The sequence below is a fragment of the Ips typographus genome, linkage group LG6 (genome assembly GCF_016097725.1).
Source record: "Ips typographus isolate SLU linkage group LG6, UJ_Ityp_2.0, whole genome shotgun sequence".
Taxonomy (NCBI): domain Eukaryota; kingdom Metazoa; phylum Arthropoda; class Insecta; order Coleoptera; family Curculionidae; genus Ips; species Ips typographus.
This window is the reverse complement of record NC_138427.1, coordinates 3516907-3638910: the sequence shown is the minus strand read 5'-3', so window position 1 is coordinate 3638910 and position 122004 is coordinate 3516907. Positions and strand designations below refer to the sequence as shown.

General features: G+C 34.1%; 4 protein-coding genes across 18 annotated transcripts; 3 read left to right on the top strand and 1 right to left on the bottom strand.

The window, feature by feature from the left end:
- The first annotated feature begins 1322 nt into the window (after positions 1 to 1322).
- Positions 1323 to 7688, top strand: Dnali1 (Putative inner dynein arm light chain, axonemal Dnali1). 4 transcript variants are annotated; one of them, XM_081981558.1, is made up of 7 exons: positions 1323 to 1620; positions 1687 to 1915; positions 4180 to 4412; positions 6376 to 6585; positions 6989 to 7199; positions 7261 to 7448; positions 7524 to 7688. In XM_081981558.1, exons 2-7 carry the CDS (start codon positions 1909 to 1911, stop codon positions 7557 to 7559), a joined length of 885 nt encoding a protein of 294 aa, XP_081837684.1. In that variant the 5' UTR covers positions 1323 to 1620; positions 1687 to 1908; the 3' UTR covers positions 7560 to 7688. The 4 variants fall into 4 exon arrangements, with proteins under 4 accessions (XP_081837684.1, XP_081837685.1, XP_081837683.1 ...); XM_081981559.1 differs by having other exon boundaries at positions 1676 to 1915; XM_081981557.1 differs by having other exon boundaries at positions 1329 to 1620; positions 1697 to 1915.
- Positions 7689 to 8471: 783 nt separating this feature from the next.
- scrib (scribble planar cell polarity protein) lies at positions 8472 to 82829 on the bottom strand. Of its 11 annotated transcripts, none has more exons than XM_081981541.1 (29): positions 82494 to 82829; positions 82321 to 82438; positions 61056 to 61345; positions 60753 to 61001; positions 58499 to 58676; positions 58254 to 58408; positions 58071 to 58197; positions 56935 to 57110; positions 50965 to 51118; positions 50720 to 50904; positions 47649 to 47822; positions 41027 to 41123; positions 34559 to 34866; positions 34280 to 34495; positions 33712 to 33900; positions 32329 to 32508; positions 30750 to 31361; positions 25604 to 25714; positions 25340 to 25519; positions 24741 to 24903; positions 24448 to 24680; positions 22632 to 22880; positions 15316 to 16380; positions 14942 to 15044; positions 14290 to 14440; positions 14017 to 14191; positions 13835 to 13954; positions 11566 to 11844; positions 8472 to 10047 (listed from the first exon to the last, which is right to left on the bottom strand). In XM_081981541.1, the coding sequence occupies exons 1-29, from the start codon at positions 82653 to 82655 to the stop codon at positions 9793 to 9795; spliced, it is 6654 nt and encodes a 2217-aa protein (XP_081837667.1). In that variant the 5' UTR covers positions 82656 to 82829; the 3' UTR covers positions 8472 to 9792. The 11 variants fall into 11 exon arrangements, 10 of the variants coding, with proteins under 10 accessions (XP_081837667.1, XP_081837673.1, XP_081837668.1 ...); XM_081981547.1 differs by having other exon boundaries at positions 31038 to 31361; XM_081981542.1 differs by having other exon boundaries at positions 50720 to 50895.
- Positions 82830 to 83507: 678 nt separating this feature from the next.
- Positions 83508 to 88748, top strand: Sur-8 (leucine-rich repeat protein shoc-2). Its single transcript, XM_081981228.1, has 3 exons — positions 83508 to 83698; positions 83757 to 84977; positions 87181 to 88748. The coding sequence occupies exons 2-3, from the start codon at positions 83810 to 83812 to the stop codon at positions 87696 to 87698; spliced, it is 1686 nt and encodes a 561-aa protein (XP_081837354.1). The 5' UTR covers positions 83508 to 83698; positions 83757 to 83809; the 3' UTR covers positions 87699 to 88748.
- A 1328-nt stretch (positions 88749 to 90076) lies between these two features.
- Positions 90077 to 93152, top strand: CREG (Cellular Repressor of E1A-stimulated Genes). 2 transcript variants are annotated; one of them, XM_081981230.1, is made up of 6 exons: positions 90077 to 90239; positions 90511 to 90697; positions 92362 to 92516; positions 92582 to 92701; positions 92751 to 92832; positions 92881 to 93152. In XM_081981230.1, exons 1-6 carry the CDS (start codon positions 90216 to 90218, stop codon positions 93057 to 93059), a joined length of 747 nt encoding a protein of 248 aa, XP_081837356.1. In that variant the 5' UTR covers positions 90077 to 90215; the 3' UTR covers positions 93060 to 93152. The 2 variants fall into 2 exon arrangements, with proteins under 2 accessions (XP_081837356.1, XP_081837355.1); XM_081981229.1 differs by having other exon boundaries at positions 90499 to 90697.
- Positions 93153 to 122004: the final 28852 nt, after the last annotated feature.

Genomic DNA, 122004 nt, shown 5'->3' with positions numbered 1-122004 from the left:
GATATCTTTCACTTCGGGAAAACTATTAACAATGGCCTTCTGTTGTTGAATGTGCTCAATTTTCTTCTGCGTTCGTTTCATTTCTTTACGAGCGTGTTGTTGGAATTCAGGGTTTTCTAATGGTTCGTGCGGCGGTTTAGGGATTTGCTTGATGGTAGCCACGTCCAGTTTTTCCACTTTTCTGTTTCCATTAGCCGGCTTAATTTTGAATTGGATTTTCTTAATGTGTTTCAGTTTATAGCACAATGATTTAGGGTTCATGATGAGGCATGTTAGTGTTTTTTGCACAAAGAATTTGGTGATTTTTATCTAGATTTTTTGATTAATTTTGTAAATGTCATTTTCAAAGGTGACAAGTCGTTTTACACTACAGACTTGTATAGGTATAGAAAATACAAGAGTAAATAATGTTTGTAGTATTTTGTTCACTGAATAAGTTTTTTATTTTATTTATTTTTGGCGTTTGAAATTTTCAAAATGATTCTAGAGCCATTTAGCATTTTTTTCGATAATTCTATAGAAATATTCTTAGGTTCTCGGGAAGATTTCAGTTGGTCTCTGAAATTTGCAAAATTAACCTAGAAGCATCTGAAACGTTTTTTTAAATAATTCTAGGAGCATCTAACATTCTAAAAAAATTACTGATAGGTTTTTCACCCTTTCCAAGCTTCTAGTATTTTCACAATGAATCAGGCGTTTTAGTGTTTTTTTTTTTGTTGCAGAAGTTTTGTTGGTTCTAACTTCTTTTCAAGTTGTTTCCAAATCTTTCCTATATTGAAAAAATGCTATTTTTGCAAAAAGTGCAATTTTGCCAATTTTTTATTTTGCTCCAGGAGGGTTCCTGCCGGCGAGGGTGCCGGCCTGGGACGCCATTTTGTCAGTCATTTCTACGCAAAATTTCCTTTAGAATGAGGTGCAACTCAATATTATGACAGAAAATTTAAAATGGCGGCCTGGGACGCCTTTTGTCAGTAATTTCTTGAAACTACGCAAAATTTCCTTTAAAATGAGGTGCAAGTCAATATTTTGACAGAAAATTCAATTTTTTTCTGTTTACTGACTAAAATCGTGACCGTAATAATGGAATTTTATGAACGTCATTCACTTATTTGACATTTAACTTTAAATTTTAAATAAATATCACAGATTAAAAGACTGCGGTGTAAATGAACTCATTCAAAAGCAGTTCGATAAGGTCACCGCAACTTCAGTCCGCTCACTCGACGATATAACGCTGATTACGTAAGTTACGTTAGTTAGAAAAGGATGCGACATATTTCGCAGTGATATTGAACGCATTTTTATAAGCTCAGTTTTGTCCTTGATTTGACGTTTAACAATCCTAACCTCAAATTTGTTAAGGTTATAGGAAAATTACTACCTATACCCAAAAAATGAGTAAATTTATATAAGTAACAGGATGTTTAATCTATTTTAAGTGTTTCCTTCAAGTGCTAACACGCACTCATCGTTAAAATCACTGTTAGCAGTGTTGGCGCAGCTTCTTTTGGGTTTGGTTCTTGTGAGTGTCTCCTGGAATCAACCATACAAACATATTCTTCAAAATGCATTTAAAACCGGTAACCCACGTTATTTTTGATATGGACGGACTTATTATAGGTAAGTTGCTTCCCTAAAGCTTTTCAATAAAATGTTATGCTGTAAAGTACTCCAGCATACAATTAGTAACTTGCAGAGTCGGAGTCATTTTACAAAAAGATTTTAAATGATATTGCACAGCAGTATGGCAAGGAATACACTCCTGACATTGAAAAGAAGATATTGGGGACCACAGAAACTGATACTGCTAAAATATTCTTGAGTGAGTTAAAGGTTCCTTTGTCAATCGAGGAATTTTTGAAGCTGTACCACCAGAAAGTTGCCATTGAGTTACAGAATCCTCCTTTAATGCCTGGTAAGTTTTAGTTTTAATACTTAAGTTGTATTAATAATTTATCCAATTATCACTAAGTATAGGAGGCATATAGGTTACACAGTTTGTTATATTGTTAATCTGCTATTAATCAAGATATTGGATTAATCTGTTAATCTGCAGTAATCCAAAGTCAAAGCAGATATTACATGATTTATTAGTTTGCTTAGTTGCAATCAATTGATACTATTATTTCATTTATTTACTTTAACCTTGTTTCTGTCTGCTCTTAAATCAGTTAGTAACACATTTCAATTAAACCTTCACTTTGTTTCAAATGAGCAAATAAATAAAAGTAAATATTGTACAAGGCTAATAATTACTTAAATTCTACTGTTTTATCAAAACAATAAATTCAAATACCTTTAAACAATAATTATTAAAATATAATTCAAGTTTATATCTCGAGTAGCTGGGTTTTCCACTAATTTTTACTTAATGAATACATTTTTTTCTGATTTACATATGATGATAGGTTCTCACAATGAAAGATGTCAAAACAGACAGCAAAACAACAGATAAGTATCATTATGGCTCAAATTGACTTGAAATAAGCCACTATCTTAAGGGGCTTTGCACTGGGTTTTGCCATAAGAACTGAAAATAGTTTGACACAAAAATGGACCCAAATGTCATCTTCGTTGTTACTAAACAAGTTAAGAAACCATGATTTAGATACATCTCCAGATTGTTGCAAAAGTCATTTTTAGAAGGTATAAATATTTCCTTTAGGTACCAAAAAGCTTTAATTGCAGCAAAAGTAACAAATATCTGAACAAATATCATTATGGTTTAAATATGTATGAAATAAGCCACTATATTAACCGGTTTTTGCTTTAAAAACTGAGAACAGTTTTAATTAGAGTTTTAAGCAAAAATGGGTCAAAACAACATCTTACTTGTTACTAATCAAATTAAGAAACTTTTTCAAAGATAATTTTCACGTTTTAGATACATTTGTAGATTGTTGTGAAAATCATCTTTAGAAGGTTTAATTAAATATTTAATTTTTTCCAGGTCCCATAAAGATTTAATTACAAATAAAAACAACATATTATTATGGTTCAAATTTGCTTCAAATAAGCCTTTCTCTGAAAATAGTTTAAGCAAAATGAGTTCAAATCTTTGTTCTAAATAAATGAAGACACTATGCATTTTTTCCTAGAACATTGTCATGTTTTGGACATTATCTGCAGATTGTCGTAAAAGCCATCTTTAGAAGGTTTATTTTATCCTGCAAGTTTCAAACAAAAACTCACTGATTTACTTAGTGAGAACATTCAGAGTGTCCCAAGTTTTCACTACTAGAACAAATTTTTAGATATTTTTTATTATAATTTTTTAGGTTCATGTTCTTTTCCTTTTTGAGATACAAGATGAAATGCTAATATTTCATCAATTTTTTACTTAACGAATGGTTTTTATTCTGATTTCTGTATGACTAGTTTTGAATTTTTCACATCCATACATATTTTTTAAAACTATAATCTTATTATTTATTTACCTATACAAACTGTTCCAAATTTAACATGTTATGGCTGTCTTTAAAGCAGAAAACCACCATCTGATCTACTTTTAACTCCGTAGATCTCCATGGACATCTTTGATCTCCAGTTCTTGTATTTCCATGAAGATGTATGTTTGTATCTTATTGTATCTCTTGAAATTCCATATATGCATATTTTCGTGAATAATACACAATGTTGTATGTAAACTGGTCACGGAAAAGATCGATACAGCAAAATTTGTTTATTTGGTCATGTTAACGGTCACTGGTGTACGTTTTTTGACAGTTATGATAACTGTCACGTGACCTGAGAAAGGTATAAAAGTATTTCTTAACGTCAGAACTTTAAAATTTGACTCCATGGAGCTGTAAAGACTACTTACAGTGTAGTTTCTCCAAGAGACGCATCTACTTGGTATTTTATAATTTCTAAATAGTCCAAATTCCATTGCCTGAATTGTTGCTATTGATGTGCATTTATTAGCCTTTTCTTCATCATTCTCTTGAATTCTCCTAAACTTGGCACTTTTTCCAAAAGCTAATTTCTGAGAATTTTCCATCGCTATAGTGTATGTTCATGTTTTAAGAGACGGTTCGGTATACTGGTCGACTTAAGGGCCAAATTATTGATTATTGATCAGAGTACTTTCTCGCACTAGAGAAGTGGAATTTTTTAAAGTGCGTGAAGAAAAGTGAACTTTCAAGCACTCCAGTAGAAAAAGGGATTTTTTTATTGCAGGTGCTGAACGATTAATCGCACATTTATCAAAACACAACATCCCAATAGCAGTGGCGACATCCTCTTCGAAGGAATCTTTGGAGGTAAAAACAAAGAATCATCAAAATGTTTTCAAACTGTTCCATCATATTGTGTGTGGCACCACCGATCCAGAAGTGAAAAATGGAAAACCAGCACCCGATATTTTCCTAGTGGCTGCTTCTAGGTTCGATGACAAACCTGATTCGTCAAAGGTAAGTTTTGCTTTTATTTAAAGTTAGAGGTTAGGAGTTCCTAAACTGTTATGTATAGTGCCTTGTATTGGAAGACGCACCTAACGGCGTTAAAGGTGCACTAGATGCTGGAATGCAGGCTCTTCTGGTTCCTTCAAAGGATATTGATCCAGACTTGAAACAGGCTACTTTAGTCATAGATTCGTTGGAGGATATTAAACCAGAATTATTTGGTTTACCATCATTCGAATAATAGGTGTCTTAAAATTTTATTTATTTGCAACTCTATGGTCTAAACTGTTTGGTTTCCATTTAACGTAAATTAGGTTTATTCAAAACACGTGTCTGTGAAATATAGTTCAGTCACACGGAGAAAATTAATACTTAAGCGTAAACACATTAGTGTAACTGTTAGTTTTAATTATCAATGTCTTGGTTGAAGGTAACTTTTTACCTTGTAGGAAAATTTTCGTTTACATACACGTTGAAACTGATAAGAAAAATGTACAACTCTTTACAGTATTTTTCTCTCAGTGCTATATTTTTAAGTTTAATTTATTGTTACTTGGTTTTATTTCTTTTTACACTTAAATAGTCTAGTCATCAGATGCACTTATTGTTAAACAAAATTGTGTTGTGTAATTGTTGTTATTGGTGTTGTAGCGTAATAAAGCTTACAAAAGAAAATCAATTTTTGTTAATTGTACAGGGTGGGCCAAATTGGACGTATTTAAATGGAAAGTGCTCTTATTAATAGAGATAGGCAAAAACTGATGTCGGTGTGTGAAGCTGAAATTTGATACAAAATTTAATGACGAAAACCGTTGGTTAATATCTGTCACCGTTTGACAGATATAGGGTGTTTCCCAGAATTCGTACTTTTCTTCAGAACTTCCAGGTGCATTATTTTTTATTTCTAAAAAAACTTTTCTACAATAACTTTTCGCATAAAATCCAGTAAATAGTTTTTTTCTACAAACATTCAATAATGATGCATTTTTCGCTTCCAAATCTCAACGAAAAGTTACCCTTTCAGTCAGTCAAACTTGATGTTTTACGAAAATGTCAAAATGACGCTTGTGGAGGCCATTTGCAATTTCCGCCATTTTGGATCGAAATAGCATAGGGTTGGTGGTACTTGTTTTCGACTAATTCGGGGTCAGGGAACTGTCAGTTTCGTCGTTGTAGTATTTTTTATGCTTTTTCGAATGGCGTAGGAACGAATTTCCTGCGAATTTAAATAAAAGAGCTACGATTTTTCAAAAAGTCAAAAAATTCAATTTTTGTCCAGGGAAGAAGTCTATTTAATGTATAACAACAAACGACACGATATGATGATTGATTAGAATTAGAAATAAAACAAAATTATAGTGCAGGACACTAGAATCCAACCCAAGTTGATACGGAGCAGACATATCATGTGCAGAAAATGTCACGAAAACGCTTCCCTAAGAAAAAATGAATTTAACAAAAAAATATTAGAAATAAGTCTGGAAGAAGACGAAGAGAGAGATGCTAGATCTAAACACAAATATACATATACAAACCAAAACACAATTTTGGTGGTAGTTTTTGTCTAAGGGTCATTCTACATGAATGACTAAAACTGGGTAGTTTTCTCTATCCTTTCTTCCTTCTTGCGAAAAATACAAAATCATAAAAAACCGCGTTTAAAAGGTCGTGTATCCGGACCCTAACTGCAGTATAATAAAGTTAATCGAAACTGGACCTTATTAGTAATACCCTTAAATGTTTCCATAGTAACATAAAAACCACAAGTTATGTCGATGTTGAGTGACATTTGGAAAACGAAAACCGGGTGTAAACATGACCGAAAGACTTCTTCCTTCCACAAACACTTTAGTAAAATATGACAATCCAATTTTAGTGACTAAACACGAACCGCCCACTACTTCAGGTGAAGTGTGTATCTTTTTTTGTGATCAGTTGTAGTACATTTTGATTCGTTGCTCCTTTTACACAGGGAGATGCGGATTCAAAAAAAATTGCGGGAGGAGCTGTTGCTGGCGAACAAAAGCACGAAACCGAAGAGATTCTCAATACTATTTTACCACCCAAAGAGTGGGAGGAGGATGGACAGTTGTGGAGGCAAGAAGTGTCTACGACTCCGGCCACACGGTTGGATGTTGTTAATCTGCAAGAGCAACTGGATATGCGTCTACAACAAAGACAGGTATATTCACAGTTTTTCCATCACTTTGCTGTCTTCCACATTTATATGGAGTATCTGTGTCAAACTACTCTTAGTCTTTCGCTGAAGAAAACCATCACATATTTTACAAAATTGTCAAATATATCAAGGTAATTTTCTCCACGAAGAATTTTTACGGAAAACGGTAAATTTTCTTTTACAAATGTCCTCAGAATTTTGTGAAAAGTTTTAAAATTACATTGAAATCAACGTTGCCAAAGCCAAAACTCTTGATTTTGGCAACATTGAAAAGCTTAAGAAGCTTTTGATTCGTGTGGTAGGAAAAACGAGGGCCAAACAATAAACATAAACAATTTAAAAAGTCATTGTTTCAATTTGTGCGATTGTCCACCCATCTTCAGTTTTCCACTTTTGTATCTTCCAGGCTAGAGAAACGGGTATTTGTCCAGTTCGACGCGAGCTCTACACTCAATGTTTCGACGAAATTATTCGGCAAGTTACAATCAATTGCGCTGAACGTGGTCTGCTGCTTTTGAGAGTGAGGGACGAGATGAGAATGACCATTGAGGCCTATCAAGCTCTTTATTGCAGTAGCATCGCTTTCGGTATGCGAAAGGCTTTACAAGCTGAACAAGGTAGCTTTTCTGCTAAAGCGTTACTTGGAAATCGTAGTTGTTAATTCGTTTGAAAATCAAGGTAAATCCGATTTGAATCAGGAAGTCGATTTACTGAAAAACGAAAAGACTGAACTGGAACATCAGATTACTGAACTGAAACAGCGTGCAGAGCAAGCAGACAGGAGAGCTGCCGAAACTAGATTAGCTGAAGAGCGGAAGCATACTGAAGAAATTGCCTTTTTGAAAAAGACAAATCAACAGCTGAAGGTGCATATGCCCTATTTTACTTTGAATTTCGTCATACCAATATGCCAAAACCAACATGTTTTTCTTTCATTCTAGGCCCAACTAGAAGGTATAATAGCGCCGAAGAAATAAACCAAATCAATTAAACGCCATAATATTCTATTTAATAAGTCTTGTCCAAGGCACTATTAAAACAGGAGTGCGACGTATTTACGTAGTGTTTTTACATTTTTACAATAAATAATTTAGCCTAAAAGTAAATGCAATTTTATTGACAAAAATTTGCGTTCTTGCAGTACAAACTTGATTTTATTAATCAGAACTTGGTTGACAGTTGCGACGAGTATCAGGAGTAGGTAACTAAAATTTACCTCCTACCGTCTGGTTTTGGACGAACTCCTGGGGCGGCTAGACCGAAAGGGCTTCTACGCGGACGACAGCCTAGTTCTCGTCAAAGGGAAATTCCTGGGGGTTGTCTGTGAGAGAATGCTTGTAAGATAATAGAGAGATGGTGCGCCGATGCCGGATTATTAGTTAATCCTAAGAGAAGGCAAATTAAGGATTATATGCCGCCAGTCTTAGTACGGAAAACCTCTTACAATTGTGGGAGAGGTTAAGTACTTGGGCGTAACCTTAGACAGTAAACTCACGTGGAAACCTCACGTAGACAAAGTCATACAAAAGGCCACTGCCACTATGTGGCATTTGCGCAGGGCTCTGGGAAGAAACTGGGGCCTAAAACGTTCCTTGGTCTTGTGGCCGGCGGTGGAGAAGGCCTTCGTATCCCGGAAATTGGTGGGTTTGCAAAGACTATCCTGTCTGGCAATAACCGGCGCAATGAGAACGACACCGAGTCTCGCATTAAACGTTTTTCTGGGCCTTCCTGACTTACCTCTGTGAATACGCAGGGAGTATAGCACATAATTATATTTTAACAAAATCATCAATAAACAGACATACCATACCATTAAGTAGACTTTTTCTTCTTTCTAGATCAAACTAGAAGGTAGGAAGTCCTAAACAAAACAAAAAAAACCTCAGTAATATTCTGTATACGTATATTAAGTCTTGTCCAAAGCACAATGTTTACATAGTGTGTTTTTTTTACATTTTATAAAGTATAATAAAAAATTTAACAAGTCAATCATCCATCTATTATAAAATATTTTCTTAGATTTAGTCACTTTACGCTAAACAGATAGTAAACTAATATAGCTTAAAAATAAATGCAATTTATGATAAAATAGTAAACGTTCATTTGAACTTGATAGTTAGATGTTAATAATAATTAATATAAATTATTAGACCAGTCAAAGTTAACATATTTTATCTCCTTACCCCGGTATAAGCAGGAAACTAATTAGCACTTTGCCTCAACGTTACAAAATGTCTCAAAAGTAATTCTATACTAATTAAAAACAAGTTGAATGTGGATTAATTTAGTGGTTTTTGTCAACAGGTCTTTTATTTTAGTAGATTAATAGCTATTTATGTAACCAGTTATGAAAAGATCGATTTTGTGTAACGAATGAATGTTTGTAGGGCGAGCGCAGCGAGGTCCTACAATTTGAATGAGTTACACAATAAGACATTTTCGAAACGTGTTGCATACATAATTTTTTCTAATTTTGACCAAAAAGCGGTAAAAACCATCTTTTAAAGTAATTTAACACAAATATTCACTTTCATAGCACCTTGTATAAACAGTGACAACGACATGTTATGATGGATGTCGCCCATATGTTTCTACGGAAATGCATAAAAACAGGGAGTGATGAAATGAACTTTTCTTAACCAGTTACATAAAGTGATCACTTTATGTAACTAGTTACATAAAGTAAAACGTTTTGTCACTCTAATCAGTTTTGAAAAGTGTCACTTTATATGCCAAAATTAGAAAAAAAAATTTAAAAACACTTTACAGTTAAATTTCATGTATAATAATTGAGCTGTTACTTCCAAATAAGTAGAATTACCAGACACTCTGTATTGCAAAAGTGTAATATTACGTCGTTAATCTTAAAAAAAAACCAAAAACCCCTTAAAAACAATAAATAAAAAGGGTGCGGCTACGACTACAGGCAATAGTGATTTTAAAAGACATCTCTGAAATAAATAATTAATAAAAAGGTGTAATAATACTTTGCTAAAAACCAGAGAATACTTTGTACATAAAATACATAAAATAAGTTAAAAATCTTAAATTAGGTTAGATGTGGGATAATAATAATAAACTGTGCCACCCGATAGGAATCCTAATAATTGTCTTAAAGCTAACTGAAATGGAATGTGGACGAAACAAAGGAAAAGCACGCCCAACAACAACTATAAATTCAAAGTATAATCATAATACTTGACGGGGTTTTTAGTGTTTTCCTTTTTTGCTTTTTTTTCGGCGTTTCTTCTTATTGGGCGTACCTCCATCGTTAACAGATATAATGGGTTTATCTTCTTGTGTAGGTGTGGGCGGTTCAGAAGTTGTAGTATCGGCGTCGTCATACTCTTCCGCTTCCTCCTCCTTAAAGGAATCGTCTTTAGAAACGTCGTGTTTTTCGGTATCGTGTAACTCGTCCGGTTTGGTCAGTTCCAATGATATGATTTTTTCCTCGAGCGTCTCGACCTATCCAACAATTTCATTTTCTAATTTCTTATATTCAAACAAGCTTTTAGATATTTATATGGCAAAGTTAAAGTAATATGGGAAGACGTAACAATGTAATGGACAGGTAAATCTTTCATTCAAAACATTAACGTTTATAAAGGTTACGCTACAAACCCTTTTTGAAAAGTCAGTCTTGTACACTAGTTGGATATGCACAAACGACAAGTGTGGGCAAGACACTTTTTTAACCTTCTTGTAATATTGTTAACTTCGAAGTTCTATATGCCAGCTTGTCACAGGCACAGTTTTTGCAAAGAATAGCAACAAGAAGGGACAGCCGGCATAATTATGCATGATTTGTTTCGTTTTTGGCTGACCTCGGTTTGCCTTTGGTAGGAAACATGATGTCAGTTGAAACTATTTGAAGAAGCAACGTTGTATTGACAGTTTATGACAAAGGTAATCGGTGTTCATGCTCATAACATATCTTGCACTCTCTGTCTTAAATGTCGTAAATAACACGTCTATATTTCATATTTTAGGGTTAATTATCAATACATAAAAAGGCATGCAGTATAAAAGGGGAGAACATCACCTGTCACAAGGTTTTATCGGTATGTCGGTATGTGTATATCTTCAAATATTATATAATATTTCATTTCCTTTTAACTGCCATTATTCATGGATTTATAAAATGTTAAATTGTGAATAACTGAAAAATAAAATATCTTAATACTTGATAGTTGTGTGCAACAAAAAAAATGTTTGTTGCACACAACTATCATTTCTGGCATCCAGTTGACTATACTGGAACGAAGGTTTTGTTCTTTGGTTATCAAGCCCTATAGCCTCTCTGATGAGCCGTAATACGGCGAAACCGGTCAGAGGATTGGGATTGATAAACAAAAAACAAAGCCTCACCATTTTCAATCTTAATACTTACTGTCACATCAATCTAAAAAAAATTAGCAAGCTTAGCTAAACATGCAAAAAAATCAAAATCAAACCAACGAAAACAACCACTCACTAAGCAGCTATGTACAAGGCGCAAAGAATTCAAGTCAATCATCTTTTACCGTAAAAAAATTTAAAGCTAAAAGTAAGAATTTAGCTTCTTACGGTAATTTTTGGTAGCTTACTAGTGCAAAACAGTTTGCCCAAAATGTTAGAGAATGTATGATCACACCTTAGAAAAAATTTGTACAACAGTGACAGGTTACAACTTTTAGGATTTATTTAAATACTTTAAATGATGATATTCGAAGAACTGCGCATGCAAGTGTAATGTGCTATAAGAAATATAGGTGTATCATGTAAACGTTTCTACGATAAAAGTAACAAGTTAAGGTGATTTGAACACAACTCGACTCAGATGATATTTAAATTAAATAACCCCCAAAAACTGCTTAGCAAGCTGGCGTTTCCTCAAAATCCACCCTCAAACTACTAAACTAAAACCCCTAAATACATAGTGCCCCACACTAACCAGTGCTAGAGAGAGACAGCATCATGCAAGGCGACGCGTCTGCGCTATACCTCTCGCTCGATCAGTTTCTCCACCACTTCTACAGTGCGCACGCGTCGCTCGCCGGTCGTTTCATCAATGTACTCTTCCGTCTTTCTCTTCACTGACTCTTCCAAGATCTTCTCGCTCTCTCGCACTGTACGCGCGCCGTTTGGTTTCTCGCGCACAGTCAAACGCGGAAAGTCTGAGGACGAGGGGCGCAGCGGCGGGCCGGTCTCTGTCGACGGTGTCGGGTGGGGGGATGGCGACTGCATGCTGTTAGTTTTGGGGTCGGGACTGACGCCAGGTAACTGCGTCCAGAATTTGTTAGTTACGGGGACACCCGTACATGCGAACATGTCAAATAAGCGCACGTTTATCGTGCACGGTGAGTATTGATTAAATGACTAGATTTACTCGCGGTTTTTTAATATCGTACCATATGCAATGTAGGAGATAGGAAAGTATGGAAATTGCAAAATTATCCCTATGAAATGAATGATAAGAAAAGAGAACCATTACAAATCATTGGGATAAACAAAGATCAAGAAAAACTTTGTAAGTGACATGTCAGACAGTCATCATCAGACATTGATATCTTGTGTCAAATTACGTCTTATCTGCTTCAGCAGACTGACATGTCACTTTTAAAGTGTTTTTCCATCTTTTTTTTAGACCATTTGTAATCGTACATTCTTCTTCCCATTCATTTGCTATGGACAATCTTGAAATGTCCATACCTGTATAACTCAACACTAGAATGAGGACAAACTATTTTATTCAACAGTATTATTACTATTGAATCCTCTAGTTTCAAATATCGACAAATCCACTTAGGTCAAATGTTGGAAAATTCAAATTTAAAATTATTTAAATAAAAAAACTGTCTAAATTTTGTAATCAGAAAACCTAACTGTATTACTTCAGCCGATCACATAAACAGTACTTTGTTGTTTTATGCAGTATTTCAAACGTTTTTTAAAAAGACATCGAACCGTTATATTCGTAATTATTACAGAACAAAAGAGGAAAAAAAGACGAAAGTCACTGCACATAAATAATTGCTTCACAATGAATTTGGAGGCTACGATGCTTATCAACTCTTCAATGTTTTAATAATACTTACAATTTACAAAAAAACATATTTTTGTCGTTTAAAAATAATCACATTGTAACATATTCTCTTATTTTTAATTAAGTGTTAAGTGTAAAGCTTCCAGAATACAATTTGGCCTAACAGTTTGGTCTTTTCAGGAAAGCTCTTTTTTGGATAGTTTCCCTTGGCTCTACATTTTTATTCATTGCACGGGAAAGCGCATTTTCATTACTACTTATTGAGATGAAAATAATTTTTAAAGAAGTATAATGAAAAACATTTATCGCCCTAACGTTCGGAAGTTTCTCTGTCATTCTCAAAACCTTCTAAATAAAAATAACCGGAGAGCAAACGCCAAACTTACAATTTGGAAGTGCATGTGTAATTATTAATAAACTACCACTAGTTGGGGCTTAAACTTCTTCTTTAAGCCTTTGACATGTAAAAATAACTATTAACGTGTTAAGGAAATAAAATACAAAATCACGTAACCTGTGAAAAATAGTCTGTCCTCATTCAACTGTGCGGCATTAATAAATAAATCATCCGACTGCAATGGTTAATATTGTAAAAATACAAAAAGTTAATTTCTATCTTTTACTCAAGTGATACTGAAAGTTAGTACAGTAACATTCGGTAAACAATTCTTTATGACTTTTGATATTCAGGGTTAGTTAAGTATAACAAATTAAGAATTAATTTATGGTGGGTGATTCAACTTTATTATCACAGTTAATTTTATTAATAATAAGAAGCAACGTAATTTTTTTATTAATTTGAGCAATATTTTAAATCAATTATGAAATTAATTTGGTCGTTGCGAAAAAAATGACAGACTGTTACTGTTTTTAACTGTTTCGTTCCCACCATTTCCTGCCGGCAACGGTTCGACTGACAAACAAACCCTAATAAAAATAATGAAACAATAAAAACATTCAGTTTCAGGATTTTGTTAATAATTACGAATGGTTTTCTTGTTAGATTATGACATATTGAAACTTTATGACCGTAAACCGTAACCATAAAAGGTTAGTGACAACATCGACATGCTATGCTGCATCGATTTTTGTATTATGATCGCTTATTAAGTAAATTGGTAACCTGAAATAGTCAAGAGCTGGTTTAGGGTTAACAAGCTTACTCAAACTTCAAATGCAGTTCAACTAAATGTTCAAAGAATGCTTAGTCTTTCATAATGTTCTTACCTCGGTTACGCCATCGACGGTTTCAGCCACTGAACTGTGCGCTGGTACTTCTTGCGCTCCCACCATTTCCGTCATTGATTTGATGACCATTTGGGCTTGAATGGCGTCCTGTTCTAAGGACTACAAGACCAGGACAAATTCCCGATAAGTATTTGATTCACCCATAGAACAATGTTGCTTACCTTCAGTCTTGCCGCGCGCCACGCGGCTCGTTTTTCTGCCCGACGTGCTCGTTCTTCGGCTGGTGACAAACCGAATTCGTCTTCGTCTGTTAGCAGACCTTCTTCTCTTTGCTTCTCGCGCCATCGTTTTTCTGCATTTGCTGTTCTTATGATACCGATGTGACTTGCAGGACGACTACAAAATAATCCAATAATACTTTAGCATGAAGACTTTTACGAGTAAAAAAATAACTTAATATTTTGATTTTTACTCATATAAAACCTTTTGCTTACCTGGTAGGCTGAGATTCAATAGATTCGTTATCGGACTGACTGAGGCCGTGGATTGATCCAATTTCGGTAGCAGACAAATTAGAAATTTTTCTATCTTCTTCAGCTTTAAGATTTTGGATTTCGTCAGGGCTTAAATAACTAAATACTTTCTCTGAAACACAATAAATATTTTCAACTTTTCAAACAACGCTTTTGATTTTGTGGCTTAAACTTAGATTAGGCCCCAGCCAAGTTTATGCGCAAATCCGATTTAACACTAAGTTACTAGTGTGTTTTAAAACTCTCTCAAAACTGTGTTTTTAAAGTTTTTTGTCTTATAATTTAGGTCTTTTAGAGACTTGACTCTGAGACTCTCGAGACTCTGTTGTAGACATTTCCTGTTATGAAAATATTTTCTAGCGATTATTTGGACACATTTTTTTTCGCCGAAGCCTTACGATTATCCGTTTAGTCAAAAAAGCGGAGAGAGCCACTTTGGTATGGACACCCTATACAATTAATATAGGGTGTCCATACCAAAGTCCATACCAATACAATTGGGCCTTAACAATCACAGTAACAGTAAAATATCCGTTTTTAAGATATTAGATGACTCAAGAAACTTCATTTTCAAAAAACAGTAGTAATACATAAGCGAATAAGGTAGACTTACCCCTTTTAGTCGGTTTTTGGCTTTCCTCCATGGCATTTTCAAAGAACTTCTTACGGTCGCTCACAGACTGCTTTACAGTTTGATTGTTAGGGCTTTGCGGAGGCTATATAAAATATATGATACTGTTGTAAACGTTCAACTTAACTAATATATATTCAGCTCAATAATGAGAATGACAGAACTCAAAGTTATTAATCATATTATTTGTTAGTTGGCAAAAACTTTACTTCAGAAATATTCACATTTCTTATTTCACTAGACCATTAAAAAAAAAGTGTTCAATTTTTGATACTGATGATAAAATCAGTTACTAGAAAACCAAAACTACAGCTTCAGTAAAATAAAACGCGCTCTTGACAGTGACTGTAACTAACCTTTCCGAAAGTTTCAAAACTGGGGCTACTCGGAAACGTAAAACTCGGTCCATCAAACTGAGGAGAATCCATGAGATTCCTCACGGATTGATAATACTGAGGATTGCAATGAAGCAAAGTTTCCTCACTATAAAACGAACGCAAAGTAGGTTTGGACGGCACTGGGGGTGGCTTTGTTTTCGGCCTGACAATAGGTTTCCGTTTAGGGGTTAAAGGCGGCGGTGGAGTTTTCGGGAGTGATGGAGGAGTTTTCGGGAGTGGTGGAGGAGTTTTCGGGAGTGGTGGAGGGGTATTCACTTTAATAGAGGGTAATTCCTTAAGGTCGTCAAAATCAATTGGAGGAGGAGGCGGAACTTTCATGATATCGTCATCAGTTAAAAGAGGGGTTTCTTCTGGAGGTGGAGGAGAAATTGGGCTGTTAAACACGTCAGGTGGAACAAATAAGGGAACGCTGTTGCTTAAATGGGTGGTTGTGGCAACAGGGTGAAATAATGGTGATGGAAGGTGGTTGTAACTGTTCATTCTTGGAAGAGTATAAAAATTGTCGTTGGATATTGGGGGTGGAAATCCATACTGAGGTGGGTAATTATCTTGAACAGGTTGAAATGATTGGTAAGGGTTGGGGGATGGAAATTGATTGAATACGTTGATAGTGTGATGTGGCTGTGAAGGAACTGAATATCTGTTAGTGTTTGGTGAGGAATAAGTTACGTGTGTTTGAGGAGAAATACCACTGACTGTATATTCTGGTTGGCTGAAATTATTGGGGTCACCTGGGTTATTGACAGAGGTAAATGATGAAGACGGTGGTAACACAGATTCAACGCTAGTTCTAAGGAGATAGTTAGGATGTTGAGAAAGAGACTGACTGACTTCTGGTTCGATTTGAGATAACGTCTCAACACTGCGTGTTCGATTGTACATCGGTTTCGCATTTTCCGAACTATACGAGTCCAATGTGTCTGTAGAGAAAGCTTTAATCTGACTAGACAACTTGTTGGTCAACGTCCCAGTGTCAACATCTTTGGCAGGTTGTGTCACCCTTGGCAGCGTGGTTGCGTGATCCTGTCAAGAACCAACTACTCTATTGACAAGCTCTTTAATTCCAGAGCACAAACACAGCAAGCGGGACGAAAGACAAAAAAATCACTTTATTCGAAAAATATATTTGCCATCGAAAATCACATGAAATATTGGTTAGTCGTCGATAAGACGTTATTAATTTGTCAAATTACATATAAATAAATACTTAACCAGTTAAATATTTACCCTTAACATCGAGCAAAACGGAACTGCAATCCATTGGACGATTAGAATGGAGTATTACTTTGATTTTTTTTTGGCAGATTTATACGAAATGAAAATAAATTATCACAAAAAAACTAAAAAAACACTGTCAACATTGCTAAAGATTTTCAAATATTAACAGCGTTACGAATACGACCTTCACAAGTTACAACATTCATAACTTCAAGATTTCTCTGATATAACATTTATCTTTATAATATATGTGAAAATATCGTTCCGGGATTTTCTATGTCACGTAACGTTATAATAACCGATTTACTTATTGTTAAATATACACTAGACACTAAACTTACAGATTATAATGCTTTATAATATGGAAAACTGTTGCTTGTAACTATTCTACATTACTGGACTGTTAACCATCTTCGTACTGGATTGTAAGAAATACAGTAACTTTGAAATAACATTAATACTTGAAATATAAATGTTTAAAATTTTCGTACTTGAATATTTTCCTATACAAAGTATTGCAATAAATAACCAAGAAAGCTATCAAGGGTGGAAATTTAAAAAAAATTATGAGGCAACGAAAAATTACTAGAAAACATTCTTAGCCTTCTAAATCTGTCATTAAAATGAAAAATGTTCAATAACTCATACTCATTATACACAAATTGGTAAATTGAGTTACCCTGTGTTTATCAAAATAACCGAACGGTGATCCCCATAATTAAAATAGCCCCTATTTACACAGTAAAGTGGGTTTTAAGGCATTTTTTTCCCAGTTAAGACTAATTCTAACTTTATTAAAATCTAAATGTACATTAAACTGACCTAACCTTCCAGATAACTTTGTTACGCTAAATTAAGCCTTATTCGTAAGTTGTTACATTTTGCTGTATAAAGCAAATCATATACAGCCCTAAGCTCGATTTTTCAATTTCCAGGCAAATAGTTTAGGTTAAATAAACCCTCAGGTTAACTTTGTTAAGCCATTAAACCTTTATGCAGAACGGTAAATAACTGTGAGCTTGATTTTATCAATGTCCAGAGGTAAGTTTACCTGCCAGTTAATAGTTCCATGGGCGTTGGCGTGTAGTTTTAACTTTAACCACCAAAACCAAAAACAAAAACAGTGGCTTTTTATGTGCGATTTGTTCATGTTCAGTTAACATTACCTAACAGTCAAGTAGCATAAACGTAATTTCCATTTTTCCTCTTCAAAGAAAGTAGTGGGAGTGATCCAAAGTTTCCTTTGAAAGAAATGGTAAATCGTAAAGATTTCAGAACTGAAGCATTTTAAAGAGCATTTTCTGAGCTACAGGGTGAAAGGTAAAAAAGACTCTTTAGTATTTCATAGTTCTAACCAGACAAGGTCTATGATTTATTTGTTCTCTAGATATATCATTTCTTGGAGTGGTTCGTAGAAAATAAGAAATTACGTGTAAGAGATTTTCACCCTTTTTCATATATTGAACATTTTGCAATTTAATTGTAGCAAAGTCTTTTAGCCGCAAAACTAGAGAGCTGAAAATAATTTCCAGGAATTTCTCGTCCAAGGTGAACAGATTTGAAGCCACGTGAGCTTCCTTTGACACACTGTACAATGAAGCTAAACTTGATAATTTGGAAGTATGACTCAAATAAACACTGCCCCAACCATAATTATTATATTTAAATAATACTTAGGTTAGCCCAGGTAGACAGAGAAATATTTTAACTTACTGTTATCAAAAAAGACAAAAGATATTTGATGTAAGTCACTCAAATTGAACTAGTTACATAGATAGATATTAAGCGACGTGGTACTCAAGCCTACTTTCCTTTTACGAAGATGGCTACAATAACCTGGGTTATAAACCACTTTATTAAATAATGTATTAATAATGCAAATTAAAATTGCATGTTCACTTTTGCTTTACCCAGCATTCAAAGCAGCTATAATGGCTTTCCAAGCTTCCAAAACAGATTTTACTGAATCCCAAAGACCAGCTTTACATTGCTGCGATAACCTATTAGAGATTCCTTTATCTTCCATGTTTTTTTTGGAATAAAACTCTCAGTTTTATAAATTAAGTGATCGTAAATCTGAAGTAAAACACCAAGTTGAATTTCAGATAGGCGATAAATAGATGATCCAGATAAACCAAAATACACATTGCACGATTAACTTCATAACAACGTGTCAGCAAGCAAATGTGTATGTCCTTTTCAACTACGTAAACAGCAAGTTATAGCTTTCAAAAGGCACCGCATTATTTTTAAACGTACAAAAGTACTTCCGCTCTAGACAAACTATTCAAAAATATCCTTCTGTCTAAGCCGGAATTAATACATCTCTTCTTATTCGGTACCGCTACGTATAACACAGATAAACTGTTTTAAAACACGATACATAACACCATTAAAACTATTTGGAGATTTATTTTGTAGGATTGTGGTTAACCGAACGTAGTCCAGTTGAGTATCTGTTTGATGAACAATGTGTACTGTTACAAATGCACGGCAGTAAGCGTCGGTAAATACTTAAGTATTTCTTCACACGAAAATTACAAGTAAATCAATAAATATGTATGTGAATACCAATGAGGGAATTATCTTACAAAAATTGAAAGTAAACCTAACGATTACATATACGTTAGAAGTAAAAAAAATATTATTAGGGTATCTTAAATATACACGACCTGTTTAAACTGTTCGGAATTATTGCAGTTTAAATGCTTTTGAGATTTTCTAATAATTTTACTACGATTAAACAGAACCCAATTTGTAACCCTATTGTTAAATGCTCTCACGTTAGTATAGGTGTAATAAATATAAAGACAATAAATTATATAAACATATTAAAAGGGAGAAATGACGAAAATGTAAAACTAACGGCTTACTCAACTAATTTTCTTCTAATTACTGCAACTATATAGTGTGTACCAGCGAAATGGAATCATGTCATGTTCAAAAAACCGATCAAACACGCCCATTCACATTTTTTGTTGCGCACTCTTGTTCCAACGAAAACAGTGGTTAATACGAACTTTCTTATTTTCAATAAAACACTGTAAATTATTAAATTTTTGGATTCCTTAGAATGTTCTTTCCTGTACCATGTACTATCTTCAAAGATGTTAAATAGTCATTGTTGACCTAGGTCAAAAATAGAGTCTAATCTCTAGTTCTAGTCTGGCACAAACACAACAAAAAAGAAAATATTGACCTAGGTAAATAATAATGTCTATTCAGACATATGACATATGAGGCTATGTGAAGCCGTATTTTGAGTTCTTTCAAGATTCAGACGGTGCTGTACGCAGGTACACATCAAAATACCTTTAAGAAAACAAAACAAAACCGTGTAACCCAATCCTTGGTAACTGATGTCTTTTTAGATGGTTTTCAGTACTCGTTTTTAAAGATTTTGCATTCGTTTGTTTTTTTATGGTGGGAAAACTAAAGGAATTTGGGATAAACATGTCTCCTGTAGAAAAATAGTGCATTTTGATCTAATACTCCTAAGAACGACTAGGTAAGTACCAACACAAGTCTTGTATCTTGAACCAACTGAATAACCCAAAACCACATTAGTTTTGTAGAAAATGATGCCTTTCAGATGTATTAATATATACTTTTCATATACTGAGCTTTGTTTCATCAGTTCATCATGAAATTGGAAAGAAAGAACTCAAATAGTACTTCACTTTACTAACACTAATATTAAGATTTATCTAGTGTGTTAATCTGTGCAGATAAATTAGATCGCCTCTTCATGTTTTGTTGTTAATCTGAATTTTTAAATTTTCAATTAAAGGACCATCAAAAATATGGTTACAAGTGGAAAAAACGCTATATTATTCACGGTTTAGACAGCTTTTATTGACTTTATGTGTTAAATCCCCCGTCGCTTTACTCCTTAGGATTTAATCTTGACATACAGTCAATAAAACCTTCTGTCTTCTTCATTCATTCCATTTGGCTAACACACACTGAACATTTTTTGTTTTTTTTTTTTTTTTTGATTTGAGTGGTCATATTAATTACTTATTGGTCTTTGAGAACATCTGTTTATAGCTGTTTTTCTTTTGATAATCCTTTGGTGTTCTAGCACAGGTAGTTATTTTTAACTGACAGTTATTAAAATACATATAAAAAAATTATGAGCTTATTAATTCCGACCAATTTATAAAGTTGAGAACACTCCTAATAAAAAGAAGAGCATTGTCATTGTAATAGCCGAAAATTATAAATATTACTCAAAGACGTTTTTGAAAATATTGGCCATTTTGGCTACACATGTTGTCCACAAAATACAAACCATGAACGGAGGAAACCTGTAGATTATCTTCCCCCTTTGTATAATGCAGTTACAGTGCATTAAAGTGAACGTTTTCTACGTCAGCAGAAAACCCAATCCAATGACAGACTAAACGGCATTAAAATCCGTTGATTTGTTTCAAAATTGCGAGGTTTTAAAAATGACCCCAAAAATCAGCAGTTTAGATGAAAGCAAATATTTCGACTCCGTGTGTGCCTAAACTAATATTAATGAAAAGCGTTTTTAAAGGCAAAAGTAAAATATTCTATTTTTAAACCAAAATATAGGCACGGGATGATTGGTTTTATTTTGCACCACCCTTAAATCCTGTTCACTTGTATTTAAAAGGAAATACTAAGTAACAACCTGTATAATGTTCCAGGATTTTTAGAAATAATTTACAGGGTTTTTCAATACCTGGTTCGTTTTCAATGGATCGCCCTCTAGTTTAGTTAGTTCAGTTTATAAAAACTGTCAAAAAGCTTTTGATTCCATCATTTAAATTACATATTTTTCTCCTTTATACAGAAAGTTGATTGAAAGAAATGTTAATGATTGGTGGATAGTAATGGATGGATTTGTAATGCATAATAGCCAGTTTTTAAACAAAAATCCAACGTGTAGCCAAAAAGGTGCACATTATTTCTTTAAACGCCTTTTTAAAAAATTAAAACAAATTCAAAATCAAAAAAACGTTTTGACTTAAATGTTAACATGTATGAGCACCAAATAAAAAATTATTTACAAACTAAATATAACACAGACAAAATTCCTAACCTAACTAGTTACTGCTACGATATAAATGCCATCAAGTTTCACGACCCAGTGTACTTTTTATTGTTTACAATTGTTGATCTGGAACAACGGAGTTTCATATAATTATGGGAGCACCAAGTTTTTGAAGCCATGCACATGCTCAGGCATACGTTCTTACCTCCAATTAAACCAGGTATTATTCACATTTTGTTTGGCTTACTAGTAAAGCACAACAGATATTTGTGCAACACCCAAAAGTTAAAACAATAAGTTCTAATACTAAAACATAAAAAATTTACAAAAATACAATTTTTTATACACTGATACGGGCGCGGTTATCAACTGAAATTATTCAACATGCGTCCAAAGCACGAAATCTGAATGCCAGAAAAACCAATTAAAAGTAAAGTTGCTGATGTTATAGGGTAAATATTTAACTTAAAAAACTCACATGCGTGGACCATTTGCGGATTCTGGGGAACACGGCAAAGGGCCGAGAAGACTTGCACAACCAAACAAAACACACTTCCAGTGCAAAGCGGACGGTAATAAAAACATCAAAAACACAAAAACGTCGAAATCAAAGAAACAATAAAATGTTCAAGGCGTGAATGAGCATTATTGCACGAGTTTAATAATTTGGTTTTTGTTAAATTGACACAGCATAAACAAGGACAACATTAAAAATTAAGTCAAATGATTGGTTCATATCGATGAAACCGGTGGCGCACCTTACTTTTTGATGAAGTTCAAAGTCTTGTAAATTTCGGGCGTTGATAAACGTTGGAAAGATTTTTCATTGTTATGAACCAACATCAAATATTTTCATGGACAATAACGAGATTTGATAAAAAATCAAAGTCTCAAGCTACAAAAAAGTTAAAAACAGTGTTGATTACAAATGGTGTGACAAACTAACTATATTTTTTATCAAACCTTGTCTAGTCAAAGACTTAACAAATCTTTGAAACACATAAAAAGCACCACTAAAACATTAAATACTTACAGTTGTGGGTTGTGTCGCTAATGTGTGTTTGCTCATCACAATCGTGGTGGTTTTCAGCTCTGAGTTTGGTCCGCCAGGTGACTTAGGAGCGGTCAAGTTCTCTTGCGGCCCTTTTGCCAGGGTTTCAACCGCATGAACCACGTCCAACACTTTCTCTGCAGGCGTTGGTGGTTTGGCCTCCACTAGAGAAAGTTCGTCCTCTGACTGATACAGTGGTTGTAACCGTTTGTCCGAAAGCTCTTTATCAAACTGTGAATTATTTAAATTTGGTTATACTAAGTTGTAATTGATCTATTTTAAATAAACTGCTCACGGAAAAGATCATAAGAATACAGCATAATTTTTTGCAATTTTTTACGGCCTGTATCTCCGAAAACGGTTCTAAACGAGATTCGGTCTAAGTACCGTGTGACGTCACGAGGCACGTTTCAGTTCAGCGCTTGCGATGTTGTCTATTCTAGTGTCATCATTAATACTCCCTTTGCTTGTTTCTCAATTAATGTTAAAGGAAAAATGGTTGGTCAACACCAAATAGTGTGAAAATGTACAAATTCTACTAAGTCTACACCAGGATACATTTAGGTGCCGTTAAACAAAGAAAAGTTTTTCAGATAAAATATGTAAGTAGGACAAGTTTTTAACGTAGTTTACTTTTTAGAATCTCCGTAGATGTAAGGAAGTTTTCGACAGTATTTAGAGGCCTCTGGTCATTATAAACATTTTTTCTAAAGTTTAGGACAATTAAAGAGGCCTCCAACAATTTTGACGAAGTTTTCAACAGTATTGACTGATACTGACTGACTGAAGAGGTCTCTGGCTATTATAAACGATTTTTGAAGGTTTAGGACACTAGTAATAAAGTTCTGTAACAATTTTTGGAAAATTTATGTTAATATTTCGAGGCTTCTAAGGTTAAAAACTTCTAAAGCGTTCTGGCTATTTGAAACGATTTTTTGAAGGTTTAGGACAATTAAAGAGGCCTCCCACAAATTTTAAGAGGTTTACAACAGTATTTAGAGGCCTCCGTCCATTATAAACCATTTCTCCAAAGTTTAGGACACTTTTAGAGGCCTCTAGCCATTCTTAACGATTTTTCTAAGGTTTAGAGCAATTGAAGAGGCATCTGACAAATTTTAGGACGTTAGGAGGTTTTCGATCGAATTTCAATCAAAACCTCTAAATTTGTAACAATTTTTGATAATATTTAGAGGCTTCTGACCATTATAAACGAGTTCAGGACATTTCTAAAGCGTTGTGGTTATTTCAAACAATCTCTCTAAGGCTTCGGGGAATTGAAGAGGCCTCTGCCAATTTTTAAGAGGTTTTTAATCGAATTTCTAGGCCTCTGGCTATTATAAACGATTTTTTAATGTTTAGGACAGTTGTAGAAGCCTCTGGCCATTTTAAACAGTTTTTCTAAGTTTTAGGACCTGTAACAATTTTGGATAATATTTAGAGGCTTCTGTCCATTATAAACAAATTTTCCAAAATTTAGAACACGCTATTCTAGACGATTGAAGAGGCCTTCAATTTTTCAATGTTTAGGACACTTCTAAAGCGTTAGCGCTATTTAACATTTTCTAAAGTTTAGGCCAATTAAAGAGGCCTACAATTTTTAGTAGGTTTTTGACAGTATTTAGAGGCCTCCGGCCATTTGAAACAATTTTTCTAAGGTTTGGACACTTGTCACTCTGTATTTCGGGAATACCACGACCAATAATTTTAATAGGTTAAATCAACGTTAAATGTTCATTGGTTGTAAAACCAGTAAAGTACCACGGAGGTTAATCGTGTTGTACAAAAACGAAAAACAAACCTGCTGAAGGTCTTCATCAGGTACATCCAAACTACTAACGCTCTGAGATCGACTGCTGACTGATCCACCCCTAATCAACCGGCCTTCAGCCACCGCTCTGTCCACTTCCGCTTTGTCATACCCTTTACACACTATCATGTAAATAGTATTGCCGCACTGCCTCAAAATGTTAACAGCTTCGGCGTGTGATGCGCCCAACAACGATTTGCCATTGACTTCAATCAACCGCATACCTAGTGAATAGATTATATTACCAAATTTCTCCTATGAAAACAAAATTTTTAAAACGTTACCAGCTTTCAGACGTCCATCCCTACGAGCGGCTCCTACTGTATTAATTTTCGAAATGAAAACACCTTCATCGGATCTATCTAGAGGGTTGCCCCTTTGACCCTGCAATCCTCCTTTGATATGCATACCCAGCCTTTCTGATTCACCTTTTTCAATGATTAATTCCTAAAAGTTGTGTAAAATTAGTGCAAATTCAAAAACTCCTAATACATGACAAAAACCAACACTAAACACAGCACATCAAACACAGAAATACTTTCTACAAGCCACAACACACAACCACTCACTTACCATCGTATCTAGGTAAGTAACCATTAGTTGCTTGTAACAAAAACAACTTATGTAAAGACAATATAAGGACAAACAACAATATCGTGTGAATGAATGTATTTGTGTACCTAGTGTAACCATAAAAGTTAGTCAACTAATAAAGAAAAAGAGTTTATATGCAGATAAAGAACAAACGTCACCCCAGTTAGTTTTCTATAAAATGATTGTATTTAAACTGAATTTTCCAAAGAAGAACATTAACATAGGTTTACACCTTCAAAAAGTAAGACATGTTTTCATGAAAAACATCCCAAAATTCCATTTCCCCTACCTGATATCCTTCGGGCAGGGGATCGTGTCGGATGGTCAATGTAATGCTGTCAGCCGGCCTTAACAAAGCCATTACGGCGTCTTGATGTGAATAAGTAGTAATATCTTCCCCATTTACTTTTAGAATCCTGTCTCCCACTCTTAGTTTTCCGGAATTCGCAGCTGTTCCACCAGGAACCATCTGTAAACAGTTGTTGTTATGTAAGTGTTTAGTCAAAATTGTTGTCATAAAAAGAGAAAACCCAGTATAAATAAATATACTTACATGCGAAATGAATATGCCAGGTTCTTTGTCACCAAATGGTATACTAGAATGATCGGTGCCCCCTATTATGCTAAAACCGAGTGAGCCTTCCTTTTTAGAAAGGGTTACATCCTGGAAAATTCATTAACAATTAACTTAGTTTTAGTTTATCATTACACAGCGCTAACACGTCTGGAACTCACGTACGACTTTTCTCGATCAGAGTCAGACTAAACCGAATTTCAAGTGATTTGGACATTGTAACAAAATATGCCACTGGCACACTTAGGTACATGTAGAAGAAAGCATCCTTAATAAGTTTAGTATAAAAGATACTTTGTATGTACAGTTTCTAGCAGAAAGATCTAGAAAAACTTGATGATTCTCTCAGAATTACAATTTCTTTTCATTAGATTTTTACCACAGTAATCTAATTTACTTACAGTGATAACACTATTTAGGATGCTTTCTTCCATCTTAAACATAAATGAGTAGTAAAGCTAGTAAATGTTTGTGAAAACTTTCTTATTGAAAATTCAACCACTTAACATTAGTAAATGGATGCGTATAAGTATACTTATTTGTGTGTAACAGTAATCTATACCTATATTATTTTAAACGATTACTTAGAACACTTGGAAGATTTTGTAGTACCCATTAGGCTAAAGGCGTAACAGGTATCTTAGTAAATTTTGGTACGTTTTGATTGCTATAAATGGCTACATTTGACAATGAAAAATATGTTTTTGCCAGTGACGCACGTACAATTACGTCGACGCATATTATTTGAATAACTAATAAGCCGCTATTTTTTCACAAAATCATCCATCGGAAGCAACATCAATAATGCACTACAAAAAAGATCAAAGTACTTAATAACTCATATTTAACAATATTCTTCGTATTGACAAATTGGTTAAAACATCTTCACAAAAAAAATTGAATATTAATTTTATCATTTACGCTTTACTACTCATGTGCTTACTTATAAAAAGTTTACGTAAAACTTTTCAACTTTTATTATAAATAAAGTTTGAATAAACTAGTAAGTTATAATATTATAGTACTGAGAGGACTTATTAGCGGTTGGCAGTTGATATTACTTACTAATAATTAACTAAAAGAGAATGGTGTGTGTGTAAGGAAACTGAAGCTGATGTGGGGAGACAGGATATGTGGGAGCGCTATGTCGAGAAATTTTACCTGCTTTCTTGTGGCATCTAAAGTATGACTGACCCTTATCCTCGTTTAGTGTTCAATTACCATGCTGGCGAATACCAAAATTAGAACATATAAAGGAACGAAAATCAGAAAGGAATATTACAATGAACGTGCAACTAAACTAATATTATTAGCACTGAATTGGTTACGAGTGGAGACCCCCGTTAAAGCATATTCTTTATTCTGATATTCTTGAATTGGATACCAAAAAAGCAAGATTTCCACCCGTTCCACATTATTTCATGCACTGACGCAAATCGTTCCAGAATATAATCCAACAACTCACTAAAAGCATTGACACCCTTCTCCCTTTATTTCGAGACTTAGTCAAAAGTGTCACTTCCCTTATCTCATCATATGATTTCCTAAAATTTTCTGTGTATTTTTGATTGATGTGTTCGTAATAATCGTCTTCAGAAGGGGGAGAGTAAAATCCAAATCCAAACATACTTCACTCAATAAAACTCCAATCTAACACTTTGAACCAACAATTTTACACAGTCAACAGTCATGAAATTGCGAGCAAACATGCCGGTAAACTGCGATTAACTTACACCGTTTCAGGTAAGATGTTTTGTATTATACAATAAAGTAGGTTAAATTATTCCGATGATACGTCATACACAATGTCAGCTCTCATGGTTTAATTGTCGGGAATACCTATTTGACTATATTTTTATTAATTACCTATATCAAAAACAATTAATAATTGCAATATAACAGTCAAGTTTTGTAAGTTAATTATAATACCTTGATTTTGATAATTTAAAACAAATTGATTTTTAACACACAGTACAATATTTTAATGGAATTATTGATAAAGCACTACGCAGATAATAGTAGGCAGGTGTAAACAAGTGGTAAAATTTAAATAAAAAGTTTGGAAATTTTATTTAGAGTGACAATGGCCTTGAATTGCACAAATAAATAGATTCAACGTACCTAATTTGTGACTGAGTAATGAAAATCTAAATATTAATTGATTTTTCAAGGCACCCTGTATATACAGGTATGTAAATTTCTAGTCTGCTTAAGCGGATGTGACGTAATTTGACAGTTTCAAGATATCAGCCAGACTTTCTGATAATGTAGTCATGTGACAAACTGTGTAATTACGTAGCATCGACTCGAGACACAAGACATTTGCAGAGTTTTTTCCCCTTTTTTGTTGAAAACATTAATTTCCAACGTAAGAGCAATAAACAAAGATGAATTAATCTATTTTTTGGCAAAATTCACTTGGTTATTAATTTTTGTAAGATACACATTCTATTAAAAATGAAAGTAAGGTGAATTACGTAAAAGTCCGCAGAATACATATAACTACCATTTCAAGCAAAACTGAGTAAACCTGAGTATGTAACTTTCAGAATAAAGTGAGGCAGCAAAAGTACCATTTACCAAAACTCAAAACGCAAATACTGGTAGTTGGTTTTGCTCTTTAAGTAGAATTACATTAAAATTTGCACAAACTTATTTGAAATAATTATAAGCTATTAAAAAAAATCTGGAAAATACGTCCCGAGGCATCATCAAGAAATTTTCAAAACAGTGGACATGTGTGACAAGAATATTTTTTAGTTTTAACAATTTTGTAGAGTATGTAAGCACCACCTTGTATGACATAACAGATATAGGTTCACACTAAATTATCTGTGCCTCTTAATGCAGAATAATTCAGATTTAATATGATGAAAACTAGAAAATGTGTCAGTTTCATCCAAACATGCCAATTTTCTACGGAAGACAGAAAATTATCCAATTCCTGTTATTAATACCTTTTTTGCGCCATGGTTCTAGTGAAATAATCCCGATTAATCAAATTAATTAAATAAACAATTCAAATTACCTCAAATTGTCTGGTTGCTCTACAATAGTTCTTTCGTCTAACCATTAATTTGCTACTGATAGTTTTGAAATTTACATACCTGTATAATAACTAAAATGACTTACACATTATTCATTCAAATTCTTACAAATAAACAATATGTATTTTTACTTGAAATCTCTGTACTTAACTTTAATTTATAACTTCCTTTTAACTGCACTTTGTAATTTCATCAAATGTATACCTACCTATAAATAAGTCATTTTCTATATCCAACCTGCTTGTTGAAGCGTTACTTTTAATTAATGTAATCGTAACCAATGGAATATGTAAATTATTCAGATAGATCAAAATCTTTTGAATTACCAATAAACATCTTGCGCTTATGAAAGAGTAAAGTGAGAAAGATTCACTGTCATTACCGGCAGGATTAACGATGAACATCCTTCATAAATAATGTATGAAAGATCGGTGAATTGTTCTTGTCCGGTTTGCACTACATTATTAACAACACTAACATGTCAAAATAATAATCATTCTTTTATGAAATTTGATAGCATGCACTTTCTAGTCGATTAAAATCCAAAGCAATTCCCTAACTATAAATTAAGATTAAAGCATGCAGATTAAATCAACAATTTTTTTTGGTTTTGTTGTTTTCGTGACTGAAAAAATGTTAATCTGTTTAGCCCGAAAAAAGTTAATAGGTTTAAATTATAGGAAATCTACTAATATACAATTTGATGTGTTCCTGTCTGCTTATACTTGGAAAAAATGCGTGAACTAGACCATTATTAGAATAATTTCAAGTATAGGATAGTTATCGAAGAAAGTGGTTAATTGGGTTCGTTCCTTTCATTACTGTTATTCGGGTCTGTAAAACAGATAACGGTGGTAATTTAAAACGAATTTGATTATATCACAATAATTATAACTACTAGTTAACAGGTGGTAAATGCTTCTTATAAATATTTGAGAAAGTTAGAACATTAAAATCTTCATCAGCCATTTGTCCCATGCAGAAGTTAATTTTTTCTATGCTAACTAGGAACACGTTTATAGACGTATTTGAAAAATATGTCTTTTATTGCTTACACGAAGACATTAAAACAATATTTTATTTGCCTTTCGAATTAGAAAAATTTTTACTGAATAGTTTTGGTCTTTTCAAAATAATTCCTTTTTATATTTTTGCACATTTATGAGTATTCTTGGTTGTTTTGATATATATAACCAAGAGGTTTGATGATATTCCTAATGAGATTTCTGGGATATTAGTAAGACAACTAGAAATAAAAACGTTGGTAATTACATAATGACTTAGAAGTGGTTGCTCTTAAAACAAAATGTTTTTTTGGTTTTGGGACATCTCTGCAAAATTTCAGTTTTTTTCGGATATCTTTGGAAGTACTTGGAAAATCGTAATTATTAAAACGACATTTGGTTCAGTTTTAAATTGCGCAACGTTGCCCCAATTTAAACTTTTTCGTATCTCTTATAGTTTCCGAGATCCTAATGGTGAGGTTCGAATTTGAATTACCCTGTATATCCGTTATTATTGAAACTTGTCACAATCATTTCTACACAGTTGTTACCTTGTTGAGTGCTGGTCGAACCAAGTCCAAACACCCTGTATACCTACATGGCTTAATCACTTTTTGACTTTTTAAAACCTGATAATAATTGCTACCATTGTTTCTGGTACACTGTGTAAATGGTGAAAAGTACCAAATAATATTATGTTATCCTTTCTGTGTAACTCTTCAGTTGCCTACGCTTAGTTCATTTTATTATATCAATATGTTAAATAATGGAGGATATCTTGACTACACTGTGAGTAATGACTTTTTAGCATTAAAGCCACAAAGTTATAATGGAGATAAAATCCAAGTAATGTTGTTGTTTTGGTTGGAAACAAACTGGTGTTAGAATGCCTTGGCCTTCATATAAATGAGTAATTTTTGTCTGTAGAGTTAGTTCACCATGCATGCAACAACAACCCAAAAAAAGTTGGTTAAAAGCCATCCACGAACTACCAACCTACTACAAAAAAGAGAAAAGAAAAGGGATGATTCTAAGGGTCATAGGGGGAGGAGCGGACACTCTCCCCCCGCGTACCTCAATGATCAGTGGTGCCACCAACTTATTGTCCGTGATTCGCGTCACCACCGTCTCCGTGAACGTGCTTTTGGTGATCGTCTCAGTCACTCGACCGGGACCGGTTGGCGCGGGCGGTAATTCGATCGTATCCGGTTTCCGTATTGTTACCGTGGTAACCGACGCGGCAGGGATGCCATTGGCCGTGTCGTTAACGGGACTATGGGAGGAACGGGGTTGTTTGTTGGATAGGAAATGGGCTGGGATCATGGCTTGGAAATCTTCACTGGTGATAGGCCTTGGCAGTACCTGTTCGTCACTCTCGAGCGATGACGTCGGAGTCGCTTTCTTATGATTATTGTTAGTCGCCGTGGGGGACGACGGGGGCAGTTTCTGGGAGCCAACATTCGAGATCGATTCCGTACTGTTTTGGCTGTTCAAACGACGGGGAGCCGGCTTGGGCGGTTCGTGGTTTATGGGGGTTTGAGTCGGACTGTTGCTGCTCGCATCCGTGCTTGCGTGGTTGTGAACTATTCCATTGGATTTTGGTATTTCGAGAGGTTTATCTTTGTTTGCTGATGTTGGAGTAGTTTCTGGGGTGGTTTTATTGCTTTTTGGTTCAGGAGATTCGCTCTGAAACAAAAAACTTGCCGTTTAAAACTCATACTCCGCCATATTATGATGCATGGCAAGAAACCAAATTTAGAGAGGCTATTGTTATACAGGATGACACCTACGAAAATATCTTCTAAAAATATCTGCAGCTGTTTTGAAGAAATAAATATAAATAAAGATTTGTATATCCAAACTTGATGTTTTATCCTGTATCCCATAACAAAACATCGTTGAACCATGGTTTATATAGCAAACTAGAGTATGTTTAATAAAACTCTAAAATATGACGCATTTATCGTGCAACACCGAGTATATCTCGCGCATAATGCTTATTTCCTTCTCAAAACGACCTCCAACTTTAATATGATGCCAAATATTCGAAATTTTGCTCCTTTCGGTGTTTCCATAATGCATCGAATTCTCTTAAATTCAAAAGGTTGCGAATTATTTTAATGCAAAAATAAGATCACTTTCTCCGTTAAATAGGTCTAAAAATAATTCTATTAACAATTCGCGCCGACATTAAAACCCATAATGCTTTTTTACCAAACCGATTATGGATCATTATGAAAGCTGCGCGTTCTAAAAATAGCGCGCTCCAAATCCGTTATCCCAATAACAATGGACAAGTATCTGTTCTCTTCATAACAATCACTCTGAACCGAATTCATTCGCCCATAATCAATAACTAAAAATCAATAAACACAATAACCGGAGAAAGACCTGAACGGTAGAGAAACTACTCGAGGGCAACGGCTCATTTTTTAAATTCGCCGAATAAAGAAGAACTAAATGAATCCGAAACCACTTTAATAGCATTACTGCTTGATTATTGTCGGACTGATTGTCATAGTCTGATAATTCTATCGATCTAATCGAAGTAATCGGCCGCGGAAATCAATTTATTCGCGCTACAAGCCCCCAATTGACGGTAAGCTGAAGTAAACCAAAAATGTTTTATTATTGTAATAATTAATGTAATTACCTTTTTGCTAATATCGCTCTCCATCGATCGCCTATAACCACTACTGAAGGGACGGTTTGCCATGTAGCTATTCGCACTGTATAATCCTGTATACGGCTTAGGCAATCCGAATAGCCTAGGGCTTTGTTGAGGACCGGGAGACGGCGACGCGCCAGGCGGAACTGGATCGTCCATTGGAATCTGCATAAAAACAAAAAGTTTTTTTCACCATATGACTAGAGATGGAAAATTGTTAACAATTTATATTTGGAAAACATGCCCAGAGAATTTAAAGAATAATAGGAGAATTCAAGAGAATAATGAAGAAAAATCGAATAAATACACATCAAAAGCAACAATTTGGACTATTTGGATTTTATAAAATGTCAAGTAGACGTTTCTTAAAGAAAAACCACACTGTAAGTAGTCTTTACAGCTTCATGGAGCCAAATTTGACAGTTGTGACGTTAACTGTCGGTTTCGCTGTCTCTCTATGTTTTAAGATCCATTTTGTAGATTGTATAACTTCTAGCTCCTAAAGATGGGTACTTATGTACTCGAAACGAGTTGATCGTGCCTTCTTTAACTAGAGTTTGTTGTGGAGAAGGCTCATTTACCTGCACTTTGAGAGCATGGAGTACTACTACAAGTTGATATCTTAATGTGTCACCTACTTTCAGAAATATCAATTTTGGGGCTCTATAGAGGTGTAAATACAAGGTACAACTGTTTTGCATTTGATAGTTTCATCTCACTGCTGAAGGGGTTTTAATAGTTGTAACAAGTGTTACCTGTCTATAAACCACGCTGTGAAGTGTCTTTAAGTGTCTTAACTGTCAAATTTAACGTCACAATTGCTAAATGTAACTCCACAGAGCTGAATAACAATTTGCTGCGTGATTCATTAAAAAGACGCGACTATTTGACATTTTACAGTTTCACGGCACAGTTTAATGAGTTTTGTTTGTTTGTCACTAAAATACGGTCATTAAACGTCACAGCCACTTCAGTTCGCCAAAGTGGCCCACGCTTTCCCAACCCCAAGAATTAAACGCTTCTAAAAGCTTTTCGACTTTGCCAAAATGACTGAATCAAGAGTTTTGACTTTGGCAATGTTGATTTGAATGTAATTTTCAAGCTTTCCACGTGGAAGAGGTGTTTTAGAGTCTGACATTCTTTGCTGCGTGAAGGTTTGGCGTGAGTTCAAAACGAAGAGGCCACTCGTTCAAAATCCCATTGCCTGAATTGTTGCAAAGTTTTGGATTTATTTGTAAATCATCATGCTTCACAAATTTCACGTTTTGATTGTGGTAGAAAGCAATCATTTATTCACAACTGACCACTGAGAATATTCTTAATAAATTACTGAGAAATTAACGAAAAAGACATAATCAAAATAGTTACCTCACGTTCTACGACCAGCCTCACAAAGCGTTCGAGGCCGGTAAGAAGGTTCACAGCCTGCTGGTGCGACGCTCCGGTGAGATCCACGCCGTTTATGGAAATAACGCGATCTCCTAAAGCCAATTTACCATCTTTGTCCGCTACACCACCGTCCGTTATTCTCGACACGAAGATGGCGTCCGAATCGGACTGGAAAAAACAAAACAGGTATGCAGAGTTTGATAATTACTAATTGGGTAGGATGAACGGTAGTTTTACGTCAGAAACCGAAAAGTTCGGTCGTCAACCACAATGGAATTTAACGTGTTAATTTTCTACGTCAAATATAATGGTGTACCAAATAAGTATGGTTTTCACTGACGTTTTTTTTTTCGCAGTTAAAAGTTTGTTTTTAAAAATGAAAAAGGTGTCAAATATTTTTTGAGTACTTCTAATTACTGCAAAAATAATTTTTGATGGACCATTTGGACCAAACACTATAACTTTTGTATCTATGATTTTTGAGATGTTAAAAGAATAAAAACTTTTTATTTGCTGAAAACTAAAATTAAACAAAATTGGGACTTACCTTGAATGGTTGACTACCTTGTCCTCCAGCTATGCTAAAACCTAAACCTCTAGAATCTCGGATCAAAGTGGTGTGCACCATAATTTTTTTAGTTTCCACATTATTACTTATAGGCGGTAATGGCGGCGGAGTGACGTGATACGTCTCCGGCTTATTAGCAATCACCACCGGTTCGGGTTTCGGTTTAGCCAGCAAACGCGTTACTTCCCGGGATATCTGTAAAACGATCACATGGACAATTAATTACACTGGCAAGACTTAAACTGGTGTAAAACAAACCTCCAACACCAACGTCTGACCGCAAGCTTTCAAAACCTCCACGGCCTCGTAATGGGAAACGTCCTCGACGTCTACGCCGTTCACCTTCAGCACTTTGTCAGCGACTTTGAGTCCGGCCAAATCGGCCGGTCCTCCCTCCGTTATTCTGGAGATGAAGATACCTTCATCGTCGCCTTTAAATGGAGTCGAACCTCTACCTCCAGCAATAGACAAACCCAGTCCAGCATTTGATCGTTCGATTCGGATCTCGTATTTTTCTTCACGAACTTCTACAGTTGGTTCGCTATTTGTGGACTCACCACCTGAAACTACAATCGAAAATTACTTTTCAAAACAATCACATTTAATAATTCTAAGCACTAAATCAAAATCTAAAAAATCCAAATACACAATGTTTTAAGTCTGAATTGTTTTAACTAGTTTTGCTTTTTGGAAACCAAAGCAAACATACAAAACTCTTCTTTCGTTTCAAAAACAAACAGAATAATATAAGAAAAATAATTAAAAATTTAGACATACCGTTTGAGTCATAAAATAATGAAACCAATGTAAACATTTGATTTTTTTAATTGAACAAACCAATAGACAGGGTGACGTTTTGTTAAAAGTAGAAAAACGGATTAACTTAACAAGAATAGGTCAAACAATACTGAAAACTGTACAAAAGACGATTATCATTAAAAAAAACAGCATAGATAATAAGGTGGATATCCCGAAATGGAAATCATTAAGTTCAATATTAACTGACAGATTTAACCCCATATGGACACATACAGGTCTTCGTCGTAGTAGAGATGGCACTATCTGAAAATTGGATGCTGCAAACGGGTTTGTACTTGTTTTTCTTTCGCAGTTTAAACTGCATCAATACACGCTTTCTACAAATGCAGTCACTCTATTAGGTTTTTGTCACTGTACTATACAGTAGCAATAGAAGAAACAAAAATTTAATAATGACGCTAAACAGTTAGTTAAGGTTTATTGATTTGGGCTGTAAATTGTATTCGTATCATATTATAAATCAACAGAAATTAACCAAAGATTAACAGTACCTACATAGTTGATCGGTTCAGTAATCGTTTTAGTTGTTGTTACCAAATCATTCTTTTATTTCTGCCCACAAAACCTGGTAATCGAAGAGCAATGCTACATTTTTACAACTACATAAAGATTGTCTTTCTCTTGACATTTTGATAGAAAATAAATGTGATACTGACAAAACGTGCACACACGTAAACCAAACAACGCCGATTAGAGCTCGAATCAGCTAAGAAAAGGCCACAGGCGTCATCAAACGATGATGTCACGATCTCTGTACGTCTCGCTTTAAATATTGCTGCTCTCGTTACTTTCCAAGTTGTTGCAGCCAGTCAGTGGCGTGCTATTATTTTATCAGTAAAATGAAACATTTTCGTCGTTTTTAATAAAGAAAATAAAAGACAACAAGTTTTTCAAAGGAATGGAAACTCCTTCTGCTTCTTTCTTCATAAATTGTAAGACGTTACTGACGATTTCACGGCCTTGGCTGTATATGATAACACCTTTCTTTCCAACCTTTTTGAAAGACATTTTGACAAAATAACGTTTTTTATTCATAACACTATGTGAACTTCAACTGCGACCATCAACAATACAACCAAAACACCAGACTAAAACGGAACCTAACCTAACCCCCTAAGTCTCCCTGTCCGCCACTACATTTTTTTAAACTTGGCAACACCGTTTAGAGTGCCGGCTAGTAAAAGCATATAAAAAGGTCCAAATGTCCCTGGCCGCTGCCGCATCTGTTTTAATTGTGTCCAAGTAAAAATCGTACTACGTTGCCAAGTGGCTTTTTGACCGCTTAACAATATATTTTCGGGAATATTTTAATAGGACGCTTCTGATTATATCTAATGCGACGGCAACTGTAGAAGGAGAAAGAAATAGTTTTAAAAACTGCGTCATTGATGATGCGGTGGCCTTTTCTCATCTGATTCGAGCTCTACTGACCTGAATTGCGCAACCATGCAACCTTGAAGCGTTTGGTATGGGTCTTACCTTGGTTTCACTTTTTATTTATATGCTCTACACGAAACGTTTTGTTTTGTTTTACTTTCATGCTCAACTTGGTAAACAAAAAAAAAATAGTCGATTAGATGCTCCGTTATAGGAAAACGAAAATTAGGGCAGCTTAACTAACTAAAAGATAAAAACTGGAGCTGTTTACTATTATGATTCAGTACCTAGATAAAAACCTGTATTAGGCAAATGCTATTAACCCAGTATAAAAATTGGTCTTCCAAGCTCGCATCAGACAAGCATTGATAAATAGACATAGTTATTAAGTTTCTAGGTTTTTTTTATTAGTCAAGCACTTTAAAAATTACTGCTCTTAGATTAGATGTATCTAATGTGAATTTAGTTGATATACTTTTCCTGATAAGCAGTGTTTGTATTTTTCTTCTAGTATTATAGTAACAGAGATGTTGACTTTTTTGATTTTGGCAATACCTTTAACGCTATACAGGGAGTTTATTTCAATAGTAACCACCCAAAATATTTTTTTCCTAAAACACAAAACTAGACAGCCGAACTAAAAGAAAATAACACACACATTAATAAAAAAAAAAATGTAACAATAAAGTATTATTTTCATTGCTGAAATTTTTGTAGCAAATATGGCTTTATGATCAGAGAAGTAACAAGAACCTGATAATGAGAATCAGGGAGTGATAAATTTTGTTTTCTTTTTCAGATCTCTTAAGCAACTATCTTTTGTTGAGTTGTAATAAAATATGTTTAATCTTAGTAAAGTTTTTTCTATACATTTACTGGTGAAGCCCTAACTTAGCTCAGCAGTGTACTAAAATCTACTAATCTACTTCAGTAATTTATCAGTTCAATTGATTCAAATATTCAAGTCAAAACAATATTATTTATATTGATAACGAATGGGTGCGGCCAGTGGAATAGTGCGCGTAATCGATTCCTCTGTCACAGAAAACATATCTATTTCTTAATACTTCCTTTATTTTAAAATATTAGTAAGGTAAAATTGAGTTTTTACTACTAAGCAGAATACAGTTTTAAGAAAATCAGGAAGAAAAGCAGTCTTATAAGCATCTTTTCAATTTGTCCACTGTTGACTTAAACGGTAAAATAGAAAGAGTTTGTTAAAGTGGCCATCTGTCGGCGAAAATAAGCAACTTAAGGCAGGTAATTATAGGGTATCCGATGAAGGAAAAAGATTACCCAATAAACTATATACAAACCATATGGGGTAATCTTTTGAGCTATGGGAATGAATAAAAGTGAAAAAAGAATACACGGAGGTAAAGAAATCATTTCGTATACAAATGGGTACATGACAACCACAAGTAAAAGTGCAGCTTGCCATGCAAAAGGAGAAGAAATAACATTGTTATAAACTTCGACAGTATGACGACCGCATTTCAGGAGAAATAGAAGGAACTGCCTGCGCGCAAGAAATGATTAAAAAGTCTAGGAACTGACATAAGACAAACACCAGTGTCTACAGGAGGTAGAACAAGTGAAAGAACAAGAAAACTCTTGCACTTGATCTAAAGTTATTCAACACTGTCAACTCAGGAAACCCCTACATCAAGTGGGAAAAGAACCAAATCCCGAATGCAGACTGTGTGGTAGAAAAGAAACTCCTCTTCACTTAATATATGAATGTGAGGATCTGCAGGAATCTAGATATCACGCCTTTGGAACAAAGAGACATAGTATTACTGCCCATCAGGGTCTTAAATTTTTGGGGAAGAAAGAACTGATAACACATTAGCGGAAAGCCAGTGCTACCAGCCAACATGCGGATAGCAGGGATATTAAACCAACTTTTACTACTTGTAGAACATATCCACACATTTGGTGACCTTATAGGGGTTACAAAAACTTTGAAATACGAAAAATAAAATATGGCCGAAACACAGTTTTTCCAGCAAAAACAACACAAACCGATACAGAAGCTGTATATTATATCAAAATAATCATGTCGTAATCCCATTCGATCATTATTGGTTACCAATTAAATTCCAGAATATGTGTTTTTATTTAAACATTGATAACATTCAATATTTACGCTACAATGATATTAAGTTTAAATCTAGCCAGAAGTCTTGTAAACGGAAGTTGACAAGACACAATGTCGATAATCTTATTTGTATATCTATTCAAATATCAGTTTTGAAAAAAAGCGTTAAATAATTCCGTTATGTGCTTTTAAAAACAAATCATAAAACTCTAATTGGTTTCTGACACAAAAAAACATGCTTAACTAGTTCGTAATCAATTTGGTAATGTTTCGTCTGATAGATGACGAAATTGCAGCGTAAAGAAAACAGTCAACCTGTTGAATAGAATGTAAGGAATGTAATTGCAGCATAGCTACATAACATGAATATTAGCAGGTTCATCCGAAAGCTTTATTACTTCAATATCCCAGTACAAATATTAGGCAAGGAACTGAATCTAGAATAATCTGATTTTTTTATTGTTTACGATATTATTATTAAAAACACAGGCGTGTGTTGTCTGTTATTGTCTGGACGGACAAAATGGTTTATCGTTTTCAGCTTCTTATTAGTTAGTTAACATGAACTGCTTACCCTGTTCTTTTTTAACAGGTTTACTTTTTGCAGGTAGAAGCTTAGGTGTTTTAGGTTTTTCGACCACAGGAATCACAACCCTAGCCGGCTCCTTTTTGTATCGCAACAAAGTGGCGGACCTCCTAAAGTTTTTAGGAATGGTGTCCGCCCTTATGTGAATCCTCCCCCCGCGCGATTCCACCCGAATTCGCGGTAAAGTCGCACTGCTCATTTTAGTCCCCGCACGGAAAACCGAAAACGTCCCGTACTAAAACGCGGCAACAATACTAAATTGATATCAGATTCGTACAGGTACTATCTCTTTGCAGGTGTAAATAACATTCTTATCAATGTTTGCGGTATGATACAATAAAAATGGTGAATAATGAGCGAGATAAGCACCGCGGATTGCCCGAGGTACACTGGCGGATTTACTCGCGTTTCAGCGGCTAGTCGAACTAGCGGACTGCGAAGAAGCCTGCGAAGGTCAGGGAATTGAAGAAAGAAATGAAACGAGCTGGGGTTCTAGGAAGTAATTCGGTGGCGCCACGTTCGGGAGTACCCAATTGCTGGGAGTGGGAATAGTCAGTAGCTTAGTGAAGGGCGGAAATCGCACACGAGCTTGACGTCGCCAATCAATCAATTATTCAGCGGAGGAGGCTGATCAGATGAAGCAAAAAAACGAGTTAGGAAGCTGCATGGGCTACCTCTTTTTATACCACGATAGATTCCCATTATTTTTGATCTGAGTATTAAACTGCTTTACCTCAAGCAACTATAAATGAATAAAATTTTCTCTTCAATGACTCGAATCACACTGACCAATCTAAGAAAGATACAAATTTTTGGTTGGGGGTATTGAGTAGAGTTCAGGAAGATATTCGAGTTTGTCAGTATTTGCAAAATATCCTTTAAGCTAGTGTATACAGGCTGATTTATAAAATGGTTAGATTAAACCAAAATTATTTCCTCCGAGAGTGTAGGAGCAGCCTGTCCAGGAGAACCTTTGAAGTGTTAGGAAGAGGCTTGAGATTGAGACTAGGTGAAATAAACCTAAATGATGTGACTTTGATAGACACTATTCCAAAAAGCTGCAACATATTCAAAATGGGATACATAGAAAAAGAAAAATATCTACAGAATAAATATTAAAAAAGTTTATGTTTGATTGATAGAATGAATATGAAACAAAAATACTATTTAATTAAAAAACCACAAAGAAGTAACTGAACTTAGTAATAAACGGAGAAATGCAACAAATCCAAATTATGCCAAAAAATGCAGCATTCCAAATTATACTACGTTATTAAATGTCAGAAATACAAGAACATCAACATAACCGAGCCAGTATATTACGATAAGATCCGTTCCTATTTCGTGGTAACGGAGATGGTAATTTAAGAAAATCGTGTCAATAAAACATTCTTGATCTAATTCACATAGATATTATCACATCAGCAGTTAATTTCATAAAAAAACCACAAAACTTTCTCAAAACATAAGACGATAAATTTGTTGAAATAATTAATAGTTGGAAACGGGACCAGATTTGGAGACAAACCTGAAAACAATCAGATACCGTTTTTAGTTATTACTTAAACGTGAGTGCTTAAGTTTTTTTTACTGTTCACGCAACGGACGTGTCTTGGTAAGCACCATTAAAATTACGACCACTATGGCAGATTCAAACTACTCAAATAATTAGACAGTGGGAACTGGTTATTGTCTTTATAGTGTGTCATTATGCCGTAAGAAGCAAATTATGAAAAGTATTTTTTAAAAGGGCAGCGAAAGCACAATCAAGTGTCTTTAACTGCAGAAAAATTTGCGGTAATGCGATTTTTTTTGTTGGTCTTGAAAACATTTGGTTACTTACCATGACTGCTGGTGGAACTGTGGTCTTCTACAGACTCAAGGTTGGTCGAGACGCTGATTCGATCTGACTCGCTTGTCTCCTCTTTTCGCTTGATTGCCTAAAAAAACGAATATAAATCACATTTAATAGAAATCACCTAGATAAGATGGTTGTAATCTACATACGCTAAGCAATTATAAGGAGAAAACTAAACAAAAAAGCCAGACAAGTTAAGTTACATTGAAACACGTACTTAAATATACGTCACTACTAATAATTCACATTGTTCTTACAATAAGAGTGCTAAAGTTACATAGAAATAACTACAACATTTTTGAAACGTGTTCAGTTCAAGTCAAAATGTTTTAATTCCAATAATGCAAATGACAATCCTATCTCACAGATAAGACTAACTGAAGTTTAAAGTGTCATCAAACTATTGCATTTCTTGCTTAACATTATGACAATTTTTCAATCTACACATCATTTTTGTGCTCTAAGACCATCTATCATATCCATCCTATTGTAGAATATTGAAATTTTGCTTCTATTATGTTGAGTAGTCTAGTCCCCCAAAATACTACAGCATACTAATCAAGAAGTATAATTTGAAACAGGCGATTTCCTTGCACTTTGCACAAACTGTTATACCTACAAATTAAAAAAAAATGAAACTGTATGTATGGTGGTTTTGGTATGCGTCTAAACTCTATACCTATCTTCGTTTTTGGTTTATTTACTTTCTATGTACAGCGTCGCCGTGACTGAGGTTTAAATCAGTTCGCGGTCGCGTTACACGATATTCAGTTTGAAATTAATGGTACTCTTAGCACTTTACTTTTTGTTACCTCTTCTTGAGCTTTTAATAGATTGCAAGTATGAGAGGAAAGTTAATTTTATGTAGGCCAAAAATTACAAGCATCAAAGAGAGTGTTAAAGCAAAATTATTAAGTTAGTACATTGAAGGTAAATTATGACCTTTAATTATATCACTTAATAAGTAATTAAAGGTAACTTAGTACAGATGATTACTGTATAAATAAGTAATGCAAATTCACTTGCAGTAAATTGCCCTACTTCATATTACTAGTCTGCATGTGGGAATCTAGTATAGCAAATTACACACTAGTGCGTTCTCGTTAGTTTCCATAAATAACTAAAATAGTTTTTTGACGTCTTCTCCCGGTAAAAGGCACGTTTCCTGTAAGCGTTATTTAAATAAATATTGAACGTTCAGCCAAAGGTAAATTAGACTGCGACAGTTTCAGAATTGCCTTATTACTCTCAAACTGTACAGTAAACTTTCAGCGAAAAAGCGTTTTGTGTTAATTAAATGTCTCATTAAAGTAGTTGAAAGAAGAAGAAATATTGTTTGCCTACGGTACTTGCAAATACAGTGTAATAATTGCTTTAACGACTTTTTTTTAGTTTAAATTAGAAGATAGTTCTGTTAAATGGTCAATAGGTGCCGGACATGGTCAGATTTTAATTTACCTTTTCAGTTACATTTAAATATGATACCAACATTGACCTTTATTCTTGCATTCCTAGCAAGTTTGATGGCGACGATAAAATTTCAGAGAATAATGACCCTGTTAACCGGAATGTTGGTAAACATATGATTACGTATTTGGAGTAGCTGAAAATTAAACCAACTGATCAATAATTGGTTACATAACTGGTAATATTAACAATTAATATTTTTACTTTATTTCAAAAGATGTGAATACAATTTTTCTTATAAGACTAACAACATTTCCGAGTTTAAAATTTACTGGAAATTTATACTTTAGAATTACTATTTATGTAATCAGTTAACAAAGTTTCTAGAAGAGCAACCGGAAGTAGCCTTCTATATCATGTCATTAATGAAGATGTTGATCAGTCTTCAAAGGTTTGATATAACATAATTAAGCAAAGTAACAGTATTGAATTTACTTTATACTTTTAAAAATTTAAAATTATCCACACGAAATCAGCGGAAGAAAAGAAAACGATTGCAAACAAACATTGATTTCAATGATTTGTCATAGTTTTCTAACTTTACCGTTGAATTTGTGTAAAGAATTTTAATTTTGTACAGTTGTATGATACATTTCGTCCACTATTGAATTAATTTAAAGTGGTAAATTGCAGCACGTTCTCGAATTGATACAGGAGGAAAATAAAAAAATCTATAGTCTGCTGTGTTTCTAGTTAGAGGTATGTTGTTTGTCCAACGTACGCCCTTATTTTCAAATTGTTTAACTTTGGTGTTTTTAAGTAAATTTTAACTGTATTATGGGTTCCAATTTAATCTATCCCTAATTACATTTATAGAAGATTTTTTAAAGCATTACAATGTCCTATTATTAAGGTCGTGGCTTTTTATAGATGTATTGTATCTATTAATCACCGGATGGTTTTTTTAACGAACCTACTATTAAATTATCAACATAATTAAGATTTATTGTATTCAACAATAAGTCGTGGGTTGCACAGATTGATCTCCGGTAACACTAATTGTCACGGTGAGTGAATTAATGCCTAAAACCTAATTTGTCCGGGCTTTATCTGAAAGTATTAGTGCATTTTACAACGTACGGTACTTGCACGTTTATGAGCTGTTTGCTGGGCAAACTACCTCACGTATTACTGTATGCGAATTATTTGACACTAAACTATTACTACAAAAAGTATAGTTTATGGAGAGAGTTGTATTTAATTTGGTCCATGTAAAATAAGCGGTCGAGTTATTCAGCACTTGCACCTAAAATGGTCAAATCGATTTACTTCACTCTAAAAACATTAAATGGTTATCGTGCATAACCGGTTTCGCGCTTCAAATATTAATTTGTGGAAAATGACTTGATTTTTTTTTACCAGAGCCGGTTAACTAGTACAGTTAGATTCTACGACAATGCCCTTTCAAGGTACCATAAAAAAGCGCGCTATTGTGTGTGTTACATATCAAATTAAAACGGTGAAGTGGTTTTGTTCAATGCAGTTTGGTTGGACAATCATTTTACGGTTGCTTATATTGGAAATTAGTGGAAGACGGTATTAGATTTAAACCGTATTTGCTGGGTTAAAGGTTCAATGCAGAGAACGATGGTAATCCTAAATCTAATGTTGTTATCTGACAAAACATCTTTTTATCTGTTAACCTTATTTTGGGCGATGTATATCGTGACATCTGATTTTGCCAACATAAAAGTAATAAGATCCTCGTATAACGTGACGATATCTATTTTTAGTTAAGTTTACAGGGAATAGTAGGGATAGTTGATTCTATAAGAGGCTTTAAAGTTGCGTGTTAATTTAATTCTTCATCAAATAACAACACTGCAAACCAAAATGGTAAACATTGCCCCTCATTCATCAAGGGGCTCGATCCTCAGCAAATAAAATGGGCAGTAGAAGGTATGAAGGGAGAAGGCAAATTCAAATAAACCTCAAAATCATTCAAAGTGCGTGTGAAAACCATATTCGTTCTTACATGACAACCAAGGGTTGCTGACTGTCCATCCTGACAAACGACTATGATTTAAAAAAAATCTTGGAAGTGCTTAGCTTAAAGCGATACCCACAAATATTATCAGTGGTTTCAGAGAAACAGTAAACTCTACAATATTCACAGTTGACTAACACTTTTCAGCAGTTTTGTTATGGATCGACCGGACCCAAAAGTTACAGGGCATCCAGAAAATAAAGTAAAAGTGAAGTACACACCCGAGTATCTGTAGCCATTAAAGCCAAATTTGACAGTTCTGACGTTAAGAAACGCTTTTATAGTTTTATGTCACGTGGCAGCTGTCATAACGAATTCTTTCGACAATGCCAAAATGACTGAATCAAGCGTTTTGGCAACGTTGATTTGAATGTAATTTTTAAGTCTTTCTGTTTGAGAAGGTTTGGCGTTTTAAATTTATTTATGCATCATCATGTATTAAATTTCATGTTTTGTTGTGGTAAAAAGCATTAATTCACAACTGACACATCTTTGTGAACAAAACCTTGGACCATCTCTAATTATAACATATAAATATCTAGTCATGTGACAAACCTCTCTTAAAAGTTTAGCATTGTTTAACAACACAATACATTTCCCACGACTTAATTTGTGGCTTTCGGAAAGGAACCTACAAATTAACCTTTACCAACATGAATAGTAAACCAAATTTCGTATTTTCATCTCGCGAAAGCAGCGGTTGTAAAGCTATTTCGTGAGAACTTTAATCAGATAAAAATTGTGAAGAATTTAATACCTTTCCTTCCTGTTGATAATGCCCTTAATCAAAACCGTTTGATATTCTGTTAGTATCTATGCTCCACTTATATGGCGACTGAAAAAGCTAGCGGAAGCGGACAGGTTCGTTTATTTGCGGTTTTAGCCAGGCCGATTGGCTTCAATCTACTAAAGATCTCGATCTTTCTAGATAACGTTACAAAGCCGTTTCAATAATAGTGAAGGTTTAATGCCATTATTATACATTTTCTTTCTGTGTAACTGTCAATCTTATTAAAAGCAGCAACTGGTAAAAAAATGAACGTAGATATTAAATTTCTAGTGCGTATGAAGATTGACCTCATAATAGTCTTACCGGATTTACTTAAATTGAAGAAGAAACGTTTGAAGCACTTGGCGGTTAATATAAATAGCAATTTATGTATCGAAAAAGCCTTCCTGTTCAATTAATAACTACATTTAAACGGAATTTTCAATTTGCATAATTTTCCACTCACTGCCCATCTGTTGAAGGAGCCCCCCTGCACGAGTCCTACTATTAAATAAATAAATACCCATTAACATAACAAGGTAAATATCTGTACGTTGCCACCCATAACAACACTTTACATTATTCTTACCCGATCTAAGCTGGAATTAAAACGGTAAGATTTATCAATAATTTTATACTGTATGCCACTAAGGTGAAACTGCTAAAACGGGTTAGATAGTTATCAAGTAATGCGCCGTGGACACGTTTCAAGTAAAAAACTAGTAAGTATAGTCTTTCACTTGCACAAGAAATAACAGATCTCACATATTGACGCTTAGCTCGGCGGCAAAAACGATATCGGGGCGGGATCTCGGAAACAATAGGGCATGAAATTGGACTTTACAGAAAACGTCCAACCGGTAAAAGGGAGATAAAATACATTATGTTTAAACTGCAGAATTTCCTTTAGTCATTCCAGTTCGGGCAGAGGTTATCTGGATTATTATGCTATTATTCTAAATATGCAACCACAATAAGATTCACTCAGAAAACTATAAAAAATGAAGAAAACTTGGTCAAAAAAGGTCATTCTAAGTTACGCAATACTACGTATTACACATACTGATTTCAGCAATGCTATGGAATGATTAAGAAGCTTGGAGTTTGGGTGTAGTGTATTAAAATGTATAGAAGATAGGTCTTTAGTATTCTTAACTTTCGCGAAATTTATTGCTTTCCCTAAAGCGCGGTTAGATCGTGAATTTCAAGCCCAGAAAAATGTTATCCCACATAACAACGGTAATTTGAACCTATTAAGGTAGTATAGTGGTTACTGGTAAAGACCATATATTAACCTTTAATGATGTGACCAAGAGTATAATCAAGAATTGATATAAAATCGTTTAGTGCAATGTAAACATTGTGAAGATCTAGTAAGTATATGAGACTATTTGTGTAAGTATAAAATTTATGGATAATTTTTTTTTTTTTAAATTACAGAAGAGTTAAAATAAATCGTATTTGAATTTTTCGAGCCCCAAAAACGAAATAAGACTCTTTAAAATGTCCTAAAAATGAGTTCTTTACAATCCGACATTCCTGTGATCAACATTCACTTAAAATTTAAACAATGAAATTTGGAACAAATAGATGAAATACATACCATATGGTGTACATTATGTATAAAGAAGGTCACTTTTTTTCATAAAAATTGGTCCACATAATTTTAATTTTTAAATTTTTGGTTCTGATACTGCACAAATATAGTTGTAGTTGTCTTTAACGAAATTTTAACAAATTATTCAAAACTAAGTATTTAAGCTAAATCAAGGATTTTCTTAATACAAAAATTTCAACATTGTCATATTTTATTTTTATGAAATTCAACTAAAAAAAAAATATCAAAAAAGTGTAATAATGAAAAGTTGTAGGGAATTATATTCTCTACAAGATTGCATCAGGACACTTTTGCCATAAAAGGTCATTTAAGGAAGATATTTCTTTCAACTCCTTGAAAGAAGCAAATCAATGTTGCTTCATTATATTGCCTTTTTGTATTATTATATTGTTTCACTACTAAATGCTACTCAATATTGGTAAAATTTTAACGCTAGAAATTTTCACTATTTCTAAGTGAAATCTAGTTAAAACCGTCATTCGTATAACTATAAAATACTCATAAAATGAAGCAAATCGCACAACATTCCTCGACTTTATCTACAACCGACATTTACCCGTTTGAGCACGATTTTTGTAAATTAGGTTTAAGACGCACCCAAACCAAACTGGTTAAATGCCAATTTAAATGCCGAATGCAAGGCATGCAACTAATACCAACTACTAAAAACAGCTTTCGTACTCCCAAAAACCCCTTTCACCAGATTAAATAATCAACTATCAAAAAAGCAAGTAAGCAAAGGAAAAAAACTGTTAGTAATAAAGACCTGTGCAATTATAGTAGCCACTTTGTCCTTATCGACGTGAGTGGTCACCCTCTTATTCTTAAGGTGGTGAGGAGTATCTCGTCGGTGCAACCTAGATTGCTTGCTGTCCTCCTTGGACAGACCGTCGCTGTCTCCTTCGGAAGGTAGGAACCCTACTCGCCGCCTTAGGAAGTCCTAAGAGTCAACCAAGACACCACACAATAAGTCAACGTGCATTAATAAACGAATTTCAGGATTATCAAACATGTCCAATTATTCTGTGATTTTATTTAATACACTACTGTTTAGTTAGTTCGGATCTTTAGTGTTCTTCAAAAAAGGCTACTAAGTACTTTTAAAGCAATATAATTTCGAATTTCTCAATAAAAATTATATAAAAATGGGTTAACAGTGAACATGTTAGAATTTCCTAAAATTAGGGAAAACTAGTAGTGAAAAATAGTGGTGCGATAAGCAAGAAGCAAATTAGTAAGTGGAAAAGTGATTTCAAAGTTATTTTTAGTGTTGTAAATTGTTGAATAAAGTCTGTTGAGTTTATTCAAAGTTTCGCTCATCAAAAATAACAACGTAAAGTAACAATACAGAGTGTCCCACCGGAAAATACCGCGGTCGGTATTTTAAAAACTGTAAAAAATTACTGAAAAATGAGATTTTCACATTTTTTCTTAAGTTAGTTGTCATTAATCGCAATTTGCACCGTCATATTTAATATAGTAGTTAGTTAAGTGTAATGTGTGAAAAAAAATAAAAAAACACTTTCTCAAAATGTATTTTTTTTGACAATATTTTGGAAACCGCTTGAACTACAGGACTAAGCTTATACGCCACTGAAAAAATGACAATTTAGCATCAAATTATGAATTATCTTGAGAATAATTCTCCTGATTTATTGCTCCAAAATCAACCCTTTTCATGAGAAATGACTTTAAGCACAAAAACAGAGAATTTACCAGTGTTTTGAACATTTTTTTTATTCAAAAACTGGTAGTAATAATTAACTAGTATACCGATATTTTACAGAAAATCGGTTTTTAAATAAATGAAGCCAGTGAGTCTTTTAAAAACACATAAATTGTTGATCACTCCCCGATGGTAAATTTGCCTTCTTTTATGCTTTTGTTCATGAAAACCGACTTTTATCGAAAAGGTTGACTTTAAAGCAAGAACTCTTTGAGGCTTCAGAAACTGTTGTCAAATTAACAATAATTTATGCAGTGGCGTAAAATTAGTTAAGATAAAACCTGAAGATACCTTAAAATCGCCAGAAATACGTCCATTAAACTCGAGTAGAATACGGAAATGTACCTATGAATAGAAAAGTGTTATAATTATAATAAATGTTAGCAAAAAAAATTCAAAACAGACGGTCAACCATTTGAGTTGACCCTCTGTATCTAATAAATTAAAGCCCGGAGAGAAAAAATGAATTACTTTGTTCATAAGAAATCTCCATGTGCTACTTATTTCAAGAAAAAATTGTTAATTTTTACTGAATGTTGACAGTCACCTGGTGGTATAAAGCAAAATAAGAAAGTAATTAATGCATGTAACTTGTATCTAGGTAAACTGCAATTTTACACTCAATCGCATCATTAGAAGTATCTTAACGACCTAAACAATGCATTTCAAAGTAACCTTGCAAATTACAAAGTCAATGACAGTGGTAGAAATAACAAAAACCGCTATAAAAGTACTTAGTAGCAGGAAGAAGCGAAAGGTTTGTTCAGTAATTAACTTCGTGGCAGGAAACATAAGTTGCCATCTAAACACTGAATATTGGACATCTAGATTGGAAAGATTAATGATACCCAAAGAAGAATTATGCCGAATTGCCTTAGGCAGAGATAATTGTTTTTCCGCGACTATTCTCAATATTACAAGACACGGAGAAAACGCTTAATATTGCGCCAATAATAGATAATAATACGGCCTGTCAATGCACTTATCCCGGAGAAAATTTATATTGTTATGCTAAAATGCAAATAACGGGTTAACCTGAGCATTCGTGCATCTAAAAAGGTTAATTCGCTTCAGCATGCACATACAATCCGTCAAACTTTAACGAAGCCACCACTCATTAGAAGGGTACCGAGTCGTAAATGGTATTTCGATCATATTGATCGAACATGTCGAAGGGCATTAATAAACTGTATTGACAGCGAAGGCGTTTCGCCGCTCTAAGTCATCAGTTTATATCCATAAATAAATTGTGGCAGTAGAGTAGGCGTCCAGGAAATACAATTCATCTTTTGTTTTATTTCGTCCTTTCTTTGACTCGATTCTTATCCGCCCAATCTAAACTGTAGAACATGGAGAATGCGAACGGGAAATGGCTACAAAAAAAACTAAACGGGTACTGTTAGAAGGATATTATTTGGCCGCGGGATGGTTAGTTTTAAGAAATCAACACGGTTTTGTAATTAGTTTCGTTCGGATTGTAGGTGTTGGCAATTCGAAGAAACTGATCTATTAGATTTGGTTTTAATTCTTCTCATCACTTGAAAAGCATTATAAATTCGTTAAACAACAGTACATCTTTTTATACTTTAACAAATTATTAGTGCAGCAAATGGAATTTACCAGAATATGCAGATTTGCATGACTTTTGAAAATCTTTGAAGCAAATCGTCGTAATCAAACAAACGAGTATTTCTTTTCGGCAATAAAATTGAGCGAGTCCCAGTTTCACCCTAATAAAAATGTTTAATCTTAATGAATCTAAGGGGTTGTTTAAAAATTACATGATCCCCGCTTTAAGAAAACTGGCTATTATCATACAGGGTACAGGGTTAGTTTTTTTCAATGTTTAGTGATAGAAAACTAACAACGGGTAAATGGGGAAAAAAAAGTTTCATTCTCAAGTTTTAGAAGACAAGATCTGTCGTAAAGAACATTCATTCGTTCAAAATGTGAATTTGTAGTACCGGAAAAAAACGATAGTATCAGAACGTCATAGATATCCAAAAACAATGGCTTCTCACTGTACGGTTAAAAAAGTTACGTACCATCATAATATTTTGTACAAATCACGTATTTATCCCCTTACCACCAATGCAATTAAAAACACTTACCTCGTCCAATTCCTCGTCTTGACTGGGCTCACTTTCTTCCTGGCCATTTCCTACCACATGAGCGTATTCTTCGGTAGATTTGGGCAGTATAGCCGAAATAGATGGCGGATCTACAGTTCTTGTGTTGTTTTCCAATGTTGGTTGTTGAGGTTGAGCAAAGTGAGGATTGACAGCTTCTATAGTTCCTAAACAAGCATAAAAGTGCAACCACAGCTACAAAAATTATAGATGAAATAGTATCCTACCGGCTTCGCTATTAAAAGCATTAGCAGGTCCATCAGGTCGATGCTCAGAGTCTTCTAGCGAGTTTTGCCCGTGACTGCTACTTTTTCCAAACAATTTGTGTGCTTTGGCCTTTAGTTCGCGAGGATGTGGAGTGTTCTGGCGTACAAATTGTGTCTGAAATAAATTAAAACCACAATTAAATTTTCAGTTACCAAATTTTTAAAATAACATATGACCTACTCAAAAACCATCTTCTCCCAACTCGTAAATAAACTGCGAAAAAAATATAAAATTGCGCCAGAACCAGAAGCTGTCAATGATAATACCATTGTGACACTACTGTCACAGCAAATCAACAACCGATTAAAACGTTGCAGCAAAGAAGGATCTTATTATAACAATATTTAACCAAACTGGTATAACGTTACAAATTCCCACCAATTTAGAGAGTATTTTCAGAACCACGATGACTTCTTATTCTTGACTTGAAGTTTGTATGATCGAAAATACGTCACATCGTCTTTGACAGACTAATAAATTTCAGCTTTTTGCCATCGTGGTTTGGAGCACTGGTGTGTAAATGTTCTCTGTAGCTCTTGTAATAAAAAATATGGGGATTAATACCCATATGTACTTTTTCAGTTCTCATTCTGTATCAAAGGAACGAATCGTACTGATTTGAAACATTACTAACTCGATTTATTTTTTCGGAGACCAGTTTGCAACTTTTTATCCATTTAACCAACCTTGCAATTTCACTTACTCTCCATTTTAAGCTGGACATCTTGTATAGCTGAAATATTTTGTTTCGTTGCCAGGCCTCTGACGATTTTAAAAAAATCTATAGTAGGTTGAGGACAATTGGGAAGGCTTCTGACAGTTTTCGGGGGATTTCAGTAGTACTTAGAAGCATCTGGCAATTTTTCGAAAGTTTTCAGTAGTATTTAGAGCCATCTGGTTTTTCCAAAATGATTGTAGAAGCCTCTGGCAACATTAAAAAATTCGCGGAATGTTTAGAAGCTTCTTAGAGCCTCTAAAAACAAGGTTTGGCCACATTTAGACACAGTTATTATAACCAATGGTTTTGGTTGGTACTGTTTGACCTGATCAGGAAAGTATTTTGACAGCTGTCCCAAATTTTGAAAATTAACTAAGTACTAAAAACTTCCGAAGAAGAAATAAATGTCAGATGCTTCTATTTTGCTTAAATAGCACATCTTTGAAAAAATACAATTTTTTATTTTTAGAAAATATTGAAGATCCACAATTGACGATTAATTTACGATTTCTGAGATACCTATACTTACCCCACTTACCCGTTTGTAGCACCCCATATACAATTTAGAGCTGTAATACAAGGTGTTCCATAAGCACACAATATTAAATCAAGGGTATATATTCCGACATTATTTGGCTCGATTTAGCTGTTTTGTATTAATCAAATTTTAATGTACCTAAATGTATAGTCAAAATTTTACCCTTTGAGAATGACGTCAAGCAGGTGAAAAAACACGCATGTCTGGAATTAGATCACAAATTTTAACCTACAAATACTTTGAAAAATGAGTGTGATCATGAGAGTTCAGTTGACATCTGGAAACTGTTTCTTTTCGTACTCGAAAAATTATTATCAAATTATTTTCAAAATCTGGAAAACTTTAAAATTTGGTCTGCTCGCAGGACATATTACTTTTAAAACGACCAAAATTGTTAATAGCAAAATGTAGTACCATAACCAAAGAACGTTTTGTTGAGGCAAAAATTAAAAAAGTACCGTCACCACCTTTACCCAAGTGCTATTAGGAACATATAGGAATTTAATGTATTTGCCTTTTTTGCAAACACAGTCAGTAAACTAAATAACAAATCATTTTTATAGAGTTTGTGAAAAAAGCAAATACTAAAACGACACCATAAAAAAACATCCATGCAAATAAATAATTTATTAAAAAAGTGTACAAAACTGTTAGTTAAGTTCTAAAAAATATAACGTGTCTAAAATAACTTAAATATTCGAACCAATAATTTAAAATAATACTTGGCGCTTTGTAGAAACTATTACCACAAAGTGTGAAAAAAATGTTAGTGTGTTAGCTGTGAAGTAAATAAATAAGTCAAAAATATTACATTATGTATAATGATAGCCACAACCAAAAATACAGGGCGGTGCAAAATTTTATCATCGCCACCATACTACCAGACCTTTTTTAATGAAAATTTAAACTGATGAACGGAATTTGAGCCACCCTGTTTAACATGCACTAAAAGTAAAGGGTATACAGTGTAAAGTATCAACAAAATAATGTTTGGTTAGGTACACATTTGATAATAACAACAACAAAATAACTTTGCAAATAAATCAACAAATAACAGCTGGAACAAGTATGTATAAACACTTGTGCGTTAAGTAACAGTTAAAAAACAGCTTAAAGTAGCGATTATTTGGTATAACTACTATAGTATAACAAATACTGGTTCAAATGACAAATATTAAATATTTTGTCCGTTTGAAGGCTTGCTCATAAAGCGAGCTCAGTCTTTTGAAAATTTTTATCAACCACGTTAGTATAGCATTAATTTAAATTTCATGTTAAAAACATTAGTGATAATAACACAAGTTGAAAAAAAATACGCTCAATCAATAAGTAAAAATTTATAAGGGTTAGGAATGAAAGTGTTAAATTATGGTTGAACTAAATCACGTATTAGACAGTTTATTTTGGTTAAATCCAGAGACGTTAATATGCAAGTATGGAAAATTCAAAATTATTTACATGACATAATAGTAAGAGAAAAGACAAATCAATGCTCTAGTCAAAAATTAGGGAATTTTTCATAATGTGTCTAGCTAACTGGAATAACTTGACAGTTTTGATAAAGTGGTGATGGGAACAATAATCAAATAACGGCAGACTGACAGATTTACGTTTTTTCCATCTTTGTCAATAGCATTGCTTTGCTTCGCTTTGATTTGGTATGAATAATTTTAAATTTTCTATACCTGTATACTTAACAATCAACCGGCTTTGATGTATTTATATTCAGAAAATATTAGACTGATATTCAGTCTCATAATTATTATATTTATCTTAAGCGTAATTTTGTTATACTGTCAAAAAATACTTTTTCCATATTAAGCCTGCAGTATACATTATTTTTGTATATAACAGAGTTTATTAATTTGATATCAAAATAAGTAGATGCCCGAGCATTGCGATACTTTTCCATTGGGAACATTTGGTATTATTTTCCATTTAACATTCGCTTCTTAAATGGATATACAAAGAGCATTGTTATGGCGATAATGAAGCAAACGTTAATTAAACCTCTTGACAGAACACGTCATCAATATCTTTCAATGTATTCAGGCTGTAATAGCTATTTGTCCTACTAAGAGACCGCGATCTTGAGCGAAACGAGCAGCACCACCGATCAAGGCATTGTTCAAACACCCCTTTCGCCCTGCCGAACATTGTTAACAGCCACTCAAGTGGGCTGACGTAATACACCGACGAAGTTGAATTTGAGGGTGTATAATAGCTAACCTAAAAAGTAATTCGCTCAAAGACTCTGACCTTTCAAAGTATAGTCACTTTTTACTAATCTTTGAATATACAGGATGTTCGACAAATAGCACGTGGAACAGATATGTCAAAGATACATCTTAAAAGTCCCGAAATAATTAATAATTTTCCTATTTGCGTACCGTAACTGTCCAGCACTCATTTTACTACTCAAAAACATTTCAAACATCAAACAACTCTCTAGTACAAGTAGATGGTTCCAAAATAATGTATAAAAACCAAAATCAAATCAAATCTGTCAACTACTGATTACTTCATAGAGGACGGTATCTACAGCTCTAAAATCTTATTTGATTCTGTCAGACTTTTTAATCTGTATGTGTGATTTACATTAAACATCATATTTTGCCATCCGTTATCAAAATGCAATTTAAGTCAGAAAATAAAATAAAGGTAATTTAAAATTTTGTTATAATGTATTATTTATGAAATAAACGCCGATGACACCTAACAAAGCACTCTAAAAAAAAGATAATATTAATTTAGATCAGGTAATCTGGTAAATTGGAATTCTACCAGCCATTTATTTATTCAAGCTCTTATCGACAAATGTATTGAGTATAACCTGTATAACAAACCCCTGGTTCTCATCTTTATTGATAATGAAAAAGCCTTTGATATGGTAAATCAACAACAAACTAAATCAACAATCTAACTACCGTATAGACTACAGATATGTTAATATCATTAAAAAATTCTAAGGCTTGCATAAAACTGCATGACTGTACGGAAGCTTTCCCCATTGAAAGAGAAGAGAGAACTTCTTACGACCCTATGGAATACATATTCAAAAGGATCGATTTTGAGGATATGGGAGTGAACATCAATGGTGTGGTAAGAGACTGAACCATCTGAGATTACAGACGATATTGTCTTGGTTCGGAAACGGCAGGTTTAAAAATCAACTTTAATAAGCCAGTTTATTACCAACTTGGTAATGAGTGAACGAATTTCACTGGGTTTAAATCATATTGAAGAAGATTCTCATATAATTATCGCGGACATAAAATTCTTATAGACAAAACAACCAAACCCGGGAGATAGCGCGAAAAATCGGCTTAAGTTGGGCAGCTTTTGGAAAGCTAAGCAACATTCTAAAGTCGAACATTTCAACCTGTCTAAAGAGTCTTCAACCAGTATGTGCCTGCTGTGCTAACGTATACAGCAGAAGCCGTAACACTAACAACTAAAACCAGATGAAATCAAACTGAATAGATATATTACAACCAATAACAGTAAATTAGATATAAGAAAACAGATAAATATATTTTTTGGAAATTAGGAGTGTATCAAACCAAACTACTTTCAATTTTACGTTGTTTCTGAATCAACTGAAAAAGACTAACAACTTCGATTTTCAAATTTCAAACACCCTGTACGCAAGACCATTCCCCCAACAACAGACCCTAAAAAAATATTAAAATCGATAGCGATCATTTAAAAAAAGATGATGGATGTCGTTGAGCCGAATACACAATAAGTTACTTCAACCAACCTTTTAGGACATTAAATTTTTGTTCTCGTATTTTGCCGGAGTAATTTTTATTATATTTTCTGAAAAAGGTTTCTCGCGTTTCAAGAGAATAATTGCAAACTCTGATAGTAAACTTTTTCAAGAGTTTCAGTTATTATTAGTTTACATTCATTTTGATAGAGATTTGGATACTGGTTTTATCATTTTGTGTTATTTTCTGCCTTTAACTCATGTTTTCAAACTTTGTAGAATAAAAAATAACAAACTGATTCAACTCGACTCGGCACACAAGTGTAAATTAATTAAGTTGTTAATCGTGTTGGTCGATTGTACTATTTGCTTTTCTACATAAATTATAACCCAGAATAACTTGGTATTTTCTTGGTTTCGTTCCTCCATTGAGTCAAAAGAGTTATTTTCTTCTTCTCAATAATGTAAGTATAAGTACAGTTTCACCGGTTCTTGATCGTTTAGCTATAAACCAGTCCTGTTCTGTTAAAATAAATTAGCTGAAGAGAAATTTTGTGTGGCAATACGGTTTTAAGGATTTTAAAAAAGAGAAATTTAAATTTTTTTTTTCTTTTTGCCGATAACGATATTCGGTCATATATTCTTTATAATCGATTGAGAGTGTATGACACTTTTTGTCACATTAGCATTTTCAACAATCACGATTTCTATGTCCTCATTTTGACAGTAATTGTTCCAAAATTGCGTTTATTTGAGAACATCCTGCATATAAATTTGTCGCCCCGGAGAACTAACCCATAAATTTCGAAACCATTTAAGGTCATTTTAATAAAACCAAGTCAACACCAATCTACAAGAACTGAACGTAATTTAGCCAGCTTTTACTTGGGGTTAACTCAATTTCATGTGTGCCTACCCAAATGTTAGAAACCTACCCAAATATTAATATAAAAAAAACATACCTCTTTGTTCTCCTGGTCTTGAGGATCGGTAAACTTGACGCTGTGGGTCCGGCTAGCCTCGTGCTCCTGCCAATCGTCCGAAACGTCGTCCTTGGTGGTGGACGCTGTTATACGGGACAAAGTGCCGTTACTCAAACCGGTGTTCACGTCGCAACGGTACAAGCGGCCATCAGAAGCTGTGATTGTGACAATAGCGGGAGCGGCAGCAGGGTGCGCACATAAAAAGAAAACGGCGTAGGGTGCACAACAGCAACACGATACATAAAGCAAAACGTAAGACAAAGTGGGTACACACATTCGTTTTTTTGAAAAAAGCCAAAAACATTTGCTGCAGTTAAAGTGCAAAATTCCAAAAGTTAGAATGACGACACCAATTTAAAAAGTTGTTGGGTTTAGTAATTATTGTCAGGTTTCACCATAACATGAATAAGGACAATAATGCCATTTCCAGCAACACTTGACGTCCTAGAGATATAGAATAGGAGAGTTTTAGATATTGGAAAAATCTACAGATTGGCAAATTTTAATGTTTTAAATAAAAAAATCAAGGCGTTTTTGAAATATTCGTGTTTTTAGATCCAAAACACTTTTTTTAAGTGAATTTTCTCGTTCCGAAACTTGTAACGATTTCTGAGATTTATTAAAAAATAGATACTTTTTGTTAAAATAATAAAAACATGCTCAAAAAATCAAAACTTAAAAAATTACTTTTGACACAATAAATATTTTAAATAAATTTTTATAATTAGTATAAATTTAAAAAAAAAATTTTAAAAGCTGTTTACACAAATCAATTTTACCAAGATATACTTCCATCAAGTTTTGCTAAAATACGATTATTTTCGAAAATAAGAAATAAAAAACAAACAAACATAAAATGTTAACAAACTCTCGCTTTGGATCGTTCTGTAGGCACTTATAATGCAACTATTTTATTTGTCGAGTCAATAATTGTACTAGGAATTGTAAATTCAATTTAAATATTAAGTAAACAGTAAAGAAAGATTAACAGAAAAAGCAAATTCTAAAAAAAAGCACATAAAAGCCCACTGCAATTTACTTAAATTATCTTGGAAATATAACTTCCCAATAGTAAAGATTGCCTAAACCTGTGCCACAAATTGAAAAAAACTCACCTATAACCGGCTGGTACTCTTGTTGGGGAAGAAGGAAGCAAGTGAGAACGGTTTTGCCAGTGTCCGGATCGGTGTCAGTCTGGAAAGTTAACAGCGGCTGTGCTTGGTTGTCACTTAACCAAACAGCCTAAAAACAATCCCGTTAGCGCGTAACGTTAACTATAATAACCCAGTTTAGGTTACCTTTAATCTAAGCTGGAGCAATGTGTGTGGTAAATAGGGTAGCCTATTACCCGATACGTCTAATACATGTAACCTTTTACAATCACCCAAAGTGTCAGGTAACATTGTCAGTCTATTGTCTCGCAAACTTAATACTCCTAATTCACATAAATTGCCTAAAAGGAAACAGATAATCGACAAAGTTTCATTGGTAACCATCAGCTTTTTTAGTTAACAGTTTAGTTAAATCAGTGAAAATATCTTACCTATTTCATCAGGTATACTTGTCAAACTATTCCTATCTACGTTTAAGTTAGTTAACTTAACGAGTTTTCCAATTTCAGTTGGCAGCTCGCTAAGAAAATTTTCTGTTAAGATAAGCTCCTGTAAATTGTGGCAGCAGCCGATATTGGAATTTAATGAGGTAAGTCTATTTTGGTCAACCTAAAACAAGTAAAATGTTTATTTAAATTTTAAGAAAATTTTGTTGGGCTAGACAACATTTATTAATCAAGTTATTTGCAGAAAGCCACCTTTAGGACTTACTACACATCTTGTCTAATCCAGTTCTAGAAAGTTACTTTTTTAAGTTATATTCAGGATGAATTCGGTTCAAATATATCAATTTGAATGCCTTGAAATCCTCATTTAACCACCCTATACAAAGTCTGAAGTAGCAAAAACGTCAAATAACTGAACTGTTTAGCCCGAAATAGACTGAATTCAACACTTTTCACTTGAACACTCTGTAGCTCAGTTATTTTCATAGTTACAGAGTGATTCAATATCTCAACTTGTAGCCCTTGAAATTCTCTTTTATCCACCCTATCATATCTATAGTGAAGATGTATAATAACTGAACTATTTAAGCAAAAAATACAGAGTGAACTGAATTTGACACTTTCCAACTTAACACCACAAGGTGTGAATATATCAATATGTAGCCCTGGAAATTCTGTTTATAGTGATAATGTTAAATATCTGTAAATGTAAGCATAAACAAAGAGTGAACTGAATTTGACAGTTTTCTCTTTGACACCCTGTAACTCCAGTAACTCGACGGTTTTGACAGTTACAGAGTGATAGCAATTTGTAGCTCAGTGTTGACCATTTCATAATCACACTAACTGTGTATTGTGTAATAAAATTAATATGACATAACGCATATTTTAGAAATTGGAAAAACTAATCTTAGATAGATGTAATAATATACAGGGTATTATACTTAAGAAAGTGCATTTTTTATTTGTTTAAGTAAGTGCAAATGATTGAACTTTCGATAATACCATAGAAAAATTTAGTTTTTTGATTTTTATTGCAACAGTAATATTTTATTATGCCATATTTCTGGAAATTTGAAGAAACTTTTATTAACCAACAGTATTTACTTATAAACTTAATCTTTGTTATAGCTTTTTTACGCAAATATGATCAAGTTAGGTTATTGTCTACAATGTAGAAGAAATTTTAGGCATGAAAGCGTTAACCTGAGTGTTAAGCTGTAGTAACACAGACTATCTCGCTCTGTCAGAATAAGTGAAAAGCATATACCTAGACACTCTAGTAAATGTTGACGCCAAAATCTTTATCTGACGCCAACTGTACAATTTAAACAAATGACCGGCAAAATAACCCTGTATAATTAACCTGTTTTTAGATTCCTTATCAAATTCTAAGTAAACAATAAGCAACCCAAAATTGTTTTGGTATAACGGTAATTACAACGATTCAGACGTATTTTGTCTGAAACGCTGTATTTTTAATAATTATATGTCCAACTAATTACTTTTGGTTGCATGACAATTATCAATTGCAAACCACACTGGAGGTTTTTTCTAACAGCCATTTGACACGTTATAGAGTCGCCAGACTAGTGAACTTCATTATAAGTTATAATTATTACAAGTACGAATTTAAATAATTTGTCAAAAAGTAAAACTTCACTTAAACCACACATAAATATTGTTGCCAAATTTCCACTTTTACAAGAACGCTACATCATTTAAAACAATGCTCCGTTTTTGTCAATAACTAGGTGATATCTTAAAAGGGTAAAGTTCAATTTTATATTTGCTTGTTAGCTGCATTTCGTAGATGTACAATTAAAATTGTTGGCAAGAAATATCCATATTAGGATCAGGGAATGTGAAAACCAAATACCAATTTATCTAACCACAATAGCGAAAGCCTTCTAGTAATTATATTTATATCCCAAAAGAACGCCCTCAATGAGTCAAAATTTATGGCTCATAATCTGTCAACAAATAGCGTTCATATCAAAAATTTATCGCCCCTTCACATTAAATTGCAATTACCCGGAAAAAGAATAAACATAATAAGTATTAGTTTGCGTTCAGAAAATATAATGATAAGAAGGTGTTAGATAAACGCAGTTTACGACATTCTTTTCATATGTGAACACAAAAGATTAATTTCTGACTAACTCATTCCTTATCAACAATATGATAACGCCACTTAGTAAATTCCAACGAGTCAGTTATCACGTGCTCTAATGCTCACCTTAAGAATAGTAAGCTTTTCTAATTTGCCAATTCCATCGGGCAACGTCTCTAAAACGTTTTGTGACAAGTGGAGATCTGTCAAGCTTTCCAACCCAGCTATTTCTTCGGGCAAAAATTCCAGTCGGTTTTCACTCAAATCCAAACAGCTCAAAAGACTTAACTGTCCAATTTCCGCGGGCAACGACTGTAACTGGTTGTGATCCAGCCACAGTTCTTGTAAAGCTGGCAGTTTGCCTATATGTGGGGGCTACAATTAAAGTTATAATAAAACCATCCACGTTTTGCGTTATAACTAACTCACCAACTCCTCGATTTCATTATCACCCAAGTCCAGCCGTTCCAAATTGATCAGTTGACTGAACGATGCCGGCAGTTCTTTAAGTAAATTTTCTCGCAGTTCCAACGAGGTAAGCGATACCAACTGTCCGAAGTCAGCTGGTAAGCTCGTTAAGGACATGTCATTTAGTCCCAAAGTGCTTAATGATCTTAGCTGCGGAAATGTCGTCGGTAGCCTCGAAATGGGATTCGAACTGAAATCCGCCACCCGTAGTGCCTGGAGATGACCAATTCCTTCAGGAATATCAGGAATGTCTGAAAGTTAAATAAAAATTAATCCTCACATTAATAACTATTTTACAATTGGCTGAATTTAATGGGTAATATATTACGCTACACTTTTATAGTACTTTCAAACGTAAATCGTAATGTAGCGTGTAGATGTAGAAGAATGCTTGACACGCAAACACACTCATGTATGGGCATTGTGCAATAACTTAAAAATGCAGAACGTCGCATTTTCGATTACTTAACATCTTGTATCATTTAATATTGAAAATAGAGAGGCTAATATGCACCGCTTTTATATGTCAAATTAGCAGTAGACGTTACGTACTGTTTCTGTATGACAGATACATGTCAGAAACATTGTTTAATATATGCAGAATGTGAGAGTTTTAATTAATAATTTATGAACTTCATATGAGTCTAGAAAATGACCACAATAATGGCAAAAATAAAAAAGTACTTAAAAAATTGATCTTATAAGTAGGAATAATAGATTGTATGGTAGGTAGTCTAGGTCTTAAAACCTCTTTTTCAACTTTGACCAGTATTTTTACTTTTGTTCTTAACTCCAAACTTGTTATCTTTCCAAGAATATCCCACCCAGACTCCTGTAGAAGTCTAGGATCTTCGTGAAAGAGGGGTTTAGGTGTTTTGCCACTTAAGTAGCAGTGGCCCTTGAGTAGAACGGTGACGACTCTTCTCTGGTTAAATCAAGAAGTTTTTTGACACTTTCAGGATAGGGCTATATCAGTCTTTTTGCTTGACGTTATCCCTGAATTTCCCTCCAATGGGATTTATTTTTTTCTCATTTAATTATTGTTTCGATTTGCTGACAAATCCACTATTTTTACATAGTTTCACAATGCAATACTAATTTTACAAACTTTACTTTTTTCATAATTTATATGGGCCTTTTAATTTCAACATTCACTGTTTCTACTTAAAACTGTTTTAAGACGGAAATTAAAAATCCAAAGTCATTAATAATACATTGAAAATTACATAGTTTTAATGCCACGCACCATAAACTACAATAACTATTGTCACGAAACGTTATAGCTGAAACCAATTCGTATTATTTTTAAAAATGGTTTCAATGCTGTGGTAATTATTTTGTTTGAGAAATAAATGTTATAATTATGCCAATCGATGATTCTTTGAGTCATGTTAATAAAAAAGCAAATTTAATATCCACTTCCTGCATTTTTAAAATCCCACAAAGTCGTCGTTTCACGAATTACTTATCGTCATAAGTGAGAAAATCCCAAATACTTCATATTGTAACTGAAGCGACATTTAAATAACCATTATATCATTTCTACTTTGTGACTCATTATCTCAAACTCATTAATATACATAAACTACCAATTAAAGTACAGTATTAGAAACGTTAAATTAACCTAGCCCGTAGTAAGTTTTTGTACTAATGTATTCAAATAACAAAAGTGAAAGTTAAACTTGTAAATTCTAAGAAACTAAACAGAAATCATTTGCCTCACGATTCAATTTTCAACTAATGATCCTTTCATTCTCACACTCTTTAGTAGTTTAATAGTTCTGCAATGTATATTCTATTCACTATACCAAAGATAGGATACCTACTTACAGACAAAAGATCAAATTTTCATGATGTCGTACGAGAATTATAATTTTTATTCCAAGGAAACCTCACCGTTATTTTATGCCCTGATATCTTCTAATTGTCACAGTTGCATTACAGTTAAACAATTAAAACCCCCTTGAGGAAGTCTTTCTTTTACAGTTCTTCTACAAGTCTTCAGGTTAACTTATAACCAATTTTATAGTCATTTTTGTTTTACTCAAAGAACCAATTTCTTTTACAGAACATTCTATCAATTATCACAGTCCTACTGCAAAAAGATATTCATATAAAAACAAAAATAAAACTGGATTTTAGCAAAAGCAAAAATTAATATTGCAATTAAAACAAAAGTAATGCTGAAGGTTTTAAAATTCATAAACAAATTGACCTTGTCAAGTTTCTAAATGACCTGAACAAGGTATGACCCAAGTAATTTTGAACGGCCTATTGTTGTTATCACATAAAGTTAATAATTTGTTTACTGCCAACATGCAAGTCGGTAATCAAATTGTACATTTCGTATACGTTATTTTTTTTTGCTTAGACTATAACAACTGACGTTTCAAACATTATACAGCCAAGCAATTAAGATAATTAGTTTACATGCTTGAGAACAGGAAACATATGGTAACCTTATTTTGGATTAGGATGTGTATAAGACATTAATCAGAAACAAATTCAAAGTTCAATGAAGTCAAAAACTTAGATTTATAAAAAAATATGTATAAAACTGAAGCAATTACTTTATTAGTTTACACCGACATGTAAATTACGAGAAAAGCTAAATGACACCTACGAAAACATTCGATTCGAAAAAATTATTAGACCGATGTTAACTTTATAACTGATTCATATAAATAGAAAAACCTTCAGTTAGAATAACAAAAATCTAAACCACCATCATATTTTTTATTATTTTATTTGGTCTGGCTATAAAGCTGCCTAGCAATAGTTTCTTGTTTAACTGTACTACTAGTAATAACCTTCACTAAGTGTTTACACGTAATTCACAAGTTGGGCATTTTAGTGGATTACTTCACACATATTACCGTCTGTGTTTACTGTTATTATTACCTACCACCTCGCATTGACAATAATTGAATTTCTCGAACTACTAAACCAATCATCAAAGCAGTCCAAACCAATTTTCAGGGACTTGCCTTTTGACTAAAAAATAAAATAAACTGTCGTATTTTCTGTTAGGTAAAACATCAGGTCACCTTGAAAACTGAGGGATTTAACGTAAAAAAGCCAGACAGCCTTACATGATAAAAGCGAAAACGGATACATAAGGCCTCAAAGGTATTTTCGATTCAAAGGACAAAATCCGATTTGCCCTTCGGTTCAGTCATGGCAACCCTAACCCACCCACAAGATAAGGTTTTACTCTAGTGGTTTTATGGATTCGTCCGAGGATTCGTCCAAGCCTATATTAATAATTTGTCGTCAAAACCCTACTATTTATTATCTCTTGATATCTTTGCTGAAAATATGAATATTTTAGAATTGATCACTTAAACAAGTGGCGTTAAGTATGTACTTATTATAAAATAAAAACGTTAGAGGTTTTTAACTTTATGTGGCAGATAGCCAACGAAAGATGAAAGCAAACAATTAGTTTACTGTTTTTGACATATCAATGAAATTTACCGGAATATATTAGTCACGCTACAAGACATTTAAGTTAACAGGTTATTGTGCTGTAGATTATGATTTTAGAATAGTCATGTACTTTCCAAAGTTTTCTAATCAATTTTTGAAAAACTCTGTACATACATACAAGTGGTCTCTTTTAGAGTTACAGATTAGTCGGACATTCTGAACTGTGGAAGATGCAAGAGACGTTCAATTAGAAAAAAGATTATATATAATCCAAAAATTATTCGTTCTGAAAATAAAGGGAGAAAATGCAAAATTAACAACTTTATCAAAATGCGAGTAGTAAATCGCTGGAGGTGGTGGAATTTTATGTACTGATGACTGTTATGAATTATTGAGGAGTGTATTTTCCTGGGTTTTTTCAAAACTCCACAAAATACCTTGTAGAAATACAAGTCTGATTATGTTGAGATTTGCAAAGCTTTCAATATTTCAAATGAATTGTTCTTATTGAATTTTACTGTTTGTGAATGCGAATATAAATATAGAACTTTGGAAAATATATTATTTCATTACTCATATTTAGCTGTTTTGATTTTTGTTGTTGTTGGCTGCTCAATTGGCAATGTCCTGCAATGTTTAGAAATTATATTGCCATATTCCAAATAGATTTACAGCATATTATCACAGAAATGAGGTTTTTCGTGGACATTTTCCACCCCACAGTGACAGTAAAAAAAATGCATGTATTGATCTTGAAAAGAAAAAAATAAAATAAAGAAAGCAAACTGATGCACCTGATGATTTAATATTTTCATGGCAACGTAAGAAACTATTAAAATCTAGTAAAAAATACAGGGTGTCCAATTTAAAAATATTATATTGTATGACGTCAGATGGTACCCGTTGCAACGAAATTTCGTGTTCTACGGGTTTACTAAATAATCTTATTGCTGTCATCTTGATTATCATTTAGTCGAAATACTATTTTTAACTACTTCAATACGACACGATCAATATTTGTAGAAATTACCTTTCAACAGCAATTTTCATCAACTTTGCAGCCGTAAATTAAATACGCCTCCATAATGGAATCTAGATGTGTACTGGAGGCAAAGTGTGTCCTCTAAAATAAAGTTAATAAAGTGAAAATGGTTTTATCTTAAATGTCTCTAGAGCTTTCCTACTATGAAAACTGGATCTTGTGGTTTATAGGGAGTTACAAAAAATTGTACTATATTATTGGTTTAAGACTAACTACTAGGCAAGTAATTGATTGAATTGTTGTTAATTTTAATTTACATGGTGTTCACGTATTAAAAAAAAATAAAAATAACTATTGTATTACAATAATCTACTTGAAGTTATGTTTACAATGTAAGTAATATGTCAATTCTCCTGGGATTCGGAAATATTATCACAATCAACAATCAATGTCATTAGTGCTTTCAATGAAATCAATTTGAACAAACTATGAATATTGGAGACAAAAATGTTCAAGAATTAACAGCACTGACAAAACTTCAGTTAATTTTAAATATCAAAGTGACCTCAGATAAAAGTAACTTTAGAAAACTAAAAAATTATTTAACAATATTATGTAATTAATAATAGTTCATTTTATCAATACAAATTAATTACAAAGTCAATCAAACTTGCTAAGCATGCCATAGGTATTATTGATAATAGATTGAATGCCATTGATCGTTGCCATTATAAGTAAACTCGATTAAGTAGATTTTTTACAGAGTGGATCTCTGCTGTGATTCAGTAGAATTCTCTCTAATTGAATGTATATCTACATCATTAACTGTAATCTGTCAGGCAGAATAATGCTGTATGCGCTTTTAAGTATTTGTTAGAATAATATATATTTTATTATTTTTTTATTATAAAGAACCACTTCTGTCATAAATTTAGAATTAGATTTATATAAACTGTGAAAACCAGTGGACAGGTTTTCAAGAGGTTCCTACTAATTTTGTTCAAATAGACCCATTTTTAGCTAAGTAGGTACATTTTTACTACAATACCTATTAAGTAGGTAAAAGGGAAATGAAAAAAACAAAGCCAAATACATAAACTGTGACATTTTTCTGAATTGAGTGTGGAAGAATTGTGAACATGATATCACACACACAAAAAAACTTGAATTGAAAATGGGCTTAGTCAATGGTAGACCATCATTTAAATGGACATAAAAAAAATTCTCATTCACACGGTTTACTCTACCGTAATATTTCATGGTCGTCCGGGTAATTTCAATTTGCTTTACTGTTAAGATTTGCTAAAACCAGAGAACGGAAAGAAGTTAAAGGAATAATGCAAAATGAAATCTGTTCAATTATTTATTTATGCATAGTTGTATGTTGTTTGTCACGGTTACAGCTACTTAAAGCGATAGGATGTTAAAATGCGTTTATTCGGTGCATTTTTCCTGATAAGCGTACACTGTTGACTAGTGGTATGCCTAGATTAGAAATTAATTAGTTGTAATTAGCAACGTCAGCCATATAAAAAATCAATGTGAATAGTCTGTATGACAATAAAATAATGATATTCTGGTTAATTATGGAAATGTGGTCTGTCTGGATTGTAAGTGTTTTCAGGAACTCAGTTACTAAAGGCAGTTTCTAGGATCTGATAGGAAGTTAATCTCATTACAGCTCTTTCTCCAGCTTCAAGTTATTAAATAAACACCATCAGCTGCATCGGTTATAGAGAAGGAATCACTGATGATGCTGCTACCAAACAAGTATTATAGTACCAATAGTAGTAAGTATATTTGACCGATTCTTATTCCACCAAGAAAAATCCTTATCCGAGTTTTGGTTCTGGAAATTCTCATAAATGTAATTCCCTCTGTTCTGATCAAGAACTCGTTTCAAATTACTAATCCAGAAAAAAACATGCTATGCATACTTAGAATTTACGTTATAAATTAACTCAGCATCGGTTCTTCTATTTCGGTAAGAAATTTCTTCACACTTTAATGCTAAACTTCTTCAGTCATTTCATGACTCATTCTAAAAAGATGTAATACCTGTTCTGTTGCTCCACATACTTGAATATTTTTTCTTTCTGAATAACGTATATACAGGCAGCATTTAGACAGGGTTTCTGTTAATTCTATTACTTTAAATATTAAGAAAACCTGCAATAAATAATAAAAATATTTGACCATTCTGCCTTTGTTTTAAACCATTTATAATGGTACACTAGTTCCATAATATTATTCTTAGTTAGCGTGACAGTAATATTTAACTTTGTAATGAACGGTGCCGCCCATCGTATCGCATTACATTACTGTTGAGTCAGTAGACTGTAAAATTAAGTTTCGATATTGACATAAATACGATTATGTATTACAGGACTAAAGGCATGTTGAACTAGAAGTAGATTTTTTCAATTTCGACCTGATTTTGAGAGAACTAGAGCCAAAAGGATACATAAATCACATTAGAAAAACTACAAAGGAGCCTAGAAACAAAACCTCAATCCCGTTTCAAAGCCAGCCGTTATCGGGATCGGGTGCACGTATATTTGGAATTCCGGTCGAATATATACACGTTGGATATGTTTGTAGGCATAAATTACTAAAATCAGCCAACCGCAACAACTACAGTTGGGCGTTCCATTTTAAATCTGTTTGCGGTCCGCTTCATACCCCTTTTCGTCTTTAATCCTAAATTAGAGTAATCCGCTTTTAAAATGATTCATTTGGTACAAAACCTTGTACAAAAAGGTGGCTGTGTTATTATTATTAATTTATTCTTAAAATTATCACCTAACATCAAAAAAAAAATTCTAACCATCATTATGGAAAACTGAGACCACCCTCCAGCTAATCTCGCAAGATGGACAACCACCAACCTCTCATATTTATTGAAACCCAAAAAATTAGTGTTATTAACTATTGAGATGTCGCACGATCATACTGGATAAATGATAAAATAGGTGGATTATATTTCCAAATATCAAATATTGCGTTTTGGCCTCATTTAAAAGAAGACTACTCCATGCAAAATACTGCTACAGAAAACCATAGCGACAGTCTTGGATGATACACGCCAAGGAGTTATTTTCAGAACTAAAGTGGTAAAAGTGGTATCATCAGCATAGTACTGTTTGCTCACTGGTAACCTCGGAGAGCTCATTAGCATATCACAGCACTCTATTGCATGTGTAAGCTGAAGTAAATTTTTCATCATTTAAGGAAAGTAAGACATTTATTAGTGTTGGTAGATAGCTCTTATAGTGTATTTAGCTTTGCTTATCAAAAATCGCAGAATGTGCATCCAAGAAAACCTTAATTCTAGCTCTAACTTTGTCGATATCTGGAAGCAGAGAAATACGAGTACGTCTAATAATTTACATTATATCTCTCAAATTTCTTATAAACTTATAGAATGTAGATAATCATTTTTTTGTGTTAATAAAGAAGTTCTTCACTGAAACCACAACTGTATAAACCCCACTCAAATGTTTAGGAAAAATTTAATCTTAGCTTTTATAACTTAACATTAACATATGAATACTTAATTAATGTAAACAGAGATGGAATGGGTAGTATTTATACTGTTATTATATTAAATAAACCTTCGAATCCTCCAATTACCTCGTAAAGTCTAGTTACGGATGTAATTAGTTGAAACTAATGTAAATACTATTCAAACTTTAGACATTCTACATTCAGTATGAAGTTCAAATGTTGATTTGAATCAATTAGGCCACCTAAATTTGTATGAACGATACTCTCAAATGTGTAGGAAAAGTTATATTTATTTTCTTACGCACACGAACCCGTAGAGATTCGGGGTCAAGGTATCGAGAGTAATAATTTATGCTAATACCCACTGACTATGTAAATTATTTCTGGCATCATCAAAATTGATGTTATTATACAACTTTCGAATAATTTTTCCATTTGTAATATTTACATTTTTACTCACATTTTCATTAAAAACATAAAAAACACAATACACCTAACACACAGAAGATATTAGATACCATCATAGGAATTCAAAGTTGTAAACTTGACTTTTTAAAATCAAACCTAAAGAAATAATATATTACCTAAATGTGTGTAGATCTTGTCAATCATCATGTTTCGAAAAAAGTACCATTTTGTCGAAATTAAAACATCTAAAATGTGCTCTTTGTGGAAAATCACAGGTATACTTGAAATGCCAGATATACCAATGAATAGATAGTATGGAAGTAATAGCCGTCAGTTTGTTATGGATTGGTTTAACAAATCCGGACACAAAACTTTTAACAAACTGTATTTAATAATTTTAATTGAAAGAAACAAAGTGAACTGGAAAAATACGACTAAAATAACAGCGAAAACACGTGTTCCGTCTCGCAAATCTAAAAGTCGTCTCTGTCTCATTAGGACGTTTTTATGCGTGCACACGGTTTCGTCTGGCCAACACCAACCCGAGCATTGCAGGCTTACACCTAACCACATTAAACACCTCCTCGATTGGCAGCCGGAGTTTCAGCTTGAACTTTTCCAACATCCCCCCCATCTTGAAAGGTTGAGTCTTTCAACAAAGGCAATGACTGTGATTCGTCCTGTTCAGTGGGTAGTGGACACAACTTCGTAAATGCTCGCTTGGCAGTTCCATAAGCGGTTTTTACAATTGCTACTCGGTTGATTCCATCCTTGCCTGGAACCAGTTCCAGAATTCGGCCCATTCTCCATTGAGACACCGGAACGTTATCCTCCTTTATTAAAACGATCTGGTCCTTTTTTAAACTGCCAGTACTTTTGGTCCATTTTTGACGTAACTGTAGATGTGAAAGATATTCCTTCGACCATCTTTCCCAAAAATGCTGGGCTAGCTTTTGAACTCGTTCATAAGTAGAAAGTCTGTTCTCAACAGTGAATCGTACGTCTGCATCGGGTAAAGCCACCAACGATCTTCCAATGAGGAAGTGAGCCGGGGTTATCGGGACAGGGTCATAAGGTGAGTCTGATATGGAAAATAAAGGACGGGAATTCACCACTGCCTCCACCTGTACCAGCAACGTATAAAACTCTTCAAACGTCAAGTGAGCTTCTCCCATTACACGATGTAAATGATGCTTACAACTTTTGACCCCGCTCTCCCATAATCCTCCAAAATGTGGCGCACTGGGTGGAATGAAACGCCATTCTATACCGTCAACGGATACTGCTTCGGCAATTCCATTTTTATGATCAGATAAAACTTTCCTAAATCCTTTAATTTTGAGCAAGCGCCCACGAAATTAGTCCCGTTGTCGGAATATACGATAGATGGTTTTCCGCGCCTTCCAGCAAAACGTCTGAATGCTTGTATGAAGCATTCCGTGTTTAATTGAGTCACTAATTCTAAATGAATAGCTTTTGTCGCGAAGCAAATAAAAAGGGCAATCCAGCACTTAGAGATTGCACCACCACGACCCTTTTTATTTTTTATCAAAAACGGACCAGCGTAGTCTACTCCTGTAATTTCAAAGACTGATCCTGGCTTCAGACGCGATGCTGGAAGGTTTCCCATTTTTAAACTTACTGATTTTGGGTTGTTACGAACGCAAGTTACACATCGATGAACAATTTTCTTTGCAAGATTACGTCCGCGAATGGGCCAGTACCTTTCTCTTAAAGATGCCAGTGTTAATTGAGGCCCTGCATGTAGTAATCTCAAGTGTTCGTTTAGAAAAAGCAACTCGGTGAGGTGGTGCTTAGAACTTAAAATTACAGGATGAATCTTATTATAATCAAAATTTGAATTTTGAAGCCTTCCACCTACTCGCATTACTTGATCTTGATCCAAAAATGGATTCAAATTTTTTAAACTAGAAATTTCAATATACTGAGAAGAACTTTCTGTTTGTACTTGAATCAACTTATCTAACTCGGTAGGAAAACAGTCATGTTGAGCTATTTTCATTAAAACTTTCATTGAATTTGATAATTCGGCAGTTGTAAGAGGACCTACTAACTTATTATTTACATGAACCCGTTTACTGTTGTGAAATAAACGTAATATGCGAGCTGTCACCCTTTTTAAGGTATTTACGTTTGAGAAATTTTTAAACGGAAATTTAAAACTTGTCGTTATAGTCATTGAGGCTAAACCCTTTTTTCTAACTTCTGGCAAATTCTTTGTACAAATGTTCGGCAACGTAGGCCATTGTGAATGATGACATTTGAGAAAATCAGGGCCGTTCCACCATAACGGTAATGAAAGAAGTTGATCGGGTAAAACTCCTCGAGTAATTAAGTCCGCAGGATTTTTATTGGTGGGTACATGCTGCCACACAAAATTAGATGTCAATTCTTGTATTTCAGATACTCTGTTACTGATAAATGGTTTTAAAGTGTTAGGAGCCATTTTCAACCAGCCTAAAACTATAGTTGAATCTGACCACAACGTGACTCTTTCATATTTTAAGTCGGTTGACATTAACACCTTTTTTACCAACCTAGAAGTAATAACAGCAGCGCACAGTTCCAACTTCGGAATGGTAACAGTTTTTAATGGTGAAACTTTGCTTTTTGCGCACACTAAATTTATGAAATTCTCCTTTAAATTATTTGTTGACCTAATGTAAACTGCACCCCCGTAGGCACCTTCTGATGCGTCCGCGAAAGCATGTATCTCCACAGCTTCGGCATTTTTGCATACAATCTGTCTAGGCACACTTAACTGTTCTAACGCAGGTAGTGCTATTTGGAACTTTTTCCACATTTGGTCAATTTCAACTGGCAATGAATCATCCCACGAAAGCTTGTAAAGCCAAATTTTCTGTAGCAACATCTTCGCAATTATAGTGCACGGAGCCAATAAATGTAAAGGATCAAAAATGCGGGCAATGTGACTTAGAACAATTCGCTTTGTTGCTCGATTTAGGTCAGAAGGTGACGTTATTTTAAATTTTAATTCATCTGCGTTACTTGACCAAATTAACCCTAAAAGCTTCACAGTTTCGTTTTGCCCAATTTGAACGTGACTTTCGCTTTCGGCATGGTTATTACTCACATGTACTAGCACTTCCTTGCTGTTTGAATTCCATTTTCGAAGAGGAAAACAAGCGCTCTTCAAGATTTCTGAGACCTGATCACAAATATGAATAACCTCTTCAATAGTACTTCCACCGCTTAGAAAATCATCCACATAAAAACCGTTGTCAATTATATTTGAGATTTTTGGATTTGATTCGCGACAATCTAATGCTAATTGTTTAATACAACGAGTGGCCAAAAATGGACTAGATGCCATACCAAATACGACTCGTGTCATTTCGTACATAGATAATTCTTCTGACGGGTCCTGTCTCCACAAAATTCTTTGATATTTTCTTTGATCCGGACTAACCGAAATCTGGCAGTACATTTTTGACACATCAGCAGAGACTACATAGTTGTATTGACGAAAACGAATCAAAGTTGTTAGCAATTCATTTTGTACTACAGGTCCCACCATTTGGACATCATTTAAAGATACGCCGTTAACATTTTTATTTGAAGTAGTTGCCATGCTTGCATTATAAACGACACGAAGAGGACTTGTCAAACTTTCAGGTCGTTCTACACCGTGATGTGGAATTACATAACATGACTCGTCTTCATCAAATTGTTGTAACTTCTTCATAAATCCTAGGTCTTCAAAATCTAACATGTAATTAACATAATTTGATCGTAAGTTTGAGTTTCTAAGTAATCTTTTCTCTAAAGCATAAAACTGTCTTTTTGATTTGTGAAATGAGTTTCCTAATCGATTTAAACTTTCTTTAAACGGTATACGCACTTGAAATCTCCCGTCCGCTAATCGGATTGTATTTTTTACGAAATGTTCCTCCGCTTGTTTTTCTTCTTCCGATAAAGCTGGAATGAGTCCACATTCCTCTAATGCCCAAAATTTAGTTAACTGCTGCTGAACTTCTAGATTCTCTATATCTAATGTCTTTACCCTTGAGAAATTACAGACAGCTGTATGAACGTTAATTAACAAAGGGCCGGCCACTATCCAACCGAATTGGGTTTTTTGCAAGACCGGTTTATTCTTGCCTAACTTATGCTGACCGACACTTAAAATTTCATAAAATAGTTCATTTCCAATTAACATATCTATTTCCGCCGGTGTATGGAAACCCGGATCCGCTAATATAAATGATTTTGGTATATTCAAATCCGATAGATCAATCTTAGAATTTGGAATGCTAGATGTGATACTAGGAAGAACCAAACAATTGACATTAATTTCAAACTCAGAGTGGATCGATTTTACATTTACTGTGCATTTTTTACTCACTTGAGAAGTTGCTTGATTTACTCCTGACACACAAATGTTTATTTTTTCGGATTTTAAACCTAATTTATTACACAAAGATTGTGTCATAAAACTTGACATACTGCCGTTATCCAACAAACAACGAACTACGTGACTTTGGTTGTTCCTATCACAAACCTTTATTAGGGCTGTCGATAACAAAACTTGCTGGATCGAGTTTGACGTTAAACCGACAACAGTGTCATTTTCGTGTCTCTCATTGGGTTCTATTTGTTCTTGATCTCGTGCATTTGTGGTATTGTTACCATTATTTTGATGCCTTTCAGAATAATCTAGATGTAAAACTACATGATGCTTGTATCTACATTTTGTACAAGATTTTGATTTACACATTTTACTGTTATGACCCGGTTTAAGACAGCACATACATAAACGCTTACTTTTGATAATTTCAATTTTCTCAGAATGAGGCATTTTCAAAAAATGTTCACAATTTTGAATAAAGTGATGTGCCTTGTTGCAACACAAACAAGACTTTTCTTGACCTCCTGTATAAAAACTTCGAACATTTCCATAAGATTTTGGTTTAACATCTTCTTTTGTTACTTGCAGAGTTTCTAAGAAATCAGCACGATCTTTTAGAAATTTTGTAAAGTCGCTTAATACGGGATTTTCTACCAAAGTACTTTTCTTTTGTTCCCAGCCATTACTAGTAGCTGAATCTAGCTTTTGTGATAACAAAAATATAAGAAGCGTGTCCCAATGTTCTACAGGTTCCTTTAACTGCTTTAAACAACGTAAATGTTTATTTACAGTGTCTATCATACCGCGAATTTTATCTGCTGATGGCTTCGTTATCGGTTCAAGGCTAAAAAGACATTTAACATGCCTAAAAATAAGTAATTTTTCGTTATCGTATCTGTCACAAAGAACCTGCCATGCTGTATTATAGTGACAATCAGAAAATTCAATGGCTTGAATAACTTGCAGAGCTTCATTTACTAAGGCACCTCTTAAATAATGAAATTTTCGAATATTTGATACCGAACAATTTGAGTGGACTAACGAATTAAAAACTTCCCGAAACTCCAACCAATCATCGTATTTTCCGCTAAATTTTGGAATATCGATCGGTTTTAAACCTGAACTATCATTTACAGACGGTGTTGCCGAAGCACCACCGCTTTGAACACTTACATTAATCGAGTTAACTGCGTTGTGTTGATTTAATAAATTTCTTGCAATTGCGATTTTGGAAAAATATGACTTTTCAAATTCTTCACTTTCATCACCCAGTTCCGCCAATTTTTCTACATTTTCTAACTCTTCTTCACTGTATAATAGAAATAATTCTTCTTGTAACTTTTCAAACTCATCCAATAAAGATGGTTGAATTCGATTTAATCGCGTTTGAATATCTAAAGCATCAGTTTCAGTTAAAGAGTTAGACGGAGTCAAAACTGCTAAAACATCGCTTTGCAAAAAATTTCCAAAACGAGTTAATTTACTTTTTAAAATGCCCTTGGCTCGAATAATATTTTTAATTTTGTTTTCAGTAGACGTCATCTTTAATATCGACAATTTGACAAAATTTAAACTGAAAACCCTTACAATATCAAATCACATCAAATATACTAACACCCGAAATGTTTTTCCGCTGCTGGTGCAAACATCGACACGTTGATTTATCATATAAACAAGGAAAAAGGACTAGGTAAATTCAAAATAAATGGAAACGGCTCACCCAGGTACACAGCTTCTATCAATTGGTCAAACAGTGTCTTTGTTGCAATTTATTCACAAATGTTTCTGTCCACTAGTTCAAATGATGCACTTTCCCGCCAATAGAAGTTACTGGAGCACGATTTGTTTCGTTGCATACGATTGCAAACGTTTTAAACGGTTCGTAGTCTCGTTATAAAATTTAGCAATGGAAATGCATCCGCCATCGAAGGACCATGTTATGGATTGGTTTAACAAATCCGGACACAAAACTTTTAACAAACTGTATTTAATAATTTTAATTGAAAGAAACAAAGTGAACTGGAAAAATACGACTAAAATAACAGCGAAAACACGTGTTCCGTCTCGCAAATCTAAAAGTCGTCTCTGTCTCATTAGGACGTTTTTATGCGTGCACACGGTTTCGTCTGGCCAACACCAACCCGAGCATTGCAGGCTTACACCTAACCACATTAAACACCTCCTCGATTGGCAGCCGGAGTTTCAGCTTGAACTTTTCCAACACAGTTGATTCAAAATATTCACATATCATGTGGAGAAAAACATTCGTGTTCTCTAACTGCTACCACACCCTTATGAAGCTAATTACACATAATAAATAAACGGAATTAGTTTTTGTTTTGACAATATCCTTTTAGACCCAAAAGGGTGTTTATCAAAACCACATGTAAAACCAATGACAAGTTATAGTAAAAAGAAATGAAATCATCCAATAAATTCGTGTGTTTTGGTTTTGATTAAACCTTCTAAAAGTTACTTTCTCATTTCCCATTATTGCTGTTCACCACTGAAAACAACTTTCAGTAAACACAAAAGTTGGTTCTTTTAGAAATGCGGTTTTGGCAATAGACAGAAGGTCCGTTTTCTTACACAAGTTACTTCTTAGCCGCAATGGCTAAAGAAATATCGACTGTTTTATTTACAATTCGTTTCCTGCCCAGTTCTCTGACCGTAACTATTTCGAAAGTACGACGCTTTCAATGTCTTCGATAATGTTAGTTGGTGAAGGTTGCCGCATGTAAATGATCGGTAGGTAACAATAAAATACCACACTCGTTTCGTGTGGGCCAAAAGGAAGCTTTCTGCCTATGAACGCCTAGGAAATTTCTCAATTTTTAATGTTCTCAAATCATAAGACTGTATACAGGCTGATGGAAGTGTCTTATTAGTGTCTTGAGTTCTGGTGAACTAATAAGTAGTATGATTTTTTCATTTGGTTTCTTTTAAGACTTAATGTGTAAAAGTTGAAGTAAAAGTCAGTGATAACAATTCCTTTGAATTGTCACTAAATTGGAGGTAAATAGTAGAGTTTTAGGAACAAGGACATTAATTGCAGTATTCCCAGAGCTGTACCTGCTAAGCTTCAATTTGAAATATCTCTAAAAAGCTTTTGTGGCTCCTCTGTATATCCAATATCCTCCTGGACTGAAATATGTTAAAACTGATAATTACGTTGCTTTCTAGTTCACGAGTTGACATACCTTTTTGCAACACCCTGTATAAAAACAAGGACATTTTGTGATGGTATTTCGATGTGAGTGGGCGTAAAAATTCTGCACTGATCATCAGTGCGATAATGTAAAATAAGCGAATGGTGCCGAGTGAAATAAACCCATTATAACGGGACCTCACTCTACCAATGACATTGAAAAGTTCTGCTATTTTTAGCGCTAAGAGCAGAGAAAAACGGAATGAATCTGGCAGATTGTATGTGAAGCAAACAATGTAACTACTACCTGTACAGTGGGTACTCAATTAAATTAGCCGAGAGTGGACTGCTATTCTGCTAAGCCACCTGTTAAGTTTTTAATTCGGTATGCACCGATAGTCACTGCCAATAGTACCCAGTTACGCAGATTCCCTATAAGTCCATCAACCATTTTGTTATGCAGGAGGCCTCAAAAGTCCTAATATGGTTCGTTGAACAATGTGTGGTGAATTTTCAATTAGACAATTAAAGTTGGAGTTCCGTTTTCGTATGATTTCTGATGTTAAAAATATGCTACAATAAAAATGTATGTGTGTACTTTTTTTGGTCCGCAACCATAAAGCACAATAGTTTTAAAATGGTATTTTGGTGCACATATTTTTGGGCAATGAGACACCCTACAACAAAGCACAAGTAAAGTATAATAAGTAAGCCTTCTTTATTATTATACTTAACCACAGTAATTTCTTAGAATCAAATGGAACAATCCACTATAGCGTACATGATTACTAGTACACCAGACTATGTAATTACCAGTAGAGTAAGTAGAATCAACTAAAACTAAAACAGCGTTTTCACTATACAACAAAATTTCCGCTTTGACAAAATGTTGATCTCTTACATCAACAATAGTACCTCGGCTAGTACAAATTAACAGTACCTACTTGTGTGTTATTTGAAAATATAGACATGGATCCACTAAAAAATGCAGATATAACACAATAATGTGGTAAATGATAAGATCACCACCCAATAAAAACATACAGTAGTAATGTAATTACTTGGACAAAAATTCAATTATGCAAGAACAAAGGGTATCACTTAAGAACTTTTCCTGCTACATAATCAAGTTAATAGGTGCGTCAATAAGCCTTCTTTAGGATGATACATTATGCTAAATTGAAAACAAAATCAGCAAACACTTTGACATCAGAAGTAATAAATGACTTCCAACACAGCAGTTTTCCCATCCATAAAATACGAGGTTTTACAACTGTGCTTTGGTGGTAAATGACAGAACATAGATGGAAAAGAAGCCAAATCATGCATGTAGCAAACTAAGTTATCCTGCCTATCCCCTCTGAGATGTGTATTTACATGAATGGACAACTTTTCCACGCGATTTCCACTTAAACGAAATATGAAACCTCTGCTCTAAAACCAACACAAACAAGATTGGGGTCGTAGGTTTCAGTCACAAAATATATTTCATTGAAACTCATAACTGCTAATCAAGTCACCAATGCTCATTTCATGCCTGCAACATTTACACAAGACGACCTTCAGGAAATGATTATTATGCTGGTGTAGTCGAGTAAATAATTTTTAGGAATGTGTTTTGTAGTAATTAGTAATGAAATTTCTTGGATCAATTTTATCGAGTGGAAATACTGGTTCTATTAATAAACCGATTGTATATTCTAGGAGCACTTGCATTGGTGTTTTGCTCGGGGCGTCCCCAGTGACATTCACTGTTGTTTTATAACATGAAATTAGTTCAAATCAATCAAAACATTAACCATTCAAAAATTAAATAAATTTTTGAATGTTGATTATGATGATTCTTACGACAATAATGTTTTGATGCTACATTTTCCCAGGACTCAAAGACATTTCAATAAAAGCATTATATTTAGAAACCTAAAAGTAATCATACTGGCAACCAATATACAGTTGAGTGTTGCATTTCAAGAAAAAATTATATTTGAACTGCATCTGTCTTCAATCTTCTATTAACAAACACATCACTTTATTGACGCACTTTGTACCTCCAAAATTACCAAGAAAAACAACCAGAAAATGACATTTACCCACATGAAACAAGTCCCATACTGTTCATAAGAAGTTAACTCAGCTTTACATATTTACGCCAGTTCATTCAACCTAACATCATCATCGTTGGCGTTCCACCTGAGGCAAGGTCTCAACCATTTAAAGTATCGAGATAATTGAACTCTTACGTTAGTCTTGGTCTAAGTTGACATCATCGTCTTTAGCTGAAGTGGCTTTTACCTACATGCTTTAGAATTGGCTCTTAAGTATCCTACGTTGCTTTATCCGCGTAAAAGAGGAAATCTTCAAGGAAATACGTCAAGCCTTACATGTGGGTATTAAAAGCAGGTCCAACAATCGGATAAAATTTCCTTCAAACTTGAAATACTTCAAACGCAGCTAAAATCAATAAAGATGCCACTAGAAAATAAACTGTAAATGTTGTTCTCCGGCTGGCACATTTATTATGAGCTTCCTCACAGCAAATGTTTAACTTAATATTATGTGGGTATTGTATCATCAAAGCAAATATTTTAATAAAATTCTCAGTTTTGTACTAGTTTGGTAATATTTAAGAAACCTGATGGTTTTGTTTATTTCAAAGCAGAAATTTAAACATTATTCTTTTCACTGCACATCACTGGCTAACGTGTATCTGGGTCTATTGACCAGCATCGAAAGAGAAAGCTATTTTTTATGACGCAATTTCAATGACGTTCCTTCAGCCAATACTGTTGTAAACCCAGCTATCTTTTGAAGAATTTTACGGCAATCAAACCATCATAGATCCGATCATGGGCTGTAAGGCATTTCCAAAAGTATTTTTGCCTTGAACAAATTTTAAAGTCAGACTAGTTATAAGGTGAAATTTTACGGTAAGTTTTGAAGGCCTCTACCTCAGAAACGCTTTAGGCAACTTCAATGACGTCAAAGAAATTCTAATAAGTTATTCCGCAAATGCCATTTTTTCCGCAAAAAAAATTATTTTCAGAAAAATCACAGACAAACATAAGGACTAGAAAAGTAGCAATGATAAATTCTCGGATAAATTAGGTATCACTTTACCAACCACTACCACTGTGTTAGTTATTGTTGCACTTTTCTTATGACAGTATACAATTTTGATAGTCCAATTTGTCGAACATCTGATAATCCAGCCACATTTCTAATCCTGACAACTCTAACTTGTTGGCAATTTTACTAAAATAAGTCCAACATAGGTACTATAAAATTATGAAACCTGTGCTCAATTCCTAATCAAAATCAATAAAAAAAAAACGGATAAATGTTGAATAAGATGCAGAAAGATTTTTCCAAAATTGGCCAACAGAGAAGGTATCTCTTGTCTCGAAAAGCCACAGACAAGAAACCCACCTCAGGACTCAGGAGACATCAAGACAAGATCAAGACATGTACCAAATTTTATTAAAAATGTAGCAAATTCTGGCACATTTTCCAAAAATCATTTTAATAAAAATTGAGGAGAAAACCACTGGTGCATTATGCCCATTATGGTATACGGTGTACTAAATATAGGAATTAGTGGGCATTATTTGCATTACTACTAAGGTCTAATGGTTGGAAATTTCTAGAAAAACTAGCTTTCGCAAATGACAATTTTTGTAAGGGGCGAATTTGCTTGAAACATTGCCACTATCCTAATGGGTTTTTCCCTCAGTTTTTCCTTAGGTTGGCCACTTAATGCAAGCAAAAATTGACCTTAATGATTTTTTTTGTACCCCTGGATTTGAAAACCATATGCTAGGTCTGTGCCAAATATCTGAGCCAAACCTGCCCGATTTCAAAAAAAAAGATCCTGAAAGAAATTAGAGTGGTAACAGTCAAGAAAAACATTCTATCAACTTTGGACCCCTCTGGCAGCCAAATGGAGCAACCTATGAACACAAGCATATTTTTGGAAAGCCCATTTTAGTTACTATTCCATTAACATATAAAAGTCTATATAGAGTGTTGCAAACTCGGTTGCAAATAAACAAGTTATGTGACAGCTACTACTTTAACATTCAATGCCTAACTCTGTTATTTTGACAGTTACAAGGGTGGTTTGTCTCAATTTAACGTATGAAGTTATCAAATAAGTAACCTAATACAAACTTAATTAATTTTGAACAGGGAATCAGATAAAATAATAAAAATATGGGGTTGTTCTATCTGAAAAACTAGACTTTCTACTCCTTTTTAGAACACACTTGCACCAGCCAATTTTTGACTTGAACATGTCACAGTCAAAACCAACCTTTATTAATAGCCAGCTTAAAACAATGTTGGTGTGATCAGCCATTAGTAGTGCATGTGTTATAGAAGCTTAAAAAGATTAGAAGTATATTACATATTACTTATATGATAAGTTATATAAAAAAAATTGAGACAGGCAATACCCAGGAAAATACTATCACAGAATTTATAAAAATAGGAGAAACTCCACCCATTTCTTGTTGACTAACATATTATGTATTATACCGCAATTCTGTAGGTAAACTGTTTAATCATACATTAAAATGTATCAATGGCTAATTGACATTTTGTTGATAAGAGGTCTTTCATAGCCAAATTCACCTTGAAATTGACTCTTTAAAAAGATCTCTCAATTTTACCAGAGACTTTACCTATATACTGATTTGTCATATAAAAACACTGAGGGATATACAAAATGAATATAGGTTCCTTGAAATAAGCTCAACAGCTGAGTGAATAGCATAAAAAATATGAAACCATTATCAACATACATTTTTCTGAGATATTTTTTATTTAGATGACAAAGTTTGATTGTAAATTGAAGAAAAAATCAGCAAAATACAGACAAACCAACCAAAACTAATGTCAGCATTACTGAAAAGACACTAAAATTAAATCTAGTTGAATAACCTTGGTCAGTGAAACCAAAAACAAATATCTAGGTATTGTTTGCTACTTATTACACTCTGATGAAATGCCATGCAATATTTATGTATATTTCACTTTTATTTGATGTTGTACCTAATTGCTGCAATCATTTAACCATACCTGGGGCAATAACTATTGTATAAATAAAATGAATGTGTGTGGTAAAGTGTAAATAAAAGTGATGATTCACCTATGCCTTTTAACTCAATATCCTGTTATAGAATTTGACATTAAAAATAATAATGAAACCTACCAAATACCTGTGTGACCATAACCTGTATGAATATGTATAAACTATGTTTCAACCATATCAACTGTTTTAATCTGATAAGAATAGGGCTCAGCTTATATTACAATATCTCAGAAAGTTTTATTTGTCAATTTACAATGTTATCATACTACTTACCATTTCTAGAAACGTCCAATTCAACTAAATGCTCAAAATTTTGAATATCTGGAGGTAGTCTCTGAATTTCATTGTCACTTAATCCTAACTTCCTTAGTCTCTGGAGCCGAAAAAAATTCTACAAGATCAAAGATTAAAAATTTGCATTATCCACTGGCTGACTACTAGGCTACCTTAGGAAGATCTCTGATATGGTTGGCATCCAGTAAAAGCTCCTCTAAACTCCTCGAATAACGTAAAATATCCTCGGGAACATTTACAAGGGAACTGTGTCTTTTATCAACAAACTCCACTTGCCTGTTGCAGCCCTTGAAAATAGGTATGCAACGCAACATTGTTTTAGCTTTCACTCAGGCACATAATTAACATTTACAAATAAAACGGTAGCACTATTCATCCACTACAAATAAAATATGTATAGATTTTTAAAAAAAATACGAAAATCTACTGCTTCATTTTGCACACAATCACCACTCTAGCACCACTCCCGCTAAACTGTAAACGAAAAAATTAAAAAATTCCCTAGTGCCGTCAGGTAGACACTGTGTCTGTCAAACGGTGCCAACGTCGAAAACGAAAACTCACTAAAGCGTTCTGTCATTAATGTCGTTTACTAGGGATGAGCTTTAGGAAAAGTGTAGATATCGTTTCACAAAGTTAAAATTACTCATTTAACAAATTACAAACATAAATTAACCCCAATTTGCATTCTCGTGCTTTAAACCTAGCTTAAATTAGCTAAAATAAGAGTATAGTCTGGTCGACTTTTAACTTTTTCTGAGCAAAAGTCTTCGGGGTTGAATTCCACGGGGTTTTCGTAGAATTCGAAGATATGCACCCGAAATACCGGAATGTGCACCAAAGTAGGTACCTTGTAAAAGGTTTTATGAAATCTTGTAGAGACTTCAACCTGCCTCAACTGCAAATTCTTGTTTTTTACTTGTATTGTAATGATTTGATTTTTAAATTAGGTTTTTACTATTTTAGATATTAAACATTAAGTTTTTTAATAAAAACTTGCCTCTTCAAACATAAAAATTAAGTATTATTTGATTTTTTTAAACATCGAAAATAGATATTAAAATGTTCCTCAACCTATCACATCTCTAGTATTCATAACCACTCAAAAGTCAAAAGTCAAAGTAGACCGTTTGTCAGGTGATTTGTGACACTTAATTGACAAGTGACGTTTGTTTTGTTTTGCTTGGGTTTGATGTTTAGAATTTGAACTAAAAATTGAGTTTTGGGGTGGAGACAAAACGTATTGAGTTTTTGATTTGTATCCAGAAATACTTAATTCAAGCCAATGGGAATGTAAATTTACAGCCTGTAGAAAATTAGGGAAGTTCTAATTATATAAATAAGTTATAAATTAAGGGTGAGCTGACTGATTAATTGCTACTGGGAACCTCCCTATTCCAAGGAAGATTTTGTAGTTTTTACAATGAAAACGTTTCTCATAACTGAATACTAATAAAAGTAAACAACAATGCACCATTCTAATTTGCCTGAAGATAACATGTTGGAAGCAGAGTCAGCTAGTGGAGTGGAACATGGAAAGCAAAAGAAATTCAGTTCTGGGTCTCTCAGTGGGGATATGTCCAGACCGAAAGTGGTTACTGTAAAACACCCTGATTCCAACAAACTTAAACCCACTTCAAAAAAGAACAAAACACCAATTCAAGCAGATCTTGATGTGAGCAAAGAGTTTATTCGCTGTAGAGAAGAATGTTTGAAAAGGTTGGACTTGAGTAAGTCAAATATTACTCACCTTCCTCAAACAATAAGAGATTTAACCAACTTGGAAGAACTTTATTTATATGGTAACAAATTAGTTCAACTGCCAGTAGAAATTGGTAGTTTGACTGGATTACATATGCTAGCTTTAAGTGAAAATTCATTAACTAGCCTGCCAGATTCTCTGGAAAATTTAAAGTCTTTAAAAGTTCTAGATCTAAGACACAATAAACTCAATGATATTCCTGAAGTGGTGTATAAATTAACATCTTTAACAACACTATATTTGAGATTTAACCGAATCAGATATGTTGGGGAAGAGATAAGTAACCTAACATCTTTGGTCATGTTCAGTTTGAGAGAAAACAAAATAAGAGAGCTGCCAGCTGGTATAGGATGTCTGGTCAATCTTGGTACATTTGATGTGTCTCACAATCATCTGGAACATCTGCCTGAAGAAATAGGAAACTGTACAAATCTTAGTACTCTTGATTTACAACACAATGAACTACTTGACATCCCTGAATCAATTGGAAACATTCAGACTCTCACCAGGCTTGGTTTAAGATACAACAGACTTACCTCAATACCCTCAAGTTTAAGTAAATGCAGGGAAATGGAAGACTTCAATGTAGAAGGCAATGCAATAGGACAACTGCCAGATGGATTGCTCTCTAGTTTAAACAAACTAACCAGTATTACTCTGTCACGCAACAACTTTTCAGCTTTTCCCTCAGGAGGTCCATCTCAATTCACAGATGTAGATTCTGTTAATTTAGAGCATAATCAGATTGACAAAATTCCATATGGGATATTTTCAAGAGCAAAACGTTTGACAAAACTTAACATGAAAGAGAATCAATTGACTTCTCTTCCTTTGGATGTTGGAACCTGGGTTAATATGGTTGAATTAAATTTAGGTAAGTTCTTTAATTTATTATTACCAGATTTTTACAATCATTTATTGCTCAATTAATTGTCATTTTTTTATGTAACTGATTGTATTTATGGTATCACTATTTGGTTATACTGTAGGTACTTTATGTAGTTCTACTTCAACAATACATGCACAGTCAGTAATTCAAATTAAATTTTTAAAAATCTAGCAAAGTTATTCCATAATTTGCCCCAAGATTTGCTCTATACCAGAAGTTGGTGTTAAGAAAGAATTTTTTTTAATGAAATGACTACTTTTTATGTTGTTTGAAACATTTTTTGATTAAAAGAAGTCAAAGTTGCTTTACTGATTTAATCCACTCTTTTGGTTGGTCATTAAAAGACAATATACCATATGAAAGTATGAGAGGTATGGAGAAAAATCATGTCTAAACTTTATTTACAGTGTAGAATGAATATAGCCAGTGTATGACAAAAAAACCACCTATATTTTGAAAAGGGACTGACATTTTGACATTTATTATTTTTCTTTTTTGATACTGGAAAAATCAGGAAATGTCTTAAAAACAATGTTTGTTTTCTTTCTGCTTCAGCTGACAGTATCCTCGTATTTGTAAAATGATTATGAAGGCCTCTGGCAGTTAAAAAAAAATCAAAGGACATTTGTAGAGGTTTCTGTCAAGTTTTAGTAATATTTATGACAAATGGCATTTCTACAATGATTATGGAGGGTTCTGGCAATTTAAGAAACAATCTTGCACAGTTTATGACACTTATGAGAGCTTCTTGCATTTCCAAAATTAAGCATTATCAATTAAGAGCTCTAGCAAATAAAAAAAATGTTTAGTTTAGGACTTATTTTGTAGACACATTTCTGGAATTTTTTAGAATGTTTTCAGTAGTTTTTAAGCAGTTCCAAAATGTTTCTAGAGGCTTCTGATAAACTTTGTGAAAGGTTCAGAATCTTTTTAAAGGCCTCTTGACATTTTTGGTAGCTGCTAGTAGTATTTACTTACTTTAGGTTTCTAGCATTGTCAAAATCATTATACAGGTCCCTGTTGATTTTAACAAATTTTTAAAATATACATTTTAGAGGCTTCTGGCATTTTAAAACATTTTTTTAGAAGGTTTAGGACAGTTGTAGCAGTCTCTGGCATTTCCAAAATGCTTCTAGAGGCTACTGGCATTTTTTTTCAAATCCTGGAAAGTTTATGACAGTGGTAGCGGCCTCTGGCAGTTTTTGGAAGGTTTTCAGTAGTATTTAGGGGCCTCTGGCATTGTCAAAATGTTTTTACAAGTCCATGGTGATTTTAAAAAAAATCTTAGGAGGTTTAGAACACTTGTAGAGGAGTCTGGCAGTTTTTAGTTGCATTTAGAGGTTTTGCAGGTTTCTCTGGAATTTCCAAAATGATTCTAGAGACCTCTGCTAATTTAAAAAAAAATCTTAGAAGGTTTGGGATATTTGTAGCAGCATCTGGTAATTTCAATATGATTTTAGATGCTCCTGGCAATATTTTTTTGGTTCCTAGAAGGTTTATGATATTTGTAAAGTCCTCTGGCAGCATTTGGGAGGTTTTCAGTAGTATTTAGAGGTCTCTGGCATTGGAAAATTGTTTTATCTCGGTTTTTATCGGTCTCTGGTGATTTGAAAAACCAAATTGTAGAAGATATACCACATTTATAGAAACCTCTGGCATTTTGTGGAAGATTTTCTCTTACAACTGAAAGGTTTTTTTATTTGTTAGTTAGGAGTAAATGCTTGCTTTTCATTACAAATTCAAATACATTTATAAGCAGTAAGCACAATTTTTCAAATAGAAAGCCATACTTTTTATTTTATTTTTGATATTGACGTTTCGAGCATATGTCTTAAAAATTATTTTTGAAACGGTTAGTGCGCAATAAACTAAAACAGTAGGATATTTGTTGAAAACATTTTTATTAATGAAATACATATTAGCAAACTATTGTCATTTATTAAAAGTTGTCTGTCTATTTAAATTTTCTTGCTGTCTGCTTAAAAATTAACAATCACATATACTACCAGCATTTTTTCCAAATTTTATTGCCTCAATTTTAAATGAATTTGTGTTCAAGCTTTTGTCTCATTATTTGAGCTTTTTCTTCATTACTCTCTTAAATCTCATGGAAAAATTTTTCCACCTTTAATTAAGAATTATACTTAATAGGTTTGTTACTTTTTTTAAGTGACACATTAATTTGTAGGTACCAATCAGCTGATCAAACTCCCAGAAGATATCCAATGTCTACAAGCTTTAGAAGTCTTAGTGCTATCAAATAACCTTCTGAAGCGAATTCCTCCGAACATCGGCAATCTCAGAAAACTTAGAGTTCTCGACTTAGAGGAGAATCGTCTTGAACAACTTCCCAACGAAATCGGGTACCTTCGCGACTTGCAAAAGTTGATTGTACAATCGAACCAGCTGACTCAATTACCCCGTGCCATCGGTCATCTCAGTAACTTAGTTTTCCTTAGCGTAGGAGAAAACAATCTGAGTTATCTGCCTGAAGAAATCGGCACTTTAGAAAATTTGGAGTCACTTTACGTAAACGACAATCCCACTTTGCACAATTTGCCATTCGAATTGGCGCTTTGCTCCAATTTACAAATTATGAGCATCGAAAATTGTCCTCTGTCACAGATCCCAGCAGAAATCGTGGCTGGCGGCCCATCTTTGGTGATTCAATACCTTAAAATGCAAGGACCGTACAGGGCTATGTGATGCACGTAATCATCGAAAAAGGTATGTGATATGGTATAGGGTGTATATCTCATTTTAAGAGTCACATCTTCACAATAAGTGACTATGAATTCTGAGTGAGTGTTGCGTGGCCGAAGCGATGCTCATGTAATTTGTAATTTTTGATGTTAAGCAGCATTTAGAAGCCAATTGATTTGCGAGTCTTTTGGCCGCACTATTATGACAATTTTATTAGATGTCAGTACTTTTTATACTTTTGGGAATTCGTAATATTAGCGAATTTGGTGACGTATCAAGTCTACTAAAGCTTGTGACATTGTCAATGTTTGTTTTTTTTTTATTAAGACTTGATTACCCAATAATTTATTTACTATACAATATTTGCGGTATACACTGAAAAATATGTCACGGCAATATGACAATATTAGATTAGTTTCTGACGATATGTTATAGGAGGAACAATAATTTTATTGTTTTTCAATAACTCTAACTGAAATTATTGTTGTTTAATTACTTTGACGTGGTACAATCTGATTTTATTATCATCTTTTCAACGATTAATAACGAATAGGTATTGTTTAGTTGAAGAACCAAGACAAAACTGTTGGGTTTTTTATACGTATTTCTTATAACTAGTCTTTCAAGAGGATTAAATACATGTGATATGCATTTTTATTGAATACGTTTTATACTTCTAGCTGTAGCTGTTAGAACATACTTTTTATACGTTTATTTCTTGTACTTTCAGAAGTTTGTACTGTTTAAGTTTAGATTCCACGTTACTGGCGGGCATAATTTTTGTTAGGCCGTGTCTCTACTTTATAGCTCAGTGTGCTTCGTCTATTTACTACTGAATGTTGTTAAAAAAAAGTAATCTAGACCTTAGGATCTAATTGATAATATATTATAGCTATACCTACTATTAATATTTATGACGGAATATGTTTTTAACAATAGAACATCATACGTATTTAAATAAGAGAAATTTAAATGTGTAAAAGAGATCATCGGCGTTATTTATTGTTAGTTGTTTGCTTAAATGTTGCTACAGATTAAATGTATTTTATTGAAGTTGTAGTTTATTTTTTTACCTGTTTTGCATTGTGAGAAAATAAAAAGTCTATTAATTTTAAATAGAGAAAATAGAGATTTTGATTAATTAATGATTTTGATTCCATTTAAACGTTCAAACTTTGAGAATAAGGCGATCTGTACTGTACTTTTGCAGCATCTCAAAATTCAGTTATTCTGGTTTAAGAGATGGAGACAATTTGGGGCTAACATAGTTAATATACAGGGTGTCCCAATAAGCCGTGCACGCGGCTGTTTCTTGAAAACTATACATAGTATGGCTACGAATAAATTTTTTTCAGGAAGGGAAAATGCTGGAAATAATTTTCAGCTTTTTAAATCCACCGCTAGGGAGCGTTTCGATACCACTAAAATGAAAAATGTCCTCCTCCTCTTCTCGTCCTATTAAAGTTCCTACATGTACCTGTTCTGAGGATCTTTGCAAGCCGGGCTGAATCAGACACTGATTTAACCTCTGCGCAGAATTTCTGCCAGCTCGCTCTTTTCGATCTTCTTCCTAAACTCTTTCCTAAAGTCCTTCCTAAAGTCTCTCCTCGTTTGGAGGTAGTGGTCCTAGTTTTTGTTCCGATTTTCTTTGGCTGCTTGGTGAAATGCCCTCCTAGCATCCTTCCTTAAGCGCTGAAGAGCCTGTTCCACCACGGAACCTTAGAGGTTCTTACCCCCTTTAAGTTTGCACGATTGCTGGAATGCTAATGTTATGGCATTTCTAGCAGTTTTAGTTCCTTTCTGGAGTTTATGTTACCTTCAGAAAATCCCATGGATTGCTTAAGACAGTCCTTGTGTACTGGGACCAGTCAGCTTTCCTCGGGTTTCCTATTTTGGGTATGATGTTCTGCTGGTCCGACTCGAATCGGATCATACGATGATAGACAGTTATGTTTTCTGACACTCTTCAGTTCATTACTTTTGGAACCAGAGTGAAAGTTGCTATTAGATACTACCTTTTTGTTAGAGACTATTAGCAATCAATATTTTAACAATAATTTATTAAAAGTTTGATAAGATTCTGACAAATGGTTAAAAATAAAATAGTATACAAACTTATAAAAACTGAGTACTATGTAATATACTATTACCATTCTCAATTTCGAAAATAATCACCCCCTGCATTATTATTATCGTTCTCCGTACAACAAAGCGTACTCTAGTTCTTTACGATTTGTTATTGCTTATGTGCCAAATTAAATAATAGAAATTATAGCGCAATCTTGGAATGGCAAACTGTTTTAGGAACTTAGTAAAAGCCTTCCAAAAGTGTGTTGTGTTCGGCTCTGTTATAAGTAAAGTTAATTCAACCAATCCTTGACTTCTAATCCCCATATTGTTTCACGCACGATTCGCTTAAAATTAGTATACATTGACCAATAAGTCGTCGCCCATTTGTGTTGTGATTAAGTGGTGTAAACATCGCGTTAAACGACAACAGTACTTAATTCTAATTCAAAGATGTTGGGTAGATCTGTGTTATCTGTAAGTACAATTTTTCCTTAAAAATTTGATAAATTATGTGTTAGCAGGTCGATTAAAAATCATTATGCAGCAATAGTGCGCTGTGAATAAAAAAAATAACTTGGCAGTAAACAGTGTATAGGTACTACGTGTGTTTATTACAATATGTATGCCAAAATCAGCAAAATATACATACAATTTGAAAATTAAGTCGATTAATGACTCTGCTTTTTTTTATGAACACTTTGTTTCTTAAACCATACTTACTCAAAATAATTAGGTTTTATTACAGGTACTCGCCCTATTTTATCTGGTAATATTAACAGACAAAACGGCTGTAGTGGAATGTAGTTTTCACTTGATGAAGGATATTTTTGCGTTGGAAAAGTCAGTCACTACAAGTACAGCTCCACCTAAGCCGAACCCTCCTCCATATTACAAATACCCTTTAATGGCTAGATATATCATACATAATTCGGGTAAGTTGGTAGTTTTTTCGTAAAAGTGGTGGTACCCTGGTAAAATAAAAGCAAGTACCAAGAACAACAAAACAAAGTTATCACACATATGACTAATAAGAATTTAATGAAACATTCTTAAGTGCATAGTAATTATGATTTAATCTGAGACTTATAGGTCTAATCAGTTAAACACAATGAACGTACCTACTAAATTGTGTGCGACATTTCCCTGACCATTATCACAGAAGATTTTTTACTTAGTATACAGAATGTCCTAGCCATAAATGGTATGTCATGTACCTATACCTAAAAAGTAAAAAAGAGTAGTAAAGTCTAGGAAATTAAAGCACATTTCTACAAAAAGAGAATCATCATCTTCAAGAAATATCATCTTTCAATTAAAACGTTATATATTTCTTAAATTGTGCCTTCTTCTTCTTCACTTTAGCTTCTCCATTATCTGAGGTTTGCTACATTATGGCAATCCTGATCTTGAAAACTGCTGTTCTGAATAGATCTGCAGAAGACATGTTGAATCGTTCTCGCAGATTTCGCAGCCAAGATATTCTTCTTGAAGACAGAAGGACAGTATCGTCTGCATAGCGCAAGTTACTAATTGTTTTGCCATTTACTGTGATTCTTCCCAAATTGTATAGAATAATGGTGGCGAGAGTATTCCTATAGGGTCAGTCATATTGTTTCTTTCTTTCTAAGGCAATAGCCCAAAATAATTCTTACAGAAATGTGATTTTATCTCCGACACCTTTAAATATCTAACAAACATCCATATTTTTTTTACTTTAAAAACGCTAATTTTTTACACGCATATCATCAATAAATCTGAATCTTCTCTCATGAAAAAAGATTTTTAACTTTATCTATTATATTATTCATATGTCAATGTTAAGGTCAAGATGTGGCAACATATTATGTAATATTATTATGTTTCTCTTTTTAAATATTACTACTGAATATATAACATACTATTGAAGCTAATGAACAACACGTAATCACATTTATCAAGCTGCTTTAACCTAGCGATATTAAAGTTTATATTTTGTCAAAGAATTATTGAATATTTATAATTGACTTGAACAAAATATAGCAAAAAAAGTGTTGATTTATCACAGTTTCAAGGAAAATCGTATGAGGTACATAAGCTTTTCAGCACACACATAATAGCTATCTTCTTCTTCTGCTGCGTGTCCATTAACGGATGTTTGCGATCACATTTGTTCACTCTTCCTTAATACGTATGGTATGCATTAGTTCTTGCATTGTCCTTAGTCCTGTCCACTGCCTAACGTTGCGGAGCCATGACATCTTTTTCCTGCCGATTCTTCTCTTTCCCTCAATTGCAGGAATTGGTACCTCTGTATTATAATACGTATATTTAAGTTGACTGATCTTTGAAAAAAATCCAACATGGATGCGCATGTGCTTTGTGGGTGCATAACACATGTCAAATTTATTGTTAACTTTCTGATACATGCCTGATGAGGTCACTAAGCAGAAACAAGTGACGCCGGGCTATCATCCGTATTCTTTTCTGCAACTTTTACATTTCTTATTTATTGATATAAAATAGCCTTAATACTATTTCTCTTAAGTATTTTAATTTGCTTCATATTTCCTGTATGTGCTTGAACAAAAATTCTCATTGTCAATTTAATTTAAATTAGGTTGGGTATCCTTGGCCACTATTTCCACACAACCATCACTCAACCGCTATCCATTTGTAACATTAAAATCATTAAGTGACGGTACAGAAAAGAATTCTACAGGAATACCATATTTGTATATGACAAATATGGATCTATCTGGGGCTGATGTTTTAGTAAGTTTTCATGATTAGTTCTGTTTAATTCAATCAGTTAATATTAAGTATTATTGCTTCCTTAGGTAAACAATAGAGTTACCATCATGGCTACATTGGCGCAATCAGACTATTGTGAGAATCGTTCACTGGATCCTCAAGATCCTCAATGTGCCAAAGTGATGATCAGTGGGCCATTAATAAAGGTAACTCTTGTACTCTAACCATTTTCATTAAATAACTGTCGGTTTGCAGCTTAGAAATGGTACAGCTGAATACAAGTTTGGTCTTAATTCTCTTTATGAGAAACACCCAGCAATGAGATACTGGCCGGAAGGTAATTTTAATAATAATTTATGTTAAATAAACTTAATTTAATTTTTAGGTCATGGATTTTATGCGGCCAAAGTAATACCCCAGCAGATTTTGGTTTTAGATTTTTATGGTGGAGCTGCACATGTGCCTTTAAAAGATTACTTTAATGCTACACTAAAAGACCTTACCAATGTGGTTTCGGCTAATGCTGTTCCTTCTGTTATTCAAATAAGGGATTCAACAGATTGAAAATTGATCTAAAATTTATTAATACTTGCAATAGTAACAGAATGTGTCTCCAATAGTCAAAAAGTGATATTATACTAAAGGTTTCTGGAAAAACTTTTTGTTTAAGGGAGTTTTTAGTTCCTGATATCCTAAGATACTTTAAAAATATCAGCCATATAAGTTTCAACAATATAATCTATTAGATAATTTTTCTAATGCTACTTTTACATCTTTATTGAAAAAGCTACGCTGCTTTTTGTGTGGAAGATCCAAACACCTGTTATGTTTAAAACAAAACTATTTTAATTTCTGTTGTTTTAAAAAAGAAAACATCTCCTAACAGGCAAAAGAGAAAAAAATCATTTTTAGTAAATCGATACAGCTCCAATCATTCTCACGGTTTCAAGCAACTGAGTCTAGAGGGAGCCATAAAGATAATTTTCAACTGAAACACATCTGTCACAAATTATCTTTTTCATTTCGTTATTTGCAGCAAACTTTTACTTTCATCCTAATTTCGTCCTGTCAGCCAAGCGAATAAAATCATCGAGCAAATCAAATATCTAGGTATGATCTGTCGAGTTATCACGACCAAGTGAAGGACCTAAGAAGCCAGATCAACAAAGCGTCTGCCATGTCGGGCTGCTTAAGGTAGATAATATGGGCGAACGAATACATGCGAAAGGATAGCAAGGTCAGGATCTACAAGACTTGAATCAGGCCAATCATGACATACGGAATACAAACCAGAAAAGAAACCAACAAAACGAAAAGAATGCTTCGAGTAGCCGAAATGAAAACGCTCAGGACTATAATGGGAAAAACAAGAATAGACCGAATTAGGAACACTGACATTAGGGAACAATGTGGGGTGCAAGACATCGTAAGATGGGGGAGACAAAGAAAAAGATATTGGTACGCTCACGTGAGAAGAATGGAAGAGGGAAGGCTGCCACGCATCGCACTTGAAGGAAAACCAATAGGGAAAAGAGCACCCGGAAGACCACCTAAGAGATGGAAGGACAGCTAGCAGTCCACCTCCCAGGAACTGATCCAGAGGAACCTGCAAAACTAACAGATCGCGAGATCTTAAGCATGAATAAGAAGAAGAAGAAGATGTCAAAGGATGGCGGTTCATCCACATGTTCTATTCTAGGTCCGTCTCTAGAATTTTTTTTGTCCACTCCGTCTATCCAGCTTCTGCTTTCTTTGGGGGTTCCAGTTTAGTATTTTCTTTGTGATTCGGTGTTCTGCCATTTTTTGGGCGTATATTATATTTTAGTTACTATGAAACTAAAATATAATATACTGTTTACTTAAGTTCAGTTTACTTTTGACTGTGACAATACGGATAAAGAAGGTAAACCACACTTGATTTGAGTTTGTAATGGCGGTTATAGTTAAAGACCCTACAGCGATAACACCACACTGAATATCGTAAACCTAAAATTTTAATTTACAAGCAAAAGCTTTCAGCGAAGGAATAACCTCAATACAGACTTCAGAATATGAATATCTAGTGGAAATTTAACAACATCGTCACATGATTATGAACCCATCAACCTACATCCCTCTGAATATAAAATTATTCCGGGAGAAAGGGGATTTCTTATCTTCTCTTTTCTCAACCGCTTCGTCATGTCGGCCAAGTGTGCCGATGAATAAAGATAAAATAATTATGTTAGCTCAGATAGTTTTTATCTGAAAGGGTAGATGAAAAGCTCCCTGGAAGCATTACTTTGGGTAGATTTAAATTGTGCTCAAGTCGATGTCAACGACTTTGTGTTTGAAGTTTGTTCAGGTGTTGTTTACTGTTAAAATATGAGCGAGTAGTAAACACGCCAGATATTATCTGATGGAATTTAATTTTCATTTCGGTGCTGTTTTGTTGCTGGAAAATGGAATTCAACCAATTTTCACGCAGCGAATATCTTGATGTGTTGTTGAGGAAACGAGATAAAAAGTTGGTTTTGTCTGTTTATTGTTTAGATGTATTATGACTTTCAGTGATAACTATTTTCTTCCGTTTCCGTTTCGAAGGTTGGTAATTTACTTTCGAAACTGCGGTTCTAAATAATTTGTCGTTACTGCACCCAAACCACTTCCTAAGGTTTTTCCATTAGTTTCGTCTCCTTTCTATAAATCTCTTTTCTTGGAACCCTGCGTAATGGTTTGTAATACTTGATATTTCTCTCCCTTCATAACATGTCGTGTTCTTGTTATTGTTGGAATTATTTCTCTCTCCATGTGCATACATCACTCCCACGTTGGTTACTCTCTCCACCCAGGAAATTCAGCATATATTTTGTTTTGCTCATGTTCAGTGACAGTCCATAGTCGTCACCAACTGTAACTATTCCATTAATTAGCATCTGTAGATCTTCATTTGTTCTAGCTAAAATAAATGTGTCGTCCGCGCATCTCAGATTCAATCAAGTGCTTTATTTACTAGATCTTCTGAGTACAGGTTTGCAATATACCAGTAATTTACTCGTAATTTCCCAATGACTAAAATAAACGCTAGTAAGCTCACACCAGTGATCTCAAATGAATGACAAAATAGCAAGATTTGTACATAAAACTAGAAAAAGAATTGTAAAACTGTCTTGAATTGAGGTTTTTTATTTATTATTAGAGCTTGTGTTACAAAATTAGTCGAATACTCCAGCTCTTATAGCAAGTAATCTACAAATGTGAGTATTACCGGGATAATAAAAAAAAATGTAAAACTAAACGGAAATCAAGTTGCCCATGGGGTTTTTCAGGAATTACTCAGTATTTGATTACCAAATCTCTATTTCTTTCTCGTTCCCTTTGGTCGAGACAGTTGCTCATTTTCCGTTTCGCAATTTTACTTTCAAATCAAATATAAATTGCCTCGCACAGCTTTCCTCCTGAACGACCTAAAAGCGAGCAATATGAAATAAGTAAAAATGTTATTTTGCTTCTGTCTTTGCATTTTTCAGGGGACAAATTCGGATATGTTAAATCAATTTTTCAGCTTCGCTTGAGTTAGCTCGCTCCTTTTCACGGTTAATTTAGGCTTAAGGTGTCAGTTTTTCCGCTTCGATACCGCTTGAATTTAACGAACACTTAGGGAATGTTTTTTCTCGCTTGACGTTTTCTAAGTCCCTAATTTAAGGCATTGACACGTTCTCATCAAAATTGTAAATAGGGCCTAATTTGGGGAACATTTTCAATTACACGTTCCTTAACGTTCGCTAACGGAATTCCAATTTTTCTTTTATAACACTATGGGATTACGGGTTTTGTGATTTAACAATTTTAACTACAAAAATTTGCCTACTGTTTCATTATGTAAAAAGGAAATTCAATTGGCACTTTTTTTACAAAAGCTACTAACGACTAGGGATACACCTACTTTGAAAACATGCCATATTTCATTAGAAGCTCTTATAAAAACTCTCGTTCCATTTTTATCAAAGGCAATTCAAGAGGGAAAATGATAAAAGTTTTCAATATTGGAAGAATTTTCTGGTTTCTAGTACGGGACGGGTTTTAAGAATGCCGAGCACGAAGTTTTGGTTTAGCATGGAATTTTCATAATATAAATTCTAAGGCTAGAATTACGTTGCTTCCTAATCATGTTTAAAAAGTTTACAAGAAAACTTCAGTGAGGAAGTGTTACGCGACATTAACGTTAGTTGCGAGCAGGAATTTTATAAATTATTTTTGCGCCTTTTTTTGACGGAGACAAGATTAATCGAATAAAAAGGAACACAAGAAGTTAATTTTGAAAGACTGATGATCGTTCCTCGTACGAAAGCAATAACTTCCCAAAATTATGATTGGTCACTTTAATCGAGTTGGTCTGCTGAATGGAATGCTGTTACAAACAACTTTATAATTGAAAACATATACCGCCCCAGTCAGACCCTTCTTAAAATTACCGCAATATCCTAATCTAAATTCTACATCTGTACGTGGCATTCCGCAAATATTAACCGAAGGGCCCATAACTTTAATAATTAGGAAGCGGACCACAAAGCTCGTTTAACTTGTCAATACATTGCACAGGCGGACAATTACAATAAGCAAGCTGGCCTGTAGCCACCGACATTTAGATAAAGACCAGATGCGGTCGTAAGATCTACATCCGGTTGCTACAGGAACCCCGTTCCTTTATCTGATGAGCTTATTCCTACTAATGAACTAATACGGCTGTGTTATCTTCAATTTACAAACTTATAAGGGGTGTTCCAAGTTTTAAGCGAGCAAATGCTAGATGATTAAACACAAATAAGGAAAAATCTGTCAGTCAGTTTAAATATTCAATTTTTGAGATAGAGTACATAGAGTGCTAAATGCGAATACTTCACCATTTGAGAGCCCATCAAAAAATAAGTTGACATGCAATTATGTAATTTTCCTGAAAAATGCTTCCTAAAGAAGCAGCACAGAATGTTGAAGCAATTTTGATCCAAGTTTGAAACAAGCACTTATAAAATTAATTATGTAATGTTAATGACGTTTGTCAAAATTCTCCAGTGGCGTAGATACAGGAAGATGGTTTTCCTGTGTTTGTCTTAATTTCTACGTCACTGGATATTTTTCAAAATGGACAGTTTTTTAAGTATCTTTTAAAAAATTCTTATTCGAAACTTTGTTTACAAGATAATTAGAGTTTAACCAATCTAACTTAAAAATTGTGTTTGTAACCAGTTTTCATAGTTTTCAGACAAATTGAAAGACTTTAGTATTGAAAATTGACTTATAGGCATAAAAAACTACCTTTTCTATAATATTTGACTTCAAATTCACACATTTTAACCTTGAAATTTGACTTGAACACCAAAAAGTGACAAAAGTGACTCTGAACTAATGAAAAGTGACATCAGAAGATTAAAATTTGCATTTGAAGTAAGTTTTCATAATTTAAATACAAATTTCAATATTTTAGTCTTGAAAATAGTCTTAAGTACAATATATTAACATTAGGTTCATAAAAATTGACTTGAAAACTAACTTTTCAAGTTCTTTTTACTTTGCTTTTCATTTCCTTTGGACTATTTTTAGTGCTTTAAAACTGCTTTCACCTTGAAAAATCAAGTTTCAAGACTATCTTTACCAAGTTTTTGACATTAAACTTAAAAGACTTAAAAAACAATTTTTACATTGTCCATAGGCTTAAAAATGTCATTCCAAGCTTTGTCACTATTAAATTGACTTCTAAACATCTCAGTGCTAAAACTTGACCATTTCTTAAAAATTCTAGACTTTCAGTCCTAAAAATTGAGTTGTACACCAATTAAAGTTCTGAAAATAGACTTTTGAACTCTCTTTAGTCTTAGTAAAGTAAGTTCTAGCCTTAAAAGTCAACGTTGATTAAAAAACTGTCAAAAAGTGACAAAAGCAAAGTAACCTGCAAAAAAGATAGTGGTAAGTAAGGGTGGTAATCCTAAGTAGTGGATATCGTTGAAAAGTAATAATAAGCACCGGAGAATGTTATTAAAAAGTATTACCAGACATAAGAACGGATGGTCTAAAATTATCCCATTTACCAAAAGCATTGGGTTAAATTGCAACAATTTTGCAGTGCATTTGTCTTTACTTTGTATATCCATTAAAAAATCTCTTTTACTCAAAATCAGTCTTTTTTTTTTGATTCTATGAGAAACCGCTTTTGAAAACCTTTTTTGTTGTTTAAATTCGGCTGAGGCATTTTGGAGATACAGGTTGTTAAAAAATGGCAAAATTTGGATAATTCAGTTTTGTTATTTACATACATGGAAGCCCAAAAAGAGGAGGTGGTCAGTCCTCAGTATATACGAGTATGTATATCAATTTCTATGGATTGGAGAAGCCAAAACATCGTTAAAAAAGTCGTAGAAAAAAATACATACTTATAGTATTCTGCTCCCCATGTATAGATAGCTATTACTCACGAAGTTAAAATTTTCGTTTGGAGAAGCGGGAAATTTACATGTGAATCAAGTGGCGCTGCTGTGCGAGGTATCATTTTGCAGCTTAGATATACAACTATAACCATTTACTATCATTTAAGTTCAATATTTTAGCTCAGCTTCACGTGTCACTGACAAGCAGAAGCAGTGTCCAGAAAAAAGCTTATCGAGAAGAGCATTTAGTAGCGAAATCTCAAGGGGCGAAATAAAAGTTTATCAAATAACCGAAAAAGCGGTTATCTCCAAATGAAGTGCCCAATAAGACAAATGGAAGTTTTATTGCCATAAGCCCTTCAGGGCCATTAATAATAATTCCTGACTTGAAAAATCAACGAATCTCGTTGTATTGTCTGTTCTAGCCTCCAACTCCTAGCGTTACATTAAACCACAACAAAAACTGCCTGCTCGTTTATTTTCTTCTCTGTTTCATTCGGTTTTTATTTTGGGTTTAGTGCGACATTCATCTTCGAATCTGACGTTATTTGCCGGGCCCGCACTTTAATTGTTTCCTTTTATTTCCGGCGAAACGATAAGTGTTGGAATTATGTCTATAGTTTGGCAATAAAAGGCAATTAACCGCTGGGAAAGTAATTGTGGCAAAAAACTATTAATTATTTTCGGAAGTAAATAAGGCGGATGTCTAAATCAATTATCTGAATGTTACAATTTCTTGGAAGGTGTTTTGGAACGATTGGGTTTTGCTTCGTATAAAGCGGTTGAAATTCCATCATCAAGTTATGGATAAACTTAATTTGTATTCCAAAAACAAATTGCTGACACACCACGTAAGCTTAGATAGGGACGGGTAAGGAATGAGGGGTTTCTAATATCAACACTCCGCAGGCAGGCATCGAATATTAACGGAGTCTATCAATTTCAGACATCCCAAGGATGTGAACTGTTTATTTTTGAAAGCTTAGATCGATTGTTCAATCAAACTCATCAAGTGTTTTAATTTGTTTTCATCCCTGACGACAGCGACGTTTTCTCTTATGTTTCATTTCTTCCTTTTATCAGTAGTTTATTTAATTTAAGTTGTCGTCTCAAAAATTAACGAACCTTAAATGTTTCCTTATTAACAACGACCTTAATTGGCAGCGTACATCTCAGTATCAAAACAAAAAGTTCCAAGAAAATGAAACGCTACAGACGCTTTTCATTTCTGGTCTTTTTTGCGCTTATTGCTAATAACGCCTGCACTCGACTTTATTTAGTAACTACATTATTTAATTTTCTTTTTCTCTGCTACTGAAATAACTGGACAGCTAATTGAAGCTAAAGAGGACATCCTCAAAATGAATCTTTTATGGATTTATGGAGATTTTTTTATTTTCTTGCTGTTTTTCTTGCAACTGTTTAAAAATGACGTTACTAGTGAAGTTGGCTTGGAGCACGAGATTTAAATTAAAGAAAAATATTATTTTAACAAAAAAACCTTTGATTCAGGCAACTATTTCATTCACTTCTCATCATCGTCGTCTGTGGTGAGTGCTAGACTTGTATGTGACTTTAGTGTTTACTGGCAAAGTACTTACTTGAAGAAGCATAATCCTTTTATTCACAGGTATGAAGTTAATAACGAGATTGGCCATATTATTTTGTATGATTATCCCTACACCATGCTCATATCCTCCATCCGTTGCTCCGGAGTAATATATTATGGAGTTGTCAATGTCGCAGTAGCTTGCATTAGGTCATCTCACCTCACTAACACTCAGAAGCAACATTTTTCCAGTTTGAGCCATGGACCTAACGTCTCAAGTATTTTACTCCTTTCATTTTTCATTCTACTGTTCACCCCGGAAATCCGATTGGAAAGCTTGAAACTCCATCTATATCCAATGTGGGGGTTCGTCCGCCTTTGAGGGAAATTTCTCAACTCCAAGGCATAAGGTGCCCTTCCACTTTTTGGTTCCTCTCCCCAAAGCTGTTGAACGATAGGTGCAAGACTACTTAGTCTAGTAGTAGTAGTAGAGTTGTAACTTGTGAAGTTGGCTTTTGTGTATGAGAGGCTACAGTGGTCGGCACTAAAGGGACCGTTACACGTCATCGGTAAATTTGACGTTTTCAAAATGCATTCGTATTATTTAGTGATTAGTTGCGGCCTTTTGCCTCAGTAGCTTGGGGCTGCTTTAATATCCTTCTTTGAACGTGAACGAGATCACGGAGGTTCTTTTATCCCTTAGGCTGTTGTGAGAAATGTAAAACTAAAATTTTTGCATCAGAGTTTTTTGTTTATCAACAGTATTTTTAGCAAATAGCCCTAGCATTTGTACTTAATGTTTCTGCAGTAAGTGTCATGTCCCAGAAAGTAAAGCAAGATATTCCGTTAAGTTCACCAAGGAAAGGTTCAGGTAGACCAAAGTCTATTACGGACATTGCCAATCTTGATGTCACAGCTATTCGAAACTCTGTATATTATGTACATGAACAAAGTAAGTAGTTTTATTTATATGTTTTGGTAACTTTTTTTTAAAGTTACTTTTAACTAAATTTTGTATGTTTTGCTATGCAGCTTGATGATTTCAGTAGTTATACATCATATAAGCCTTTTCGAGAACGGTTTATTTGTATTTTTTAATAAACAAACCCGTTTTAATAAAACATAAAATATGCTCCACTTGCAGCGGTAGTCTTTTTTATTCATTCGTTTAAATTAAAATGTAGAATAAAGCAGCTCATCCTGGGGGGGCCTTTAAAAATTTACACGACCAACAAATGAAATTATATTTCTTGATTTATGAATACTAAAATGAACATTTTTTCATTTCAATTATACAGAGTGTTGCGTAAATGCGAGGCAGAAAAACTTTATTGTTATATAACACCCTGTATGTTTTTTATATTTTCTTAAAATGCAGCACATGGATTATTTTTTAGTTTTGAAATAAATAGCGACTTTGTCAACTTATTTAGCAAAATGTTTAAATTATGCAGAAAACATGCATTTTTGCTCACTGAGAACAGTTTGCATTTGATCATTACAATGCATTTTCCTGTCAACTAGCTTCAACTTTCATATTAAAATGATACCTGACACAACACAACAAAAAAAAAACTTTTGATTGAGCTGACTAATTGCCCAAAATATTTGAAAGAAACTGACTAATCGATTTCAAAAGCCAATATATTTTGAACAAAACCTAGTTCTTGCAGCGAGAAAAAAGAATGAGTAGAAATGATTGAGCTGACCAATTGCCCAGTGAAAACTTACATGTGAGTTCAAAATATTCCTATAAATACTTATTCGCTAATTGAGCTATAAATCATTACTGTTTACGCTCTAATAATAAAAAATAGTCAAACATGAGATCACATTATCTGCAGAGCAATTTGGTGTTAATATGAACAGGTTAACTTTAAACAAACCAACCATCTCTAGCAACTCCTTCAGTTGTGAGTGATAATTTTACTAAATGCAGCGCTAGATCTGATGGTTCAAATTATACTGATACTATTTGGCCCTTGTTGTCAGTACAGAAGATGTCCGGGTAACTGTTAACGACCAACCGCTAGAAGTTGTCTCAGAGTATTATTTATTTAGGCCACTAATTTCAGCTAGGCAAAAAAAAATCAATCTATTAAAATCACAAGAAGAATAGGCCTCTTCTGGACAGGACGAGACCAAGAGGAGGTTGAGAGGAATCATAATAAAAGAAAGTGAACTGAACTGAAGTGAGTCACAGACCCATGGCTCAAGACAATGTCAATTACCTGCAAATTTTCCAATAAACAAACCACCCAACGAGCAAGAGTGGGTTATGATAATATCATCATAGTGGCTTGTGGCACAACTAAAATCGAGAAGACGACCACAAGTGAGCACAGAGGACATTAATTTGGCGCCCAAGAGAGACCAAACGGAGCATTGGTAGACTCCAGAGATAATGGCCAGACGATATCCAAAATGTTGCAGGAAGGAATTTGTTCCTACCTGCTGGGGATAGAAGAGCGTGTTGAATTTGGAAGAGGCGTACATCCAGGAGTGAATAAACACGGGCTGAGAAGAAATCATCCTATGCAGGCGCAGCAGTGTTAGTTCTCAAAAAGTTCTTGAGACTAACCCTAATCCTGAGAAATGTTCCTTTTGCTGTACTTCTGTAAAGTACTTAGGTCACATCAAAACAAGGAATTCAACCAGGGTGTGTATTTGTGAGGAAAGGGAGTTATCAAGAAAAAGGTCTGTAGACTGTGACAGGAACACGCCATTGTCAGCTTCTTCTGTTACATTCTATCAACACTACTCTTGAGAATTCCGTACCCTGCTTTTGATGATGACAATGTAACAATTTGGGGCACTGCCCAATCTAAGGCTATTCCCCAGCTTAAGACTATTATATTGAGACAAGCTGATCCAATATTTTAGATATGCTCTAAGTATGTTTACTTCAGAGGAAGGCCGATGATGAACCAGTGAAGTACGCCTTCAGGTTACTTACTTTTTCGGTACGATTAGCTTTAGATGGGCAAAAGCGTTCTTCGTTTACATACCAGATAAGAAAAACGTGAATGCTCCATGGAAATACGCATAGGGTACAAATAAACTTGATAGTGACACTTAGCCTATTTAGATAAGAGCAGGAATTCGAGGTGTATAGTTAGAAAACCCTAATTTGAATAAGATTATTGATAGTTTAGAAATTGTCTACATTCTTGATAAGATTGTAATGCGTATGCTACAATACTCTGTATTCCAAAGCAACATGTAAATAAAAATTTCGTTTTAATTCGCAAGAGTTGAACAAAGAGAAAATAAATTGATTTGCATAGTGCGAAAAATCTAAACCCAGCGCGCGGCAAACTGGAATGAATTTTCCACAGTTTTCCATCACGTTCGGAAAGATTTAATAGAAAACTCATAGCTAGGGAAATCTTTACTCAAGTAGCGAACATAAATAAGGTTTGTTTAATTTGGCTTGAGCTTTAAATTAAAAAATTCTCCCAGTAATTAATGCTCGGCGGGCGCAGAGCGCCATTTCATTGCGGTCATGTTTTCGTACGAAACCCTCGCCGATAATTTAATTGATCCGACACGAAAATAACGTCTTTCTTTAATTAACGGGAGGTAAATTTTTCTGTAAGTTTGCCGATAAATTTCCCCCTTGCAGTGGTTTGTAAACGGGCCCTGGAAAAAGTTTTCCAATTTCTTTACCTCGATTTAGCGATCGATCGAAGGTATCAGTTGTAACCCGGTAGTAAGTAAAGTGCCGATTTTTCGATAAGTACAAAGTTTTTTATTGGTTACCCAATTCTTCATTCCATTTCAAAATAAGTTCCAAATGTAACATGCTTCAAAGTATAACTTTGATTTATAAATTATTGTGTAAAGCTTATAATTGTTGTTCAGCAACAGGAAAACCTATAGATCAACGGAGAACTAGTATTAGAAAGTCAGTCAGTACAAATACTTAGGAACAATTGTTAATGAACGTAATGAGTATATTGAAGAGATTAAACCAAGAATTGGGCCAGCCGGAACCATATTTAACAGAATAAGAAATAACTAATTAACTAACTCACAATTTAGAGTCATAATATCGAGGTGCTATGTTTTTTGATGTTGATGTACATGATGGAGTCCCGGACGTTAAAGAAACATATGTATCATTTGAGATGTGGTCATAAAGGAGGATCTTAAGAATAAGTTGGGTAGACTTAGTAACAAATGAGAAGGTACTGGATAGAATGAGGAAAGAAAATACAATATTGTACACAATTAAAGTAAGAGGGCTGCAATATTTTGGCCACGTGATGTGAAGAGAGATATATTGTTCCAGAATATTATGCAGGGAAGCAGAGAAAGAAGACGCATTTCCTGGTTAAATAACCTGAGAAAATGTAGTTTTATTGAGCTGAAGCATCAAAAGTGAGAATAACCATGAAGATAGCCAACCTTCTGAGAGGAGAAGGCACTTGAAGAAGAAAAAGAAAAAGAGGTGTGTAGGAGAGCGATCAGTTACAGATTATTATACTTTATCAATGTAGAGACACGGTTTGCTTCTTCTTCAATGTAGACCAAATATTCTATGCTAAAATCTATGTTAAATGTGCTCAGAGTTATTGATATTTTGATTTGATGTACCAGGAGTACGGAGTTAAGATTAACGGCAAACTGATCAATACTATCCGCTTTGCCGATGACACCGCAATCTTATGTGATGATCTCCAGGACCTTCAACGTCTTTTAGACTTGGTCAACGGGATGGGACAAGAGATGGGTATAATGATGCTGCACTGCAAATAAATGGTCAAAACATTTAAAGGGTTCCATGTTTCAAATATCTTGGTTTTTACATTACAGAGCATCTCGACCCGGATAAAGAAGTTAAGTGCCAAATGAGATCACTCTTTGGTCTATACTGTTGTATTATACTCGTCTATACTGTTGTGTGGGGCAGCAGGACCTTAAAAGCAGCCACCATTAATCGTCTTGAATTTGAAATGTGGCTACATAGACGTATGCTCCGAATCCCATGGGTAACCATGCAGACAAATGAGGCGGTTTTAAATAGAGCAAGCACCGTCCGCGAACTACTAATAACCGTGAAATGCCGAAAGCTGTCCTGTCTTGGGTCACACAAGATAGAAGGCCGTAGAAGAGTCGGTAGAAGACAAGCCTCGTGGTTAAGGAATCTTAGAGAATGGACCGGAATTCGAAGCGCAGAACAACTCTTTAGACTCGCCGAAGACAGAGCGCAACTCGCCATTGTGATTGCCAACATCAGGAGGACCTGATATGACACCAGAAGAAGAATAGGTACAGTATAGTGGTCGTGGATAATAACTATTTATTTAACAGTTACGAAAAGCAAAACTTTGTCAGTTGCTATTATAAAATTCGTCACATTGTTTGTCAGAATGAGAAAAATCAATTTAAACTATTTCTGGACTTAATTGGAGTGGAAAAGTAGAAACCAGAAAAAGTGTATCACGTTTCTAAATTACCACACACGTTGCCGGACAATCCGTACCCGAGGCAAATAATAATTAATGAAAGTGGACTGATGAATTTTTGCAGAAAATGTCTACCGTGATGGACGATCGTGACGCTTTCTGGGGGGTGCTGATGAGGGACAGCCGACGACGACGAGCTTTCCTTAATAAAACAGACAGGCGATTGCGGAATCCAATTTTCTCACGGGAACAGGTGTCGGGTTCGTCGTTTTCTGCTCGAACAGAAATTGATATTGCGGTTTTTCGAGTTGCCCGCCCGGTAATATTTCAAATGTACTGGAAAGAATGTTTTCCGATACTCTAACGGAATTGACGGATTATAGGTTTTTGCGTTTATTTAAGTAATTGCTATTTTAATTCGAACTGGAGCTCGCAAAGAAGATCCACATTGGCACCTATCTAGTTAAACCCACAATAGATTTATGGTAGAAGGTTTATTTTGGTCGGTTTGTGATTGGAAGAACAGCCTTCAGAATTTTATTGGGTAGAGACATAATTTTTGTGTTAAATGGATTTATTTATTGTCCGTAAACATGACAAATTATAGAACATACTTTTTGGCATTTTGACATAAATTACAAATTAGATTTGTTCCGCATTTAGCTGGACTCGAACCAACGATTTCTACCTTTCAGGAGTAAAGCTCTTTCACTGATCTTCGAATGCAGTTAGATGAGTTATTTATAAGTTTAACATATAGGTAGGACAATAAACTGTAGACTAATTTATATAAATAACAAGGTTACTTTCTAAATATTCTAATTTGTTTAACAATGTAGATTAGTTAGGTACTAATCAGATTTTTAGAAATCCACATCTTCACACCATTTGCCTTTAGGGAGAAGGTGGTTAATGAGTTAATTGAAATCAACTGCAATCAGCGTGCGGAAAAATCATTTTCCAATTTAGCACAATTTTTTCATAGTATTAAATATGAATACATTTTATTCCCCATATACAAGATAATTCTGTTTATAAACGGGCGTTCACGCACCAATACGCACCCCCAAAGTTAGAAAAGCTCCTACACCTTTGTCGACTAACAAATTGTAATTCATAAAGAACTCTGGAGATTGCTCGCTCCCTAAATATAAAAGTGAAAGACAGTGGGCGTCTGTATTGTGTCTCTGAGAAACCTCATTAACCCGGCAGTTGGATCCAAAAAGAGGGTGATTTTACAGCATATTTTTCGTTCTTTTTCAAAAGGAAATTAGAACGTTTTAAAATCCCTTAATATTTGACAGCGCAGTAAAATTAATAAAAATAACATAATTTCAGACAGTTACTACCATAATTGGCTTGAGGTTAGTATTATATGCTAAATCACTAAACTTGACCCTTGTCAGAAGTTTAATCTCTTGATAATGAAGCATTACAGTTAACGCCGATTTCTTATTCATTTCCAAACTCAAACACCCCAAAAATCTCTTTGAAAAGTTTGGATAATGTAACTTAAAAAGAAAATAAAAGTCTCCCAAAAGAGAAACCCTTCTCCGTAACTCATCCGGCTCGCTAAAAGTTTGCCCCAAACGAATATTTTTATGATAATTCTTGCAGGGAAAGCGGTAGAAACTTAGAAACTAAAGAATGTGTAAATTCATTGGATGAGAATTTTATAACGTTCCTGAAATTTATTTTATTTTCATGCAGCCCTCGAACTTTTAAAGTGTTTAAACAAGATAATGGAAGAGAAACGATAAGGGCAGGCTTTTTTCCTTAATTGAGAATGTTGGGACGGACTCTATTGTGGGTTTATATTGACTGTTCTCCTTAATTTTGAACTACGTGAAAAGGCAAGTATTAAAACTTATGAAAAGAATGTGTTTTTGCTTTATGTTTCGGCAGCAGTATTGTTAATAAAGTATGGGTTTGCATTTTAAAATGTTAGAATAATATCAAAATTTTTAATGCTTTTGTAGTTTTACGGTGTCCGATAATCGCACTAGTTCAAATTATAGCGGTTATTACCTTTTGTTGCAGAGTAACAATAAAATACCAGTGTTAAAACATCAAGTTCGACAGATGAGTGAAATAAAAAAATACACAACAGGCTGAAGTTTGAAATACGTGACCTTTGTGGCTGTTAGGCAGATGAATTCAAGTAGAATACAAAATACAACAAGATTTATTTATTTAGCAAGATTACTAGCATCAAAATGCTTCAATACAGAAACCTCTGGGTAAACGGCACATGGATCAACAATATAAAGTACGCAGATGACACAGTCCTGATAGCAGACAATATTAATGACCTCCAAAGGCTCCTGGACTTAATTGGAACCACCGACTTATGGGAATTAACATCAACATAAAAAGGACCAAATTCCTAGTAATCATCCGCACATTGAATTAGTTCCAGAACGGAAAACTCTCATACGATAATGAAGAGATGGAGCGAGTAAAAAAGTTTAATTATCTGGGGACTTGGTTATGTGAAGGATTGGTTTCAGACGTAGAAATCATGAGATTCGGAAACCTCTTTACAAACTCTAACTTTGACTTCAATCACAAAATAAGATTAACAAAATGTTACGTATGGTCCGGTATGAGAGGACGGGACATTGAAGAATCATAAAGAGGTGCCGTGTACAGCAAGAGAAAGCAACGAGGAAATTTTGAGGTTGATAGGGGAGGAAAACAGCGTACTGCGTTACCTGGGACATGTGTCATGGAACGAAAGGTACTATTGGCTACAACTATTAATAGAAGGAAAAATAGAGGAAAGAAGGGATATAGGTTAGGTTAGGAAATGAAATATTGGACAGTAACAGAAACCGTAGAAGAATGATAATTCACAGAGATAGGAAAAAATAGGGTTAGAATTGATTGCAAACATCCATTAATGGATAGGATATGGTTCAGATGGCAATTGGACACAATGGAACTTGTGGTTTATCTTACTTTAAACTAACTTTCACACTTGCAGTGGTCTGAATGGATACTATGGACACACTATCTAAAATGACAACAAGCTTCTGGCAACATTGCTTCGAAGTTTTTGCCTACTAGACTGTTGGTAAGGTTTTCTGTTTTTGTCTCGCACTCGCATTTGAAGGATAAACTTAATTTTTCAATAATGCAGCATTCAATTTTATAAGAGTGAGCAAAAATTTTTTACAACTTTTCGTTGAACATAAAAAAGACGCAATTTCCTTTTGCCGTTCCCCATCTAATTTAACAAAACTGAATTCTGGATGCATACATTAAATTGCAGTGCACCGAGACATTTTATTCGGAATTAGCAATGCCGGTTTCGGAAGTCATAAAGGTTTTAGCGAACTCGAGCCGAAGGATAATGCTTTAGACTTCTGGATAATGGCGTCGAAACCTGCAAAACGATTGCTGGAAAAATGCGATTGGCCTTTATGAATATTAGGTATACCAGAAAGGGGATTTCAGGCTTCGACGTCATACCGCAAAACCTAGATTACTTTCCTGATTTTTGGGAATTTAAAATGGAACGGATTACCTGATTACGTTTAATTTGTAACGCGTAAACAGATACAAAAAGGAAATTGGAAAAGCTCTGATTTACGCACGACGCGCCCGCTTATATGGCTACGTGGGTTTTCATTTCCACCCAGAGATTAAATATTTACGTGAAACCAAATTGAATTTTCTCCCTTAAGTTAGCGGAGATTGGCTAAATAAAAACAGAGGGTTTTTTTGCCATTCGAAAATTGATGAAGATGGCAGTGAAGTTTGGGGTAAGACCGGCCAGAAGTTTTGTAATTTTCTTATCTTAAAAAAGGTGGTTAAAGTCACAATAAGGCTTAAAGAGTGTCACATTTTGTGTTTATTATCCATCTCAATATTTCAACTTTTTCTACATTATAATATTTTTGTGCAAACAGTAGAAATATTAACTTGCCGTCTTTGAGTTCTGCTGTAGATAATAGACATTTACTTTATTAGAATTGGATGTTTAAATGCCAAAGGCAGCTAGGTTATTTTAGTTTGTACGAGTTACTTATACTACAAATAAAATATAATATTTTATCTCTAAACTATTAAGATATTGATTTGGAACAAACAAATTGACTCCGATATTGTGCAATTTTTTAGCTTTGCAGTTGAATTTTTGCTTTGTCAGCATACCTATCTAGGAACAATTTTAACAGGCCGCAAAATACCACGAATCCAATCAAAAATTATTTGAGTGTATTCTTTGTCCAGTGCAAAACAAATATTTTTTTGATGTGTTATTATTTATTTATGTTTCATTGCCTCTTAACTGTGGTATATTTTTCGAAATAAATCAGGATTGCCGGACTGTTTACACACAGTGTATGTTGCAATAGTCAGTGTATGTTGCAATAGTGTTTTTTGGTTTATTGTTTTTAATTAACTGTATAGTAAGTTCTAAAAAGCTAGTCTCAAAGTCTAATTATTGGTAATCAATCGAAAATATCTCGATAAGTACACATTATTATTTCTCCAGATATATTTCGGTGTTTTTGCTGGTTTTGTCTGTTCCTATATGAGTAACATCGTCGTTTAGGACCCTGTATCTTGGATTGGTTTTAACATCTCCGTAAGCTTCCAACATTAGGATACAATAATACTAAGCTGTATGCTTGCTAAGGATCATAATTAAGATTGTTCTGCACCAGGAAATATTTGTTTGCACATCTCCAAGTATGTTTTTCATTAGTACTTATCTTATGCTTTGCTTTTTAAAGGCTTCTGAGAACCTTTCTAAAAGTTCTACAACTGTCTTAAACCTTCCCATAACTGTTTTAATCTTCCAGATGCTTCTAAGGCTATTTTCAAAGTTCCATAGACTTCTAAATGCTACTGAGAACCTACCTAAAAGTGCTAGAAGGTTCTACAACAGTCTTCAACCTTTCTTAAAAAGTGATTTGAGTTTCATAATCAATTCAAAGTAAATCGTGAGTCTTGTCCTGAAACTTGTCTAAAAAAGAAAATAAAACTTTAAAGTTGCATCATTGTGGAGATGACAATTCTTCTCTAATTATTATTTGTATGAATCTATAGCGGACATTAGAGAAAATCGATTTTTCAATCATAAAAATGAACTCTATAAAAAAAACGAATAGATACGGTATATAAAATATACGGTAATAAATCAAAAACGTACAACTAGCATGTTTTGATACGGTGTAATATTCTGTTGATACCGATATAGGACATTATGAAAATTTGAACTCGAAAATATTGTTTTGAAACAGCAAACCAATTAACGAGCGAGATGTCATACATACATCCAACCGAAACAAATCGAATTCCGATGCATGAAATATTAACTTTCAATATTCCCAGGGAAAACGGGCATATATTTGCGGCGTTGACACGCATTGATGAAGTCACAAGGGAAAACAGCTCATCGTGCGATGACATGCAAATCGATAACTCCTGCATGTCGTAATGCCAGGCAGGGCAAAATATGCTCACTTAAAAAAATTGCCTTTTTAAATCGAGTATCGATTTGTTCAAGCTTTTTGTTCAGCGATGTAAATTAAATCTCAAAAATGCAAAGAAATCGCAAAGAGCGACAAGATAATTCGGTTACTCCGACGTAAATTCTTGCAGCTCTACGGGCTCAAACTAGCGTGATGCAACAAACATGATAAATGGCCTTTATGTATTTCACAAGTGAATTATTTTCGCTACTACTACTTCCAACAACAAACCGCGACTGCCACATATCCAACGGATTCGATTAATGCAACTTTAGCAAACTCGTTATAGAACAAACTGTAGAATAATTAGTTTGAAGTGGCGCTTTAACAAGATGCAATCATATTTCATATGCAGCTGTCGTATAGAATTTGTGCGGCAATAAATCTTTCTTAAATAGTTTAATATCGTGTTAAGTAACAAACGCGTTGGAAATTATTACCGTTGTTGATCAGTCACATGCAGGTTCACGATTTCTCTTTGTTACTAATTTGGATAGAATAGATTTTTAATGTAATTTTTGTTGTTCACAAAAGTCACACGAGAAGAGGAAAAACCCAGTCTAAGTAATGGATGATTAATTAAAACAGGACTTTGGTCGGCTGTATCTTAGACACTAAAAATGATATAGGTTTGAATGAACCATTTTCTTAAGTAATATGACCAGATTTATACATCTAAAATTCAGTGTTGCCACATTTACATATCATCAGTGGCAACAATAACAATTTTTCGTTTACTAACCATTGAAATTTCCTATATTTGGAAGGCTAATAGCATCCAATAGCATGTAAACGTTTGAAGATAGAGTAAGAACGGTTAGCATGTTCCTTAAGGAAATCCTTCATCTCGAATTCATTATATTCCGAGTAAAACATTGTATAGTATGAGTATATCTTTCACAAAAACATATTTGGGTAATCATAATCGTTTCCTTTTACTGTAAATGAAAAGGATATTTTTCAAGAGTGTGGTCAGTAGGGGACTCAGTCTTGTATAGTGATCAGTTGTAGCAACAGATGAAAAACTGAAAAATTTTAATTATTAAACACCACAAGTAGCGTTTATCAACACTGGTTCGTGATTACAAAGAATTATACCCGTTCAAATAGAAAATTGTGCAATGGCTTGCCTTTTGGGGATAAATGCTGAAACTCGAAGAGTTCAATTAATTTCTGTCCTAAGAATGAAGATATGGTTTCACTATCTCAGTAACCCTGGATATCAGATTGGCATTGGTCAAGAACTTTGTGTAAGTCAAGTTGCAGTATCTCGGAAAATGACTGTCGTAATTGACAGCATAGTTGCGCAATCAAGTTACGAGATAAGATTTCTGTCTACTAACAGTTGTGACAAAGCATTGGTGTAATTGATTGGCAATTGGTGTAATTGACTGTACCCACATAGGAATACTGAAATCAAATCGTTATAGTGATGAATTGGCCGAAAAGGTTGACATACTACAGTGAATGTGCAAACCAATTGTGATACAAAAAAAAATCACTAATATGAACTTTAGTTGACCTGAATCGGTTCATGTTTCAAGAATATGGAGAAATTTACAAATATGGGTTCATTTACAAAATAAAACGACGAATACTCTACATATAGTATAGAGCCATAGCTTCATGCAGAAATTCCACTCCAGATCCTGAACTAAATTATAATAAACTTTGGAAAAATGATACTTCAACGTTCTCAACATCAAATAAAACGTCGTGTTCCTATTTTGCAATATGTTATCCTTTTACTTATTCCTAGAGTATATAAGTATAAGCTATTCATTATGGATTAGACATAACGAAATGATACTAAACTTTCTAGCTTACACTTACAGAGATATCTTTTGTTTTGTGAATACGGAATTGACTAGTAAACATTGGAGTTTTCATTCTGACAATTACTAAAATCTCTAAAAAATTGACAGCCCCTCAGTGCTACCGCAGGCATAAGCTAGTGTTTTTAAATTGTGAAGTTCATGAAGGAAATAAACTAAATTAAATTGCATTGCCTTATTTATCAGATTTAGCTGTCATAGTTGTCTGGTTAAAACAACTTAATTTAATATACTTTACTTGATTTTTTAAATATTTCTAACCATTACCTGTTGAAACAAATCTGTGACGAGAGCGGAATCTTTGCGCTTGTTACTCTAATTATCTGAACAAAATCTGTTGTATTTTTGTATTTGATAATTTAATTAAACCGACATTTTAGGCTTAAAGTATTGCAATTACATCCCTACCACATTTCTTTCCATTAAAAATACAGCAGACATTTTGCATACGTCATTTCATTTTTAATTAAGCTTATTTCCGCGGCTTTCCTAAACTTGCAACATTAACGTTATTTCAACGCATTCGAAATGAACAAATATTTGCTCTATTATAAAGTCAGTCAGTGTAAGCAGGAGGAATAAATTGCACGTAATGAGAAACCTCCCTGTAGATAATGCACTTGCTTTCCATCATGGAAATAAAAAATGCGCCTTGCATAAACTCAAAGCCATGTGCATGTGATTGCCATTTTCTCAACAAAAAGCAGTTTTCTTAGATTTAATTTAATGTTTATTGGAGCTTTTCGGGATAGAATTAAGACAAATTAACCGATATCTGTTTTGGACCGTCCAACTAATAAATCGTTTGTATTTCTTTTTAACTTTTTTCGGCTCAAAATATCTGCTGGAAGTTTGCGCTTCATATACACAACACCGATTAAGTATTTACCGCAAAACTAGGTAACAAAATTGTTTTCTGTGCATTTGAAAACTTATTAAACGCATAAAATTGATCAATAGTCGAGCATTTATCTGGAAAAAATATCGCAGTTCTGTTTATCAAAACACGAAACAAAAACGAAGAATATCCTTTACCTGATTTAAATTCCCCTTTTGGACAGCTCTGAAAACTATAATGCTTGTTAAATTATTCGAGAATCCCCCGATGTTATCTAAAATCGTTTTCTCAACGAAGACAAAAAAGGGAAAGGAAAAGTGAGGCAGTGTAATATCGATAGGAACCGTAAACACATAACAAAGAATGCAAAACACAAAGACCCGAAGAGGAGCCCGTTTATATAAAAACGTAAGCACATTAATGCCTCATACGTCTCTCTCTCTGTTTTATTTATGTATGTCCTTTCAGCGTTTTCCTGATATCAATACATCAACCGGATGAAAGAATAATAAAAATTGTTTTTGTTTCTTCTTGGAGAGATAATCCCGAACTATAATATGACAAAGTCCGTAAAGGAAGTGGAATAGATTTAACTTTGTTCGGTACAAGATTTTTAATAATTTAATAGTTATTTACGTAACAAGTAGGATATGAATGTTATTAACGCACGCATGTGAAAATTTGCACGACGAGGCCGCAGGCCAAGAGTTTACCATTAATATTTATCCTAATAATAATTGAGTTTTCATGTATGTCATGTTTTTTTAATTAAAAAAAAATATTAAAATATTAATATTAACAAGAAGCAAGATAGTGGAAGCAACAGAACTCCAGATGTAGAAACAAATTGTTCACCGATTATTAAGGCACTAGTGCGGTAATAAAGGTCATTATGACACTGAAAATAGTGCGAAATTACGATATTATGTAACTGTTGTAGATAAATACAATAAAATGATAATACTTTGCAGGATTTAGTTTCAAACGGTTGTAAGTACAGTTTTTGTACTAATTTAATTTGTTAGGTTGGACAAATTTATTAATTAATCAATTATTTTTACTTTCCTATTTAAATTCACAATTTAATTTGCGTTAACAGCCTTAATGTAATTTGCATATATAAATCCACCAATTCGTAAATGAGCGCTATATTATTGGACCATACAAACTGACTCAATTTAATTTATGGATATATTTATGTAAATTCCAGCCAAATTATTTTGATGAGCACATGTACGATTACCAAAGCAATTCCATATAAAGCTCAACAAATATTTAGGTTTGGAAAATTTTAAAGTGGCCATACAATATTAACGGTAAAGGCAAAACACTTTCTTGCCAGGTTATTAAAACAATTTGAAGTTAGGTTAGGTTGGGTTAGCGTATGCTCCACATTTGTTCGTGCAATTACCTAACAAGTCGCGTCTGTAAGCAATCTTAAAAATATAACCTCGTACCTCCCGTAGGATATTTTTATATTCACCTTGAAAGGTGGCAGTTTCTTGGATCTTTAATCAGCCTTCCGTAGAAGTCTCTAGACTACTTTTTTTGCTCTTCAAAAGTAACGTTCCACCCCAGGTTGAGCAGAGAATGGTTCTCTCGCAATTTTTAAGTGGCCTTTTGAACCCTTAACACTATCAGTTACAAAGCTGGTGCTTTGGACATTTCGTACAAGAGCACACAGCTTAAAGCGGCGTGTTATTCTTTACGGTGTAGCCTAAAGACTTTCCTCACTCATTCTGACACGTTTCCCCTTCGTGAAGCATGTTATTTAAATCCTAAATTAATAAACAAAGTATACCCAGTGAAAGAAGGGTTTCTCTACCAACCCTCACTTGCACGATAAATAAAAATTAATGAAGAATAATTTCTTGTTCCACCGTTTTAGGACCGGTTTCCCAACCCTAGGAAAAAGAGTGCCCTGCCATTTACTGGCTCGTCCATTCGAGGCTATTGGCCCTACATTAAAACTGTTAAAGCAAATTATTTTGTAAATTTAAATAATAAAGTAAAAAAATAATTCGAGAAACTGTTTTATGGAATGTTCTAAATCCCCAACTTCTACAGCAACAGCATTCCTGGGTTTCTCGAAACGAGGGAAGGAAATTATCAAGAGAAAACCCTATAGAATGGGACAGGAACCCGCCATTCTTCAACTCTAGAAAATTCCGTTTCCTGCTTTCAAGAATTAGGCCCCAGGCGTGTTGCTTCAAGTTTTTGTCTCAAAATTGGATAGTATAACAGTGTCATATGTGATAATTAGAATCATATTATATTTAATTTTTTTAAACAATTTGTAAATAAACTAGCGCAAAGAAGTAAGTCGACTATCAACTTCATGTCTAGCGTGTGTCGAATCAGAAGGTTATGTCTATTCTATGTAACATTTCTACGTCGCGCAATTCTACGCACCAAGAAACCTTCCCATTTGACTCCCCTTTCCCATTTTGTCGTAGTTTTTCTTCTAAATGTAGTTCTAGTGGTCTGTTTTCCATTTTTTGATGTATTCAGTTTGTGTAGTGTGATTTGATAATATTTTAGATTGCCTACCCATCGACTTCAGTTGGTTGCCCTAAACATGTTATTTGTTGAAGACAAACTGATATTTCCAGATAATTATCACAAATTCATTCATTGTATTGGTTTTATGTTCAAACTGATTGCGATTAATTACGCTTGGTTCCCGTTTTCCCTCAGAACAGTAATAACAGTATGTTTGTTTGACAAAACCGAAACAGGATTAGACGAGAATTAAATTTTAGACGACGGGACGAGAAATTATTATGCATTGAAACAGACGGATGTCCATAATAATTGGTTTCGATTTAGGCGTTGTTATCAGATCGCAGTGCAGTGAACCCTTTCATAGAGCTTGTTGACACGAACCAACATTCGCGATACCACGCTTTGTGCCGTTTTACCCATTTATCACACCAAACGCTCCGTTCATGACATTCGCTTTCCGCAAATGAACCGTCGAGGTCCAACAATACGACGAGAATAACGGGAGTCGGCTTAAAAATGGTTGTCTCCATTGTTGGCCACGACTGAATTAAGTTTAGTATAAGCTGTCTTGATATTAATATGGGGCCACAAAAATCGTAAAACTGCTTCCGCGCCTTGGGAAATTCTTTTCAGGAGGTAATCTTTTCGAGCAATTTTTTTTATATGACGGAAATAAAAAGCCTCTCCACGCCTGTAATATTAATGCTTGTGAAAAAGTTTTATCGAGTAATTTGTCGTTTTGCCTTATAATGGATTTTATTTGTTACCAGTTTCTAAGACGTTTGATTTTCATCCGAAAGAGCTTGTTTACAAACTTCAATATTTTAATTGAAGTTCAGAAACCTTAACTGAAAAATATATTCTTAATAGAATAATATTAAATAATATTCTTTTAGGAGGTTTGTAATAAAAATATTGCTGTTACCAGTTTTACTATTATTAGTTTTTTAAAGCCTAGAGCGATATTCAGAATGCTTTACGAGAATCGTTATATATTTTCAACCAATAAAACTTCCGTTTCTCAAATCCCAGAGTTAGTTTGGTGTTTTATGACGGTTTGAATGTCCCCGATTCTAATTTTTATTGCGGAGGCTGAATGCATATACATCACCCTATTAAATCAAGGGCTAAAACTGTACAGCATATTATTTACATACCTGAAATAAAAAAGTCTGATTTCAATGTTTTTGCATCTATCCTGTACACCTTAGTTATGTGGAAACTATACCAACTTCCCAGCCGGACCGGGCTTTCCTAACTATGTATTCAACATACATATTAAATAACAATGGCAGCAAGATACATCCTTAGCGAACAGGTTGTAAGTAAAATGTCCTCTTTGGTGGACGGTTCCCTGCTGGTTTTCTCTCTAGTACAATGCGTGGTAGTCAGTTTTATATAGTTTTGTTGGTATCCTCTCTCGCCTCTATACCTCATGTCATTATTGGCCTGAAGCATGTCTTTTCCTTAGTCATTCTGATATTATGTCTGATACATGCCATATCTATGCCCAGGTATCTAAATTGCATGACCTGCTCTATGAGTTTATTATCTATTACCAGCTTGCATCTCATTGGTTTCCTAGCGATGATCATGGTTTCTGTTTTGCCTATGACTATCCATATTGAGTTGCTGACTAATCTGGTAGAACTCAAATAACTGGCTCTGTAGGTCATTCTAACTTTCTGCGAATATTGCATCGTCATCAGCATACCCCTATTATTCATTCTGTATCCCAAGTTCATATCTCTATAAGGAGATTTAATAAAAATGGACTACGGCTATCTGCCTGTCTAATTCCTTTTGTAGTGGAGATGCTAGATGTAATATTCTCTCCGATATTATGCTGGGGTGGCAGCTACCAATTTCTGCTACTGGACTGTTGTACCATCGACAACGGACTGGGCAGAGCGTGGTGTCAATCTTCGTTGAGCAAATATCTGCTAGTTAACGGATGGCAAAAATTTGCACTGACAGTGAGGCAGCTGTACGGACTCTCTTCTTTGGTCGCTTTGTTGCAAAGGTGGTCCTGAGTCGAAGTTCTCATCTCAACTCATCTTAAACTGGTTTTGAAATACGACAGTGCAAATGGGGGAAGTCTTTTATTTGTAATTAATAGTCTTTCATACTCATTTATATTGTAGCCCTGATAAAGTTAGTAAAGTCACTAAGAGTTGAAGGGTAGAAGGAGAGAAATTTGTAAGCAACAATATTATCTTCTAATATGCCTAATAATGGAAATTAGTTTGGAGTTCCAACTTCTTGATTTTTGGAACAATATCTTTATATTTTTATTTCATTAATAGTGTTGCTTTCTCATTTAAGTTTTATTCGGCTCATAACAATAAATTTTTGTTTGGTGTATATTTGAACAATTTCACTTTTTCAATTACTAGTAATCTTACATTTTTTAGACTATATTTTACATAGACCAAGGTTAAGAGACAAAAATGATCTGTATGAGGTTTTCTTACATCGTCCCCACAAACAGAGTAATTTTTCGCTTGTTTGGTTTTTAAATATTTACATTATTGCCTTAAGAATGCGAAGGTGCGACTCGAAGTAAATTGCATTAACGGTTGAAAGAATTTCTAGTTACTTTTATCACCCCAAGTCCCGGCTCGCTTCAGGCAGCAGGGAATTGAAGATGACACAAAATTCGATTATACGCCAATCGAATACGTTGGGTGCTTTAAAGTATTAAATAATAATAAGAAATTTACTGAATGTTCTTCTCATACCTGCCTAAAATAAATCATATTTAGAATCTAAATAAAAATGTTTTTTTTGCTTTGAGTATTTCATAACATGGCTCCGTTTCAACGCAAAAGCTTTAATTATTGTCTCCCCTTTTAAAGGTCCTTGAAATTGACTTTTAGTCGTTGACAAATAAAAGGGGAAAACTGCCGCGTTGGACAACCATCATTATCAGGAGTAAGCAGCGGGCAATGAACATTTCCGAGAATAAATAACTAAGATTCGTTTTGTAATAAATTGCCTGAAGGAAGTTTAAGGTATACTCCCAAAGGATGTAAAAAGGAAATTTTAATAGGCCCTTAAAATATCATGGATTTAATATTAATTGCTAAAACTTCTTTTCCTCACCGAGAAGATCATATTCTTTATTATGTTAAGCGGTGGACTTTTTTATTATCTACTTGTGCGAAATTTTAACACTAACGCATTAAAAAGTCACTTTTTTGCCAAAAGTAACTCATAGATAAAATTAGATAATGATGCTTTTATGAGAGTCATAATGCACGCAGGATAATTATGGTCATAAATAAACATGCTTGTTTGATACAAGGTGGTTCACCACGATCCTATTCCTCTTCATCGCCTAACCCAAGCTGGTGAATCTTTAAAGTTAAGTTGACTAAACCCACAATTTTCACTGAATGTTGCTATTACCGTCTCCATGTTGAGAATTGGGTATGCATCATTCAGATGAAAAATCGGCACATGTCTCTATTTGCCCTCCTTGCAACGACAATGGGCGCCAACCACTCAGAATGCTCTACCTTCGTTAGTATTTCGTTAATTCTACATCCAGTACTCCAAGAACTGCCATCGTAACGGGGCGCCCCAGAATTATAGGCCCATTAGCTTCTTGCCATCCTTGGGAAAAGTGGCAGAAGTTATCATCTTCAGGAGGCTAAAGGAGCAAGAAGAGAACCTGCACGTTCCCGACAAGCAGTTTGGATTCCGGAGGACACTATCAACGGAACTCTAGTCCTGAGGGTGACCGAGTACATCACGGAAGGGTTCAACAGGAAAGAAGCGACAGGAGCCGTGTTGCTAGACGTCTAGACCTTCGACAGGGTTTGGCACAGAGGACTTCTAATCAAGATGCTGGATGCCGGATTTCTAGTCGGCCTGGTAAAACTAATTAGATCTTTTCTTTCGACTCGTCGCTTTCGAGTCAAAATCGACCACGTCTACTCAAGTTATAGGGAAATGGAAGCAGGATTACCGCTGCAGTACTGTCGCCATTTCTCTATAACATTTATGTTTCAGATCCGCCTAAAAGCTTAACTTCTAGGGCCGCATTCACATTGGATGCTTGATATGCTTTGGACACTAAAGTTCGTACGAAAGGAAGGAAATGACAAACAGTCTTCTCCACAATACTTTATTATGACTTTAGATGGTAAGGTCTGCTCAACAAGTTTCGGTCACATAAATGACCATATTCAGGAGCTTAAATCGGTCGATCAATGTGACTACTGTCTTTTTACAAAGGGAGAGACAGAGAGACCCATGTTATAACGAATTAGTAACTATAACATAGTTAAGTAGGTGAACAAAGCTCATTATGGAGAAAAAACTAACTATAGCACATTAAATTAAAATTAAAACTTAAACTAGACCCATTTTGGGCTGGGTGAGACCCTAGGGGGAAAAAAAGGATCCTAAAACTCGTGCACCATCCACTGAAGAGGCGATCAAACAGGAAACCTTGTTTCCTTCGTTATAACATGGGTCTCTCTGTCTCTCCCTTTGTAAAAAGACAGTAGTCACATTGATCGACCGATTTAAGCTCCTGAAGATGGTCATTTATGTGACCGAAACTTGTTGAGCAGACCTTACCATCTAAGGTCATAATAAAGTATTGTGGAGAAGACTGTTTGTTATTTCCTTCCTTTCGTACTCTTGCGACTCCACTGAAAGAATATGGACTACTACTTCTTACTAAAGTTCGTGTTTTACATTGCAAAACTTCCTCCTGCAACTGATTTTGCTTATGGAATCTCAGCTTTAGCCTTTGTACAAATTACTTTCAAATTCCTTTTTCTTCCACTTTCTAAAAAGTCTTTTTGATGTGCTGCATCTTTTTTTCTAGTTCTTTTGCGCATTCCTTCTTTCGTTTAACTCTTTCCAAACTTCCGTCTTTCTTACCCATTTCTTGGTGATAATCAATCTCTTTCCCAATCTGTCTCTTTTCTAATCTCTATGTCTACTGCCCTTATTTTTCGCAAAAATTATGTTATGGTACCTCGTTTACTTTCTGAGATATTGTTTTCTTACTTTCAAAGTGTCTTTGTATGCAATATTTTGATCACTACGCTATTGCACATTGTCTTAAAACCGTCTTTTTATATACTTCTTGATTTCCGGCTCTTCGTGATAACAACTATGAACCTATTCAGGTTGGATGTGATTTTTGGATTTCTAAAATTTTTCCGGAAAATTCAACGCGAAAATGGCATTGTTTCAATGTCTGAGATATTTTAAATTAATTTCTTGAATCAGTATGAAATTCAAATGTTTTCTATTATACTTCAAAGCGAAACTAAACCGTTTAAAAACGTACTTTATACAATATTAAGGAAACAGGATCCCGATGCTAACAACTGACAACCCTTCTCAAGCACTAACTGCGATTTATCATAACGGCCCGACATTAGCCATTAATTTTCAGTAGTTAGAGAGGAGGAGTATTGCGTGGAAGGAAAACAAGTTTCAGTGTTTGAAAATGTCACAAAT

Coding starts and splice junctions, on each gene's coding strand:
- Sur-8 (XM_081981228.1), top strand. CDS start 83,810: ATGCACCATTCTAATTTGCCTGAAGATAACATGTTGGAAGCAGAGTCA. Junction 84,978..87,180: donor TATGGTTGAATTAAATTTAG/GTAAGTTCTTTA, acceptor ATTAATTTGTAG/GTACCAATCAGCTGATCAAA.
- CREG (XM_081981229.1), top strand. CDS start 90,216: ATGTTGGGTAGATCTGTGTTATCT. Junction 90,240..90,498: donor TGGGTAGATCTGTGTTATCT/GTAAGTACAATT, acceptor CAAAATAATTAG/GTTTTATTACAGGTACTCGC. Junction 90,698..92,361: donor ATATATCATACATAATTCGG/GTAAGTTGGTAG, acceptor AATTTAAATTAG/GTTGGGTATCCTTGGCCACT.
- scrib (XM_081981541.1), bottom strand. CDS start 82,655: ATGTTGCGTTGCATACCTATTTTCAAGGGCTGCAACAGGCAAGTGGAG. Junction 58,409..58,498: donor AAGTATACCTGATGAAATAG/GTAAGATATTTT, acceptor GTTTCCTTTTAG/GCAATTTATGTGAATTAGGA. Junction 51,119..56,934: donor AAGACCAGGAGAACAAAGAG/GTATGTTTTTTT, acceptor AATTTATTTCAG/ACACAATTTGTACGCCAGAA.
- Dnali1 (XM_081981557.1), top strand. CDS start 1,566: ATGCATTTAAAACCGGTAACCCACGTTATTTTTGATATGGACGGACTT. Junction 1,916..4,179: donor GAATCCTCCTTTAATGCCTG/GTAAGTTTTAGT, acceptor TTTTTATTGCAG/GTGCTGAACGATTAATCGCA. Junction 7,449..7,523: donor AGACAAATCAACAGCTGAAG/GTGCATATGCCC, acceptor CTTTCATTCTAG/GCCCAACTAGAAGGTATAAT.